The following is a 143,413-nucleotide window of genomic DNA, read 5'->3' on the forward strand; positions in this document are numbered from 1 at the left end:
AAAATTACTTCCTTGATCAGATTGGATTTCTTTAGGCAAATCAACTAAGGTGAAAAATTTTATAAGAGCCTTTGACACAGTTTTGGCTTTAATATTCCTGAGTGGTATTGCTTCTGGAAATCTAGAGGTTGTACACATGATGGTTAACGAATACTGATTCCCAGCCTTAGACTTTGGCAATGGGCCAACACAATCCACAATTACTTTTGAAAAGGGCTCACCAAATGCAGGAATAGGCTACAATGGAGCCACAGGGGGACTCTGATTAGGTTTACCTACAACCTGACGTGTGACAAGTCCTACAAAATGTCACAACATCTTTTCTCACACCAGGCCAAAAGAATTGTTTCAAAACCTTCTTTACAGTTTTGTTCACATCAAGATGACCACCTATGGGCCAGGCTTAAAATCTCATTCCTATAAATTTTAGGAACCACAACCTGGTGAACAACTGCCCATTCCTCACTGGCAGGAATATCAGGAGGTCTCCAGTTCCTCATTAACAGTCCACTTTTGAAATAATATCCAACTGGCACTTTCTCAATCTCATCACCTGAGAGTGCTTTTTCTCTCAATAGAGTAAGCTCAGGGTCTTTGGTCTGCTGCATCATAAATCCTTTTCTGGATAAAGACAAATCTTGACACTCGGACTCAACACAAGGAATTTGATCCTCAAGTGAAGAAAGAAAAGTCTCTGACAAGTCATCATAACTTGAATCCTGTTTTGGACTGTCACAGGGAACTAAATCAGGTTGCACAGGACCATCCGCATTGGCCAGTTTCTTAGCCCTAGCTCGAGTAACTGCACAGGATGGATCAACATCTGAATCACTCTTAGACTCATCAATAATTGGTTTGGTCGTTAGCTGTACCGCAGGGACAACTTTACCACCTGCAAGGTCATTCCCTAATAGCAAAGAAACTCCTTCCACTGGTAAACTAGGCCGTAGTCCTATTTTAATAGGTCCTTCCACTAACTCTGACTTCAAAATTACCTTGTGCAGAGGTACAGACACAGTGTCACCTGTAATACCTCGAACTAAATAAACCTCACCAGTGGCAGTCTCATCACCAAACTTTAAAACACTGTCCAGTAAGAGGGACTGGGAGGCCCCGGTATCTCGAAGGATTTTCACCGGCACCAAGGGTGCCCCACCTTTCACTGAGACAAAACCCTCTGACACAAAAGAACAAAATTCATCCCTAACTAACTCCATCCAACATCTCAGCATTTGCCTCTGGCAAGGACTGAGCTTTATCAGCATGTCCAGAACCCTTTTGGTTTTTAGTTGTCTCAACTATGCGCAAACAACTGTTTGGCACAGCCTCCTTTTCTTGCTTTTTCTCCAGGAGGGAACAACTAGCTATCACGTGACCAGGTTTCTTACAATAATAACAAGTACGATCAGCAGGTTTCTCCAACAATTGCTTCCGATCATCCTTCCCCTTGATATTACTTCCCAATTTAATTTCTGATTTACCCGGATTACCCACATTACTCTTTTGGAAGGCCTTAGCTTGTTCCAAATTAAACTTGTGAGTTACAGCAAACTGATCTGTTAACTTAGCATTTTCTTGCAAAGTAGCCACTTCCTTTTCATTTATATATGTTTGTAAGTCCCTCCGGACACACCTTTTAAATTCTTCCACTAAAATCAACCCTTTCAATGTTATAATCCTCATTTATATTTTTAGACGTACACCATTGTTCAAAACACACACTCTTTTCATCGGCAAAGTCCACATAAATCTGGTTCACAGATTTTCTCAGATCCCTAAACTTCTGCCTATAAGTTTCAGGAACCAATTCATAGGCTTTAAACACAGCCCGTTTTACTTTCTCGTAGTCAGCCGCATCACTAACAGATAGGGCAGACTAAAAGCTTGCAACATAAGAGACCAACGGTCACATGGCCACTTTGAACTCTGAGCAACTTTTTCAAAATGTTGGAAATACTGATCAACCTGATCCTCCTCAAACGGAGGGACTAATTGAACCTCCCTACTGGCCATAAAGGTACAACTAGGACCAGAAACAGAACCCCTACACTTTATCATTTCTATCTCGTGCTGCTGTTGTTTCTCTTGTTCCGTGGCCTCCGTCCTCTTCGGTTCCATCTCAGCCTCTATCTCCTTTTCTTCCAAATGCATCTGTGCCGGCGTCACCTGCTTTGTTTACTCTCAGGAAACTGCTCTAACTTGCTCTCCCCAAACACCCCCTCATTCACATAACGCACAGCTGCTTTTTTCATAGACGGCTTTGCTGCTTCAATTTTTAACTTTTAGCGAGACATAGCAAAACCTGCCTTCCTCACCCACTGCAATCCCACAGGGGTTGGTGATTCCAAAAATGCATCAACGTCCATTGTTGCTGGTTTCCACACACACAAGCCAATCAAAAGGAAATTTATCAGTCCGATCGGCAATCGATCATTCCACAAGCCCCAATTTTGGTTCAAGCCCTGACCTCTCGTGTCAGTCTTGAGTTCGATCCCGGACATGCCCCCAATTTTGTTACAGACCAGCAACAATAGAAACACAACGAGCCATGTTTAAATGTTAGAATCTATTTATCAATAACTAATTGTAATAATAAGAGAAATAAAAACATTAGATATCAGACATTGACCCCAAAATAACCTGAAGTGTGTGTGTGTGGGAAGTTCCCAAACCCCAAGTCTAGGAACAGTTCTCAAAGTGCAGTTCAGCAAGTCATGAAGCAAAACGATGAGCAAAGGCTTTTGAAAACCACATTAGAATGTAGAGAGAATGTACAGAAAAGAAGTTTACAAATTCCACAAGTTCCACGATGGAACCAATACGACACCTCAATCGCCGAAGATCTCCGTTGCTTTTAGTCAGAAATATCTGCCACTCCGAGGGCACTCATACGTGGCCGCCCACAGATATACCTGATTCCTGGTACAGGTTAATGACCAAGTGGATTCCACAGATTGCTCCAAAAATCCATGTATAGATTGCGAAGTGACAGTCACACAACTAATGGGCTTCACTCGCAGATACAGAGACTGGCAGTCAGTGCTACCAACTCTCATGTCTCTCTCTCTCTTTTGTCAGTGTCTGCAGTTGCCAACACTTCAGTGAATCCGCTTTCAGACACTTGTATCATTCCAGTTATAGAAGCTTCTCGTTCCCACTCGCAGTAGTCAAACAAAACAACACACACTACCGTTCAGGTGCCTTAAAGGGACACTCACCAAGTAGCAACCCGGCTCATAACATGCGCCCTCCAGACAGATCGTTCCGTGTGTTATTAAATCGAGGTAGTAAAAAGAAAACCGAATGGTAGGTGACTGGAATGCACTGCTAGGGGAGCTGCTGGAAGCAGAAACAGAGACACATGAATGGGAGGCAGAGGGGATAGGCTAGGTTGTCACGGTGGACGCAGACATGGTGGGTAGGAGGTCCTGATCCTGTGCTGTGGTCTTCTGTGTACACAGAGCGGGGCTGATATCTGGAACTTGTTGCTGGAGGAGGAGGAATCAGATACAATTAGTATGTTTAAGAGGCTTTCAGACAGATTATAGGAGGAAAACGGACCTAATTCGGATTGGTGGAGATGGGCAAGAGGTTGGTAATGATACAGTGGGCCAAACCACGTACAACTGTGCTGTATGACACTACAACTCGATCCCGACGTCAGGCGCTGTCTGTGTGGAGTTTGCATGTTCTCCCTGTGGGGTTTCCTCAGGGTGCTCCGGTTTCCTCCCACGTCCCAAAAGGCGTGAGGGTCAGTGGGGTAACTGGCCGCTGTAAATTGCGCCCCCCCCCCCCCCCCCCACCGAGCGTGTGGGTGAGCGGGAGAACTGCAGGGAGAATAAATTGGGCATCAGTGTAAAAGGGTGGTTGCTGGGCAGTGTAGAGGTGATGGGCCGAAGGGCCTGTTTCCATCCTGTGTCCGTCCCTTCTCTCCCGGAGCAGCCACGGAGCAGCTGTGTGACAGGCTGGCAGGGAGGGTAGGGGAGAGCGGGGCGGCACCACCGTCTGTGTGTGTGTGTGTGTGGGGGGGGGGGGGGGGGGGGGGGGGGGGGGGGGGATCCCACCCACTGCCCTGATGTACTCCTGAGCCGTGAGTGTCCCCACCCCACTGCAGGGAGGTGGGGGGTAGGAGGGTGATGTGAAACAGGTTCGAGGTCTCAGAGGACAAGGACTCTGAACACAGTCTTAGAGATAAATGATTTACAAAAGACAAACGCGGGAAAGGAGTAACGGGAATAACACACACATGTGCACACAGTTTATAGTGAGCATGGGAAAATCACAACAGGTAAACTACACACACAACGAACTAGATACAGACAATCAAGGAAAAACAATACGATACCCGCCACCCCTTGACTCAGTGCAGGCACAGCTCTCTGCTACCAGGGATACCAACTAAAATGCTCCCACCCCTTTTAAACAGTGCACACTTCACCAACAATTTCTCCAGCACCGTTTCACAATGCTTGGCCTGGAGTGAAGCAGGGTCATCCCTCGGAGACCAAAGAGGCCGAGCCAAGCACATGCGGCGCTCTTTATAGTGCTGGAGGTCTGGCGGGTCCAGCCCAGGTAATTTAAAAAGGCCAATGGCCAGGTGTGCGCTGATGGGTGGGGCAGGGCCAAACCTTGATTGGCAGTGGTGTGTCTTCTGAGCAGGTAGGGTCAGTGTTGTCACGTGACAGCCATGATCCTCCACAATACAATCCACCCCTCGGAAGTCACTACTTGCCAATCATTACATGGGAATAACTATTTCTTTCTTTTACAATATTTTTTTTATTAATTCCAGATAGAAAATAGAAAGTACATGAAACAAAAAAACAAAATGTTACAAAATACATTGTATTGAGTCACACTTGAAATCACAATACCTCATATTGATAAACAGAAATAAATTGGAATAATTTTATTATAAAAAAAATCTAAACCCATTACCAAGACCGAAGCGGTTTGGTAAAAAAAAGACAAAACAAAAAGCCCTAAAGACATGTATCTATCCAATTTACTTAAGAGTAAATTACTTAAGAGTAAATTGGATAGATGCATGGACGCGAGAGGTCTGGAGTGGTATGGGCTGGGGGCGGGTAAATGGGACTAGCAGAATAATGTTTCGGCACAGATTAGAAGGGCCGAATGGCCTGTTTTCTGTGCTGTAGTTTTCTATGGTTCTAATAGAATTAGCCAGTATCTGTACTTTCAGCACCAAATCAATGGTTTTGAAAGTAGTTCAAAATAGGTCCCCATAATATTTGGAAGTCCAGATTAGATCCAGAAATTGAACAATGGATCTTCTCTAAATTTAGATATGACATAACATCCCGTAGCCATTGAACATGAGTTTGGGGGGTGGGGGGAGTAACTTCCTTCCATTTAAGCAACACAGCCCTCCTGACTATAAGAGAAATAAAGGCCAATATGTGCAAGTCGGAAGTCTCCAAAATTATATCTTTTTCTCCAACAATCCCAAATAATGCAGTTAAAGGATTTGTCTTAAAATTTATTTTAAAAAGCACAGAAAAAGTCTGAAATACCTCCATCCAGTATCTTTTAAGACTCAGACATGACCAAAACATGTGAATTAAAAAAGCCTCTCCATTATTGCATTGATCACAATAAGGAGATATATCCAAATAAAAATTTTTATTCGGAAATAACTATTTCTGAGCCTAAAGCTATATATCAGTATGCAATACTAATGAAAGGCAGATGTGCTCTTGATAACCTGGCAAGCACAGCATAATATAAAGACAGCAATAACAACGAGAGTTAGAGCAGTCACCCAATGGATGATAGTTACCCACCGTTCCCCCAGAGACACAAACGGCCACCAGTTTCCTCATGAGGTGTCGTGCTGGAGGAGCTGATCCCTCACCTTTTGAATTTTAGCCACTGAGTCCCAAATGTGAGCAGCCAAGTGGGTGATGCTCCTTGACTCATCAGGGATAAGTGTGCAGCACTCCTTACCAATCACTGCACAGGTACCACCATCCACAGCGAGTAGGTAATCCAGGGCCATTCACTTCTGCAGGGCAACCATCCTGACGGCCATCAGTTCTGCCGCTGTCTGTGTTAGGACGCCTTCAGTGCCACTGCCCTCTGGATGACCACACGGGACAATCGGGCTGTGCTGTACGTGGGAAAGGCTATTATCCAAAACCTCTCCGCCTCCGTGATGGCCCTTTTGTCCCGGTGGCCGCTGTATGCTGGGTGCTCCCCAAGGTCATCTAGGGCGTGGATATAGGGAACCACAAACGCTGGAAAGCAGCAACCGTACCACGGGCAGGCACGGTGGCCGCAAATCCAGTGGGTCCCAGTCAAAGTCCATGGGAGCCCCCAGCTTAGCGGCACCATCGGCACTGGTCACTGGGGCACCCGGGTACCAGTTTCACTAGCAGTCGCTGTGGCCGACTGAGATGGTGGGACTGTGCTCATTCGGGAGCCCGCACCAGCATTCCTCAGGTCTGCTCACCAGCTGTGGAATGACCCTGAGAGTCGGGACTCGGGTGGAGATCAAATTGTAGGGAGGGAAAATACCAGTTCCTGAAACACCCAGCCCATTGGGGAAAAAAAAAAATCGCTGGAAGAGATGTTATGTAGTTGTGAGCGGAGTGGTGGGGGACTGCCATTCAGCCTCTCCCCCAAACAGATATGCCAAAACCCACAGGAGCGAAAAGTCTATGTAAACAGCTCATTTGAAAGTCATCCAGCGGGATTGACGTTAAGTGGCAGAGCTTCATCGGCCTGTGCTGGGGTTTGCACACAAGTCCAGCAGTCTGATCTATTGGAGGTGCTGGCAAATTCATAAGCGACTCTGCGCCCTTGGATCTTCTGCCAGAGGCTCCATTCGGTGACCGTCTCATTGGCCGAGACCTGCAATTCAAAAGGGACACCTGCCTGGCAGGGAGCAAGTGGCAGTGCTTGTGCCACAGCTTGCTTTGCTGTTTCAAAAGCGGCCTGTTTCTCAGCTCCCCATAAGAATGTGGCTTCCTTATGGGGGATTAAGCCGTGGCAGATATTGGGGCTACGAATATCTAAATCCACCACTGCATGCAAGGCTTGTCTGGGCGCCCTGCAATGGCCTCAAGTGATATCTCGGTGTCCCCCCCGGCACTCTGTACTGTCGGCTACAGAGGACCTTGGAGGGAGGGGGAACAACTGGTTCCCATTTGGCTGCCCCAACGACTGCAGCCTGTGCAACCCCGAACGTAAACTTGCCCCGGTCAGTATGAAGGGACTGTCCCTTTAAGACATTGATCCCTAGGATGCACTCAGGCGAGGCTGCTATCAACGCCGTTACGGGTAGAGGAGGTTAGTTCCCGATGGCCATGTGGATCGTGACTTCCCTCGCAGGTAAGAGGGAATCCCCTAACCTCTCCATTTGCATTTGTGTCTCTTTCCACCCGGCGGTGTCGCCCGGGATGGTGGTGTGCTGGGCACCCGTGTCGATAAGCGCCATCCACCTCTGTATGTTCCCCTTTCCCCAATGTACAGCAATGGGTATATGTGGCCTCAGGTCTCCCGGGCACGAGACGGCGGTGAAACAAATGTGCGGGGACCCCTGGCCTTCATCCTGTGGGAGGGGGGGTGGCGTGGGTGGTTCCTGCTGGCGGAGATGGGCAATTTCCCTGTCTCAGCGGGTCCCAGAGCTCATCCTTGAGGACAGGAGAGACTGTTTCGAGTGGGGGAGGGGCAGTCGTCGTGGGCAACCTGCGTGGCCTGGAGTTTGGGGGTTCCCCGTGTCGGGCTTGATCCCAGGGTGGTTGTGAGTTTTCCCCTGGCCAGATGTCCCTCCGCGAAGCTCTTTCCAGAGCGCATAAATGGTGGAGGTCAGGATCCCATCTATGCTGGTGCGGTCCAAGAATAGCTGTTTGCGCGTAAAATGGGGGGGTTGTGTCTCCAGCCCTCGTCTTTGCCCTATGGACCTGGGTGGGCGCCCCCCGCTGAGTACTCTAGCCCTTCCAGGAGGGTGATGGCATACCGCACGGTCTTCCCATTAGCCGGTCCCATGAGGGGCAGGACCACTGGCCTCAAATTGGGGTGTGCAGTGGTGACCAGGCATCCCGCTAGCGCGCTGGTCACCCTGGTAATTTTTTAAAAAAAGTTATGATCGCGGGCTCCCTCAAACGCCGGTCACCAGCACCCACTCCCTAATGACCCCGGTGCCTTCACTGACCGTGTTCCATTGCGGTCGCCCATGTGAGTCCCACTCGAGAAGGGTAAGGTACCGGACCCTCACGGTGGTCACTACCCAATCCCACAGGGTAGTGCTGTCACAGATCCCTCCCGGTGGCGCCCGCAGACCGTTAGTAATGCTCTGTTGGTCAGACAAGCTCCCCAGGGTGCTTGCTTCCTGGTGAGAGAGGCTCATGTTGGGGGCCCCCCATCCCACAGTCGGAGCAGCCACGCGGCCAAGGTGCTCGCCCGGCAGCTGGCAGTACCGATCCACCAACTGGGTCAGCTCCTTGGCTGAGAAATCACAGGTCTCCGTAGTCTCGGAGAGACCGCGGGCACTTTCCCCTGTGGTGGCCTCATCCTGACTCCCCTCTTTTCTGTGGCAGACCTGGGACCACGTGGTGATGGGTCGAGCATGCAGGGGTTCGGGTGGGTAGGTGGGAGAGCAGGTGTGATGGGACCTCCTCAGGCACCCCCTCATCAGTATCCATCCATATATCCCCATCCCCCAGCCATACGTCCAGCTTGTCGCCACACCGGACCAGGGCTCGAATTTTGAGCAGGTCCGGCTGCCAACCAGACCAGCGGGCTGCCTGCGGCTGCTGCATTTGGATCAGCCTGCAGGAGACCTCTGTACCTCTGGCCTCGAGGTCGTTGGCGCGGGTCTGGGCAGCCTGGACTGCCTCCTGCAGCATACACCAGCACTGCTGCAACACCTCTATCTCCCTGTCTTTTTGGAGACATGTATCTTGTATCTGGCCAGTCATCCTGACCTGGCATCTCAGGAGGGATGCAAACCTCCAGAAGGCACCCCTTTGACTCCACTTAGCCTTGGGGAACCCCAACCTCTGCAGGAGGGAGACCACATGGTGCCCCATTTTCTCACCACGGGGGTCTAACTGCTTGGCCCAGTCCACTGGTTTACCATGATCCGCCAGCACGCTGGCCATGCTCCCGAATCCCTTGCTTTTGTCAGTCCACCCGGGGATCCTATCCTCAGTGCTTGCACTGGCTTTCTTACCCGTTCCAGAACATCCCTCCCTCCGTCTGTGTTCAGCCAAGACCTTTGAGACCCTGCTTGCAGTGCCAAATGTTGTGAAACAGGTTTGAGGTCTCAGAAGACAAGGACTCTGAACACAGTCTTAGAGATAAATGATTTACAAAAGACAAACGCGGGAAAGGAGTAACGGGAATAACACACACACGCACACAGTTTATAGCGAGCGTGGGGAAATCACAACAGGTAAATACACACACACACAACGAACTAGATACAGGCAATCAAGGAAAAACAATACGATACCTGCCACCCCCTGACTCAGTGCAGGCACAGCTCTCTGCTACCAGGGACACCAACTAAAATGCTCCCACCCCTTTTAAACAGCGCACACCTCACCAATGATTTCTCTAGCACCGTTTCACAGTGCTCAGCCTGGAGCGAAGCAGGGTCATCCCTTGGAGACAAAAGAGGCCGAGCCAAGCACATGTGGCGCTCTTTATAGTGCTGAGGTCTTGGGGGTCCAGCCCAGGTAATTTAAAAAGGCCAATGACCTGGTGTGCACTGATGGGTGGGGCAGGGCTAAACCTTGATTGGCAGTGGTGTGTCTGCCGACCAGGTAGGGGGCAGTGCTGTCACGTGACAGCCATGACCCTCCACAATACAGAGGGTCACAGCAGGAGGCGCTGAGGGAGGCAGAACACACGGAGGCCGAGCACTGAGGGAGCAGACAGTCTGTGGCCACACTGAGCAGGGCAGGCTGAGGCCGGCAAGGGGAGCACGCACCCCCCCCGACGTCAGGGTGAAGACCCTACCGGTCCTGCCTCAGTCCCATTCCAGTGGGCAGTGTGGAAACACAAGAGACGGCAGACAGAGTCATGGGGTTATACAACACGGAAGCAGGCCCTTCGGCCCAACTTGTCTGTGCTGACCAAGGTGCCTACTTGAGCTCGTCGGATTTGCCTGCGTTCGGCCCATATCGTTCTGAACCGTTCCCTCTCTGTGAACCCATCCAAGGGTACTTTAAATGTTGTCATTGTATCCACCCCACCACCACCTCTGGCAGCTCGTTCCACAGACCCACCACCCTCTGTGTGAAAAACCTGCCCATTCAATCTTTCCCTCTCACCTTAAACCTCTGCCCTCTGGTTTTACACTCCCCTACCCTGGGAAAATGACTGTGACCATCCACCTTATCTCTGTCTATAAAGTCACCCCTCAACCTCCTACGCTCCAGGGAAACAAAAACTTCCAGCCTATTTCATGACCCCCCCCCCCCCCCCATTTCCCCACATTTTACTCCATCTGCCGTGTTCTTGCCCGTCCCTTCAGCTTGTCCGTATCCAGCCTCTTTACATCCTCCTCAAGCCCAGCGCATTCAAACAGAACAGGTTTATTTATAATTGACCCAGAATACGAACGTGTCTCCAATTACAGGGGGAAACAACCCCAAATGTGCCCAATAACCAGGGTCCGAACCTGGATGTGATCAACAGCACCAATAACCACAGAATGAACGCCTGCAGTCACTTGTGAACTCACTGGTGTCTCAGCAACTGCAGGGTTTAAACGCCCCATGTACATACCACATATTTAAACTTTCTGTTCAGTGTGAGCTCGTCGGTGTCTCAGGAGGCTGTCCGACCGAGCGAATGTCTTCCCGCACTCAGGACAGGTGAACGGCCTCTCCCCGGTGTGAACCCGCTGGTGTATCAGCAAGTCGTTTGAGCGAGTGAACCCCTTCCCGCACTCGGAGCAGGTGTACTGCTTTTCCCCGGTGTGAATTTTCTGGTGTGACAGCAAATGGGACGACTGAGTGAATCCCTTCCCGCACTCGGAGCAGGTGAACGGCCTCTCCCCGGTGTGAACCCGCTGGTGTATCAGCAGGTGGGATGGGCGGCTGAACCCCTTCCCGCACTCGGAGCAGGTGAACAGCCTCTCCCCGGTGTGAATTTTCTGGTGTCTCAGCAGGTGGGCTGAGCTGCCGAACCCCTTCCCGCACTCGGAGCAGGTGAACAGCTGGCTCTCTTCAGTGTGAATGCGCTGGTGAATCAGCAGTTTGGACGAACAACTGAACGCCTTCCCACACTCGGAGCAGGCGAACAGTTTCTCCCTGGTGTGAACTCGCTGGTGAATCAATAGGTGGGACGACTGAGTGAATCCCTTCCCGCACTGAAGACAGATGAATGGCCGCTCCCCGGTGTGAACCCGCTGATGTATCAGCAGGTTGGATGAGCGAATGAATCCCTTCCCACACTCGGAGCAGGTGAAGGGCCTCTCCCCAGTGTGACCCTGCTGGTGCATCAGCAGGTGGGATGAGCGAGTGAATCCAGCCCCGCACTCAGAGCAGGTGAACGGCCTCTCCCCGGTGTGAATCCGCTGGTGCGTCAGAAGGTCGGACGATCGAGTGAACCCCTTCCCGCACTCGGGGCAGGTGAATGGCCTCTCCCCGGTGTGAACCCGCTGGTGCGTCATCAGGTGGGATGAGCAGCTGAACCCTTTCCCGCACTCGGAGCAGGTGAACGGCCTCTCCCCGGTGTGAATTCTCTGGTGTATCAGCAGTTTGGCTGGGCGGTTGAACCCCTTCCCGCACTCGGAGCAGGTGAACAGCAGGCTCTCTCCAGTGTGAACGCGCTGATGCTTCAGCAGTTTGGACGACTGAGTGAATCCCTTCCCGCACTCGGAGCAGGTGTACGGCTTCTCCCTGGTGTGAACTCGCTGGTGTATCAGCAGTTTGGATGGGTAGTTGAACCCCTTCCCGCACTCAGAGCAGGTGAAGAGCAGGCTCTCTCCAGTGTGAACCCGCTGGTGCTTCAGCAGTTTGGTTGACTGAGTGAACCCCTTCCCGCACTCAGAGCAGGTGAATGGCTTCTCCCCGGTGTGGACCCGCTGGTGTATCAGAAGGGCGTACGATCGAGTGAATCCCTTCCCGCACTCGGAGCAGGTGAACGGCCTCTCCCCAGTGTGAATCCTCTGATGTGTCAGAAGGTCGGACGAGCAACTGAACCCCTTCCCGCACTCGGAGCAGGTGAAGGGTTTTTCCCCGGTGTGAATTTTCTGGTGTCTCAGCAGGTTGGATGAGCAGCTGAACCCCTTCCCGCACTCAGAGCAGGTGAATGGCAGGCTCTCCCCGGTGTGAACGCGCTGGTGCATCAGCAGTTTGGACGATTGAGTAAACCCCTTCCCGCACTCAGAGCAGGTGAACAGCCTCTCCCCGGTGTGAACTTGCAGGTGGGTCCGCAGACTGGACGAGCAACTGAACCCCTTCCCGCACTCGGAGCAGGTGAAGGGTTTCTCGCCGGTGTGAACTCGCAGGTGGGTCTGCAGGCCGGATGATCGAGCGAACCCCTCCCCGCACTCAGAGCAGGTGAAGGGTTTCTCCCCGGTGTGGATTCGCAGGTGCGTCAGGAGGTGAGACGACTGCGTGAACCCCTTCCCGCAGGCAGAGCAGATGAACGGCCTCTCCCCAGTATGGACCCGCTGGTGCCGCTGCAAGCTGAAAGAATTTGTGAACCCCTTCCCGCAGTGAGAGCAGGTGAACGGTCTCTCCCCGGGGTGGATTCGTAGGTGAGTCAGGAGGTGAGACGACTGCGTGAACCCCTTCCCACAGGCAGAGCAGATGAACGGCCGCTCTCCAGTGTGGACTCGCTGGTGCCGCTGCAGGCTGAAAGAATTCGGGAACGCCTTCCCGCAATGAGAGCAGGTGAACGGCCTCTCCCCGGGGCGGGCTCGCTGGCGTTTCATCAGGCCCGCTGACTGTGAATCCCTGAGGCAAGGTGATGATATTTCCCCCCGCGAACTCACTGGTCAGTCAGTGAAAAAGATGACCGAGTGAATTAATTTGATCAAACAGGTGAAAAACATCTGAATGTTATCGGGGCAATGGATCACTTGAAGTTTCTCTCAGTCAGAACAAAGAAGCGGTTTCACTGGTGCAAGGATGTTGTGGACAAATTCCCAGTCACGCATCAGGTGAAGTCACCTTCCCCCAGATGTCTCGCACAGGTTCCCAGTTGCAATGGGTGTTTCTTTCCCAACCTGCACTGAAGTGATCGCTGCCCACCCCTTCAGAGGCTTGAAGAAAAATCACGTGGCTTCTCTGTGACTTGGTTCCTGACCTCACATATGTGCTTTCTCAGTTCCCCGCTGTACGTCACATGTACATCGCAACACACAATGAAATGCATCCTTTGCGTAAAGTGTTCTGGGGGCAGCCCAACAAGTGTCGCCACGCTTCCGGCGCCAACATAGCACGCCCACAACTTCCTAACCCGTACGTTTTTGGAATGTGGGAGGAAACCAGAGCACCCGGAGGAAACCCACGCAGACACAGGGAGAAAACGTACAAACTCCTTACAGACAGTGGGTGGAATTGAACTCGGGTCGCTGGCACCGTAAAGTGTTACGCTAACCGCTACACCACTGTGCCTGCGATGTCTCTCCAGCCGTGCCACAGTCTGTGCTCTGCAACAGCCCTTCGTGGGTGTCTCACTGCCTGTGGTCTGAAGTTAAACGGACAAGCGTCTCTCCTTCCATATTCAAAGGCGGATGATATTCAGGTGCTGGTGAACTGGGCGAGGCTGCTGACCCAATGTGATATCACACCTGAGATTCCCATTCACAATTCCTCCACCTTGGATAAAAGATACAAAAATCATCAATAAGTACAGGGCAGAAACTGAGAACATCATTTTAATCTCTCTCGGTCAGTCGTGACTCAGTTGACAGCTCTCCTGCCTCTGAGTCAGACGTCAGGGGCTTGCGTCCAACTCCAGAGACTTGAGTAGAAGACTTGGCAGAGTGGTCAATGAGCTCACACTCAGATCAAAGGTCACGAGATGAAGGGTTAGAAATCCCTTGTCACACAAACCTTTGGAATTCTCTGCCCGAGGTAGCAAAGGAGGCCGAGTCATCGAATATATTCAACCATGATATCGATAGACTTTTGTACTGTACGGGAGCCAAGGAAGTGAACTTCTACACAGTGAGGTCCTACATGAAAAACCAGTGTGATAACGAGCAAGTGATCTGTGGATCATCAGGGAAAACTTATTGGTCGGGCGCAAACTCCCCGGTTCTTCTTCCGGACATTGCCCCAGAAGTGCAGTGCTCCATCGATGAGCACCAGGACACGTGTTTAAGTTGGTGCAGTGAGATCTGACCCCTCTACCTCTGCTCCACTGACAAGAGTGAGACACACCAGACCACAGCTGACTCAATATTATAGCAGGAAAGTAAGGAAGTGATGCTGAACCCTTAGGAATCACTGATTGGGTCTCAGCCGGTCCATTCGGAAGGACACGGAGGGGCCATTGAGATTTTACCACAACTGTAATGCCATGGGGACTCCAATTATCTGGAGTGACTGGGGCAGCCAGTGAGGTTCACCAATGAGCAGAGACTGGAGAGAGATGTTCAAACCGACGAGCTGTTTCTACAGAGGAGATCGGGACAAGTGGCAGTGTGATACTCAGCCCTTTCCATTTCAAAGTCACGGCTGATCTCTCCCCTCGGTGTCTCTTCCCTGCACCAGCCCCATTTCTTTCGGTTCCCTTAATACAGAACACAGAACAGTACAGCACAGAACAGGAACAGGCCCTTCAGCCCACGACGTCCGTGCCGGCCACGATGCCATTCCAAACTAATTCCACCTCCCTGCACGTGGTTGGTATCCCTCCATTCCCTGCCTTTCATTGTCTGTCTGAATGCCTCTTCAAGACTGCTGGCACTATCTGCTTCACCAATTCCCCTGGCAACAAGTTCCAGGCATCTTGAAATCCATTGATCCTTGTCTTAAGTGTACTCAGACTGGACCTCCAGGGCTCTCTTGGGTGGACTCCTACCACAAGTAGGGATGGAGGTCACACTCGCTTGCAGAAGCCGTTTTAACCAGGACCCTTTATAATCGCAGCGAGGTGTCTTTATTCTTCCATTCAAATTCTTTTGCAACACGTTCTGTCATCTTAACTGCTTGCTGCACCTGTACACTCACTTGCAGTGACTCGTGGACAAGCACTCCCAGCTCCCTCTGAAGAAAACACGTATTCTGATCCCTGGCCATTTAAGTAGTAATCCACTCCTCTATTTATTCCCCCAAACTGGATGAGCTCACTTTTCCCATGTTATATTTCATTTACCATATTCTCACCCATGCACTTATCCTGTCTCTCTCTGCCCACAAAGCCTTTCTACATCCCCATCACTGCACCCTGCTCTGTGCCTTCAGCACGTATGGATACACGACACTCGGTCCCAAATCACTGAGAATGGTTTGCGAACAGCTGGGGCCCCACCTCCAACCCTTGCGGCTCCTCAATAGTTACAGGAACGTTGCTTCCACTGATAGGTGAGACGAGAACTCGGGGACATGGCCTCAAGATTCGGGGGGAGCAGATTTAGGACAGAGATGAGGAGAAACTCCTTTTCCCAGAGTAGTGAATCTGTGGAATTCTCTGCCCAGGGAAGCAGTGGAGGCTCCCTCATGAAATATATTTAAGACAGTTAGATACATTCTTGCATAGTGAGGGAATTAAGGGTTATGGGGAAAAGGCAGGTAGGTGGAGCGGAGTCCGCGGCCAGATCAGCCGTGATATTATTGAATGGCGGAGCAGGCTCAACGGGCCAGATGGCCGACTCCTGCTCCTATTTCTTATGTACAGCTTCCCAACCTAGAAATAACCCATTTATTCCTAATCTTCTGATCTATGTGTTATGCAATCCTCAGTTTACACCAGTGTACCACCTCCAATTCCTTGTGCTTTAAATTTGTTTGATAACCTTGTGCGGCACCTTTCAAAGCCCTTCTGAAATTGCAGATACACTATCTCCACCCTTTTCTATTCTAGTTATAATACCAAACAAATTTTAAAAAATTAATGTCAACCATTATCTTCCTATCATCAATCTATGTTAGAGTCATAGAGAGATGCAGCACGTGCCAATCACATACGCTAAACACACGTCAATCCTGTGTTATTCTCCCCACACTCTCATTCACTGCTCACCTACATACTAGGGGTAACTTACGGTGGTCAATTTACCTACCAAAGAAAAAAGATAATTAAAATTTACAATTCACAATTGTTCTCACATTATCTGATATAATTAGCACCTAGAGCAGAAGTTTTTTCCCTTTATTTACTGGGAGTGTAATGGAAGTCGGGAGAACACACACTAGTCCTCATTGAGGGGTCAGCGGTGGGAAGGGGGAGCAGCTTCAAGTTCCCGGGCGTCAACATCTCAGAGGATCTATCCTGCGCCCAACACATTGATGCGATCATGAAGAAAGCACGCCAGTGGCTCTCCTTCATCAGGAGTTTGTGGAGATTTGGGATGTCACCAAAGATTCGTGCAAATTTCTGCAGATGTACAGTGGAGAGCATTCTGACTGGTTGCATCACCGCCTGGTATGGAGGCTCCAATGCACAGGATCGAAAGAGGCTGCAGAGGGTTGTAGACTCCACCAGCTCCATCACAGGCACAACCATCCCCGCCATCGAGGACATCTTCAAGAGGCGGTGCCTCAGAAAGGGGGCATCCGTCATTAAGGACCCTCACCACCCGGGACATGCTCTCTTCTCATTTCTACCATCGGGGAGGAGGTACAGGAGCCTGATGACCCACACTCAACGTTTCAGGAACAGCTTCTTCCCCTCCGCCATCAGATTTCTGAGCTGTCAATGAACCCATGAACACTACCCCATTGTTCCTTTCGTTTTGCACTGTTTATTTATTTTGTAATTCATACTAAGTTTATGTCTTTGAACTATCTTGCTGCTGCAGAACAACTAATTTCACCACATACGTCAGTGATAATAAACCTGATTCTGTGACTCAGTTCCATTTCTTTTCCCGGTCTAACTTCCAGCTCCAGCCGTTGCCTCTCCAGATTTGGGTATCGAGAGCTCGGCAGGGTCTGGGAAGCTCCACCACCAGTCATCCCTCCCAGCCCCCGAAACCCCCCACCCCCCCCTCCCCGCCTCAGCCCCCAACCCCCCCATCCCACACGCAACCCCACCCACCCCCACTCCCCCGTCCCTTCCCCACTCGCCTCCCTCTCCCTCCTTCCACCTTCCCTTACACCCTCCCTCCCCGACCCCTCCGTCCCTCCCCGTCTCTCCATTCCCTCCCTAATCCCTCCCATTCCCTACACCACTCCCTCCACCTTCCCCCTCCCTCCTCACCTCATCCCCCTCCCTCCTCACCTCATCCCCCACTCCTCCTCCCCTCATCCCCCACTCCTCCTCCCCTCATCCCCCTTCTTCCCCTCCCCCTCCCACCCCCTTCCCCTCCCACACCCACCTTCCCCTCCCCCCTTCCCCTCCCCCTCGTACCCACCCCTTCCCCCTGCCCTCCTTCCCCCCTCCCCCACTCCTTTCCGTCCCCTCCCCCACCCCTTCTTCTTCCCCTCCCACCCTTCCCCCCTCCTGGTCTCCTCCCCCTCCCCTTCCTCCCTTCCCTTTCCTCCCCTCCTTCCCTACCCACCTCCTCTTCCCCCCTCCTTCCCTTCCCTCCCACCACCCCCTCCATCCCCCCTCCCTTCCCCCTTACCCCCTCCTTCCCTTCCCCCTCCCCCCTCCTACCCCTCTCCTCCCCTCCCCTTCCCCCTCCATTTCCCCGCTCCCCTCCTTCATTTCCCTGCTCCTTCCCCCTCCCCTCCATCCCTTCCCCCACCCCTCCATATCCCCCCTCCATCCCCCCCTCCTCCGCTTCCCGTCTCAGCCCCCCTCCCCCTCCTCCATTCCCCTCCTCCGTCCCCCCTCCCCCTCCTTCCCCGTCCCCCCTCCCCCTCCTTAACCCCGTCCCCCCTCCGCCGTTTCCCCCCTCCGTCCCCCCCTCCCCCCTCCGTTTTCCCCCTCCCCGTTTCCCCCCTCCCCTCCCCGTTTCCCCCTCCCCTCCTCCGTTTCCCCCCTCCATTCCCCCCCTCCTCCGTCCCCCCCTCCCCCCTCCGTTTTCCCCCTCCCCGTTTCCCCCTCCCCTCCTCCGTTTCCCCCCTCCATTCCCCCCTCCTCCGTTCCCCCCTCCGTCCCCCCACCCCTCCTCCGTTCCCCCCGTCCCCCACACCTCCTTCCATTCCCCCCTCCCCTCCTTCCCTTCCCCCTCCATCCCTTCCCCCACCCCTCCTCCCCCCATTTCCCCCGTCCCCCCTCCCCTCCTCCGTTTCCCCCCTTCCATCCCCTCTCCCCCTCCTCCGTTTCACCCTCCGTCCCCCCTCCCCTCCTCTGTTCCCCCCTCCGTCCCCCTCCTCCGTCCCCCGCCTGTTCCCCCCTCCGTCCCCCCTCCCCCGTTTCTGCCCTCCATCCCCCCTCTCCCTCCTCTGTTCCCCCCCGTCTCCCCCCTCCGCCTCCTCCGTCTCCCCCTCCCCCTTTCCCCCTCCCCCGTTTCCCCCCTCCGTCCCTCTCCATCCCCCCAACCCCTCCTCCGTTCCCCCCTCCCCCTCCGTCCCTCTCCCCTCCTACATTTCCCGTCCCTTCCCCCCCTTCCCTCCCCTTCTTCCCCTCCCCCTCCCCTGCCCTCTATTTCCCCCCTCCTTCCCTTCCCCACCTCTCCTCTGTCCCCCTCTCCTCCTCCATTTCCCCTTCTCCTTCCCCTCCCCCTTTCCCTTCCCCTTCCCCCTTCCCCCCTCCTACTTACCTTCCCCCTACCCCTCCCTCTCCCCTCCCCCTACTCCTCCCTCCCTTTCCCTTCCCCTCCCTTTCCCTTCCCCTCCCCCTCCCTCCCCCCTCCCTCTTCCCCCCTCCCTCCCCTTCCCCCTCCCTTCCTCCCCCCCCTCCCTCCCTTCCTCCCCCCTCCCCTCCCTCCCCTTCCCCCTCCCTCCCTTCCCCCTCCCTCCCTTCCCCCTCCCCCCTCCCTCCCCCCTCCGTCCCCCTCCCTCCCCTTCCCCCTCTCCGCTCCCTCCCCGTCCCCCTCCCTCCCTTCCCCCCCCCTCCTTCCCTTCCCCACCTCTCCTCTGTCCCCCTCTCCTCCTCCATTTCCCCTTCTCCTTCCCCTCCCCCTTTCCCTTCCCCTTCCTACTTACCTTCCCCCTACCCCTCCCTCTCCCCTCCCCCTACTCCTCCCTCCCTTTCCCTTCCCCTCCCCTTCCCCCTCCCTCCCTCCCCCCTCCCTCCCCTTCCCCCCTCCCTCCCCCCCTCCTCCCCTCCCCCTCCCTCCCCTTCCCCCCTCCCCCCTCCCTTCCTCCCCCCCTTCCCCTCCCTCCCTTCCTCCCCCCTTCCTTCCCTCCCTCCCCCCTTCCTTCCCTCCCCCTCCCTCCCCTCCTTCCCCCCTCCCTTCCTCCCCCCTTCCCCCTCCCTCCCCCCTTCCCCCTCCCTCCCTTCCTCCCCCCTTCCTTCCCTCCCTCCCCCTTCCTTCCCCCTCTTCCCCTCCCCCCTTCCTCCCCCCTCTTCCCCTCCCCCCTTCCTCCCCCCTTCCCCCTCCCTTCCTCCCCCCTTCCCCTCCCTCCCTTCCTCCCCCCCTTCCCCCTCCCTCCCTTCCTCCCCCCCTTCCCCCTCCCTCCCTTCCCCCTCCCTCCCTTCCTCCCCCCTTCCTTCCCTCCCTCCCCCCTTCCTTCCCCCTCTTCCCCTCCCCCTTCCTCCCCCCTCTTCCCCTCCCCCTTCCCCCTCCCTTCCTCCCCCCTTCCCCCTCCCTTCCTCCCCCCCTTCCCCCTCCCTCCCTTCCTCCCCCCCTTCCCCCTCCCTCCCTTCCTCCCCCCCTTCCCCCTCCCTCCCTCCCCCCCTTCCCCCTCCCTCCCTTCCTCCCCCCTTCCCCCTCCCTCCCTTCCTCCCCCCCTTCCCCCCTCCCTCCCTTCCTCCCCCCTCCCTCCTCCCCCCTTCCCCCTCCCTCCCTTCCTCCCCCCTTCCCCCTCCCTCCCCCCCTTCCCCCTCCCTCCCTTCCTCCCCCCCTTCCCCCTCCCTCCCTTCCCCCTCCCTCCCTTCCTTCCCTCTCCCTCCCTTCCTTCCCTTCCTTCCCCCCTCGCCCTTCCTTCCCCTCCCCCCTCCTTCCCTCCCTTCCCCTCCCCCCTCCTTCCTTCCCTCCCCCCGCCCTTCCTTCCCCTCCCCCCTCCTTCCCTCCCTTCCCCTCCCCCCTCCTTCCCTCCCTCCCCGCCCTTCCTTCCCCTCCCCCGCCCTTCCTTCCCCTCCCCCCTCCTTCCCTCCCTCCCCCCCGCCCTTCCTCCCCCTCCCCCCTCCTTCCCTCCCTCCCCCCCGCCCTTCCTCCCCCCCCGCCCTTCCTCCCTCCCCCCCCTCCTTCCCTCCCTCCCCCCGCCCTTCCTCCCCTCCCCCCTCCTTCCCTCCCTCCCCCCCGCCCTTCCTCCCCCTCCCCCCTCCTTCCCTCCCCCTCCCCCCTCCTTCCCTCCCTCCCCCCGCCCTTCCTCCCCTTCCCCCCTCCTTCCCTCCCTCCCTCCCTCCCCCCCGCCCTTCCTCCCCCTCCCCCCTCCTTCCCTCCCTCCCTCCCCCCCGCCCTTCCTCCCCCCCTCCCCCCCGCCCTTCCTCCCCCTCCTCCCTCCTTCCCTCCCTCCCCCCCCGCCCTTCCTCCCCCTCCCCCCTCCTTCCCCCCTCCCTCCCCCCCGCCCTTCCTCCCCCTCCCCCCTCCTTCCCTCCCTCCCTCCCCCCCGCCCTTCCTCCCCCTCCCCCCTCCTTCCCTCCCTCCGTCCCCCCCACCCTTCCTCCCCCTCCCCCCCTCCCTCCCCCCCGCCCTTCCTCCCCTCCCCTCCTTCCCTCCCTCCCTCCCCCCCCGCCCTTCCCTCCCTCCCTCCCCCCCCCGCCCTTCCCTCCCTCCCTCCCCCCTTCCTCCCCCTCCTCCCTCCTTCCTCCCTCCCCCCCCGCCCTTCCTCCCCCTCCCCCCTCCTTCCCCCCCTCCCTCCCCCCCCGCCCTTCCTCCCCCTCCCCCCTCCTTCCCTCCCTCCCTCCCCCCCCGCCCTTCCTCCCCCTCCCCCCTCCTTCCCTCCCTCCCCCCCCGCCCTTCCTCCCCCCCCCCCCCCTTCCTCCCCCTCCCCTCCTTCCCTCCCTCCCTCCCCCCCCGCCCTTCCTCCCCCTCCCCCCCCGCCCTTCCTCCCCCTCCCCCCCCGCCCTTCCTCCCCCTCCCCCCTCCTTCCCTCCCTCCCTCCCCCCCGCCCTTCCTCCCCCTCCCCCCTCCCTCCCTCCCCCGCCCTTCCTCCCCCTCCCCCTCCTTCCCTCCCTCCCTCCCCCCCGCCCTTCCTCCCCCTCCCCCCTCCTTCCCTCCCTCCCCTCCTCCCTCCTTCCCTCCCTCCCCCCCGCCCTTCCTCCCCCTCCTCCCTCCTTCCCTCCCTCCCTCCCCCCGCCCTTCCTCCCCCTCCCCCCTCCTTCCCCCCCTCCCCCTCCTTCCCTCCCTCCCTCCCTCCCCCCGCCCTTCCTCCCCTCCCTCCCTCCCTCCCCCCGCCCTTCCTCCCCCTCCCCCTCCCTTCCTCCCCCTCCCCCCCGCCCTTCCTCCCCCTCCCCCTCCCTTCCTCCCCCTCCCCCCTTCCCCCCCGCCCTTCCTCCCCTTCCCCCCCCGCCCTTCCTCCCCTCCCCCCTCCCTCCCCTTCCCCCCCTCCCCCCTCCCTCCCCTTCCCCCCCTCCCCCCCCGCCCGCCCTCCCCTTCCCCCTCCCTCCCCTTCCCCCTCCCTCCCCTTCCCCCTCCCTCCCCTTCCCCCCCCGCCCTTCCTCCCCTTCCCCCTCCCTCCCCTTCCCCCCCCCTTCCCCCCCCTTCCCCCCCCTTCCTCCCCTTCCCCCCCCTCCCCTTCCCCCCCTTCCCCCCCTCCCCTTCCCCCCCCTTCCCCCCCTCCCCTTCCCTCCCTTCCCCCCCCTCCCCTTCCCTCCCTTCCCCCCCCTCCCCTTCCCTCCCTTCCCCCCCCTCCCCTTCCCTCCCTTCCCCCTCCCCTTCCCTCCCTTCCCCCTCCCTCCCCTTCCCCCCCCTCCCCTTCCCCTTCCCCCTCCCTCCCCTTCCCCTTCCCCCTCCCTCCCCTTCCCCTTCCCCCTTCCTCCCCTTCCCCCCCCCGCCCTTCCTCCCCTTCCCCCTCCCTCCCTCCCCCCCCCCCCGCCCTTCCTCCCCTTCCCCCTCCCTCCCTCCCCCCCCCCGCCCTTCCTCCCCTCCCTCCCTCCCCCGGAAGTCCCCGGGCGGGCGGTGAGGGACCGGGGGGGGGGGGGGGGGGAGGGCTTGTCCGCGGTGTCGGTGGCGCCCGTACCGGTTCTCGGCCCCCCAGCCGGGGGCTGCTCCTCGCTCCCGGCCTCGGCGTTGATTCAACCCGCGGCCCCGCCGCTCGGCTCCGACCCGCCGCTCAACTTCCGCTCGGAGCCGGACTGCGCCGCCGCTGACGTCACCTCCGAGGCCTGGCGCCTGCGCCCTGGGCTCCTGGGCGATCTCCCTGCTCGCAAACCTGCATTTGCACAGCGCCTGTCACCGCTGCTCGCTGCTGCGGTCTGTTAATGCAATAATGTCAGAACTATGTACTCACAGCGGGCCCTCACACACAGCAGTGTGAACAGGAAAGGATTTGCAATGGTCCCAACCGACATTTACTCCTCAAATCACCATTGCAAATCCTTTCCTGGTCAGGCTGCTGTGTGTGAGGGCTCGCTGTGAGCATATAGTTCTGACATTATTGCAACAACAGACCGCAGGAGCAACGAGCAGTGAGAGTAATGTCGGTTGGGACCTTGGCTGAAGGAAGAGAAATCCAGTAGGAGAGGGCAGTGGACCATGGAATAAAGGATGGGGGAGGGGAGGAGAGGAGATGGGCAGGTCATCAAGGCGGGGGGGGGAAGGGAGCCACAGGAATAAGGGAAGACAAAAAAGGTGGGGGGGGGGGGGTGAAGGGGTTACCAGAAGTTGGAGAAATCGATGCTGAGGCCATCGGGTTGCAGACTCCCAAGGCGGAATATGAGGTGTTCCTCCAACCTGCACCTGGCGTCAACGCGGCAGCAGAGGAGGCCGTGGACAGACGTGTCGGTGTGGGGATGGGCTGATGAGTTGAAGTGGGCAGCCACTGGGAGGTCCTGGCTGTTGCGGTGGACGGAGCGAAGGTGCTCGATCCGCGTCGGGTCTCACCGATGTAGAGGAGGCCGCACTGGGAGCACCGGATGCAATAAATGACTCCCTCGGACTCACTGGGAAAGTGGACCAAGGAATAGCCGAAGGAATTTAACTTGGACAAGTGTGAAGTGATGCAGTTTGGGAAGTTAAAAACAGGGCAGAACATATACAGTGCCCTGGGGAATGTTGTAGAACAGAGGCACCTTGGGCTGCAAGTAGATAGTTGGTATTGGTTTATTGGTATTGGTTTATTATTGTCATGTACTGAGCTACAGTGAAAAACTTGTCTTGCATACCGATCGTACAGGTCATCTCATTACACAGTGCAGTTACATTGAGTTAGTACAGTGCATTGAGGTAGTACAGGTAAAAACAATAACAGTACAGAGTAAAGTGTCACAGCTGCAGAGAAAGTGCAGTGCAATAAGGTGCAAGGTCACAACAAGGTAGGTCGTGAGGTCAGAGTCCATATCATTGTATAAGGGAACCGTTCAATAGTCTTATCACGGTGTAGAAGCTGTCCTTAAGCCTGGTGGTACGTGCCCTCAGGCTCCTGTATCTTCTACCCGATGGAAGAGGAGAGAGAATGACCCGGGTGGGTGGGGTCTTTGATTTTGCTGGCTGCTTCACCAAGACAAAGAGAGATAAAGACAGAGTCCAAGGAGGGGAGGCTGGTGTCCATGACGCGCTGGGCTGTGTCCACAACTCTCTGCAGTTTCTTGCGGTCCTGGGCAAAGCAATTGCCGTACCAAGCTGTGATACATCCAGGTAGGATGCTTTCAATGGTGCATTGGTAAAAGTTGGTCAGAGTCAAAGGGGGCAAACCAAATTTCTTTAGCCTCCTGAGGAAGTAGAGGCGCTGGTGAGCTTTCTTGGCTGTGGCATCTACGTGATTTGACCAGGACAGGCTGTTGGTGATGTTCACTCCTAGGAACTTGAAGCTCTCAACCCTATTAACCTCAGCACCATTGATGTAGACAGGTGCATGTACACCGCCCCCTTTCCTGAAGTCAATGACCAGCTCTTTTGTTGACATTGAGGGAACGGTTGTTGTCATGACACCATTCCACTAAGCTCTCTGTCTCCTTCCTGTACTCCGCCTCTTCGCTGTTTGAGATACGGCCTACAACGGTGGTATCATCTGCAAACTTGTAGATGGAGTTAGAGCAGAATCTGGCCACACAATCATGAGTGTATAGGGAGTAGAGTAGAGGGCTGAGGATGCAGCCTTGTCGGGCACCAGTGTTGAGAATAATCGTGCCGGAGGTATTGCTGCCTATCCTCACTGATTGCGGTCTGTTGGTTAGAAAGTCAAGGATCCAGTTGCAGAGGGAGGTGTTGAGTCCTAGGTCTCGGAGTTTGGTGACAAGCTTGCTTGGGATTACTGTATTGAAGGCAGAGCTGTAGTCAATAAACAAAAGTCTAACGTAGGTGTCTTTACTGTCCAGATGCTCCAGAGCTGAGTGTAGGGCCAGGGAGATGGCATCCGCTGTAGACCTGTTTCGGCGATTGGTTAATTGCAGTGGGTCCAGGTTGTCTGGGAGGCTGGAGTTGATGCGTGCCATGACCAACCTCTCAAAGCACTTCATGATGGTGGATGTCAGAGCCACTGGTTGGTAGTCATTGAGGCACGTTACCTTGCTCTCCTTCAGTTCCGGGATGATAGTGGTCTTCTTAAAACAGGTGGGAACCTGAGATTGAAGCAGGGAGAGGTTAAATATGTCCGCAAATACTTCTGCCAGCTGATCAGCACAAGATCTAAGCGCATGGCCAGGGACACCATGTGGGCCAGGTGCTCTCCTCGTGTTCACTCTCCAGAAGACTGATCTTACGTCCTCCGCTGTGATCACAGGTTCAGCTGCATTGGAGGCTGTCAGGATGGATGGTGACAATCCACTTCCCTTCTGTTCAAAACACACATAGAATGCGTTAAGTTCATTGGGAAGGGATGTGCTGTCGTTAACTATGCAGCCCGACTTCGTCTTGTAGCCTGTTATGGCATATAAGCCCTGCCATAACTGACAGCTGGTCAGGGACTCTATTTTGAGTCGGTATTGCCTCTTGGCATTCCTCATAGCTTTCTGAAGGTCACACCTCGATTTCTTGTACGGATCAGGATCACCAGATCTGTGTGCAGCAGTCCTGTCCTCTCCTTCAGTAGGGAGTGGATCTCCCGGTTCATCCATGGTTCCCTGTTTGGGAACACTCGTATTGTCCTCTTTGGTACACAGTCCTCCACACACTTGCTGATAAAGTCTGTGATGGTGGTGGCATACTCATCAAGGCTGGCAGCTGAGTCTTTGAACATGGACCAGTCCACTGTCTCAAAGCAGTCACGTAGGAGCTCATCTGCTTCCTCAGGCCAGCACTACATGACTCTCAGTACCGGATCCTCCCGTTTCAGTTTCTGTTTTTATGCTTGGAGAAGGAGCACAGCCTGGTGGTCTGATTTCCCAAAGTGAGGACAAGGGGTGGCTTGGAAGGCATCTTTGATGGTTGTATAGCAGTGGTCAAGGGTGTTGGCACCCCTGGTGGAGCAGATGTGCTGGTAGTATTTTGGTAACACACTCTTGAGGTTGGCCTGATTGAAGTCCCCTGCGATGATGAAGACGACCTCAGGGTATCCTGTCTCAAGGTTGTTGACTAGAGTGTAGCTCTTCGAGTGGAGGCTTCATGTCCGTCTGTGGTGGGATGTAGACTGCCGTCAGGATAGCTGAAGTGAACTCCCTTGGCAGATAGAATGGTCGACACTTCACCATTAGATATTCCAGGCTGGGTGAGCAGGAGCTCGTCAGGACCGTCACGTCTGAGCACCACAAGTTATTGATTAAGAAGCAGACTCCTCCGCCTTTAACTTTGCCTGAGGACGCTGTACGGTCCATTCGATGAATTGAGAAGCCCTCAGGTTAAATAGCACAGTCAGGTGAGGCAGGTGTGAGCCACGTTTCAGTGAGGCATAGTACACAATAATCCCTCAGTTCTCTTTGGTAGATCAGTCTTGCCCTTATTTCGTCAACTTTGTTCTCAATGGACTAGACGTTAGTTAGTAATATGTTGGGGAGGTGTAGTCTGAAAGGTCATGGCTGTCATGTGACACCACTGTCAATAAACGTCTGGCTCCACCCACTCATTAGTACACACCCTTCAGCACTGGCTCCTGTACACACCTTTTCTACCTGGCCATGACCTGTTGGACCTTTTGAATTACCTGAACTGGCTCCACCCAGCTCTCCAGCACTATAAAAAATGCCACGTTTGTGCTTCTCTCTCTCTCTCTTTTTTGATTGCTGCAGGAGTCAAAACCACGCTGAAGGGACCATTCCACAGGGGTGTAGGAACGTCCCGAGTAGATTCCCGGTAGCGTAGAGCCGATGCTTGTCCAGAGTCACGGGGTTCAGGCATCGTATTGTGTCTTCCCTGATCATTTGTAACCAGTTTGCCGTGTGTGTGTGTGTGTGTGTGTGTGTGTGTGTGTGTGTGTGTGTGTGTGTGTGTGTGTGTGTGTGTGTGTGTGTGTGTGTGTGTGCGCGCGCGCGCACTTCACCCCTGTTGCAACATCCCCCACGTTTCGCGATCACCCGTATGCGTCCGTTCCCGTTCATTCTGTTCCCGCATTTGTCTTTGTGATTAAATCATTTTTAAGAAACTCCAAAGACTGTCCCCAGAGTCCTCTGCCTTTGAGGCTCCAAAGAACCTTTTCTCACAACATTTGGCGCTGCGAGCAGGGTCTTAAAGGTCTTGGCTGGACACAGACATGGGTAGAATGTTCTGGAACAGGGGAAAGTAGGCGAGTGCAGGCACTGAAGAGAGGATTCCCGGGTGGACCGATGTGAGTGAGGGATTTGGGAGCTTGGCCAGCATGCTGGCAGACCACAGTAAGCCAGTGGACTGGGCCGAGCAGTTAGATCCACACGGTGAGAAACTGGGGCACCACGTGGGGGCCGTCCTCTAGAAGGCGGGGTTCCCCAGAGCCAAAGGGGTGCCTTCTGGCTCCTGGCGTCCCTCCTGAGACGCCAGGTTGGGATTATTAGCCAGTTGCAGAGTACGTGTCTCCAGAAGGAAAAGGAGCTAGAGATACTCCGGCAGCGATGCTGTACGCTGCAGGAGGCAGTTCAGACTGCCCAGACCTGGGCCAACGACCTTGAAGCCAGGGGTACGGACGTCGCTTGCCGGCTGATTCAAATGCAGCAGGTGCAAGCCGCCTGCAGGTCTGGCTGGCAACCACACCCCTGTTAAATCCGAGCCTTGGTCCAGCGCAGCAACAAGCTGGACGCATGGCTGGGGAGAGGGGACACATGGATGGACAATGATGAGGAGGGGGTACCTGAAGAGCTCGAGCCCCATCACACCCACACCTCCCCCCCCGCCCCCCCCCACACACACACAAACCCCTGCAGGCTCAACCCATCACCACGCAGTCCCAAGGTCCACCACAGAGGGGAAGAGAGTCAGGATGGGACCTCCGCAGGGGAAAGTGCCCGCGGTCCCTCTGAGACCTGGGACTTCTCTGTTAAGGAGCTCACCCAGCCGGCGGATCGGTACTGCTAGCAGTCGGGCGAACAACTGGCCACATGCTGCTCTGACTGTGGGATGAGGGGGCCCCCAACGTGAGCCTCCCTCACCAGGAAGTGAGTGCCCTGGGGAGCTTGTGGGACCAACAGAGCATTAATAACGGCCTGCGGGCGCCACCGGGAGGAATCGGGGACACCGCAACCCTGTGGGATCGGGTAGTAGCCGCCGTGAGGGCCTGGTACCCTACCCTCCTCGTGTGGAATTTATACAGGTGACTACAGTGCAGCACAGTTAGTGAACGCACCAGGGTCATCAGGGAATGGGCACTGGTGAACGGCATCTATGAGAGGGCCGGCGATCGTGAGCTTTTAGAGAAAACCAGGGTGAACAGCGCGCTAGCGGGTTATCTGGTCGCCACCGCGCTCCCCGACCTGAGGCCAATGGGACCAGCTAGTGGGAAGACCGTACGGGAAGCCATCACTCTCCTGGAAGGGCTAGAGTACATGCAGCAGGTGGCACCCACCCAGGTCCGTAGAACGGAGACTAGGCTGGGGACACCACCTCTCGTCTGTCGCGCAAACAGCTGTACCTGGACCTGTTGCGCGCAGTGGTGGATCGCCCTAGCATAGATGGGGTCCTGAGCTCCGCTCCACGCACAGTGGAAGGAGCTCTGTGGGGAGAAGCCCGGCCGGGGGAAGACCCACGAGCTCCCTGGGTCCAAGTCCGACACAGGGGGCGCCCCCAACTGCCGGACCACGTGGGCCTCCCCCGCTGACACTGGTGCTGCCGCCGCCCCTCTCCCACCTGAAACAGCCTTCGCTGCCCTCCAGGCTCAGCTCCAAGACCTGCTGAGACAGGAAATGTCCCACTTCCACCAGCAGGAACCCTCACCCATGGGGTGGCAGCCCCCCACCCCGCTCCCATAGGATGAAGGCCAGGGTCCCCAGCGTGTCTGCTCTGTCACCCTTCCACACCCGGGGGACCTGAGGCCACACATACCCGTAGCGGTACACTGGGGAAAGGGGAACGTGCAGAGATGGATGGCACTTGTCGACACTGGTGCCCAGCACACCAGCGGCCCGGGGAACCCCGCTGCGCGAAAGGGGGCACAAATGCAGATAGAGGCATTGGGGGTTCCCTTCTGCCCGCGAAGGAAGTCAGGGTCCGCATGGCCATCGGGAACCAACCTCCCCGAACTGTGATTGTTTTAATCGCAGACTCTACGGAATGTATACTGGAGATTAATATCTTAAAGGGACAGTCCTACATACCAACCAGGGCAAGTTCACTTTTGGAGTTGCCCGGGCTACGGTGGTAGTCGGGACGGCCAAGTGGGAACCAGTTGTTGTTCCCCATCCCTCTAAGGTCGTCTGCAGTCGGCAGTATGGGGTGCCGGGGGGACACCAAGCCATCACAGAGGCCGTCCGAGCCCTGCTGCGGGAGGGAGTCATTAGACCCGCAGTCTCCCCTTTTAATAGCCCTGTCTGGCCCGTCCGTAAAAAGAACGGGACGTGGCGCATGACGGTGGGACTACCGACACTTGACCAAGGCTGACCCCCCCCCCCCCCCCCCCGCCGCCCCCCCACGTCTGCGGTACCCGACATCGTCACTTTAGTGGAGGATATCACAGGGCACCCGGACAAACCGTGGTATGCAGTGGTAGACCTGGCTAATGCATTTTTTTCTCCATCCCCCTCCACCAGACCTCCCAGGACCAATTCGCATTCACCTGGGACAGAAGACAATATACATTTCAACATCTACCACAAGGGTACATTCATAGCCTCACAATATGCCATGGGTTAATCTCCCGGGACTTGCAAACCATTCACCTCCCCCAGGGGGGTCAGTCGTCCATTATATAGATGACATATTTTCACAGGGGCCTTCAGAGGCTCTTGATATGTTTAATCTCCTCCCTCAGAGAGCGGGGCTGGGCCATTAATATGGAAAAGGTACAAGGTCCAGCCCAGAATGTATTGTTTCTCGGAATCCAGTGGCACGCAGGCAAATGAGGAACTGCACGAAATAAGATTTTAAATTTTGCCATCCCCACCAACAAGACGGACACCCAGAGTTTCATGGGCCTCCTTGGCTATTGGCGGCAACACACAGCCCACCTTACCATGCTCTATAAGATCTCCCGCAAGAAAGCCGCCTTCTCCTGGGGGCCTGAACAGCAGGCTGCCTTTGAAGCAGCCAAACAAGCGGTGGAGAAAGCCCTGCCCCTCACCCCCCCCCCACGCCCCTGCCAGGAAGCGGTCCCCTTCGAGTTACAGGTCTCCGCTAGCGAGTCAGTTGCCGAATGGAGCCTCTGGCAGAAGGTCTGGGGTGCCGAGTCCCGCTCAGCTTCTGGACCAAATCATTGCCTGAGGTCACCGCCTGCTACAGCCCCTTCGAGTGCCAGCTGCTGGCCTGCTACCTGGTGCTCCTCGCAACCGAGCACCAAACTAGTACCGTCCCCGTGGCCCTTCACCCCCACCTGCCCATAATGCGTTAGGTCAAGTCCCCCGACTCCACACACAAAGAGGGCAGAGCCCAGAGGTCCTCGATAGTGAAGTCGAAATGGTACATCGCGGCCCGGGCCGAACCTGGTCCAGAAGGAGTCAGCTGTCACATCCTTCCTCCAGTCCCAGTGTCGTCCCGAAATCAATTTCCCTATCCGTCCGCTGTAAGTAACACAGTGCCACGAGGTCGATTCGAACAAATACCTTTATTAGCAGTGCACCGCTAGGAGAATTCTCTTCAGCACTCACTAAGATTCGCTTCCCGAGTTCTCCCAGTACAAAGGGGTAGACAGAGATTTATACAGGTATTGTCACACACACTTTAATGAGTCAGGTGCCGGAGTTCTTGGTTGAGCAGGAAACGGACAAAGGGCTACTGCAGATGGACAAAGAGCAGCCTCACACCACAGGTTCAGCTAATCATTTTGCAATCGGGTGAGACAAAGGCAGGTATCACCTTCATTGTTTGAGACAGCCTTCCCATTTCCTGTTAAGATTGACCATCATCTCCATAGTCAAGCATAATGGGAATCCAATTAAGTTCCAGACACAGCAATTACCATACAGCACCCAGCCCAGGTAAGCGGTGGTGTGGCTGTTCTGGCCTGAAGGACACTTTTTAAATCAGTATTTCGAGCAGCCATAATTCTCATCCGTCTTAAGATATCAGTACAGTTATAGTTTATTAATCCTACACCTCCTCACCAGGACCCACCCCCGGACATACCCGACATCCAGCCCTCCGCCGTGTCCTGGGGCCAACCCTTCGACTCCCTCGACCCCGAACAAAAACTGCACGCCTGGTTCACAGATGGCTCCAGCCGCTGGAAAAACAGGAAACAGCATTGGAAAGCGGCGGCACTTCATCCCGCCACAGGGAAAACATTAACAAAAGAAGGAGCAGGTGGGTCTAGCCATTGGCTGAACTGGTGGCAGTAGCACTCACCATACAGAACACCACCGGGTCAGTGCATATCTATACCGACTCTTGGGCAGTAGCCAACAGTATGGCAGTGTGGATGGCACAGTGGCATGAAACGGGGTGGGAAATTCATGGACGCCCCTTCTGGGGACAGGAACACTGGTGTTTTATCTGGCATCGGGCCGCCCGAAGACAGATTTCGGTTCACCGTGTGGATGCTCATACCCACAGAAATACACAGGAGACCATATAACCTGATCTCAGCGCCCTAGCCGCATGGGCACACCGTAAGAGCGGTCACCTGGGGGCTGACGGTATGCGGCGCTGGGCAGAACAGTTCTGGGTCACCCTCACAGTGGATCAGTGTAAGACCACTGTCGTAAACTGCCCCATCTTCCAGTAGGTAAAACCACAAGGCTGGCTGGCGGGGCCACCGGGTCACATTTGCCGCAGCACGGGAGCAGGTCACGTGTGGCCAGTAGATTAGATCGGACCACTCCCATGCCACAATAAAAAGCAATACGCCCTGATGATGGTGGACACATACTCGGGTGTCCTGGTGCTGGTGCCCTGTGAGAGGGCCGACCAGAACAGCACCATCAAAGGATTGCAGTACCTCTGCTCCATCTATGGAGTCCTACGGGAGGTACAATCCGATCAGGGCTCACACTTCGCGGGGGCCAAGGTACAAAACTGGGTGGCGGAGGCAGGGATCTCGTGGCAGTTTCATATCCCCTACCATCTCCAGGCATTGGGCTTGATAGAAAGAATGAACGGCCCGCTGAAAGAAACGATATGCATGCTGACGCTCTCCCGCACACTGCAGGGGTGGTTGGACATGCTGCAGCAGGCCGTCGATCAGCTCAACACACGGCCCACTGGCCAAGGGGGGGGGGGGTCCCCATTATCCCGCCGTCTGGCTCACTCCCCACCACCCGACTTGCGAGACCCCGAACCCCCCCGAGACCTCCGGGAGGGTCTGGGTCCAACAGCCACAAGGTCCCCCTCAGAAGGGAGAAGTCATTGCGCGCAGTCCCGGGGACACCTGTTGGGTTGCAATCCCGGGTCGAACTAACCTATCCTGCCTTCATACCCAACACCTGACCCGCCGAGAATGAGTTTGTTCCTCAACTCCCCCACCCCCTACAGGATGCTGGCACTACTCCAGTCACTCCTTCTGCTCACTGCGATGATCAGCATCGGAACGCCTGCTAACACCTTCCTCCGCATCGCGTACGAATTTGTCAACACCAAAAACCAATCAGACTGCTGGATTTGCATCTGAACCCCAGCACATGCCGGTGAAGCTCTACCACTTACAGCGATCCCCCTCGATGATCTCCAAATGAACTGCTCACACAGACTTTTTGTGCCTGTCGGGTTCAGTATATCGGTTTGGGGGGGGGGGGGGAGCCCGATGATAGTCCCCCACCACTCCCCTCACCATTACAGAACTTTCCTTCCAGTGATTCCCGATGAGGTGGGTGTTTCAGGAGCTGGTAGCTCCCTTCCTACAATTTGACCTCCACCCGAGTCCCGACCTTCAGAGTCATCCTGCAGCCACTGAGTAAGCCGAGAGAATGCTGGTGCAGACTCCAGAACGACCACGGTTCCACCTTTTCAGTCGGCCATGGTGATTGCGAGCGAAACTGGTGCCCAGGGACCACCGCTGGTGGCGTCGCTAAGCTGGGAGCTCCCTGGACTTTGAACAGGACCCACCGGATTTGTGGCCACCATGCCTACCCATGAGCTGGAACGGTTCCTGTTTTCCAGCCTTTGTGGTTCCCTATATCCACGCCCTTGATGACATCGGGGAGCACCCAGCATACAGCGGCTACCGGGACAAAAGAGCCATCACGGAGGTGGAGAGGTTCTGGATGATAGCCTTTGCCATGTATGGCACGGCCCAACTATCCCATGAAGTCCTCCAGATGACCAGCGTGCTCCAGACGGTGGCTGATGAAACGAAAATGTCACTGCAACGTACCAAGGATGCCCTGACGAGGATGGCAGCGGAGCTGGCTGCCGTCAGGCTGGAAGCCCTGCAGAATCGGATGGCCCTGGACTACCTACTCGCTGCGGACTGTGGCACCTGTGCGGTGATTGGCAAGGAGTGCTGTACCTTTATCCCCGATGACCCCAGCAACATCACCAACCTGGCTGCTCACATTCAGGACTCTGTGGCTAAAATTCAAAAAGCAAGAGACCAGCTCTTCCAGCATGACATCTCATGGGGAAACTGGTGGCCATTTGGGTCACTGGGGGGGGATGGTGGGCAACTATCGTCCACTGGGCCACCGACCTCGTTCTAATTGTTATAGCTATCGGTATTTTGTGCTGTGCTTGTCAGATTATTAGATCCACTTCTGCCTTCCATTGGTATCGCATACTGACGCGTATTTTTAGCTCAGTTATAGCTATTCCCATGATTGACGTGTGATGTAACTTTCGAGGGGTGGAATGTAGTCTGAAAGGTCATGGCTGTCACGTGACACTAGAGCACTGGTCGAAAGCGACACCACTGTCAATCAAGTTCTGGCTCCACCCACTCATTAGTACACACGCTTGACCACTGGTTCCTGTACACACCTTTTCTACCCGGCCATGACCTGTTGGACCTTTTGAATTACCTGATCTGGCTCCACCCAGCTCCCCAGCACTGTAAAAAATGCCACGTGTGTGTGGTTCTCTCTCTTTTTTGATTGCCGCAGGAGTTGAAACCACGCCGAAGGGACCACTGGTAAGAGTGTGCGCTTCCACAGGGGTTTAGGAGCGTCCTGAGCAGACTCCCGGTAGCGTAGAGCCGATGCTTGTCCAGGCTTCGTATTGCCATTTCAGGCATCGTATTGTGTTTTCCCTGATCATTTGTAACCAGTATACTGCGTGTGCGTGTGCGTGTGTTTTTCACCCCGTTGTGACTTTCCCCACATTTTGCGATCACCCGTGTGCGTGTGCAAGTGTACATCCGTTCCCGTTTGTCTTTGTGATCAAATCATTTTAAAAAAAACTCCATAGACTGTGTCCAGAGTCCTCTACTTCGAGACCCCAGAGAACCTCTTCTCACAACAGGAGGGGGTCACGAAGGAATTTTAAAGGGGATTTGAGGGGAAAGGTTTCTTTTTACACCTGACAGATGTATATAAAATTATGAGAGACAGATAGGGCCATTAGAGTGTTTATTCCTGGGTGAAAATGTCAAATACTAGAGGTCGGGACACAAGATTCTGCAAATTACAACAGGATCCAGATCAGAGACACAAGAAATTCTGCAGCTGCTGGAATCTGGAGCAACACACAAGTGCTGGAGGAACTCAGCAGGTCAGGCAGCATCTATGGAGGGAAATAAACAGTCGACGTTTCAGGCCGAGACCCTTCAGCAGGACTGGTAAGGAAGAGGGCAGAAGCCGGAATAAGAAAGGTGGGGGGGGGGGGGGGTGTGGGGGGAGGGGGAGGAGCACACGCAGACAGGGGAGAGGTGAGTTCAGATGAGAGGGGGAAGGTAGGTGGGTGGGGGTGGTCTTAGGTTTAAGGTGAGAGGGGGCTTTTTGCCCTGGAGCGTAGAAGGTTGAGGTGTGACTTTACTCATGAGGGGCAGAGATAAGCTGGATGTCATTTTCCCAGGGTAGGGGAGTGTAAAACTAGAGGGCATAGGTTTAAGGTGAGAGGGGAAAGATTTAATGGGCAGGTTTTTCCACACAGGGTGGTGGGTCTGTGGAGAGGGAGTTTAAAGGAGATTCGCGAGACAGGTTTTCTTTTTTACACACAGAGAGTTGGTATTGGTTTACTGTTATTGTCACGTGTACCAAGATACAGTGAAAAGCTTTTGATTTGTGTGCCCTCCAGACAGATCATTCCGTGTGTTATTAAATCGAGGTAGTAAAAAGAAAACCGAATGGTAGGTGCCTGGAACGCACTGCTGGGGGAGCTGCTGGAAGCAGGAACAGAGGCACGTGAATGGGAGGGGGAACGGGCCACGTGGGGGCAGAGGGGATCGGCTAGATTGTCACGGTGGGCGCAGACGTGATAGGTGGGAGGTCCTGATCCTGTGCTGTGGTCTTGTGTGTACACAGAGCGGGGCTGATACCTGGAACTTGTTGCTGGAGAAGGAGGAATCAGATACAATTAGTATGTTTAAGAGGCTTTCAGACAGGTTTTAGGAGGAAAACGGACTTAATTCGGATTGGTGGAGATGGGCAAGAGGTTGGGAATGATACGGTGGGCCAAACCATGTACAACTGTGCTGTCCGACTCGATCCCGACCTCGGGCGCTGTGTGTGTGGAGTTTGCACGTTCTCCCTGTGGGGTTTCCTCCGGGTGCTCCGGTCTCCTCCCACGTCCCAAAAGGTGTGAGTGTCAGTGGGGTAACTGGCCGCTGTAAATTGCGCCCCCCCCCCCCCCGAGCGTGTGGGTGAGTGGGAGAACCTGCGGGGAGAATAAACTGGGGATCAGTGTAGATGGGTGGTTGCTGGTCAGTGCAGAGGTGATGGGCTGAAGGGCCTGTATCCATCCTGTGTCTGTCCCTTCTCTCCCGGAGAAGCTGTGTGACAGGCTGGCAGGGAGGGGAGCAGAGAGTGGGGCGGGACCACCCTGTGTGTGTGGAGGGTCCCACACCAGCCCCCCCCAACCCCCCACCAACTGCCCTGATGTAGTCCTGAGCCGTGAGTGTCCCCGCCCCACTGCAGGGAGGTGGGGGGGTGGGAGGGTGATGTGAAACAGGTTCGAGGTCTCAGAGGACAAGGACTCTGAACACAGTCTTAGAGATAAATGATTTACAAAAGACAAATGCGGGGGAAGGAGTAACGGGAATAACACACACACACACACACACACACACAGTTTATAGCGAGCGTGGGGAAATCACAACAGGTAAAACACACACACACACACACACACAACGAACTAGATACAGACAATCAAGGAAAAACAATATGACCTGATCTGGCATCTCAGGAGGGATGCAAACCTCCAGAAGGCACCCCTTTGACTCCCCTTAGCCTTGGGGAACCCCAACCTCTGGAGGAGGGAGACCACGTGGTGCCTCATTTTCTCACCACGGGGGTCTAACTGCTCGGCCCAGTCCACTGGTTTACCGTGGTCCGCCAGCATACTGGCCAAGCTCCCGAATCCCTCGCTCTCGTCGGTCCACCCGGGAATCCTATCCTTGGTGCCTGCACTGGCTTTCTTGCCCTTGTTCCGGAACATCTCGCCCCATGTCTGTGTTCAGCCAAGACCTTTGAGACCCTGCTCGCAGCACCAAATGTTGTGAAACAGGTTCGAAGGCTCAAAGGACAAGGCCTCTGAACACAGTCTTAGAGATAAATGATTTATTTACAAAAGACAAACGTGGGGAAAGGGGTAACAGTGATACATACACACACGCACAGTTTATTGTGAGCGTGGGAAAATCACAACGGGTAAAATACACACACAATGAACTAGAAACAGACAATCAAGGAAAAACAATATGATACCCGCCACCCCTTGACTCAGTGCAGGCACGGCTCTCTGCTACCAGGGATACCAACTAAAATGCTCCCACCCCTTTTAAACAGCGCACACTTCACCAACGATTTCTCCAGCGCCGTTTCACAGTGCTTGGCCTGGAGCGAAACAGAGTCATCCCTCGGGGACCCTGCTTTGTGTGACCATCATACAACAGGTGAAGGCCCTTTGGCCCCTCCCACCTACCCCACCAATCAGCAAGATCACGGCTGACGGTGACCGGACACCATTTCCCTCCTGTCCGACATCCCTTTAACATCGTGAGTTTCCCACTGAGGTCGATAACCTCCCATTTCCCCACATTTTACTCCATCTGCCGTGTTCTTGCCCGTCCCTTCAGCTTGTCCGTATCCAGTCTCTTTACATCCTCCTCAAGCCCAGCGCATTCAAACAGAACAGGTTTATTTATAATTGACCCAGAATACAAACGTACCTCCAACTACAGGGGGAAACCAGGGTCTGAACCTGGATGCGATCAACAGCACCAGTAACCACAGAATCAACGCCTGAAGTCACTTGTGAACTCACTGGTGTCTCAGCAGCTGCAGGGTTTAAATGCCCCACGTACGTACTGCATATTTAAACTTTCTCTTCAGTGTGAGCTCGTCGGTGTCTCAGGAGGCTGTCTGACCGAGCGAATGTCTTCCTGCACACGGGGCAGGTGAACGGCCTCTCGCCGGTGTGAACCAGCTGGTGCGTCAGCAGGTCATTTGAGCGCGTGAATCCCTTCCCGCACTCGGAGCAGGTGAACGGCCTTTCCCCAGTGTGAATTCGCTTGTGCGTCACAAGGTCCGACGAGCGAGTGAATCCCTTCCCGCACTCGGAGCAGGTGAACGGCCTCTCCCCGGTGTGACCTCGCAGGTGAGTCCGCAGGCTGGACGACTGCGTGAATCTCTTCTCACACTTGGAGCAGGTGAACGGCCTCTCCCCGGTGTGAATCCGCTTGTGTGTCACAAGGTCGGACGAGCGAGTGAATCCCTTCCCACACTCGGAGCAGGTGAACGGCCTCTCCCCGGTGTGAACTCGCTGGTGTATCAGCAGTTTGGATGGGCGGTTGAACCCCTTCCCGCACTCGGAGCAGGTGAACAGCAGGCTCTCTCCAGTGTGAACGCGTTGATGCGCCAGCAGGTTGGCTGTCCGAGTAAATCCCTTCCCGCACTCAAAGCAGGTGAAGGGTTTCTCTCCAGTGTGAACTCGCAGGTGGGTCCGCAGGCTGGAGGACTGAGTGAACCCTTTCCCGCACTCGGAGCAGGTGAACAGTTTCTCCCTGGTGTGAACCCGCTGGTGAATCAGTAGGTGGGACGACTGAGTGAAACCCTTCCCGCACTGACGACAGATGAACGGCCGCTCCCCGGTGTGGACCCGCTGGTGAGCCAGCAGTTCGGATGACTGAGTGAATCCCTTCCCACACTCGGAGCAGATGAACGGCCTCTCCCCGGTGTGGACCCGCTGGTGGATCAGCAGGTTGGATGAGCGAGTGAATCCCTTCCCGCACTCGGAGCAGGTGAACGGCCTCTCCCCGGTGTGGACCCGCTGGTGCATCAGAAGGTCGGACGAGCGAGTGTATCCCTTCCCGCACTCGGAGCAGGTGAACGGCCTCTCCCCGGTGTGAATTTTCCAATGTATCAGCAGGTTGGATGAGCAGCTGAACCCCTTCCCGCACTCGGAGCAGATGAACAGCAGGCTCTCCCCGGTGTGAACACGCTGATGCGCCAGCAGTTTGGACGAGCAACTGAACCCCCTCCCACACTTGGAGCAGGTGAAGGGTTTTTCCCTGGTGTGGACTCGCAGGTGGGTCTGCAGGCTGGATGAGCAACTGAACCCCTTCCCGCACTCGGAGCAGGTGAACGGCTTCTCCCCAGTGTGGATTCGCTGGTGCGTCAGAAAGGCAGACGATCGAGTGAATCCCTTCCCGCACTCGGAGCAGGTGAACGGCCTCTCCCCGGTGTGAACCTGCTGATGCGTCAGAAGGTCGGACGAGCAACTGAACCCTTTCCCGCAGTTGGAGCAGGTGAAGGTTTTCTCCCCAGTGTGAAATCGCAGGTGGGTCCGCAGGCTGGACGATCGAGTGAACCCCTCCCCGCACTCGGAGCAGGTGAAGGGTTTCTCCCCAGTGTGAACTCGCAGGTGCGTCAGGAGGTGGGACGACTGTGTGAACCCCTTCCCGCAGGCAGAGCAGATGAACGGCCTCTCCCCGGTGTGGACCCGCTGGTGCCGGTGCAGGCTGAAAGAATTTGTGAACCCCTTCCCGCAATGAGAACAGGTGAACGGCCTCTCCCCAGGGTGTATTTGCTGGCGTTTCATCAGGTCACTAGATCGCTTGGAGTCCGTTCCGTGATCTGATGTGTCGGGAGGTGGGCTGACTGAATGAATCCCCTTCCACTGTGACAGCAGGGGAACGGCCTCTCCCCAGTGTGAGCTCGCTGGTATCTCATCAGGTCCGCTGACTGAGTGAATCCCTGAGGCAAGGTGATGATATTTCCCCCCGCGAACTCACTGGTCAGTCAGTGAAAAAGATGACAGGGTGAATTAATTTGCTTAAACAGGTGAAAAACATCTGAATGTTATCGGGGCAACAGATCACTTGAAGTTTCTCTCAGTCAGAACAATGAAGTGGTTTCACTGGTGCAAGGATGTTGTGGACACATTCCCAGTCACGTATCAGGTGAAGTCACCTTCCCCCAGATGTGTCGCACAGGTTCCCAGTTGCAATGAGCGTTTCTTTCCCAACCTGCGCTGAAGTGATCGCTGCCCACCCCTTCAGAGGCTTGCAGAAAAATCACGTGGCTTCTCTGTGACTTGGTTCCTGATCACATACGTACTTTCTCAGTTCCTCGCTGTACGTAGATATCTTTATTGGTCACATGGACATTGAAACACACAGTGAAATGCATCCTTTGCGTTGAGTGTTCTGGGGGGCAGCCCAACAAGTGTCGGCATGTTTCCGGCACCAACATAGCACGCCTGCAACTTCCTAACCCATACGTCTTTGGAATGTGGGAGGAATCCGGAGCACCCAGAGGAAACCCACGCAGACACAGGGAGAAAACATACAAACTCCTTACAGACAGTGGGCGGAATTGAACCCGGGTCGCTGGCGCTGTAAAGCGTTACGCTAACCACTACACCACCGTGCCTGCAGCTCTGCCACTGTATGTGCTCCGCAACAGCCCTTCGTGGGAGTCTCACTGCCTGTGGTCTGAAGTCAAACGGACAAGCGTCTCTCCTTCCATCTTCAAAGGCCGATGATATCAGGTGCTGGTGAACTGGGCGGGGCTGCAGACCCGCTGTGCTATCACGCCCGAGATTCCCATTCACAATTCCTCCACCTTGGATAAAAGATACAAAAATCATCAATAAGTACAGGGCAGTAACTGAGAACATCATTTTAATCTCTCGGTCAGTCGTGACTCAGTTGGCAGCTCTCCTGCCTCTGAGTCAGACGTCAGGGGCTTGCGTCCAACTCCAGAGACTTGAGTAGAAGACTTGGCAGAGTGGTCAATGGGCTCACACTCAGATCAAAGGTCACGAGATGAAGGGTTAGAAATCCCTTGTCACACAAACCTTTGGAATTCTCTGCCCGTGGTAGCAACGGAGGCCAAGTCATCGAATATATTCGATCGTGATATCGATAGACTTTTGTACTGTACGGGAGCCAAGGAAGTGAACTTCTACACAGTGAGGTCCTACGTGAAAAACCAGTGAGATAACGAGCAAGTGATCTGTGGATCATCAGGGAGAAATTATTGGTCGGGCGCAAACTCCCTGGTTCTTCTTCCGGACATTGCCCCAGAAGTGCCGTGCTCCATCGATGAGCACCAGGACACGTGTTTAAGTTGGTGCAGTGAGATCTGACCACTCTACCTCTGCTCCACCGGCAAGAGTGAGACACACCAGACCACAGCTGACTCAATATTATAGCAGGAAAGTAAGAAGGTGATGCTAAACCTTTAGGAATCACTGATTGGGTCTCAGCCGGTCCATTCGGAGGGACATGGAGGGGCCGTTGAGATTTTACCACAACTGTAATGCCATGGGGACTCCAGCGACGGGAGAGCGGAGAGTGCCGGAAAATAACGAGCGAGGTTTTTTTTTTCTCTTTCTAGCGTTCGGGACAGCGGCGAGTGACTGCACAGGCGCGTGACGTCACCCGGAAGCGCGCGGGCGATTTAAAAAGCAGACCACCATATCCAGCAGGCAGTGTCGGAGCGGGCAGCGGAGTGAGAGGGAGCAGAGTGGGTTCGGCTTTGGCTCAACGGGCTTCGGCGAGAGCGGGAAAGAGGCGAGATTATAGAGAGAGGGTAAGTTATTAGTTTAGTTTAGTTGTTGAGCTCAGTGATATTCAGCAGTATGCATCAGGGATTAGTGTTGTGTTTGGAGTGTCAGATGTGGGGCCCCTGGGAGACGACCAGACTCCCTGATAACTACATCTGTGCAAAGTGCACCAAGATGCGGCTCCTCAAGGAACGGATTGAGAGTCTGGAGCAGCAGCTGGATGACCTTCGGTTGGTTAGGGAGAGCGAGCAGGAGATAGACAGGAGTTATAAAGAATATGTAGACAGCACCTCAGTGGCGGTCCCCCTCAAAAACCGATATCTCATTTTAGATTCGGTTGGAGAGGATGACTTCATAGAGGAAGACCTCAGCAGCCAGGACCTTGGCACCGTGTCTGGTACTGTGGTCCAGCAGAGGAAGAGACATGCAGTGGTTATTGGGGATTCGATAGTAAGGGGTACGGATAGCAGATTCTGCGATAGCGATAATGAGTCTCGGATGGTGTGTTGCCTCCCTGGTGCCAGGGTACGGGATATCACAGACCGTGTCGAGAATATTCTGAGAGGGGAGGGTGAGCAGCCAGAAATCTTGGTACATGTAGGTACCAATGATGTAAGTAGAAAAAGAGAAGAGGTCCTGAAGGAGGAATACAAGGCATTAGGGAGAAGGTTGAAAAGTAGGACCTCAAGGGTAGTAATCTCAGGACTACTACCCATGCCGCGTATCAATGACAGGAAGAATAGAATGCTCTGGCAGTTAAATGCGTGGCTGAGTGACTGGTGCAAGGGGCAGGGCTTCAGATTCTCGGACACCTGGGACCTTTTTTGGGGGAGGCAAGACCTATTTGCTAAGGATGGGTTGCACCTAAACTCCAAAGGGTCCAATATCCTGGCGGGAATGTTTAATTTAGGTGTAGGGGAGGGTTTAAACTGATCTGGCAGGGGGATGGTAACCAGGATGCTAGGTTACAAGATGCTAAGGTGAGGGAGAAAGTGTATAGAAACGAATCCATTGAGGATGGCAAGAAGGACAGGCAGGTGATAAGTCAGGATAATTTACTGAATAATAGAAGTACAACAAATCAGGATGTTAGGATACAGAATGTTAGGATCGGGGATGAGGATGTTAGGATACCGAATGTTAGGATAGGGGATGAGGTCTACACGAACATGTCTAAGATAGTAGGTAGCGAAGATAGTAAGAAGGATGGACAGGTAGAAAGTCAGGATAATCTGCTGAACAATAGAAGTACAATAAAATCAATAGCAGATACCAGTCTAAACGTACTATATTTAAATGCACGTAGCATCAGGAATAAAGTAGATGACCTAGTGGCACAACTACAGGTTAATAAATATGACATCGTTGCAATCACTGAGTCATGGCTTCATGATGGATGTGATTGGGAACTGAATGTCAAGGGGTATACAGTGTATAGGAAGGATAGGCGGGTAGGCAGAGGGGGAGGTGTGGCCATGATGGTTAGTAGCGATATGAAATCAATAGAAAGGAAGGACATTGGGTCAGAGGAGGTGGAATCCTTATGGGTGGAGCTAAGAAATAGCAAGGGTAAAAGGACAATAGTAGCAGTCATATATAGGCCCCCTAACAGCAGTCAGGAAGTGGACCATAAGTTGCAGATTGAGATAGAAAAAGCGTGCCAGAGTGACAATGTGAAGATAATTATGGGGGATTTTAACATGAAGGTGGACTGGGAAATCCAGCAGGGCGGTAGTACTCAGGAGAGTGAGTTTGTGGAATGTCTAAGGGATGTTTTTCTGGAGCAACTTATTGAGGAGCCCACCAGGGGATCGGCTGTTTTGGATTGGGTGCTGTGTAGTGAACCCGAGGTGATTAGGGAACTAAAGGTAAAGGAACCACTGGGAACAAGTGATCACAATATGATTGAGTTTAGTTTCAAGTTTGAGAAGGAGAAGCTGATAACTGGTGTATCGATATTTCAGTGGAATAAGGGAAATTACAAAGGTATGAGAGAAGAGATGCCCCAAATTGATTGGAGGAGTAAGTTAGCTGGAGGGACGGCAGAGGAGAAATGGAAGAAATTTCTACAGGAAATAAGGAAAATGCAGGACAGATATATTCCAAGAAAAAAGGTTTTGAATGGAAAAAAGGCACAGATGTGGATAACGAGGGAGGTGAAGGATAAAATAAAAGCAAAAGGAGCGGCGTACAAAGTAGCAAAAATTAGTGGGAAAACAGAAGATTGGAAAGTTTTTAAAAATCTGCAGAGAGAAACTAAGAAGGTCATTAGGAAAGCAAAGATGAGTTATGAAAGGAAGCTGGCGGACAACATTCGGAAGGATTCTAAGAGTTTTTTTTAAATACATAAGGAATAAAAGAGAGACACGGGTTGACATAGGACCAATTGATAACGGTGCAGGAGGTATTATAATGGACGATAGTGAGATGGCAAGGGAATTGAATGAATATTTTGCATCGGTCTTCACCGTGGAGGACATAAGCAATGTGCCGGTTAGTCAGGAGTCTCACGAATTGGAACTGAGTTCAGTTGAGATTAATAGGGAGAAGGTGCTAGGAAAACTAAAGGGGCTTAAGACTGATAAGTCTCCCGGACCGGATGAGGTGCATCCCCGGGTTCTGAAGGAGGTGGCTGTAGAGATGGCGGAGGCATTGGCGATTATTTTTCAGGAATCGATAGATTCTGGCATGGTTCCGGAGGACTGGAGGGTAGCGAATGTAGTTCCGTTGTATAAGAAAGGTGGGAGGCAGCACAAAGGCAATTACAGACCTATTAGTCTGACGTCAGTGGTGGGAAAATTATTGGAATCGATCCTCAAGGAGGAGGTTACCGAATACCTAGAGGCTCAAGGCAAGATTGGACCTAGTCAACATGGTTTTGTGAAGGGGAGGTCCTGTCTGACCAACCTATTGGAGTTTTTTGAAGAAATCACAGGTAGGGTGGATAAGGGAGAGGCGGTAGACGTTGTGTATTTAGACTTTCAAAAGGCCTTCGATAAGGTGCCTCACAAGAGACTGATTAATAAGATGAGAGGTCATGGAATTATGGGTAGGATAGCAGAATGGGTGGAGCATTGGCTGGTTGGCAGGAAGCAAAGAGTGGAAATAAACGGATCTCGTTCTGGTTGGTTACCGGTTACTAGTGGTGGGTCGGTGTTGGGGCCGCTCCTTTTTACCTTGTACATCAATGATTTGGATGATGGAATAAATGGTTGTGTGGCTAAGTTTGCGGATGACACCAAGATAGGTGGAGGAGTAGGGAGCATAGAGGAAATAGAAAGGATGCAGAGGGACCTAGACAGTTTAGGAGAATGGGCAAGGAAATGGCAGATGAGATTCAATGTTGAGAAATGTGCAGTTGTACACTTTGGAAGCAGAAATAAGCGGGTAGATTATTATCTAGAAGGAGAGAAGATTGATAGTATGGTAGTACAAAGGGACTTGGGGGTACTCGTACAAGATACCTTAAAAGTTAACCACCAGGTTGGATCGGTGGTTAAGAAAGCGAATGCTATGTTGGCATTCATCTCGAGAGGTATAGTGTATAAAAGTAAGGAAGTGTTGATGAGGCTCTATGGGGCACTAGTGAGGCCTCATTTGGAATACTGTGTGCAGTTTTGGGCCCCACATCTTAGGAAGGATGTGCTGACGTCAGAGAGGGTTCAGAGGAGATTTACGGGAATGATTCTGGGAATGAAAGGGCTTACGTATGATGAGCGTTTGTCGGCTCTTGGACTGTACTCACTGGAGTACAGAAGGATGAGAGGGGACCTCGTAGCGACATTTAAAATGTTGACAGGAAAGGATAGAGTAGATGTGGCTAGGCTGTTTCCCTTGGTGGGCAAGTCCAGGACCAGAGGGCACAATCTTAGAATTAGAGGGTACAGTTTCAAGACAGAGATGAGGAGAAATTTCTTTACCCAGAGGGTGGTGAAATTGTGGAACTCCTTGCCACGCACAGCAGTGGAGGCCAGATCAGTGGGGGTGTTCAAGGAGGAGATAGACAGATATCTAAATAGTCAGGGTATCAAGGGATATGGGGATAAGGCTGGAAAATGGGATTAGAATATTTTTTTTTTCCCCACCCCATTTCTTTTTCCCTTTTCCTTGGGGCAGACTCGATGGGCCGAATGGCCTGCTTCTGCTCCCTTGTCTTGTGATCTTGTGAATTATCTGGAGTGACTGGGGCAGCCAGTGAGGTTCACCAATGAGCAGAGACTGGAGAGAGATGTTCAAACCGACGAGCTGTTTCTACAGAGGAGATCGGGACAAGTGGCAGTGTGATACTCAGCCCTTTCCATTTCAAAGTCACGGCTGACCTCTCCCCTCGGTGCCTCTTCCCTGCACCAGCCCCATTTCTTTCGGTTCCCTTAATACGGAACACAGAACAATAAAGCACAGGAACAGGCCCTTCAGCCCACGACGTCCGTGCCGGCCACGATACCATTCCAAACTAATCCCACCTGCCTGCACGTGATTGGTATCCCTCCATTCCCTGCCTTTCATTGTCTGTCTGAATGCCTCTTCAAGACTGCTGGCACTACCTGCTTCACCATTTCCCCTGGCAACAAGTTCCAGGCATCTTGAAATCCATTGATCCTTGTCTTAAATGTACTCAGACTGGACCTCCAGGGCTCTCTCGGGTGGACTCCTACCACATGGAGATAACACTCGTCTGCAGAAGCTGTTTCACCAGGACCCTTTATAATCGCAGCGAGGTGTCTTTATTCTTCCATTCAAATTCTTTTGCAACACGTTCTGTCATCTTAACTGCTTGTTGCACCTGTACATTCACTTTCAGTGACTCGTTGTCAAGGACTCCCAGCTCCGTCTGAAGAAAACACACTTTCTAATCCCTGGCCATTTAAGAAGTAATCCACTCCTCTATTTCACAAGATCAGAAGACAAAGGAGCAGAAGTAGGCAATTCGGCCCATCGAGTCTGCTCCATGAGCTAAACTAATACAATTCCTATCTAGCCCGTTTCCGGCCTTATCCCCATATTCCTTAACTAATTAGATACCTATCAATCTTCTCCTTAAACCCCTCCAATGATCTATCCTCCACTGCTGTACCTGGCAAAGAATTCCATAATTTCACTACCCTCTGGCTAAAGAAATTTCTCCTCATTTCTGTTTTAAACCAGTACCCTCCAATTCTAAGATTGTGCCCTCTAGTCCTGGACTCACCCACCAGGGGAAACAGCTTAACCACATCTACTCTATCCAGTCCTTTCAATATTCTAAATGTTTCTATGAGGTCCCCTCTCATTCTTCTGTACTCCAATGAATACAGTCCAAGAGCCGACAAACCCTCATCATATGTAAGCCCTTTCATTCCAGGAATCATCCTCGTAAATCTCCTCTGAACCCTCTCCAACATCAGTACATCCTTCCTAAGATACGGGGCCCAAAACTGCACACAGTATTCCAAATGAGGCCTCACTAGTGCCCCGTACAGCCTCATAAACACTTCCTTACTTTTATACCTTATACCTCTCAAAATGAATGCTAACATAGCATTCACTTTCTTTACCGTTGATCCGACCTGGTGGTTAACCTTTAAGGCATCCTGCAAGAGTACCCCCAAGTCCCTTTACACGTCTGTACTTTGAATTTTCTCCCCATCTAGATAATAATCTGCCCCTTTATTTCTTTTTCCAAAGTGTACAACCGCACATTTCTCAACATTGAATCTCATCTGCCATTTCCTTGCCCATTCTCCTAAACTATCTAGGTCTCTCTGCAACCTTCCTGTTTCTTCAATACTCCCTACTCCTCCACCTATCTTGGTGTCATCTGCAAACTTAGCCACAAAACCATTTACTCCATCATCCAAATCATTAACGTACACTGTAAAAAGAAGTGGCCCCAACACCGACCCCTGCGGAACACCACTGGTAACCGCAGCCAACCAGAACAGGATCCCTTTATTCCCACCCTTGGCTTTCTGCCTATCAGCCAATGCTCCATCCATTCCAATATCCGACCTGTAATTCCATGAGCTCTCATCTTACTAATCAGTCTCTTGTGCGGCACCTTGTCGAAGGCCTTTTGAAAGTCTAAACACACAACATCCACAGCCTCTCCGTTATCCACCCGACCTGAGATTTCCTCAAAAAACTCCAATAGGTTGGTCAGGCAGGATCTTCCCTTCACGAAACCATGTTGGCTTGGGCCTATCTTGCCTTGTACCTCTAGGTATTCCATAACCTCATCCCCGAGGATCGATTCCAATCACTTTCCCACCACTGACGTCAGACTGATAGGTCTATAATTCCCTTTATGCTGCCTCCCACCCTTCTTATAGAGAGGAACTACATTTGCAACCTTCCAGTCCTCCAGAACTATGCCGGAGTCTATCGATTCCTGGAAAATTATCACCAATGCCTCAGCAATCTCTAAAACCACCTCCTTCAGAACCCAGGGGTGCACCTCATCCGGTCCGGGAGACTTAGCTGTCTTTAGTCCATTTAGCTTTCCTAGCACCTTCTCTCTAGTAATCTCAACTGAACTCAGTTCCATCCCTTGACACCCCTGACTATCCGGTATATTGCTGATGTCCTCCACAGTGAAGACCGATGCAAAATACTCATTTAGTTCCTCTGCCATCTCTTTATCCTCCATTATAATCTCTCCCGCATTGTTTTCGATTGGTCCTATATCAACCCGTGTCTCTCTTTTACTCTTCATATATTTAAAAAAAAACTCCTGGTATCTTTTTAAATGTTATCTGCCAACTTCCTTTCATAATTCATCTTTTCTTTCCTAATGACCTTCTTAGGTTCTTTCTGTAAGTTTTTAAAAGTTTCCCAATCTTCTGTTTTCCCACTAATTCTTGCTTCCTTGTATGCCCTCCCTTTTGCTTGTATTTTAGCCTTCATCTCTCTCGTTATCCACATTTGTGCCATTTTTCCATTCATAACCTTTTTTCTTGGAATATATCGATCCTGCATTTTCCTTATTTCTTGGAGAAATTCCATCCATTTCTGCTCTGCCGTCCCTCCAAATAGCTTACTCTTCCAATCAATTTGGGCCAGTTCCTCTCTCATGCCACTGTAATTTACTCTGTTCCACTGAAATATCGATACATCTGATATCAGCTTCAAATTTTCAAATTTGAAACTGAACTCAATCATATTATGATTGCTAGTTCCTAATGGTTCCTTTACCTTTAGTTCCCCAATCACCTCCGGTTCGTTACACAGCACCCAATCCAAAACAGCCGATCCCCTGGTGGGCTCATCAACACGTTGCTCCAAAAAGCCATCCCGTAGACACTCCACAAACTCACTCTCCTGAGATCCACTGCCTTCCTGGCTTTCCCAATCCACCTTCATGTTAAAATCCCTCATAATTATCTTGACGTTGTCTCTCTGACATGCTTTTTCTATTTCTAGCTGTAACTTATAGTCCACATCCCGGCTGCTGTTAGGGGGCCTATATATCACTGCTATTATTGTCCTTTTACCCTTGCTATTTCTTAGCTCCACCCATAGGGATTCCACTTCTTCTGACCCAATGTCCCTTCTTTCTATTGATTGTTTATCATTACTAACCATCAGGGGCACCCCCTCTGCCTACCTTTCTTATAACACTGCATACCTCTGGACATTTAGTTCCCACTCACAGCCTTCCTAAGCCATGACTTGGTGATTACCACAATGTCATATTTATTAATCTGTACCTGTGCCACTAGGTCATCCACCTTATTTCTAATGCTACGTGCGTTTAAATATAGTACATTTAGACCAGTATCTACTGCCGATTTTGCTGTATTTCTATTGTTCAGCAAATTATCCTGACTTTTCACCTGCCTGTCCTTCTTGCCATCTTCACTACACACTGTCTTGGACTTGCTCCTATATACCTCTTCCTCTATCCTAACATCCTGGTTTCCTTCCCCCTGCCAGATTAGTTTAAACCCTCCCCAACAGCGATATTAAACATTCCTGCCAGGATATTGGACCCCTTGGGAGTTCAGGTGTAACCCATCTTTTGTGAATAGGTCATACCTCTCCCAAAGAAGGCCCCAATGATCCAAAAATTTGAAGCCCTGCCCCCTGCACCAGCCACTCAGCCACGCATTCATCTGCCAGATCTTTCCATTCTTACTTCCATTAGCACGTGGCACAGGTAGTAATCCTGAGATTACTGCCCTGGAGGTCCTACTTCTCAACCTTCTTCCTAGCTCCTTGTAATCCTCCTTCAGGACCTCTTCTCTTTTTCTACCTCCGTCATTGGTACTTACATGTACCAAGACTTCTGGCTGATCACCCTCTCCCCTCAGAATATTCTGGACCTGCTCCGAGACATCCCGTACCCTGGCAAAACATATCCCTTGATGCTGCTTTCCACAGACACAAGCAAATTAAAAAGAATTTATCAGACCGACCACAATCAGTCGTCCACTAAGACCCCAATTTGTTCAAACTCAGACCTCTGTACCAGTCTTGAGTTCGATTTCAGACCACCCTCGTCAATCTTTGGATTGGATCCCGGATGAATCTCGTCAATCTGGGGAACGATCCCGGACGAACCCCCGATTTTGTTACGAACCAGCAACAAAAGAAACAAGAAGGCAACACACCATCCGGCTACTGTTGTCAGGTTCGCAGAATCTCTTATCTGTTCCCCTCACTATAGAATCCCCAAAGACCACTGCATTTCTCCCTGCCCGCTGGACCACAGCGCCAGGCACGGTGCCAAACTCCTGTTTGCCATGGTCTTCCTCTGTCAGGTCATCCTCTCCAACAGGATCTAAAATGAGATACCGATTTCCGAGGGGGACCGCCACAGAGGTACTCTCTACAAATTCTCTGTAACTTCTGTCTATCTCCTCCTCACTCTCCCTAATCAGCCGGAGGTCATCGAGCTGCAGCTCCAGGTCCCCAACACGATCCCCGAGGAGCTGCATCTCAATGTACTTTGTGCAGATGTAGTCGTCGAGGAGGCTGGTAGTCTCCCAGGGTCCCCAAGTCTGGCACTCCAAACATAACACTAATCCCATATGCATACTGCTATGGCACTGTCTAATGCTACTACAATATATAAACTGGTAACATACCCCCACTCTATAAATCCCGCCTCTTACCGCATTCTCGCCGAAGCCCGTTGAGCCAAAGCCCAACCACTCTGCTCCCTCTCACTCCGCTGCCCGCTCCGAACGCTGCCCGCTGGATATGGCTGTCTTCTTTTTAAACTGCTTGCGCACGCTACCGAGTGACGTCACACACCTGCGCAGCCACTCCCCGCTATCCTTGAACGCTAAGGAAAAAAAAAACAATTAATCGCTTCGTTAGTCTATTTATTCCCCCAAACTGGATGAGCTCACTTTTCCTACGTTATATTTCATTCACCATATACTCACCCATGCACTTATCCTGTCTCTCTCTGCCCACAAAGCCTTTCTACATCCCCATCACTACACCCTGCTCTGTGCCTTCAGCACGTATGGATACACGACACTCGGTCCTAAATCACTGAGAATGGTTTGCGAACAGCTGGGGCCCCACCTCTAACCCTTGCAGCTCCTCAATAGTTATAGGAAAGTTGTTTCCGCTGGTAGCTGAGACGAGAACTCGGGGACATGGCCTCAAGATTCAGGGGAGCAGATTTAGGACAGAGATGAGGAGAAACTGCTTTTCCCAGAGAGTAGTGAATCTGTGGAATTCTCTGCCCAGGGAAGCAGTGTAGGCTGCCTCATTAAATATATTTAAGACAGTTAGAGACATTCTTGCATAGTGAGGGAATTAAGGGTTATGGGGAAAAGGCAGGTAGGTGGAGCGGAGTCCACGGCCAGATCAGCCGTGATCTTATTGAATGGCGGAGCAGGCTCAACGGGCCAGATGGCCGACTCCTGCTCCTATTTCTTACGTACAGCTTCCCAACCTAGAAATAACCCATTTATTCCTAATCTTCTGATCCATGTCTGTTATGCAATCCTCAGTTGACACCGGTGTACCACCTCCAATTCCTTGTGTTTTAAATTTGTTTGATAACCTTGTGCGGCACCTTTCAAAGCCCTTCTGAAACTGCAAGTACACTATCTCCACCCTTTTCTATTCTAGTTACAATACCAAACAAACTAAAAAAAATTGTCAACCTTCTTGTCATCAATCTATGTTAGAGACATAGAGGGATACAACACAGAAAAAGGCTCTTTTACTCAAGTCCATGCCAATCACATAAGTTAAATATATGTTAATCCTGTGTTATTCTCCCCACACTCTCATTCACTGCTCACCTACATACTAGGGGTAACTTACGGTGGTCAATTTACCTACCAAAGAAAAAAGATGATTAAAATTTACAATTCACAATTGTTCTTACATCATCTGTTATAATTAGCACCTAGATCAGAAGTTTTTCCCCTTTATTTACTGGGAGTGTAATGGAAGTCAGGAGAACACACACCAATCCTCATTGAGGGGTCAGCGGTGGGAAGAGTGAACATCTTCGAGTCCTTGGGCGTCAACATCTCAGAGGATCTATCCTGCGCCCAACACATTGATGCAATCACAAAGAAGGCACGCCAGTGGCTCTACTTCATCAGGAGTTTGTGGAGATTTGGGATGTCACCAAAGATGCTTGCAAATTTCTGCAGATGTACAGTGGAGAGCATTCTGACTGGCTGCATCACCGCCTGGTACAGAGGCTCCAATGCACAGGCTTGCAAGAGGCTGCAGAGGGCTGTAGACTCAGCCAGCTCCATCACGGGCACAACCCTCCCCGCCATCGAGGACACCTTCAAGACACGGTGCCTCAAGAAGGCGGCATCCATCACCGAGGACCCTCACCACCCAGGACATGCCCTCTTCTCGTTACCACAATTGGGGAGGAGGTACAGCAGCCTGAAGACCCACACTCAATGTTTCAGGAACAGCTTCTTCCCCTCCGCCATCAGATTTCTGAGCTGTCAATGAACCCATGAACACTACTTGACTGTTCCTTTTGTTTTGCACTATTTATTTATTTTGTAATTCATAGTAATTTTATGTCTTTGAACTATCCTGCTGCTGCAGAACAACTAATTTCACCACATACGTCAGCAATAATAAACCTGATTCTGTGACTCAGTTCCATTTCTTTTCCTGGTCTGTGTTCCAGCTCCAGCCGTTGCCTCTCCAGATTTGGGTATCGAGAGCTCGGCAGGGTCTGGGAAGCTCCACCACCAGTCATCCCTCCCAGCCCCCGACCCCCCACTCCCAGCCCACACCCCCCACCTCACCCCTCACCCCCATCGGCACCCACACACCCCCATCCACACCCGCCACCCCAATCCACACACCCCCACCCACATCCACATCCCACACCCCCATCCAAACCCCCCACCCTACACCCCATCCACACCCACCACCCCAATCCACACCACCCCACCCACACCCCATCCAAACCCCCCACCCCATCTACACAACCCCACCCCAATACACACCGACCACCCCATCCCCCACACCCCCATCCACACCCGACCCCACACCCCATCCACACACCCCCATCCACACCCCACACCCTGCACCCACATCCACACCCCACACCCTGCACCCACATCCAGACCCCACACCACACACACCCATCCACACCCCGCACCCCCATCCACACCCTGCACCCCGTAACCCCATCCACACCCCGTACCCCACACCCAGCACCCCCCTCCGCACCCGACACCCCGCACCCCCATCAGCACCCGACACCCCCATCCGCACCCCGTACCCGCAACCCCCAACCGCACCCCGCATCCCATCCTGCACCCCGCATCCCCAACCGCACACTCGCACCCTGCACCCCCCATCTGCACCTTGCACCCTGCACCCTCATCCACACCCCGCACCCCATCCGCACCCCGCAACCCCACCCCGCACCCCACACCCCGCACCACCCACCCCGCTACCACCCCACCGCAACCCGCACCCCCACCCGCAACCCGCACCCCCATCCACACCCCGCACCCTGCACCCCCATCCGCACCCCGCACCCCCATCCACACCCTGCACCCTGATCCACACCCCGCACCCTGCCATCCCCATCCTGCACCCCGCACCCCATCGCACCCTGCACCCTGATCCACACCCCGCACCCCGCACCCCCATCCGCACCCCGCCACCCCTGCACCCCCATCCACACCCCGCACCCTCATCCGCACCCCCGCACCCCTGCACCCTCAGCCACACCCCGCACCCTGCACCCCCATCCACACCCGCACCCCCATCCGCACCTTGCACCCTGCACCCCCATCCACACCCCGCACCCTGCACCCCCATCCTGCACCCCGCAACCCCACTCCGCACCCCGCACCCTCATCCGCACCCCGCACCCCCATCCTGCACCCCGCAACCCCACTCCGCACCCCCATCCGCACCTCCCTCCCCTTCTCCCCCCGGGCGGGCGGTGAGGGACCGGGGGGGGGGGGGTGGGGAGGGCTTGTCCGCGGTGTCGGTGGCGCCCGTACCGGTTCTCGGCCCCCCAACCGGGGGCTGCTCCTCGCTCCCGGCCTCGGCGTTGATTCAACCCGCGGCCCCGCCGCTCGGCTCCGACCCGCCGCTCAACTTCCGCTCGGAGCCGGACTGCGCCGCCGCTGACGTCACCTCCGAGGCCTGGCGCCTGCGCCCTGGGCTCCTGGGCGATCTCCCTGCTCGCAAACCTGCATTTGCACAGCGCCTGTCACCGCTGCTCGCTGCTGCGGTCTGTTAATGCAATAATGTCAGAACTATGTACTCACAGCGGGCCCTCACACACAGCAGTGTGAACAGGAAAGGATTTGCAATGGTCCCAACCGACATTTACTCCTCAAATCACCATTGCAAATCCTTTCCTGGTCAGGCTGCTGTGTGTGAGGGCTCGCTGTGAGCATATAGTTCTGACATTATTGCAACAACAGACCGCAGGAGCAACGAGCAGTGAGAGTAATGTCGGTTAGGACCTTGGGAATAATTCTCCCACAGTTGGTGGGGATCCACTCCAGAGAGCAGGCTCTCCCTCAAGCAGTGCGCCAATTTATCAATGCACCATTAACATTTAAGAGACTCTTAGACAGACACATGAATGATAGAAAAATAGGGAGCTATGTGGGAGGGAAGGGTTAGATAGATCTTAGAGCAGGATAAAATGTCGGCACAACATTGTGGGCCGAAGGGCCTGTACTGTGCTGTAGTGTTCTATGTTCATCACTAGAAGAGGAGGCTGGACCTCTCCTGGTCTCTGGAATTGCACTGAGTACTCTGAGAATGTTAGGGTCAAGGAGTTGCACAGCACAGAAACAGACCCTTTGGCCCATCTCGTTCGTGCCTGTCCACACTAATCCCATTTGCGCGCGTTAGCCTATATCCCGCTCCTCCTTTTCAAGTACCTGTCCAAATGCCTTTTAGCTGTTGTAATTGTATCTGCCTCCCCCCACTTGTTCCAGATAAACGTCACCCTCTGTGTGGAGAAAGTTGCCCCTCAGATCTCCTCTAAATTTCTCCCCTCTCACTGGTCAATAAGGTGAAGAAAAATGCTGAGAGATCCCAACAATATATTCAGAGCAAGAGGCTAACTAGGGAGAGAATGGATTAGAGTTGTCATCTATGTGAGGAGCCACAGGAGATGGGTGAGGTGTTAAATGAATATTCTTGATGGTATGTACTGTAGAGAAGGTTATGGAAGCTGGGGAATTTGAAGAGAACAGTGATGTCCTGACATGTGTCAACATGATGAAAGAGGAGGTTGGTGTTCTTGAGGCACAATAACAGTGGATAAATCCCTGGGGCCCAACCAAGTATATGTTGTGGGAAGCAAGTGAAGAAATTTCAGGGGCCCTGGCAGAGATTTTTATATCTTCCTCAGCCACAGGGGAGGTACCGGAAGACTGGAGGGTGGCTAATGTTGTGCCTTTGGTTAAAAAGAGCCACAAGGACAAGCCGGGGAACTCCAGGCCGGTGAGTCAAACGTCAGTGGTGGGAAAGTTTCTGCAGGGGGTTCTGAGGGACAGGATTTACCAGCATATGGAAAGGCAAGGACCGGTTAGGGACAGTCAGCACGGCCTTGTGTGTGGGGAAATGCTGTCTCATGGATTTGAGTTCTATGAAGAGGATTGACAAGGGCAGGGTGATAGACGTTGTCTACGTGGACCTTAAGCAAGGCTTTTGACAAGGTCCCACATGCTAGGCTAGTCTGGAAGGTTAGATCACATGGGATTCAAAGTGAGCTAACCAAACTGATACTAAATTGCCTTGATGGAAGGAGACGGGGGGGGGGGGGGGTGGTAGTGGAGGGGCGTGTTTTCAGACCGGAGGCCTGTGACCAGTGGTGTGCCGCAGGGATCAGTGCTGGGCCCACTCATGTTTGCCATCTACGTTCACGATTTGGGTAACGGTGGAGGTGCAGTGGTTGGTAAGTTTGCGGACGACACCAAAATTTCTAGTGTGGTGGACAATGAAGAAGGTCGTCTGAGATTACAACAGGATCCAGATCAGAGACACAAGAAATTCTGCAGATGCTGGAATCTGGAGCAACACACAAAAAGTGCTGGAGGAACTCAGCGGGTCAGGCAGCATCCGCGGAGGAAAATAAACAGTCGATGTTTCGGGCCAAGAACCTTCATCAGGACCGGAAGGGAAGAGGGTAGAAGCCGGAATAAGAAGGTGGGAGGAGGGGGAGGAGCACACGCAGGCAGTGGAGAGGTGAGTCCAGGTGAGAGGGGGAAGGTAGGTGGGTGGGGGAGGGGGAGAAGATGTCATAAGCTGAGAGGTGATGGGTAGAAGGGGCAAAGGGCTGAAGAGGGAGGAATCCGGTAGGAGAGGGCAGTGGACCATGGAATAAGGAAGGCAGAGGGAGGAGAAGATGGGGCAGGTCATCAAGGCTGGGAGGGAGTCACAGGAATAAGGGAAGACAAAGGAAGTCAGAGAAATCGATGTTGAGGTCATCAGGTTGGAGACTCCATGGTGGAATATGAGGTTTGTTCCTCCAACCTGCGCCTGGCCTCAATGTGGCAGTAGAGGAGGTAGTGGACAGACATGTCAGTGTGGGAGTGGGATGTGGAATTGAAGTGGGTGGCCATCGGGACGTCCTGGCCGTTGCAGTGGACGGAGCAAGGTGCTCGACGAAGCTGTCACCCAATCTGTGTTCGGGTCTCACCCATGTACAGGAGGCCGCACCGGGAGCACTGGATGCAATAAATGACACCCTCGGACTCACAGATCAAGTGCTGCCTCACCTGGAAGGACTGTCTGGGACCCTCGTCACCATGTGATGAAGAACTGGTCACCTCGCAACCATGTCTCTGAAATGGCTGCGAGTTCCCACATATTTATTTCAATTTATGCCATCACTCCTGATGCAGGGCCCCATCCCGAAACGTTGACAACACACATAAAATGTTGGAGGAACTCAGCAGGTCAGGCACCATCTGTGGAGGAAAATAAAGTCAGGACTGATGAAGGGTCCCGACCCAAAACATCAACAGTTCATTTCCCTCTGTAGATCCTGCCTGACTCACAGAATTCCTCCGGAATTTTGTGTGTGTTGCTCCAGATTCGAGCATCTGCAGAATCTCTTGTGTCTCCGAAATGTCGACAGTTTCTTTCCCCCACAGATGCGGCTTGGTCCGCTGACTTCCTCCATCCGTAATTTTTCATTCCGCATTCCAGCATCTGCAGCCTCTTCTGTCTCCAAAGAACCCTTGAACTTATCCTTTCACGATCTTCCCCACTGCGAATCAGGCACTGTAGTGTAGCAGTTAGCGTGACACTATTACAGCGCCAGCGACCCGGGTTGAATTCCGGCCGCTGTCTGTAAGGAGTTTGTACGTTCTCCCCGTGTCTGCGTGGGTTTCCTCCGGGTGCTCCGGTTTCCTCCCGCATTCCAAAGACGGACGGGTTAGGAAGCTGTGGGCTTGCTATGTTGGCTCAGGAAGCGTGGCGACGCTTTTGCGGGCTGCCCCCAGAACACTCTACGCAGAAGATGCATTTTGCTGTGTGTTTCGATGTACATGTGACTAATAAAGAGATCCTATCCTATCCTATTTGCAGATCCATTCCTAGTTTTCTCCTTCTCATGACACTTTAGATATGACACGTCAGTTTAGCTATGACACATTATCCTTCTCATGGCTTTGGATACGACGCCTTGAGAGCTGCAGTTGAACAGCAGCCTTCAATGGTGGCGCCACTTACCCAGAAATCATCAGCGCAATGGGCCCGTCCGATGAAGGTTACATGAGACGAGAGCGCAGGCGCAAAGAGGTGCGGGGGCCGCTCCCTTCTGCGCATGCGTGTACGGGGTGTAGGGGGTGTAGGGGGGTCCGGGATCCCGGCAGGTCGGGAGGCGAGGTCCGGACCGCGGGTTTTGCCAGCGCGGAGGCCGGTTCGGATCCCGCCGCCGCCCCGGGGTGCCGGTGCAATCGGTAAGGCTTCGGAAATTCGGTGGGGCATTACAAATGGGGACATTTGCGGGAGTCCCGTCCACCCCCCATCCCCAACCTCTCTCCACACGTCCGGGTTTCGCAGCCGTCGCCCTCCCGGCCGGCCCGAGGCTGGGAGTGGAAGCGGACGGTCCGGAGCCCCGGTCCCCGTCCCGCCGAGCTTCCCAGATCCAAAACCAGGCGTCGCAAACCGAGATCCGCAAAATTCACCTGACAGTAACTAAACAACAAAAATCTCCTTCAATTCTATGATCCACGTGGGTTAGAACAAAAATATTGATCTTGGTTTATTACTGTGACTTGTACAGTGAAAAACTTGTCTTGCATACCGATCGTACATATCAATTCATTACACACTGAGTTTGTACAGAGTGCATTTGAGGTCGTACAAGGTAAAAACAATAACAAAATACAAAGTGTGGCAGCTGCAGGGAAGTGCAGTGTAGGCAGACAATAAGGTGCAAGGTCACAACAAGGTAGATCGTGAGGTCAAGAGTCCGTGTCACTGTTTAAGTGAACCATTCAATAGTCTTATCACAGTGGGGTAGAAGCTGTCCTTGAGCCTGGTGGTACGTGCCCTCAAGCTCCTGCCTGATGGAAGAGAGGAAGAGAGAGAATGACCCGGCTGGGTGGATGGGGGGGGGGGGGGGGGGTCTCTGATTATGCTGGCTGCTTCACCAAGGCAGTGAGTTGTATAGACGGAATCACGCAGGGGAGGCTGGTGTCCGTGACGCGCTGGGCTGTGTCCACAACTCTCTGCGGTTTCTTGCTGCCCCGAGCAGTTGCTGCACCAAGCCGCGATGCGAATATATAAACAGAATATTCCCTGAATTAATTCCGCGGCAATTTGTTCAAATTCACCAGTCAGGGAAGTGGGTGAGTGATTTGTCGGCCACTGGAAATGACTGTCCTGGTCAATATCCCTCATTAATTTCGGCACCTCTGTTAACATTCCCTTTAACCATTTCTGCTCAAGGACAGTGCCGGTAACTGAAGCCCACATCCAAGTCTTGTTGCAGTAACTCTGCTGAGGTTATTCTTCCCGGACCATTCCCAGGATTTGCCACAATGACTCTGTCTGAGCTCTAAGCAGTGATTTACGAACCTTGTTGCCTTGCCTTTGTATCTGTTCCTCACTTAGTATCCTGTTGGTTTGCCGTGACTCTTCTCTCTCACCTCTGAGTCAGAAGGGTTGCAGGTTCAAATCCAACTCCAGAGATCTGAGCGCAACCATCTAGGCTGAGAGTTCGGGTTGGTATCGAAGGAGCCCTGTAGTTTCTGGTGAAGCGTTAAGCTGGAGCCTCACATGGAGTCACACAGCATGGAAACAGACCCTTCGACCCAACTAGTCCATGCCTACCAAGATTCCCATCTAAGCTAGTCCCATTTGCCCGCATTTGGCCCATATCCCTCTAACCTTTCCTATCCATGTACCTGTCCAAGTGCCTTTTAAATGTTGTTAATGTACCTGCCTCGACCACTTCCTCTGGCAGCTCATTCCATATACTGACCACCCTCTGGGTGAAAAAGTTGCCCCTCAGGTTCCTATTAAATCTCTCCTCCCTCACCTTAAACCTATGCTTTCTGATTGTTGATTCACCAACCCTGAGGGGAAGAGTCTGTGCGTACCCTATCTATGCCCCTCATAATTTTATACACCTCAGTAGTGTAGCGGTAAGCACAACGCTATTACAGCGCCAGCGACCCGGGTTCAATTCCGGCCGCTGTCTGTAAGGAGTTTGTACGTTCTCCCCGCGTGTCTGCGTGGGTTTCCTCCGGGTGCTCCGGTTTCCTCCCACATTCCAAAGACCTACAGGTTGGGAAGTTGTGGGCGTGCCGTGTTGGCGTCGGAAGCGTGGCGACACTTGCGGGCTGCCCCCAGAACACTCTGCGCAAGAGATGCATTTCACTGTGCGTTTCGATGTACATGTGACTGATAAAGAGATCTGATCTTATTAAATGTATTTCATTCTCTTGGGCGTGGCAGGAACATCCTGAGCTTCTGAAGAGCTCTTTAGAAACCCAAGGCTTTCACGATTTAAATGGGTATCTGTCTCTGTCTCCATGCACAGATGGTCCTTATTCTCTTCCCAACCAATGTAGAACTTAACTGACGGAGGAAGTTCAGTGGCCCATTTATGCACAGCAAGCTCCCACAGAGAGCAACGTGATAATTACCAGATAAGCTCTTAAATGTTATTAACAGTGCCGGGGATCCTTCCATTGTTCACCTGAGGGAGCAGAGGGGCACTTGTTTAAAGGCTCTTCTGAAAGATGGCACCTCCGACGGTGCAGCAAACACTCAGTCCTGCACTGGAGCTTGAGACACTGCTGACTGCACAGGAATATCTGGTGCTATCTCCCTCCCCAGATTATCCTTATTCTTTTCCTGAGCAATGTAGATCGTAATATTATAGGAAGGATGTGGAAGCTTTAGAGAGGGTGCAGAGGAGATTTACCAGGATGCTGCCTGGATTGGAGAGCATGTCTTATGAGGATAGGTTGAGCGAGCTAGGACTGTTCTCTTTGGAGGAGGAGGAGGAGGAGGGGTGACTTGACAGAGGTGTACAAGATGATAAGAGGCATTGATTGAGTGGACAGTCAGAGACTTTTTCCCAGGGCGACAATGGCTAACACGAGGGGACATAATTTTAAGGTGATTGGAGAAAGGTGTAAGGGGTATTGGTTTATTATTGTCACTTGTACCGAGGTACAGTGAAAAGCTTGTCTTACAAACCGATTGTACAGGTCAATTCATTACACAGTGCAGTTACATTTAGTACAGAGTGCATTGATGTAGTACAGGTAAAAACAATAACAGTACAGAGTTACAGATAACAATAACAGCACAGAGGGGGATGTCAGGGGTACGTTTTTTACACAGAGAGTGGTGGGTGCGTGGAACGCACTGCCGGCAGAGGTTGAGGGGGAAGATACATTAGGGACGTTTAAGAGATTCTTAGGTAGACACATGAATGATAGAGAAATGGGGGGGGCGATGTGGGAGGGAAGGGTTAGGTAGATCTTAGAGCAGGATAGAATGTCGGCACAACACTGTGGGCCGAAGGGCCTGTACTGTGCTGTCTGAGTTTGACAGTCAGACTTGATGACAGTCTGAGTTTGTGTCCTGTACTTAGCGCAGATTTTTGTGAACCCTTTTTGTTTTACAGGGTTGTTAAGAAGGGGGGACTCGCAGACGACAGTCTCAAACTGAACAACCCCTCAGAAGCAGACCGAGTCACCAGTGCCTGAACATCACTGGCCTTTAAGCTTCGAAGGGGGAGAAGCGTTTGTCTGCTCACCTCCAGGGGAAGACTTCAGTCTTCAGTGCGACTGAGGGTGCGGTGAGACACACGCAGCTGAGTGGGAGATATCCAGAGCGAGGGCTGTGAAAAGGGTTTCGATCGGCGAGAGAGCCGGAGAGACATCACACCACTCACAGCGGAGAGAAACCGAACACGCGTGCTGCCCACACGACGTTCTGTTCAATCGACCGACTCGAAGGAGTGGAACGTTATTCCTGAGATAAGAGCGACCATCAGGTCAGGTTGCTAAAGAATCAGTTGTTCATCCCCGCCGGAAAATCACGCATCACGTTGGGGAGAGGCCGTGACTGGGGAGGAATTCACTGATTTCCACTTGTGTTGGAAACGCTCCTCCCTTCACACCAATGAACCCTTCACCGTGTTCAGACAGCGGGAAACTCTTCAAGGGTTCTGGCACCCTTACGGCACACCGGACAGTTCACAATGGGCAGAGACCATTCACCTGCTCCCAGTGTGGGAAGGGGTTCACTCGGTCCACCAGCTTGTTACGACACCAGCGGATTCACACCGGGGAGAAGCCCTACACGTGCCCAGACTGTGGGAAGGAATTCACGCAGTCGTCCAGCCTGATGAGGCATCAGCAGGTCCACTCTGGCGTGAGGCCGTTCACCTGCTCCGAGTGCGGCAAGGGCTTCACTCAGCCATCCAATCTCATGACGCACCAGCGGGTCCACACCGGGGAGAGGCCATTCACCTGCTCTGAGTGCGGCATGGTGTTCACTCAGTTATCCAGCCTGCTGAGACACCGCCGGGTGCACACCGGGGAGAGGCCATTCACCTGCTCCGAGTGTGGGAAGGGGTTCACCCAGTCCTCCCACCTGTCATTGCACCGGCGGGTCCACACTGGGGAGAGGCCGTTCACCTGCACTGAGTGCGGGAAGGGGTTCAGTCAGTCCTCCCATCTGCTGAGGCACCAACGAGTCCACACTGAGGAGAAAGTTTAAATGTGCCGTCTGGTGAATGTGATACGACTCCATGAATAACCGGGAGTATTGGACTGTGCAGTTATTGCCGATGGTTTTCGCACCCAGGATCCGCCTGTAGTTAAAGACCGAAGAACAAAAAGGGCCATTCACCCTCTGTGCCTGGTTCCATCTCTTACCTTGGCACCATTTTCCTTGACGAACCTCATTTCTTTTGATTCCGTTACTGAAAAATCTATTAAGATACCTTTATTAGTCACATGTACATTGAAACACGCAGTGAAATACATCTTTTTGTGCGTAGAGTGTTCTGGGGGGCAGCCCACAAGTGTCGCCACGCTTCCGGCGCCAACACAGCACGCCCACAACTTCCCAACCCGTACGTCTTTGGAATGTGGGAGGAAGCCGGAGCACCCGGAGGAAACCCACACAGACACACGGGGAGAATGTACAAACTCCTTACAGACAGTGGCCGGAGTTGAACCCGGGTCGCTGGCGCTGTAATAGCCTTACGCTAACCGCTACACTACCGTGCTGCCTTGATCTTGGTCTCAAATATACTCAGTGACTGAGCCTCCCAGGGAAATTCCAAAGGCCCTTCCGAGTAAATGCTGAAGTTTCCCTCAACCCCCGGTGAAGGAAATTCTTCTCATCTCTTGACAATAAAGAGCTGCCTGCTTATTTTAAGTTAACCCCTGGTGACTCCCCAGCTAACAGAAAAATTAACACTTCATCCACCTCTCACAAGCCCCATGAGGATATTATATGTTCCTACTAATCTCAAGAGGGACAGAGTTCATTTGTGTCATTTCTTCTCGTACAACACATCTCCCAGCCCAGGAGTGGAACTGGTAAACGTCCTTGGCACTCCCTCAATTCCAAGTCTGTCCTTAGATTGTGAAACCACCACACAAGATTCCAGATGTGGTGTCAAACAGCGCTGTACTTAAGATGAGATGAGATATCTTCATTAGTCACATGGACGTTGAAACACACAGTGAAATGCATCTTTTCCATTGAGTGTTCTGGGGGCAGCTCGCAAGTGTCGCCACACGTCCGGCACCAACACAGCATGCCCACAACTTCCTAACCCGTAGGTCTTTGGAATGTGGGAGGAAACCGGAGCACCCGGAGGAAACCCACGCAGGCACACGGGGAGAACGTACAAACTCCTTACAGACAGTGGCGGGAATTGAACCTGGGTCGCTGGCGCTGTAAAGCGTTACGCTAACCGCTACACCACTGTGCCTGCCCACAGCTAATTGGAGCAAGACGTCTCTATTTACTCAAAACATCTTGCAATAAAGGTGAACATCTAGTTTCCTTCCCAATTTCTTACTAAACCTGAATATTAACTTGCACGGATTCACGTTTAAGGTCACGCAAGTCCCTCTGAACACACACAACTTTCAGTCAGCAGAATAAAAAAAAATACTCACACTTTCTATTTTTCTATAGTTGGATGGCCTCACATTTTTCCCATATTGCGTCTGCCTGTTGACCTACCGATTACTAGCCCCTTTGCATCCTCCCAAAGTTATGAGCATAATTCCGACTCTATGTCAAATAAATCAAATCTTTTAGAAACTCTCTTTATCTGAAGCGCTTGAATTTTCTACTCCACTCAACCCTGTCGGAGTATCTTCTGGCTTCCTTCTTCCCAGAAATCCACATAAGAAGTGGAGACAGGAAGAAGTAATTTGGCTTCCCGTACCTGCTCTGCATTCGCTGAGACCTGCTCCTTAACCTCTGCACCACTTTCTCCCACTAACCCCGCGTCCCCGGAATCGATTACCGTCCAAGTATCAGCGTCTGAATATCAGGCTGGAGTAGTGGCAGAGGTGGTGGGGAGGGAACCGAAGACAGGCGCTGAACAGCAGCGTGCTTGCAAATTGGACCTAGTGTGGGTCAGCGGTCTCGGGGTGGGGGGGGGGGGGGGAATGCATGAACGTGGCTGGTGTTTTGGGTGGACACTTGTTTGTATTGTATGGAAGGTGGTGGGGGGGGGGGGTGTGGGAGAGATTGGAGTAGGCAAATCTGGAGGAAAGAGAGAACACATGAGGTTTTCAGTAGCAGGTGAATTGGGCCCGTTTGGTGAGAGGGGAGGGTAGGGGGGAGGCAGCGAGGGGCATCACTGAGGTGGGAACCGAGAGCGCAGTGATGAACTGGTCAGGAGGCTGTTGGAGCTCTCTGCACTTAGGATATCTTAAGATTAAGCTCTACCACCCAAGATCACCCACCCTGGCCCCCAACACCAGTTTCCCACTCTCCCAGAACCCTTGTACTTCCAAAAGTCCATCAGTCTCCACACAGAACATAATCCGTGACTCTAGCTCGACAGCTCTGTCGGACAGGCAATGCAAAAGAGTCTCAGTCCTCCAAGAAAAGAAATTTCCCCCTTGTTGTCTTAATGAATGAACACTTATAAGATCTCTTTATTAGTCACATGTACATCGAAACACACAGTGAAATGCATCTTTTGCATAGAGCGTTCTGGGGGGGCAGCCCGCAAGTGTCGCCAAGCTTCTGGTGCCAACATAACACGCCCGCAACTTCCTAACCCGTACGTCTTTGGAATGTGGGAGGAAACCGGAGCACCCGGAGGAAACCCACGGGGAGGACGTACAAACTCCTTACAGGCAGCGGCGGGAATTGTACCCGGGTCGCTGGCGCTGTAATAGCGTTACACTAACTGCTACGCTACCCTGCCCACTCGCCTGGAATGTGCACAGCCTGAACAATGTATGAGAAGTTTACCACCATCTGGGACAAAGCAGGTTGACCAGCAACCCACCTCCCACCACAAACATTCCTTTCCCCACGCTCCTAGGCACGACGTGGCTGCAGCAGTGTGTACCATTTACAAAATGCTCCACATTTACTCACCTGGGCTACTCTGCTGACACCTGTCAAGGTCAGCAGGCACATAGGAACACCAGCACCAAGTTACAGTACAGTTCCTTCAGCATCCATGGGTCTAATTCATGGAACTCCCTCTCCAACACATTGTGGGAGAACATTCAGCAGGAGGAATGGAGGGGAGGGGTTGTTTCAGGAAGGGAGTTTACCCCCCCACCAACTTACAGACAACAGTGAGACCATCAAGACTTATGTACTCTCACCTCATGGGCAGATCAAACATTTCTCCTCCCATGATGCACAGTCACTCACCAATCGAGTGATTCTGTCAGCTCTTGACGTCTGAGATTCCCGTCGGCATGTCATCCCCTTCTTCTGCAAAGGAGATTACAAAGCGTGCGAGATAGAAATTCAAAAGGTTATTCCTGCTTTGTTTGTGACTCAGTTGGGATAATCCTTACTTACTGAGCCGCAAGTTTGCAATTTAAAAGTGCAATTTCTAAGACATCGACACAATACTCTGCCCTGTCGTTTTGGGTGGCTCAGTTCCTCCAGCTGCCAGCCTTTTGTGCTGGCACAAGAGGCTTGATATTTGTGTCCAAGTTTCCAGAGTTCAATCAAAGCCCCAATGTTCAGCTGGAAGTGAAGTGTGACTGACTTGGTCAATACTCGCAAATTAAAATTCTCTGTTCTGGATTGCTGTCCTGTATCTGTTGATGACTTTTGCAAAAAATGCTTTTACAGGATAGAAAAAGCAGAGGGTTTATATATGGGAATCTCAAACTCAACATCACACGTCAGTTCAACGGCACCAGAATGTCATCAGTCTTTCAATAGGGAAGAGGGGATGCTTGTCTGTTTTATTCATGGGAGATAAAGTCACAATGTGACCAGCAGAACAGAGAGATTCACTTGGCCTTCACCTGCCTCAGTCATCCCACCTGCTGAAACAACAGCGAGTTCATTCTGGGGAGAAAGTTTAAACACAGCGTACAATGAATATTTAACCTTTGTAGCTGTTGAGACCGGAGGCAGCTTCACAAGGGACTGCTGGTGTTGGATTTTGCATTTATGTTCATCACGTCCAGGATTGAACCCTGGTCATTTAGGCACAGCTGGGATTTGTTTCAGTGGACGCTAGGAACCCCTAAATCTGGCCTTGATCTGTGACAAATAAAATCAGTTCTGTTTTAAGACCCGTGTCTGGGTTCCTTAATGTCTCTGTAATACACACAACGTTCGGTGGGAGAGGGTTTGCAGCCCAGTCGGACCCTGTCAGTGTTTCTGCTCCACACCAGCCTCCTCCCGTCTCACTCTGTTGAATCTTCTGTTGGCACAGTTCTTGAGGACAGGCAGTCAGGTCCTCTGAAATACTTTGGCTCAGGATCACTTGCTGAGATCGCCCAGGACTTTATTGTCTGGTGTGCAATTTAGTCCCTGTGCCAATAGGAGCAAGTACTAGGTGCTTGGTACAGTAGGTGCTGTAACCTCCTGGTACCAGGTACTAGGAGCAAGTACTGGCACATGCATGAGGCCAGAATGCAGAACCTGCAGCCTAAATGCATCATTAAATGACCCAATGTAGAGAAAATCAATGACCCATCAAATGGCCCAATGTAGGGAAAATCAATGACCCATCAAATGGCCCAGTGTAGGGAAAAATCAATGACCCATCAAATGGCCCAATGTAGGGAAAATCAATGACCCATCAAATGGCCCAATGTAGGGAAAAATCAATGACCCATCAAATGGCCCAATGTAGGGAAAATCAATGGATCAAAAGCCATATAACAATTAAGATTAAGATATCTTTATTAGTCACACGTACATCAAAACACACAGTGAAATGCATCTTTTGCGTAGAGTGTTCTGGGGGGGCCGCCCGCAAGTATCACCACGCTTCCAGCGCCAACATAGCATTGCCCACAACTTCCCCACCCATGCGTCTTTGGAATATGGGAGGAAACCGGAGCACCCAGAGGAAACCCACAGGGAGAATGTACAAACTCCTTACGGACAGTAGCCGGAATTGAACCCGGGTCAGATAAGCAGTTAAAGCACATCATCAATTTGGCAATGGAAGTCAAACAACTGCTGATAATGGGAATCTGAAATATAAACAAAGTGTTGAAAACCACTCAGCAGGTTAAGCAGCATTTGTGGAAAGAGAAACCAAATAAATATTTCGGGTCAAAAGTTAGGTCTTCAACCTGAAACCAACTATTTTCCTGTCCATAGATGCCACCCCATCTCCTGAGTGTTTTGATCAGTTTCTGTTTTTAGTTAACTTGTTAGGCTCCAGCTGGGAAACGGTTCTGGTCATCACAGTATGGAAAGGACGTGACAGTGCAGAGGAGATTTAGGTTAATTTAGCTGGGCTTGGGGAATTATGACTCGGAGAGGAGACCAGTTCAGCTGGGAGAGTTTCCCTTCGAGATAAAGCTTGCTGAGGAATGATAAAACGGAGTATTCTGGATGGGAATCATAGGGAGGACCAATGTCATTCAGGAACGGGAAATAAACAGGGGGAAGTAGATTTAAATCACAGAGGGATTGACTCAGAGCTATAGGGAGATAAAAAAACAGGAACTTGCCATTCATAGAACACAGAATACAGCCCAGACATTCTGACACGAACCAGCAACAAAAGAAACACACTGAGCATGATTCAGTGTTTAAAAACTATTTTATTAATCACTACTTATGAAAATACGTTAAATAAAAGTAAAAATGTTAGTATGTTAGAATTCAAAAATGTTAAACCTTGAACATTAACCCCTAAAACTAAACTCTTCGTGTGTGTGTGTGTGTGACAAAGTCCAAAACTCCAAGTTCAGGAATGGTTCTTAAAGTTCAGTTCCACAAGCCATAAGGTGAAACATGAGCAAAGGCTTCTTCAACAACCACCGTTGTCTGAAGATAAGACGTAGATATAGGGAGAGTAAATATGAAATCCAAATGTTCCACGATGGAACCCAAACGACACCAGTGTTTACTCGGTCGTGACTTCCTCACCCCGAAAAGCATCCGAACCGTGGTCGTCCCACACAAATACCTGTTTCCTTCTACAGGTCAGCAACAAAGTGAACTCCACCGGATTACTTCCAACTTCCATACATGGATTTCAGTGGCAACACAGTTATTGTTTCCCATCCATCGATAGAGAAAACTAGCAGGCTGGTGTCTCTCTCCCTTCTCTCTCTCTCTCCTTCTTCTGACTTCTTCAACAACATCATTACGTCCTTTATCTTCTATTGACGTAAGCACGCCCCCCCCCCCCACACACACACACACTCTATCTTAAAGGGACATTCACTGAGTCCATAACAATTGTGACTAATGTACGTGTGACTAACAAAGATATCTTACCCCTTATCCACGTGTCTGCGTGGGTTTCCTCCGGGTGCAGTTTCCTCCCACATTCCAAAGACGTATGGGTTAGGAAGCTGTGGGCATGCTACATTGGCGCCGGAAGCATGGAGACACTTGCGGGCTGCCCCCAGAACACTCTACGCAAAAAAGGATGCATTTCACTGTGTGTTTCGATGTACATGTGACTAATTAAGATATCTGATCTCTATGCCAGTCTAAAGTCACCTCATCTGCCTGCACATAGTCGATATCCTGCTATTCCCTGCTTGTTCAATGTGAATAAATGGATCCCAAATATTGCTATTGTATCTGCTTCTTACACCTCCCCTGGCAGCGTGTTCCAGACACCTACCACTCAGTGTAAAAGAAAAATGCCTCATAAATCTTCTTCAAACTTCCCCCTCCCCTTACCTCGGACCTCTGATCCTTCTATCCCACCTTGTGAAGAAGACCACCTTCCCTCTCTACGTCTCCCAAAATTCCATATACCTCGATCGGGCCGCTCGCACCGCCTCCGATGCCGCAGAGGAAACCTTCCGAGGTTCTCCAACATCTCCCTGCAGCCGATCCTCTCCGACCAGGCAATATCCTCATGAACCTCTCCTGACACGTCTCCAAAGCGTCCAAGTCCTTCCCACAGTGCGGTGACCAGAACTGCACACAATACTCCAAATATGGCCTATCCAAACTTTCAGACAACTGCGACATCACTTCCCCACTTCAACACTCAACATCCCGACCGATGAAGGCAAGTATGCCGTACACCACCTTTACCACCTTGCGTTGCCACTCCCAGGGAGCTGTGGACTTGCACCCCACATTCCCTCTGTACATCAGTGCCCCGGAGGGTCCCGCCATTTACAGCGTGGTTTTTTGGACTTTTTTTTGACGTACCGTTTAACCTCTCAAAGTGCATCACCTCACACTTGCCTGGATTAAGCTCCATCTACCATTTCTTCGCCCAGTTCTCCAAATGATCTACATCCTGCTGTATTGACAACCTTCCCCACTATATACAACTCCACCAATTTTTGTGTCATCAGCAAACTCACTGACCAGACCACCTACATTATCACCCAGATCATCAATATATATTACAAATGACAGGTCCCATTCACCAAACTTTAGAGGACTGATCACAGACCTCCTGTCAGGGACACACCCCTCTACCACCACCCTCTGTCATCTGTGACCAAGCCAATCTGGATCCAATTTGTCCATTCACCGTGGATCCCATGTGAGATAATCTTCCGGACCAGCCGACCGCGAGGTTCCTTGTCAAATGCTTGGTGGCAAGCATTATGGCTTGGTATGGCAACTGCTCTGCCCAGGATCGCAAGAAACTGCAGAGAGTTGTGGACACAGCCCAGCACATCACGGAAACCAGTCTCCCCTCCTTGGACTCTTTGTCTTTACCTCTCGCTGCCTTGGTGAAGCAGCCAACATAAGCAAAGACCCCACCCACCCGGGTCATTCTCTCTTCTCTCCTCGTCCATCAGGCAGAAGATACAGGAGCCTGAGGGCACGTACCATCAGGCTCAAGGACAGCTACTACCCACTGTGATAAGATTATTGAACAGCTCCCTTATACAGTGAGATGTATTCTTGACCTCACAATCTACCTTGTTTGACATTGCACCTCATTGTCTACCTGCACTACACTTTCTCTGTAGCTGTGACACTTTTCTCTGTATTGTGTTATTGTTTTTACCTGTACTACCTCAATGCACTCTGCACTAACTCAATGTATCTGCACTGTGTAATGAATTGATCTATACCAATGGTATGCAGGACAAGTTTTTCACTGTACCTCAAAACCAATACCAATTCCTACGTAATACTGTTGTAATTAGCATTCCCCCAATTTAGCACCTTCAGATGAGGACCAGTTTTATCCTTATCCATAACTTAAAACCTTTGAATTATGCTCACTGTTGCCAAAATGCTCCCCCACTGAAATGTCTAATATCTGGTCAGGCTCATTCCCCAATACTAGTGGAGCCCCATCCCTAGTTGGGCTATCTACATAACGTTTCAAGAAACCTTTCCTGGATGCATCTCGCAAATTCTGCCCCATCTAAGCCCCTGGTGCTAAGATAGCCCCAATGAATATAGAGGGGTGGCGGGGACTGGAGGAGTGAAGATCATCCTCTGCAATAAACCTGTTGTTTTTACATCGGTCTACGATCTACGTGCATATCTCCAGCTCCTGCTGACTATTAAGACATCTTTATAAGTCACGCATATATTGAAACACACAGTGAAATGCATCTTTTTACAGATAGTGTTCTGGGGGCAGCCCGCAAGTGTCGCCACGCTTCCGGCACCAACAATAGCATGCCCACAACTTCCCAACCCGTACAACTTTGGAATGTGGGAGGAAACCGGATCACCCGGAGGAAACCCACGCAGACATGGGGAGAACGTACAAACTCCTTACAGACAGCGGCCGGAATTGAACCCGGGTCGCTGGCGCTGTAATAGTGTTACGCTAACTGCTACACTCTTACTGTTTTATATCTCTGCCTCTAAAGGAAAGCATCCCCTCCATCTTTCTAAACCACCTACCATTACTCTGTGGGCAGGTACGGTGGTGTAGTGGTATATATACTTAATATTATTATATATAAATAAAATTTATATTTACATTTATTTCTGGAGATTGCTAGGTATCTGAGCAGACAGGGCATCAAAGGTTATGGTGAGAAGGCAGGGGAGTGGGGCTAAATGGCAGAATGGATCAGCTCATGATTCAAGGTCCAAGGTTCAAGTTACTTTATTGTCAGTCACCCAAATGCTATAAAAACACATGGAGGAACTAAATGCTGTTTCGCCCAGACTCACACAACGGAGGACATACAAAAAATAGAGGACATACAATAAACTCAGACAAGAAAATTGTGCAAGTACAAATAATGCAAAAAGCGGTATATACAGAATACAAAATTAGTGCAGGGTTAGTGCAAAACTGAGTTGGACGAAGAAAATCCAGAACTCAGTGTGTTGCACTAAATGTATAAACATGCTCAGCAGCAGCCAAAGTTCTTTACACCATTGTACAAACCAGGGCTTTTGACGCGGCATTTGCCTCCAGGGTATTCAGGAGCCTGACAGCCTGGGGAAAAAAAGCTGTTGTACAGTCTAGTAGTTCTGGCCCAGATACTCTGGTACCATTTGCCAGACCACAGACCGGACTCCCTCTCTCTCCCCCCACAGATGCCGACAGACCTGCTAAGTATTTCCGGCATTTTCTGGTGCCATTCCACCGACTGGGTTGGTTGCTGGTCTCCAGAACAGACGCAGGGTCTACAACTGTCATTTGATCAGAGCAGAGCCAACACCCTACTCGTCCCATTAGATTAAGAATGTGACCAAATACCAGGAAAATGCCCCACAATTACCGTTACTCCAAAGTTTAGAGGATAATCTCTTTGACATAATCTAACAAAAAGGATAAAGTGCAAAGCGGATGCTTTGCAGGATTCTTGCATCAGTTTGTTTCTGCTCCAAACCACCTTCATTCCAGGTCCTTTGGTTCTTGGCTGTTCAGCTAGTGGAAACTCTTCTATTCTACTTTGTCCAAATTAAATGATATTTGGTTTTAGTTTATTATTGTCACTTGTACCGAGGTACAGTGAAAAACTTGTCTTGCATACCGATCGTACAGGTCAATTCATTACACAGTGTATTGAGGTAGTACAGAGTGCATTGAAGTAGTACAGGGTAAAAACAATGACAGTACAGAGGAAAGTGTCACAGCTACAGAGAAAGTGCAGTGCAGGTAGATTGTGAGGTCAGAGTCCATCTCATCATATAAGGGAACCATTCAATTGTATCACCGTGGGGTAGAAGCTGTCCTTGAGTCCGGTGTACGTGCCCTCAGGCTCCTGTATCTTCTACCCAATAGAAGAGGAGAGAAGAGAGAATGACCTGGGTGGGTGGGGTCTTTGATTATGCTGGCTGCTTCACCAAGGCAGCGAGAGTTAAAGACCATGGAGGGGAGGCTGGTGTCCGTGACGCGCTGGGCTGTGTTCATAACTCTCCGCAGTTTCTTGCAGTCCCGGGCAGAGCAGTTGCCGTACCAAGCCGTGATATTTAACTCCTTCGTCAGATTTCCTCTTCACATCTGTGAAGATAAGAACTACTCAGCTTCTCCAGCCTGCCCGCATATTTAAAGACCCTCATCTCTCTGCAACCACTCAGGGAATTTGGGGCTTCCATTCCCGACTCTTGGGTCTACCGCAGGGAGCTGAATTTAGAGACGCTCGTGAAAGATGTCAACCCTAACACCACAGCAACTGTTCAGCACTGCATTGGAAAGTTCCACTTGCAGTTTGTGAACATCCCTGGAGCCGGAAGCAAAGTCCCAACCTTCCGAGGGAACTGAGTGCAACCAGCCAAGTCACAGCTCACCACAGAGTTCAAAGTCATCTCTTCTGTCAACTCCTTTCACAGAGCAGATGAACGGAGGAGTTGTGTGTGGAAACGCAAGATCACAATTGGTCTGCTACGATACTTAGTTCAATAGCACTTGACCATCGCTGATTTAGGAGGGAATCACAGAGGTAAAGATAAGTACATCAAAACACACAGTGAAATGCATCTTTTGCGTAGAGTGTTGCGGGGGGGGGCAGCCCGCAAGTGTCGCCACGCTTCCGGCGCCAACATAGCATGCCCACGACTTCCCAACCTGTGCGTCTTTGGAATGTGGAAGGAAACCCGAGCACCCAGAGGAAACCCACACAGTCACGGGGAGAACGTACAAGCTCCTTACAGACTGTGGCTGGCACCCTAGAGTCCAAGGAGGGGGAAGGATGGTTTCTTTCCCAAGTACACTCTTGCATCATCTATACTCCTCCAGGGATTTGGTTGATCCCAGCTCCCTGCAGCTGACCTACGCCTCCTTTTTCCTGGACGGGACCTCATCATCCAGGGCTCCCTGCCCCTGCCAGACCTTGCCCATCACTCTGACAAGAATATGCAGACCTTGAACTCTGGATACCTCACTTTTCAAAGCCCTCCTCCCCCCCCCCCCCCCCCCCAAACACTTGCCTGTGACCCCTTTGCCCATCCACCAATCAACTCTTTTCACGTGGGAGCAGAAAGCCCTGTCCACACGGATGACAGAAAAAACAAAGGGGGGCGATGTGGGAGGGAAGGGTTAGATAGATCTTAGAGCAGGATAAAATGTTGGCACAACATTGTGGGCCGAAGGGCCTGTACTGTGCAGTATGTTCTATGTTCTTGCATGTTCCTGCCCAATCTGCCGAGTAGTTTCAGCACCTCAGGTGGTCATTTCAGATTTCCAGCATCTAGAGTATTATTTTGTTGTCAATTCCTAAATATTTTTTTGCACATTTCAAATTCACCCAACATCAATTCCTACTTACGGATAAGTTCCATCACTGTACCACGTGGGAATGTTTCACTATCCTGTCTCCAAAGGCCTGACTTGTTGGTCCAGAACGTGCACTAACAGGCCAGGCACGGTAGTGTAGCAGTTAGTGTAACGCTTCACAGCGCCAGCGACCCGGGTTCAAATCCAGTCACTATCTGTAAGGTATGTTCTCCCCGTGTCTGCGTGGGTTTCCTCCAGGTGCTCCGGTTTCCTCCCACATTTCAAAGACGTACGGGTTGGGAAGTTGTGGGCAATGCTATGTTGGCGCAGGAAGCGTGGCAACACTTGCGGGCTGCCCCCCAGAACACTCTCCGCCAAGGATGCATTTCACTGAGTGTTTCGCAGTACATGTGACTAATAAAGATCTTAGATTCTGCCCATCCATTATTTTCCACAAAAGCCACACAAGAAAAGTTCTTCAATGAAATAATACGTTAAATACCCAAATTCATAAGAGTATTACACCAGCCAATAAAATAGGCAAAGCGCCACATGTTCAAGATCAGGATGATTTATTCATTAAAATTAAGCCCAGCTCCAGGGGCTGTGAAACATCAGGAGGAGGAGCCCAGGCCGGCAGTGAACACGGTTCAACTCTACAATAATTGAGGAACCACCACCATCGGGCACTCCACGCCCTGCGGTCACTTGTGGGCTAACTGAGTGATTCCCTTCCCGCACCCGGAGCGGGCGAATGGTTCCTCTCTCCAGCATGAATGTGCTGGTGTGTCCCGATGTGTCTCGGATGACCGGAGAGAATCCCTCCCCACACCGAGAGCAAGGCAGACGGCTTCTCAGCGGTGCGAGCCAGATGGTGCACCATTAACTTGTCAGACTGAGTGAACCCCTTCCCACGCACAGAGAGCAGACAAACGGCGTCTTCCTGGAGTGGACAAGCTGGTGTTTGAGCAGGGAAGATGAACAGCGGTACCCTTTCCCGCACACGGGGCAGATGAACGGCCTCTCCCCGGTGTGACTGCGGCGGTGGATTTCCACGTGGGACGGGTAGAGAAACGCCTTCCCGCAGTCCCCGCATTTCCACCGTTTCTCCTTGGGGTAATGGCTCGGGTGCCTCGGCGGTCCGGGGGCCCGGCTGAAGCCCCGGCCGCGCTCGGGACCCCGGCACCGTCTCTCCCCGCCGTGAACGGGCCGTTTTCCTCTCGCGTTCTCCGAAGGCCGCTGACGGTCGGGTGCCGGTGGGTCGAGCGACTGCGGCCGATCCTGACGCGCTGTTTGGATTATTGCTGAATCCCTGCGGAATAAGGGGGGGGGGGGGAGGGGAAGAGGGGGGGGAGGGGAAGAGGGGGGGGGAGGGGAAGAGGGTGAACACGAAAATGAAGGGCAGGTTCTGAAATTTGGAAAAAGTTGTGTGTTTGGAGCCTCACGCTGAAACCGGTGGATCATCACGAAACCGAACCGGTTCACTGATGGCCTCCAGCGAAGGGAGATCGCCTCCCCGTCTGGTCCACACTGGACTCCGACCCCGGTGGGAGGAGGAGGAGGAGGGGGGGGCGCGGACCATTTCACCCTCCATCACAACTGATTCTCTCTCCCTCTCCATCGTTCACTTTCTCCAGTTCTCCCTGCACCCCTCCCCCCCCCCCCACCAAATCTCTCTCTCCCCTCGAAACGTGACTTCCCTCCCTGGGAAAACTCTCTCTGAAACCCCCTCACCTGGGTGCTTTCCAACACCCAGCCACCTCTCGGGCCTGCCGCTCCATTCAGCCTGTCTTTCCCGTAGCTACTGATCTGCTAAATCGCACCTCATCCGGTATCGTTGACCACTGAACTCATTAAATCCTCCCTCTCTGTCTCACACACTAAGCGTTCCCCCTCCTTTACACCGATTGGTTTCTAGGGTTGGGGTCAATTCAGCCCGAGATCCGAAACGATGCGATTGCTGACCGACGTTTTATTCAGAGCCACCACGACCTGACACGTTCCAGTGTCTGAGCCGCGGTGAACATGAGCCCGGCGCCTGTTTAATTACCTGTGGCCCCGGGGTGGAAGTCGCAATCTCCGCAGCACCACCCGCGGCCTCATTGCCCCGGACAACTTTGGATCAGTCCCCGTGTCCCGTGAGATCCTCCAGCCGCCCATCCTCGCTGCTCCTGGGGAAAGTCTGGGTTTCCCTGCCCGGGACACTCGTTTTACACTCGGATGCACATGGCTGGAACAAGAACTCACCCAATCACAATCTTCCATGACCGCTCCGTGATTTTCATTTTCCAATTACAGGGGAGATACCGACCCCCACGCCCCACCCACCCAGGGAGGTCAACCCCGTGACCCTGCCCCATTCTGTTCCCGCCACCCCTGTTGGCGCAGCGACCTGGCGGGAACGCATTGTCCTGAGCTAGAGTCCCATTTGCATATGACACACACCTTAAACATTTCCCCTCCACCTACCGGTTCAAATGTCTTTTAAACGTTAAACAGAGGGTTGCGGGTATATAGAAAATCCATTGGCAGCTCGTTCCATATTCCCACCATCCTCCGTACGAACTCCTTCCCCTCTCAGCTTTAAACCCATGCCCTCTAGTTTAAGACTCCTCTGCTCTGGAGAAAAGACGGTGACCATCCACCTTGATTGGTAATTGGCTTATTATTGTCACGTGTACCGAGAAGCAGAGAAAAACTTTGTTTTGCGTGCCGACCATGCACATCGTTTCAAAACATAAAGGTCGTAAAGAACGGAATGTTGCAGTTACAGAGAAAGTTCAGTGCAGTTAGCAACAGGTGCAAGGGCCTCGATGAGGTAGATCGTGAGGTCAAGAGTCCATCTTTGTCGTACAAGAGGTCCATTCAGTCTTCTAACAGTGGGATAGAAGCTGTCCTAGAGCCTGGTGGTACGTGCTTTCAGGCTTTTGTGTCTTCTGCCCAATGGAAGGGTGGAGAAGAGAGAATGTCTGGGGCGGCTGGGGTCTCATAATCTTAGCTGCTTTTCTGAGGCAGCGAGAAGTGTAGTCGAAGCCCTTGGAGGGGAGGCTGATTTTTGTGATGGACTGAGCTGCGTAGACAACTCTCGGGTAGAGCAGTTAACGTACCAAGCCTGTGATGCATCTGGATAGGATGCTTTCTATGGTGCAGTGATAAGAATTGGTGAGGTTCAAAGGGAACATGCCAAATGTCTTCAACCTGCTGAGAAAGTAGAGATGCTGGTGCGGTTTCTTGGTTTATTATTGTCACTTGTACAGAGAAAAACTCGTCTTGCATACCGATCGTACAGGTCAATTCATTCCACAGTGCAGTTACATTGAGTTAGTACAGAGTGCATTGATGTAGTACAGGTAAAAACAATAACAGTACAGAGTAAAGTGTCACAGCTACAGAGAAAGTGCAGTGCAATAAGGTGCAAGGTCACAACAAAGTAGATTGTATCAGCGGAACTAGGATCTTAACATTTTTCTCTATTCGCTCTCAATCCCCAATCCTTGAATTTAGATTACAGGAGCTGGAAGCATTTGCGCAGCTCAACGCCTCCCAATCCACCCGCTTGTGTTTTCCCAATGCAGTTTGAAGAGTGCCGTCGGAGCGCCCTCAATGGGAGCAATGGCTGCCACCCTACCCACAATCCCCCGCGCTGCAGAAACCGCTCTCCCTGTTACGGGTCCACAAGGCGCACCTTCGGTGGGAAACGGGAGGATCCCCGGGGCCCGGGGGAGGGGGGGAGGGGGAGGAGGGGGGAGAGGGGGAAGAGGGGGAAGAGGGGGAGGAGGGGGGGAGGAGGGGGAGGAGGGGGGAGGAGGGGGGGGGGAGGGGGGGAGGGGGGGGGGGGGGGGGGGGGAGGGGGAGGGGGGAGGGGGAGGGGGGAGGGGGAGGGGGAGGAGGGGGGAGGGGGAGGGGGGGAGGGGGGGAGGGGGGGGGGAGGGGGGGGAGGGAGGGGAGGGGGAGGGGGAGGGGAGGGGGGGAGGGGGAGTAATTGGGGAAGGGGAGGAGTTAGGGGAGGAGAAGAGGGTAGGAGGGGTGTTGGGGGAGGAGGAGGAGGAGGAGGAAGGGGGAGTTGGGGGGAGGAGGATGGAGAGGAGGAGGAGGAGGGGGAGGAGGAGGAGGAGGGGGGAGGAGGAGGAGGAGGGGTTGGGGGATTTGGGGGGAGGAGGGGGGAGGAGTTGGAGGAGGAGGAGTTGGGGGGAGGAGGGGGAGCAGTTGTGGGGGGAAGGGCCAGGACTGTCCCAGTGCTGGGGCCCGCGGGGTTCCCGGAGACCGCCCCGGCCCGGCCTCGTCACGGCCCGACGCTCGGCTCCTACTTGCCACCGAGCTCCCTCGGCCGGGGGAGGGGACCGAACCCGCTGTGTTCCTGCCTCCTCCCTCCGAGACACTCACTGGCCAATGTTTTTACACATGCTTGAGGTTTCTGATGTTAGTTTGGGTGATACTGATAGGGCGCTTTCTGAGGCCGAGGGGCTTCTGGGTAACACTGGATGCCATTGGAAGGTATTTTAAAGTTTTCAATATTGTTCCTTTCGCGGCCTGAGATTATTCTGGCACCACGATAGTATTAAGGGAACGTAACAGTTCTCGATTTTCGCTCTCAATCCCCAGTCCTTGGGTTTAGATATCAGGAGCTGGCAGTATCTGCACAGCTCGACGCCTTCCAGTCCGCCCCGCCCGCGTTTCTCATTGCGGAGGGCCGGCAAAGCGCTGGTCTGAGTGGAAGCAATGGCCGCTGCCCTCCCCCACAATCCCCGGCGCTCCAGAAACCGCTCTCTCAGTGACGGGCCCCGCCTCCCCTCTTTTGTCCACCTATCACTGCTCTGCTTTTCCCTCCAATATATTGGGGTTTCCCCTTCCCCTATCTTCAGTCCTGAACCGAAACGTTGACCGCCTGCTTTTCTCCACGGATGCTGCCTGGCCTGCTGAGTTCCTCCAGCATCATCGTGTTTTTCAACGAATACATAATTCTGTGGACCTTATCTTGCATACCGATTGAACAGATCAATTCATTACACAGTGCAGTTACATTGAGTTAGTACAGAGTGCATTGAGGTAGTGCAGGTAAAAACCATAACAGTACGGAGTAAAGTGTCACAGCTACAGAGAAAGCGCAGTGCAATAAGGTGCAAGGTCACAACAAGGTAGATCGTGCGGTCAGAGTCCATCTCATTGTGTAAGGGAACCGTCCAATAGTCTTATCACAGTGGGGTAGAAGCTGTCCTTAAGCCTGGTGGTACGTGCCCTCAGGCTCCTGTATCTTCTGCCCGGTGGGAGAGGGGAGAAGAGAGAATGACTCGGGTGGGTGGGGTCTTTGATTATGCCGGCTGCTTCACCAAGACAACGAGAGGTAAAAACAGAGTCCAAGGAGGGGAGGCTGGTGTCCGTGATAGCCTTCCATTTCTCTATCATTTATGTGTCTATGTGGGAGGGAAGGGTTCGATAGATCTTACAGCAGGATAAAATGTCGGCACAACATTGTGGGCTAAAGTTCCTGACTGTGCTGTAGTGTTCGATGAGGGGATGTTTTACTTGTGGTGGAGACATTGGGCTGAATCACACGTATGGCTGGCAGCAGTTCTGTCGAGGACGAGGTACAATGCACGCGTGCTATCTCCACGAGAAGAAGTTTGTATGTACGTCAGTTTTAGATGACCAGCCCCTCAACTTCAATCTGTGTCCCTCGATCGAGACCCTCCCACGAGTGGAGAATATCTCACTATGTTCCCCGGCATGCCCTCAGGATCTTGTATATTCTTAAAAAAAGACGACCTCTCATTCTTCTAACCCCCCCCCCCCCCCAAGGAGCACAGACCCAGCCCATTTCAGTTTCTCTTGAGAGGACAATCCTTTCCTCTCAGGAATTACATCCAACGTAGAACAGTGCAGCACAGGAACAGGCCCTTCGGCCCACAATGTCTGTGCTGAACACGATGCCAAATCAAACTAAATCCTTTCTGCCTGAACACGATCCACATCCCTCCATTCCCTGCAGAGTCATGTGTCTATCTAAAAGCCTCTTAAATGCCCCTATTGTACCTGATTCCTCTACCACCACCCCAGGCACCCACCACCCTCTGTGCACAAAAACTTGCCCCGCATGTCTCCTTTAAACTTTCGCCCTCTCACCTTAAATGCATGGCCTCTAGTGTTTGCCCTGGGAAAAATATTCTGGCTGTCTCCTCTACCTACGCCTCTCATGATCTTATCAACCCCTATCAGGTCTCCCCTCAGCCTCCGGAGCTCCCGACAAAACAACCCAAGTCTGTCTAACCTCTCCTTCTGGCTCATAACCTCATCTTTACCCTCTCCAAAGCTTCCACATCCTCCCTGTAAGGGGGCGACCAGAACTGAATGCAATACTCCAGATGTGGCCTAAGCAGAGTTTCATAAAGCTGCAGCAGAACTTCCTGACTCTTGAACTCAGTGCAGCGACTGCTGAAGGCAAGCATGCCGAACGCCTTCTTCACCACCCTATCTACCTGTGCGGCCACTTTCAGGGAATTATGGACTTGGACCCCAAGATCCCTCTGTGCATCAACACCGTTAAGGGTCTTGCCATTAACTGTGTGCTGCCCCTTTACATTTTATCTCTCAAAATGCAACACCTCACTCTTGTCCATATTAGACTCCATCTGCCACATCTCTGCCCATATCCGCAACTGATCCATATCCTTTGGCGACCTTCCGTACCATCCACAGCTCCACCAATCTCTGTTACCTGAGGGAATCTCTTTGGAACTCGATCCAATGTTACTCTGTCCTTTCTCAGGTCAGGGGATCCAGGTGTGGCTGCCTGTAACAAATATTCCCCATTTCTAAACTCTGACCCATTTGCAATAACGTCCAATAAGAGAGTCATTTACTCTCTTAACCACTTGCTGCACCTGTCCGCCAGCTCTCTGCGATTCACGCGCAGGAAACACCTAAATCACAAACGCAGACTAGGTGACCGTTTCGCAGAGCTCCTGCGCTCTGTCCGTAACCACGATCTGCATCTCCCCGTTGCCAGTCACTTCAACTCCCCCTCCCACACTATCACTGACATGTCAGTCCTCGGCCTCCTCCACTGCCGGGAGAATTCCAAGCGCAAACTGGAGGAACAGCACCTCATTCTCCGTCTTGGAACCTTGCAGCCTAACGGCATGAACATTGAATTCTTTGTAACAGCCTCCCCCTCCCCACCTTGCTTCTTGTCTTCCCTTTCCTAGCCTCTTTCTTTTCTACCTCTCTCCAGCGTGAATTTGTTGGCGTTTCCACAGACTGACTGTCTGAATGAGTCTCTTCCCACGCACAGAGAAGGTGAACAGCCAGTCACTGCTCCGGGTGCATGAAGGGATTCACGCCATCTTCTGTTCCACTGAGACGCCGGGACGTTCACAGTGAGTGTGTGGGAAGAGATTCATTCTGCCAGTCAGCTGTCCACCTGAGGCACCAGTGAGTTCACCTTGGGGAGAAGGTTTATACATGTCCCCATGGAACGGTTCAACACCCAGCCTCCGACATTGGTATTGGTTTATTATTGTCACTTGTACCGAGGTACAGTGAAAAACCTGTCTTGCATACCGATCGTACAGGTCAATTCATTACACAGTGCAGTTACATTGAGTTAGTACAGAGTGCATTGAGGTAGTGCAGGTAAAAACAATAACAGTAGAGAGTAACGTGTCACAGCTACAGAGAAAGTGCAGTGCAATAAGGTGCAAGGTCACAACAAGGTAGATTGTGAGGTCAGAGTCCACCCCATCGTATGAGGGACAGAGGGGAGGGAGGGAGAGAGAGGCATGAGGGAGGAGGGAGGGAGGAGGAGAGAAAAGGGGAGGCGTTTACCAGAAGTTAGAGAAATTCATGAAAAACCTGTCTTGCATACCGATCGTACAGGTCAATTCATTACACAGCGCAGTTACGTTGAGTTAGTACAGAGTGCATTGAGGTAGTACAGGTAAAAACAATAACAGTACAGAGTAAAGTGTCACAGCTACAGAGAAAGTGCAGTGCAATAAGGTGCAAGATCACAACGAGGTAGATTGTGAGGTCAGAGTCCACCTCATCGTATGAGGGAACCGTTCAATAGTCTTATCACAGTTGGGTAGAAGCTGTCCTTGAGCCTGGTGGTACGTGCCCTCAGGCTTCTGTGTCTTCTATCTGATGGGAGAGGGGAGAAGAGAGAATAACCTGGGTGGGTGGGGTCTCTGATTATGCTGGCTGCTTCGCCAAGGCAGCGAGAGGTATAGACAGGGTCCACGGAGCGGAGGCTGGTTTCCGTGATGTGCTGAGCCTTGGATGATTTTGCAAAAATATTTAAACCTGGTGTCCACTGGTCCCGGAGCCATCTCCTCGTTACTCTGAACACAAAACCATCTTTTTTATACTCTCCACTCCTCAGAAGCAATTCTTCCGTCAATATGTGAAGCTGAACCCACCCCTGATCTCCGGAATCACTCGCATGTGTCCCCGAAAATAAATTCCCAACTCTGCGTCCGCTTGTGAGGTCCAAGCTGAGTGAATGTTGTTAAAAGGAGTCACTTACCAACAGTGGATGTCTCTTAGCACTGCGTTGGGGGCATTCGGCTTGGTATTTTGGTATTGAAATTGGTTTATTATTGTCACTTGTACCGGGGTACAGTGAAAAACTTGTCTTGCATATTGTTCAGACAGGTCAATTCATTACACAGTGCAGTTACATTGAGTTAGTACAGGGTGCATTGAGGTAGTACAGGTAAAAACAATAACAGTACAGAGTAAAGTGTCACAGCTACAGAGAAAGTGCAGTGCAATAAGGTGCAAGGTCACAACAAGGTAGATCGTGAGGTTATAGACCATCTCATCGTATAAGGGAACTGTTCAATAGTCTTACCACAGTTGGGTAGAAGCTGTCCTTGAGCCTGGTGGTACGTGCCCTCAGGCTCCTGTATCTTCTGCCCGATGGGAGAGGGGAAAAGAGAGAATGACCCGGGTGGGTGGGGTCTCTGATTATTCTGGCTGCTTCACCAAGGCAGCGAGAGGTAAAGACAGAGTCCAAGGAGGGGAGGCTGGTGTCCGTGATGCACCGTGAGATGACTGAGGTTTTGGGTTCTTAACTAAACAAAATATCCCAACTAGATAAGATTACTGGTATTGGTTTATTATTGTCACTTGTACCGAGGTACAGTGAAAAACTTGTCTTGCAGACCGTTCGTACAGGTCAATTCATTACACAGTGCATTGAGGTCGGACAAGGGTAAAACAATACAGAATGCAGAGTAAAGTGTCACAGCTACAGGGAAGTGCATTGCAGGTAGACAATAAGGTGCAAGGTCATAATAGTAGTAGATCGTGAGGTCGGAGTCCATCTCATGGTATAAGGGAACCGTTCAATAGTCTCATCACACTGGGGTAGCAGCTGTCCTGGAGCCTGGTGGGACGTGCCCTCAGGCTCCTGGATCTTCTGCCTCCTGTACCTGGATATTGCAACCTACATTGTCCAGCTGCAAGGTGTTGGCTTCTGTTCCTGCTGCTGCTCATGACTCCCAGGACTGAACCCTGGTCACTGGGCACGGCAGGGGTTTGTTCTCCTGATGTCAGTGACGCCTGTAACTGGGCTGGAGTTTAATGTTCGGGATCTATGCCCAGATAAAGCTGTTCTGTTTGAAACACACTTGGTTCTCGAGCCCTGAGTGTCTCCCCAGTACTGAGGATGTTCGGTGCAGAGACAGGCCGTTCAGCCCAGCTGGGGCCACACCGGGAACAATCTGGGACCTCCCCTCCTGCCCGTGTTCCTGCCCCACACCAGCCCCCTCCCAGCTCACCCTGCGGGAATGTTCTCTTTACAGACAGCGGTGGGAATTGAACCTGGGTCGCTGGCGCTGTAAAATGTTGCACTAACCTCTACACTTCCTCAGGAGGCTAAAGGAATTCGGTTTCTCCCCTTTGACTCTCACCAACTTTTATCGATGCGCCATAGACAGCATCCATTCGGGATATATCACGGCTTGGTACGGCAACTGCTCTGCCCGGGACCGCAAGAAACTGCAGAGAGTTGTGGACACAGCCCAGCGCGTCACGGACAACAGCCTCCCCTCCTTGGACTCTCTACCTCTCGCTGCCTTGGTGAAGCAGCCAGCATAATCAGAGACCCCACCCACCCGGGTCATTCTCTCTTCTCTCCTCTTCCATCAGGTAGAAGATACAGGAGCCTGAGGGCACGTACCACCAGGCTCAAGGACAGCTTCTATCCCACTGTGATAAGACTATTGAACGGTTCCCTCATACAATGAGATGGACTCTGACCTCACGATCTACCTTGTTGTGACCTTGCACCTTATTGCACTGCCCTTTCTCTGTAGCTGTGACACTTTACTCTGGACTGTTAGTGTTTTTACCTGTACTAAATCAATGGACTCTGTACTAACTCAATGTAACTGCACTGTGTAATGAATTGACCTGTACGATAGGTATGCAAGACAAGTTTTTTACTATACCTCGGTACAAGTGACAATAATATACCAATACCAATAAGGCCCCCCCCCCGGGACAAAAATTTAAGTCTATGTGGGGTTCGAGAATGTTTGTGGTGTCCCAAATGTAGACATCGCGTCACTATTCGCAATAGAGGAGGATGGGGAATCAGAATCAGGTTTATTATCACTGACATATGTCGTGAAATTTGTTGTTTTGTGGCAGCGGTACAGTGCAAGACATAAAAATGACTAAGTCACAAAACTAAATAAATAGTGCAAAAGAGGAATAATGAGGTAGTGTCCATGGGTTCATGGACCATTCAGAAAACTGATGGCAGAGGGGAAGAAGCTGTTCCTGAATCGCTGAGTGTGGGTCTTCGGGCTCCTGTACCTCCTCCCTGAGGGTAGTAACGTGAAGAGGGCATGTCCCGGGTGGTGGGGGTCCTTAATGATGGATGCCACCTTGAGGCACTGCCTCTTGAAGATGTCCTCAACAGTGGGGAGGGTTGTGACCGTGGTGGAGCGGGCTGAGTCTACAGCCCTTTAGAGCCTTTTTCGATCCTGCACATTGGAGCCTCTGTATCAGGCGATCGTAACATCCCTTCCTTGCTGACAGTCAACACAGGCGCCCACTGCTCTACTCTCTCTACAGTTATGACTGTGTGGCTAGGCACAGCTCAAACACCATCTATAAATTTGCCGATGACACCACTGGTGTTGGAAGAATCTCAGACGGTTACAGGGAGGCGTACAGGAGTGAGATACGTCGGCTGGTTGCGTGGTGTTGCAATAACAACCTTGCACTCAATGTCAGCAAGACCAAAGAGTTGATTATGGACTTCAGGAAGGGGAAGTCGGGAGAACACACACTATTCCTCATTGAGGGGTCAGCGGTGGGAAGGGTGAACAGCTTCGAGTTCCTGGGCATCAACATCTCGGAGGATCTATCCTGGACCCAACACGTTGATGCAATCACGAAGAAGGCACGCCAGTGGCTCTACTTCATCAGGAGTTTGTGGAGATTTGGGATGTCACCAAAGGCTCTTGCAAATTTCTACAGATGTACGGTGGAGAGCATTCTGACAGGTTGATGTTACATTACTGACGTTATCAGGATGGAGTGTTAGGGGAAAATGTTCACTGATGGTCTGGAAAATGTATTATCAAGGAAAGAGGAAGTATTGGAGATATTACGTGTCAGAGGAGCTGGTTACAGGGGGCAGGATTTCAGGTTTCTGGATCATTGGGACCTCTTCTGGGACAGGGGCCAGAAGAGATCAGATCTCTTTATTAGTCACATGTACATCGAAACGCACGGTGAAATGCAAGTGTTTTTATAGAATGTTCTGGGGGCAGCCCGCAAGTGTCGCCACACTTCTGGTGCCAACATAGCACGCCCACAACTTCCCAACCTGTACATCTTTGGAATGTGGGAGGAAACCGGAGCACCCGGAGGAAACCCACGCAGACACGGGGAGAACGTACAAACTCCTTACAGACAGCGGCGGGGAATTGAACCTGATGCTGTAAAGCGTTACGCTAACCGCTATACTACTGTGCACAGATCAGTTCATGGAACTACAGGGACCGGGTTGAGAGAGGGACAGGACTGGCTGCTTCATGTTCCAGGGTTTCGACGGTTTAGGTGAGATAGGGAGGGAGGTAAAATAAGGGGAGGGGCCGCATTAATAATCAGCGACCATCACAACTGCACTCAGAGGGGAAGAAACGGAGGGCTCATTGTATGTGGGTAGAAATCAAAAATAAAGGTGTTGTCACTCTGATGGGTTTGTACTACAGACCGCCAAATAGCCACAGGGACACTGAATGCAGGCAGATTCTGGAAAGGTGTAAGAACAGCAGACTTCAACTTCCACAGCATAGACTGGGAACTCCTCAGTGCAAAGGGTTAGATGGGGCAGAATTTGTTAGGTGCGTCCAAGAGGGTTTCTTGAGGCAGTCTGTGGATAGTCCAACTGGAGGGGAGGATACACCAGATCTTGTACTGAGGAATGAACCAGGCCAGGTGGCTGACCTTTCAGTGGGTGAACACTTGGGAAACAGTGGTCACAACTCTTCAAGCTTTAAGATAGTGGGAAAGAGTGGACCTTGCAGGAAAGTATTAAATTACGGGGGCATCAGGCAGGAGTCAGGGAGAGTTAATTGGGAAGAGTTGTTTACGGGCAAATCCACATCTGACATATGGAGGTTGTTTCAAGACCAGCTGCACAGAGTTCAGGATCGGTTTGTTCCAGTAAAAAGGAATGGCAAGGTACGGGGACCTTGGATGACGAGAGAGGTGGGTAATTTAGTCAAGAAGAATAAAGAAGCATATGTAAGGCTTAGATAAGATAAGATATCTTTATTAGTCACATGTACATCGTAACACACAGTGAAATGCATCTTTTTGCGTAGAGTGGGCAGGAAGACTCCACATCTTCAGAATGTGGGAGGAAACCGGAGCGCCCGGAGGAAACCCACGCAGACACGGGGAGGACGTACAAATTCCTTACAGACAGTGGCCGGAATTGAATGCAGGTCGCTGGCGCTGTAATAGCGTTACGCTAACCGCAACACTGCCTTGCCTGCCTAGGAAGCTGGAACCGAAACAGGGTGCTTGAGGACTATAAGGGAGCCAGAAGGGAACTTGAGAAAAGACTCAGGAGAGCTGGAAAGGGGTCATGAAAAGTCCTTGGTGGGTCGGATTAGAGCAAGAGGATAACTGGGGAAGAGGGTAGGACCGCTCAAGGATAAAGGAGGGAACACGTGCTTATAGGCGGAGGATGTGGGCAAGGTCCTAAATGAGTACTTTGCGTTGGTATTTACAGAGAAGGACGTGGAGGATGCTGAGATCAGAGTGGAGAAATGCTAAGACGCTGGGACATTTTGAGATTGGGGACGAGGTAGTGTTGGGTCCCTTGAAAAACATTGTGGATAAGTCCCCAGGGCCTGCTGGGAGATAACCCAGGATATTGAGAGAGGGAGAGATGAGATTGCTGGGGCCTTGACCAAGATCTTTATACCTTTGTGAGCCACAGATATGGTGCTGGGGGACTGGCGAGCAGCTAATATTGTTCCTTTGTTCAAGAAGGGAAATAGGGATAATCCTGGAAATTATAGACCGGAGAGTCCATTGTCAGTGGTAGGGAAACTGATGGAGAGGACATGATTTGTGAGCATTTGGAGAAGGGCGATCTAATTAGGGACAGTCAGCATGGCCTTGTGCGGGGCAAGTCGTCTCTGACTAATCTGAGTATTTTGGGGAGGTGACGAAGGTGATTTATGAAGGTGGAGCTGTGGATATTGTCCACATGGATTTCAGTCAGGCATACGACAAGGTCCCTCATGGGAGGCTCATCCAGAAAATTAGGGTGTATGTGATCCACGGTGACTTGGCTTATTGGATCCAAAATTGGCTTGTCCATAGAAGGCAGAGGGGAGTGTTGAGGTCTGAGGCTAGTGGTGTTCCACAGGGATCCGTACTGGGACCTCTGTTATTTGTCATATATGTATATAAGTGATTTGGATGAAAATGTGGGAGGGTGGGTGAGTAAGTTTGCAAACGACACAAAGATTGGTGGCACTGTGGATTGCATTTAAGATTGCTAAAGGATACAGCAGGATATAGATCAGTTGTAGATATGAGTGGAGAAATGGCAGATGGAGTTTAATGCGGGCAAATGTGAGGTGTTGCAGTTTGGGAAATCAAATGTAAAGGGACAGTACACAGTTAATGGCAAGACCCTTAACAGTGTTGATGTACAGAGAGATCTCAGGGTCCAAGTCCACAGCTCCCTGAAAGTGGCCGTACAGGTTGATAGGGTGGTAGAGAGGGCATATAGCATGTTTGCCTTCATTAGTGGAGGCACTGAGTTCAAGAGCCAGCAAGTTATGTTACAGCTTTATAAAACTCTGGTTAGCCCACGCTTAGAGTGTTGCATTCAGTTCTGGTCACCTCGTTATAGGAAGGATGTGGAGACTCTGGAGAGGGTGCAGAGGAGGTTTACCAGGATGCTGCCCGGATTGGAGGACGTGTGATGAGGAGAGGTTGGACAAGCTGGGGCTTTTCTCTCTGGAGTGGCAGAGGCCGAGGGGGGAATCTGATAGAAGTTTATAAAATTATCCGAGGCATAGATAGAGTAGACAGGCCAGTATCTTTTTCCCAGGATTGAAATGTCTAGTACTAGAGGGCACGTATTTATGATGAGAGGGGGAAGGTACAAAGGAGATGCGTGGGGCAAGTTTTTTTTACACACAGAGAGTGGTGGGTGTCTGGAATGCACTGCCAGGGGTGGTGGTGGAGGCAGACAGCATAGGAGTGTTAAGAGACTCTGAGATAGGCAAAGAAGGGAGGGATATGGTCAGCGTGCAGGGAAGAGGGATCCGATTAATTAGTTCAAGCACAACATCGTGGGCCGAAGGGCCTGTACTGTTTTGTGTGCTATATTGATGCTCGTTAAGGTGGACGTCTATCTCAGGGTTTTCTGGGAATCAAAGGAGGAGATTACTGGGGCTGTGACATCACGGTAAGTCGTAAGTGAGGTACTGAAAGGCTGGAGTGTAGCTAATTATGTTCCCAAATTCAGCAGGATGGAAGGGATACGCCAGGAAACTACAGGTCGGTGAGACTTGCATCTGTAGTAGGGAAACTTGGAATGAATTCTCAGGGATAGAGTTTTTGATTACTTGGAAAGGCTGGGACTGATGAGGGGGAGCCAGCATGGCTTTGTGCATGGGAAATCCTGCCCCACATATCGGACTGAGTTTTTTGAGGAGGTTACTGAGAACATTGGAGAAGGAAAGCGGGCAGACATGGTACACATGGACTTCAGCATGGCCTTTTACCAACTAAGCTGGCTCTTGTCCCCACTGGCAAAGGGAGCATGTTCTTTGTCTACTGGATCTACCGACTGAAAATAGTAAAATTTAATAAAAAGACTGCACGGGAGCATATAAACGCTATTACAGCGCCAGCTACCTGGGTTCGATTCCAGCTGCTGTATGTAAGAAGTTTGTACGTTCTCCCCGTGTGTCTGCGTGGGTTTCCTCCGGGTGCTCCGGTTTCCACCCACATTCCAAAGACGTACGGGTTGGGAAGTTGTGGGCGTGCTATGTTGGCACCGGAAGCGTGGCGACACTTGCGGGCTGCCCCCCAGAACACTCTACGCAAAAGATGCATTTCACTGTGTGTTTCGATGTACATGTGACTAATAAAGAGATCTTATCTTATCTAGACAGTGATACTTCACAAGTTTGACAGGTTTCCCCTCAACCTTCACTGTTCCGACGGGAATGACGCGACCTCTCCAGTCTATCCACTGAACAAGTCCCTCACCTCTGGCATAACCTTGGGACCCTCAGGATAAATTCCTAATTCTCTGTTCTCCCGAGAGATTGGAGTCAGAGAGACACGTGAAAGACATTAATACTAGCAGTGCAGCAAACTGTTGGCACTGCATTGGAGCATTAAGGTTGATTTTTTTTGTGTGATCTGCTGTCTTCTTTTTCAGGGTATGATAAGCAGAGGATTTGTGTTTTGCAATCTCAAACCACGTCAGATCTGCAGTGTCAGCAGCTAAGTATTATCAATGTTTGAACAAGGAAGAGGAGATGATTGCTGGGGCCTTGACCAAGGTCTTTGTGTCCTCTCCAGCCACAGGGAACAGGTGAGCAACCGATGTTTTTCCTTTGCTCAAGAAATTATAGACTGGTGAGTCTCGCTTCAGTGGTAGGGACACTATTAGAGAGGGTTCACAGGGATAGGATTTATGAGCATTTGGAAAAGCGTGGCTCTGTGTGGGGGCAGGTCGTGTTTCACTAACTCGAATCAGTTTTTTGAGGAGGTGACGAGGGTGATCGATGAAGGTAGAGCAGTGGATGTTGACTCCACGGATCTTAGTAAGGCGTTTGACAAGGTCGCTCATGGTAGACTCATCCGGAGGATTAAGATGCTTGTGATCCAGGTTAACCTGGTCATTTTGATTCAGAATTGGCTTGCCCAATAGAAGACAGACTAGTGGTCAATGGGTCTCATTCTGCCTGAAGGTCTGTGACTACTGGTGTTCCACAGGGATCCGTACTGGGAATGTAGGAGGATTGCCAAACAGAACTGGTTTATTTTCCCGCCTTGTGCGGGCCCTTTAAGGGAGAATGTTCCCGCCCAAAGCAACCGGCAATGACGTAAGTCCTACGTCATCAGGACTTTCCCGCGCGCGGGTTCTCCCCGTCGCTCGGAAAGACGAGGCCCGCCGCCATCTTGGGCCTCGTCGCTCCGACGCCGCGCGACCCGACTGCCGAGCCGGTTCGCCCGACTAGACGGTGAGTCGCCACACAACCCCCCCCCCGAACCGGCGAGACAGTCCCCAAGGTCCGTGGGCTGTGCCAGCTGCCGCTTAGGGGGGCGGCCTCTGCGTCGCGGCGTGGCAACCTCGACAGGCTGTTGCAGATCCAAATGGGCCGGTTTGAGGCGGTCCGCCGTGAAAACCTGTTCCCTGCCTCCAATGTCCAAAATAAAAGTGGATCCGTTATTCCGTATGACTCGGAACGGTCCCTCATATGGTCGTTGCAATGGCGCCCGAAGTGTGCCCCTGCGAACGAAAACAAACTTACAGTCCCGTAGTTCCTTGGGCTGGCAGGATGGGGCTTGACCGTGCCGTGAGGTGGGAATCGGGGCCAAGGCAACCAAGCTTCTCGCGCAGTCCTTTGTAGGACTGGCTGGGGGTTGTTCCCCTTGGTCCCGAAGGACAGGTATGAAATCCCCGGGGACAACTAGTGGCGCCCCGTATACAAGCTCAGCTGACGAAGTGCGGAGGTCTTCTTTGGGGGCAGTGCGTATGCCGAGCAGGACCCAAGGCAGCTCGTCAACCCAGTTAGGGACCCTTCAGGCGAGCCATCAAGGCCGATTTCAGATGGCGGTGAAAACGTTCCAACAACCCGTTTGATTGAGGAGGTAGGCCAGTGGTGTGTGCAGCTGTGTCCCTAGCAGGTTCGCTAATGCAGCCCAGAGACTGGAAGTGAATTGGGTGCCTGTGTCTGAAGTGATGTGGGCCGGAACGCCAAAAACGTGAGACCCAAGTTGTGAGCAGCGCCCGGGCACAGGAATCAGTTGTGATGTCAGTCAGGGGGGTTGCCTCAGGCCACCTCGTGAACCGGTCCACGATGGTAAGGAGGTACCGGGCTCCTCTTGAAACCGGCAGAGGGCCCACGAGGTCGACGTGTATGTGGTCGAACCTCCTACAGGTAGGCTCGAACTGCTGTGGTGGGACCTTGGTGTGTCGCTGGATTTTTGACGTCTAGCAGTGCGGACAAGTCCTGGCCCACTCACTGACCTGTTTGCGCAGGCCATGCCAGACAAACTTGCTGGCGACCAGTCAGACAGTAGATCTGATGGACGGGTGCACCAACCCATGTACCGAGTCAAAAACGCGTCTCCGCCAGGCTGCAGGGACTATAGGGCGGGGCTGACCTGTCGCAACGTCGCAAAGTAGGGTCCACTGACCTGGACCAACCAAAGAAACCTCAGAGCTGCAGACCCGAGGACTGCGGTCTGTAGCTGGGCAGTTCGTCGTCGCTTGCTGTGCGTCAGCCAGGGCCGTGTAGTCGACACCCAGGGACAGGCTGTGGATGGTTGGTCTGGAAAGTGCATCAGCAATGACATTATCCTTTCCGGAGACATGTTGGATGTCAGTTGTGAACTCGGAAATGTAGGATAAATGTCTCTGCTGACGAGCTGACCAGGGATCGGAGACTTTGGAGAAGTCAAAGGACAGAGGCTTATGATCGGTGAAAGCGGTGAAAGGCCTGCCTTCTAGAAAGTATCGGAAATGCCGGACCGCCAGATACAGCGCTAGAAGTTCCCGATCAAAAGCGCTGTACTTCAGTTCGGGCGGTCTAAGGTGCTTGCTGAAAAATGCCAAGGGTTGCCAGCGGCCTTTGAGTAGTTGTTCCAGTACCCCACCCACCGCGGTGTTGGACGCGTCTACCGTGAGGGCAGTTGGGACGTCAGTCCTGGGGTGCACCAGCATCGTGGCATCTGCCAGGGCGTCTTTGGCCTTAACGAAAGCAGCCGCAGCCTCGTCAGTCCAGGTGATGTCCTTGCCCTTACCAGCCAGCAGCGAGAACAGAGGGCGCATGACACGGGCTGCTGCAGGGATGAAACGATGGTAAAAGTTGACAATCCCAAGGAATTCCTGTAGGCCTTTGACTGTGTCGGGGCGGGCAAAATGGCGGATAGCGTCCACCTTGGCGGGTAGGGGTGTTGCCCCGTCGCTGGTGATTTTGTGGCCGAGGAAATCGATAGAGTCAAGTCCGAATCGGCACTTGGACGGGTTAATCGTGAGGCCGAAATCGCGGAGGTGGGAATACAGCTGGCGGAGGTGGGAAAGGTGTTCCTGGTGGTTACGGCTGGCGATCAGTATGTCGTCCAAGTAAATGAACACGAAGTCCAGGTCTCGGCCTACCGCGTCCATCAGCCGCTGGAAGGTCTGCGCGGCGTTCTTAAGGCCGAACGGCATCCGAAGGAGTTCGAACAGGCCGAATGGGGTGATAATCGCAGTTTTGGGGACGTCATCCGGATGGACCGGGATTTGGTGGTATCCCCTAACAAGGTCCACTTTGGAAAAGATGCGGGCCCCGTGTAAGTTCGCTGCGAAGTCCTGGATGTGAGGGATGGGATAGCGGTCCGGGGTGGTGGCGTCATTCAGCCTGCGGTAGTCGCCGCAGGGCCTCCACCCTCCGGTGGCTTTGGGGACCATGTGCAGGGGGGGAGGCCCAGGGGCTGTCTGACCTGGGAACAATCCCCAGCTCCTCCATGTGACGGAACTCTTCCTTTGCCAGGCGGAGCTTGTCTGGAGGTAATCGTCGTGCTCGGGCATGAAGGGGTGGCCCTGTGGTAATGATGTGGTGTCGTACCCCGTGTGTGGGCCTAGAATTTGTAAACGAAGGTGCCAAAAGTCGATGGGAATTCGCTAGGAGCTTGGCGAAATCGTCGCCAGAAAGGGAAATGGAGTCCAGGCGCGGGGCTGGTGGGCTGATTTCTCCCAGGGGATAGGTCCGGAGAGTGCTAGAGTGGACTAACCGCTTCCTTCACAGGTCGACTAACAGGTTGTGGGCCCGAAGGAAATCGGCTCCTAGGAGTGGTCGGGTGACGGTGGCAAGGGTAAAGGTCCAGGTAAAACGGCTGCCGCCAAAGTGTAATTGAAGCGTATGGGTGCCGAAAGACCATATCGTTGTACCGTTGGCGGCATTGAGTAGAGGACCTGGTGGCCTGTCACGAGTGTCGCGGCCTGTCGGGGGCAAAATACTGACCTCCGCTCCAGTATCAACGAGGAAATGCCGTCCAGATTTCTTGTTCTGAACGAAGAGGAGGCTCTGTTGGCGGCCAGCCGCCGTAGCCATCAGCGGCGGCTGGTCCTGGCGTTTCCCTGAAACTTGCAGGGTGGGCGGCATCGACGGGCCTCCGCACCCCACCTCTGATGGTAGAAGCACAGCTGGTCACCCGTGTCGTCGTCTGCGTTCCTGGGGCGTGGCTGCTCGGTTGCTGGGGCCGGGCGAGGCGGGTGTTGGGCTCGCGGCCTGGTGATTTGACTGACGGACGAACCGCTCTCGCGCTTGGCCCTCCACAGGACATCTGCCCGGGCGGCCACCTCACGGGGGTTGCTGAAGTCGGCGTCAGCTAACAACAAGTGGATGTCATCGGGGAGCTGTTCGAGGAAGGCCTGTTCGAACATCAGGCAGGGCTTGTGTCCCTCGGCCAATGCCAGCATCTCATTCATTAGGGCAGATGGGGATCTGTCCCCCAGGCCATCCAGATGAAGCAGGCGGGTGGCGCGCTCACGACAGGAGAGGCCGAAGGTCCGGATCAAAAGGTCTTTGAAAGCCGGGTACTTATCTTCCTTCGGAGGCGACTGGATGAAGTCTCCAACCTGGGCGGCTGTCTCCTGGTCCAGAGAGCTAACCACATGGTAGTACTTCGTGGAGTCGGAGGTGATCTGCCGAAGGTGGAATTGTGCTTCGGCCTGGTCAAACCAGACGCTGGGCCGGAGTGTCCAAAAGGTGGGCAGCTTGAGGGCCACTGCGTTGGCTGCTGCACTGTCGTCCATTTCGCGGGTCCAAAAGCTGTTTGGACCGTCGGGGTCACCAATGTAGCGGTTGCTACCGCGGAATAAAACAAGACTCTACTCGGAGGATTGCCAAACAGAACTGGTTTATTTTCCCGCCTTGCGTGGGCCCTTTAAGGGAGAATGTTCCCGCCCAAAGCAACCGGCAATGACGTAAGTCCTACGTCATCAGGACTTTCCCGCACGCGGGTTCTCCCCGTCGCTCGGAAAGACGAGGCCCGCCGCCATCTTGGGCCTTGTCGCTCTGACGCCGCGCGACCCGACTGCCGAGCCGGTTCGCCCGACTAGACAGTGAGTCGCCACAATATATATATATATATATATATATATATTATATATATATATATATATATATATATATATATATATATATATCTCTCTCTAAATGACTTGGATGAAACGTGGATGGGTGGGTTAGTAAGTCTGTTGATAGCACAAATGTTGGTGGTGTTGTGGATGCTGTAGGAGATTGCCAAAGGATACGGTGGGATATAGATCAGTTGCAAATATGGGCAGAGAAGTGGCAGATGGAGTATATTCTGGACAAGTGTTAGGTGTTGTAGTTTGGTATTGGTATTGGTTTATTATTGTCACTTGTACCGAGGTACAGTGAAAAACTTGTCTTGCATACCGATCGTACAGATCAATTCATTACACAGTGCCATTAGATAAGATAAGATATCTTTATTAGTCACATGTACATCGAAACACACAGTGAAATGCATATTTTTTTGTGTAGAGTGTTCTGGGGGCAGCCCGCAAGTGTGGCCACGCTTCCAGTGCCAACACAGCACGCCCAAAACTTCCTAACCCATACGTCTTTGGAATGTGGGAGGAAACCAGAGCAACCGGAGGAAACCCACGCAGACACGGGGAGAACATACAAACTCCTTATAGACAGCGGTGGGAATTGAACCTGGGTTGCTGGTGCTGTAATAGCATTACGCTAACAACTACACTGCCGTGCCTGCCTGAATTGCCTTACATTGGGTTAGTACAGAGTGCATTGAGGTAGTACAGGTAAAAACAATAACAGTACAGAGTAAAGTGTCACAGCTACAGAGAAAGTGTGATGCAATAAGGTGCAAGATCACAACAAGGTAGATCGTGAGGTCAGGGTCCATCTCATCGTATAAGGGAACTGTTCAATAGTCATATCACAGTGGGGTAGAAGCTGTCCTTGAGCCTGGTGGTACGTGCCCTCAGGCTCCTGTATCTTCTGCCCGATGGGAGAGGAGAGAAGAGAGAATGACCCGGGTGGGTGGGGTCTTTGATTACGCTGGCTGCTTCACCAAGGCAGCGAGAGGTAAAGACGGAGTCCAAGGAGGGGAGGCTGGTGTCCGTGATGCTCTGGGCTGTGTCCACAACTCTCTGCCGTTTCTTGGAAGTTTCTTGGAAGATCAAATGTAAAGGGAAAGCACACAGTTAATGGCAGGACCCTTAACAGTGTTGATGTGCAGAGGGATCTTGGGGTCCAAGTCCATAGCTCCCTGAAAGTGGCTGCACAGGTTGATAGGGTGGTGAAGAAGGCATTCGGCGTGCTTGTCTTTACTAGCTGAGGCATTGAGTTCAAGAGTCAGGAAGGCATGTTGCAGTTTTATAAAACTCTGGTTAGGCCGCATCTGGACTATTGCATTCAGTTCTGGTAGCCCCATTACAGGGAGGATGTGGAGGCTTTGGAGAGGGTGCAGAAGAGGTTTACCAGGTTGTTGCCTGGATTGGAGGGCAGGTGTGATAAGGAGAGGTTGGACAAACAAGAGTTGTGTTCTCTGGAGCAGCAGAGGCTTATTAGGGGAGACCTGATAGAAATTTGTAAAGTTATAAGAGGCATAGATAGAGTAGACAGCCGGTATCTTTTTCCCAGGGTCAAAATGTCTAACACCAGAGGTCATGCATTTAAGGTGAGAGGGGGAAAGTTCAAAGGAGATGTGTGGGGCAAGTTTTTTTTTTACACAGAGAGTGGTGGGTGTCTGGAATGGGCTGCCAGCAGTGGCAGATATGATAGAGCTGTTTGATAGGCACTGGCATACGCAGACAATGGAGGGAAATGGACCATGTACAGAAAGAAGAAAGAAGTTTAATTAGGTGCCATTGGCTTAAATAGATTGACATCATGGGCTGAAGGTCCTGTACTGTGTGAGTTAAAGTCAATTACTTATTTTTGATCTCAGTCCCAACTAAAGCCATTACCTCAAGGACTTGATGTCGGGAAGGTCTAAAGATTCAATCACCTCCGAATCTTCCCACATGCATAGATCTAGGGCGAGAGGGGAAAGATTTCAAAGGGACCTGAGGGGCAACCTTTTCACACAGAGGTCGGTGAGTATATGGAACGAGCTGCCAGAGGAAGTGGTTGAGGCAGGTACAATAGCATCATTTAAGAAGCACTTGGATAGGTACATGGGAGGGGTGGGGCTTCAGAGGGATATGGACCGAATGCAGGGAATTGGGGCTAGCTGGGTGGGCACCGTGGTCAGCATGGACTCGTTGGGCCGAAGGGCCTGTATCCTTGCTGTATTACTCTATGACACTATGAACACATGCACTTCCAGGCTCGGTCTATGGACCGACGGGAAAGCGCTGGTGGCAGCGGTGTCAATGTCTGCCGCTTTACCCATAATCCCACGCAGGCTTGAAACCGCCCCGCACCCAGACCTGGGGGCAGCGCTTCCAACCTGGAGCTCGCACCGACCCTTCCCCAGCCGGGGTCCGCTCCACGGCCTCGGCGCGGATTAAACCCACGGCCCAGCTTCTCCGCTTCTACCTACCTCCGGCCCGCGGGATCGGCCGGCCCGCGGCCCACGTTGGTGAGGTCGCTCCAAGGGGGGGGGGGGGGAAGAGGGGCCGCCGCCCATGTTGGTGAGGTCGCTCCAAGGTGCCCGCCGCCCGCGCCTGCGCCCTCGTCTCCTTTGCAGGTCATTTCTGGATGGACATGTATGGCTCCAGCTTGCAGCATCTGCAGTCTCCGCGTCTTCATGGGGATGAAGGCATCAGCGGGCAGATGAGCGGTGTTTCATGAGGGGCGGGGGTGACTTTCCCTGCAATTCCTTTGCCACTTTACTTGAATAATGATAGGCGGTGCATAAACAGGACGAAGTGCAACCTGACGGCAGACTAGGGGCAGTAATTATCTGCGTATCCCGGGGACACGGAGACGGACACAAGAACGATCCCAGGAAATGAAAGGCTTAACATACGAGGGGCGTTTGCTGTCTCTGGGCCTGCACTCGAGAGAGTTCAGAAGGATCGGCAGGGGTGGGAACCTACTGGATACGGAAAGGCCTGGATAGAGTGGACGTGGAGAGGCTTCTTCCATTAGTGGGAGAGTCCAAGGGCGCAGCCTCAGAGCCCTTTAGAGCTGAGATGAGGTGGAATTTCTTCAGCCAGAGGGTGGTGAATCTGTGGAACTCATTGCCAGGGAGGGCTGGGGGGGGGGGGGTGGGGTGGGCCAAGTGATTGGGCATACTTAAGGCAGAGATTGATGGGTTCTTTCTAGGTTAAGGGTTACAGGGAGGTGGGAGAATGGGGTTGAAAAAAAATCAACCATGATTGAATGGCAGAGCAGATTCGATGGGCCGAATGGCCTAATTCTGCTCCTATGTCTTATGTCAAGTGCTGCTGGAAGATCATCTACTCAGTGAAAGACGCCCTTTGGTCTGCCCAAAACTCACTGGTCTTCCGGCACTGCGAGATGTCCGTAAGGCAATGCTGCTGACAGGCCTAGTCCAGGCTGCAGGAGTACGTGCTGAGGGACGCACTGAAGCTCGGTGCAGCCAATGCTAAGTCTCTGTTGGGAAGGACTACAAGTCTAGGGCTCCTTCTGCTACCGCACGTGGAGGGGTTGAGTCAGGTGGGGAAGCCCCTCAAACATTGACAGGGTGTATCACCCCAGGGGGCCACACCAGTGGCACTGATGCTATCATTTAAAAAAGTATTAGCTCCTGAATGCATTGAGGAAATGCCACTAAAAATATTAAATGTTTTTGCACTGTATTTCTTTGTGTATATCTATTTTATTATGAACAAAGTTTATTTTTGAAATCAAAGAAAAAAGTTATTAAAATCTGCCCCTGCCTATCAGTGAGTGATGTCCTTCTGTCGCTGGTGAATTATTTCATAGTTTTATATGTAAAATGGGGGGAACAGGGAAAATCTCAGCCACACACAATCATTATTGTAACATCAAGCAAATTTTATTTCAAGCATTAAGATTCAGTAAATATAATTATTTGATTCCTTCTTCAGGCTTGTGGAATTCACCATTTGTTAAAAAGACTTTTTAAATCGATAGACATGTCACCCTACAGAAAGAAACAATTGACTTCCACTTTCTCATTTTTAATGATTTTGTGACACGGGGATGAGTGGCAATAAAAGATCTGGTGAAAGTATTTGCAATGGAACTGACACGCAAAATAGTAAATTAAATGTTACTTTTAATATGAGGACTAACTCAAAAAAATCTGCACCAGATGCATTTGCTTATGCTTTATTTATTTAACAGGATAGTCACTTGTTGCATGTGGTTCTTTAGCTGCCCATTCTCTTGCGCGCTCTTTCTCTCTCTCACACACAAAGTCCATCCGATGGTCCCATACCCCCGCCTGCACATCAGGGCAAGCACGGTAGCGTAGTGGTTAGCGTAACGCTATTACAGCGCCAGCGACCCAGGTTCAATTCCGGCCGCTGTATGCAAGGAGTTTGTACGTTCTCCCCGTGTGTCTGCGTGGGTTTCCTCCGGGTGCTCCGGTTTCCTCCCACATTCCAAAGACATACAGGTTGGGAAGTTGTGGACGTGCTATGTTGGCGCCGGAAGCGTGGCGACACCTGCGGGCTGCCCCCAGAACACTCTATGCAAAAGATGCATTTCACTGTGTGTTTCGATGTACATGTGACTAATAAAGATCTTATCTGAGCTATCCTTAATATTTTTCTTCACCTGCAAAACTTGTAGGGGTTGATCCAATAACAAACTCATCTCCAATTTCCCTTTTTATCCAATTACAGGGGAATGGAATAAACCTCATGACCATAAATTTTGCTTCCTCTACACCGTTCGTTCGTGAGCAATTTAAAGCGGGTGCAGGGACCCTGTGTGGACATCCAGGATTGCAAAGGTAATGCAGGGACACAAACTCAGTGCAGACACAGGCGATCAGCGACCCTGCCTGAAACTGGGCTCTTCTTTGAACATAGAACAGTACAGCACAGGAACAGGCCCTTTGGCCCACAATGCTGTACTGAACTAACTACGTTAAGGATGCCTGCACAGGATCCATATTCTTCTATTCCCTGCGTATTCATGTGCCTATCTAAGAGCCCCCTAAACACCTCTATCGTATCTGCCTGCACCATCTCCTCCAGCAGGGCATTCCAGGCACCCACCGCTCTCTGTGTAAAAAAAACTTGCCCCGCACATCTCCTTTGAACTTTCCCCCTCTCACCTTAAATGCGTGCCCTCTGGTATTGGACATTTTGACCCTGTCTACTCTATCTGCCTCTCATAATTTTAATTTTATAAACTTCTCTATCAGGTCTCCCCTCAGCCTCCGCCGCTCCAGAGAAAACGACCCAAGTCTGTCCAACCTCTCCTCATAGCACCTGCCCTCTAATCCGGGCAACATCCTGGCAAACTTCTTTTGTGCCCTCTCCGAAGCCTCCACATCCTTCCTAAAATGGGGAGAACGGAACTGAACACAATACGATCTTATCTCCTGGGATTCCGCAGACCGGTTCTCTCTCCACCGATGCTGAGCGACCTGCTGGGTATTTCCAGCACGTTCTGGTTCTATGGGTTGGTCTCTGATCTCCAGAGCAGACGCAGGGTCTACAGCTGGCTTCTCTGTCCTTTGATCAGAGCGGAGCCAATGCCCGACTCGTTCCATACCCACTTCCCAGCTGTGGACCAAGGGCATTTCACAGCAGGATAAAAAATGTGACCAAATATCAGGAAAGTGCCCTGTAACAATCATTACTCCAAAGTTTAAAAGAGCAACCTCTTTGACATAATCCAATAAAAACACGCAAGGTAAAGCCACACAAAGTGGAAGCTTCCCAGGGCTGTCACAAACCTTCCTTGTGTTATTTTGTATCTACTCCAAACCACCGTCATTCCAGGTCCTCTGGTTCTTGGCTCTCCTGCCGATGGAAACTCTTCTCCTCATCTCCTTTGTTCCCATTCTTAATGACATTTAACTCCTTGGCCAGGATTCATCAACATCCGTCTACATTTCCCGCTGCCTCGGGAAAGCAGCCACATAATCAAGGATCCCCCCCCCCCCGCCCGTCATTCTCTCTTCTCCCCTCACCCCTCCCATCAGGCAGAAGACACAAAAGCCTGAGAACATGTACCACCAGGCTCAAGGACAGCTTCTATCCCACTGTTAGAAGAATCCTGAACGGACCTCTTGTATGATAAAGACAAATTCTTGCTCTCTCATTCTACCTCGTCATGGCCCTTGCACTTTGTTTGTCTACCTGCACCTCATTTTCTCTGCAACTGCAACACAATTTTCTATGTTCTGTTCTTTTTTTCTTCCCCCCTTTTGTACTACCTCGATGTACTTACGTATGGAATGATCTGTCTGGACTGCATGCAAACAAAAGCTCTTCACTGTATCTTGGTACGTGAGACAATAATAAACCAATTACCGATTACTCAGCTTCTCCACATATCTATAGTACTTCATCTCTGCGATCACTTTGGTATTTTGGGTTTCCGTTTCCAACTGTGTGCAAGGCATCACGTCCAACACTGCAGCGACCTCCCGTCACTGCACTGGAGAATTCGGTGTGAGCTTTGGCCTCACCCCTGAAGTCAGTATCAAAGCCAACGGAAGTGAGCGAGCGACCGGCTAAGTCACATTAAAGTTTTCTGTTCGGTGACCTATGTAAACTCCTTTTACAGGGCATACAGGACCCAGAGGATAAACGTGCAGGCTTCTGAAAACCAGCACCACACCAGATTCACTGTGTTGCTCAATCCTCCAGTAACTGAACATTTGACCTGTGTTAACTTTGGATTATCGAACGGGAGATGCTTAAGTTGTTTTCTTCAGCGGAAGGGGCCGGTGAAGCAATGAGACTCGTTAGTGGTTTCCCTTCTCACAGATACAGTCTGACCTGCTGAGTATTTCCAGTGTTTAAAATTTTCATTTCAGATTTCCAGCATCTGGAGCAATGTTCCTTACTGTCATTTCCTAAATCTCACATTTAAAATGTACAGTTCACCCAACATTAACTCCCAGACTTGTACCATTGAGGAATGTTTCACCACTCTGCTCTCGAAAAGCCTGGCTCCCTGGTCCTGATAGCAGGACGGATTAAAAACCATTAAAAAAAATCCAATCATACCTTCCATTAGATATCTACATTCTTAAGAGTATAAGACCTGGTCCAAGGCTCACACCAGCAGCATACACCTGTGGACTGGCCGGTGACCCCTACAGACCGTGAATCCCTTCCCACACTTGGAGCAGGTGAAATGGCTCCTGGCTAGTACGAATTTGCTGTCGTGTCTTCTTCCTTGATGACCGTGTGGATCCCTTCCCACACCTGGAGGGAGGCTCTCTCCCTGGTGTGAACCCGCTGGTGGGCCATCAGCTTGTCAAACCAAGTGAACCTCTTCCCACACAGCGAGCAGGCGAAGGGCCTCTCCCCGGAGTGGATCCGTTGGTGCTTCATCAGGGTGGAGGACTGAGAGAACCCCTTCCCGCACTCAGAGCAGATGTACGGCCGCTCCCCGGTGTGGACCCGCTGGTGCCGTATCAGGCTGAACGAGCGGCAGAACTCCTTCCCGCACTCGGGGCAGGTGAAGGGCCTCTCGCCGGTGTGCACTCGCTGGTGCGTCATCAGGTTGTCAGACCGAGTGAACCTCTTGCCGCACAGTGAGCAGACGAACGGCCTCTCCCCGGAGTGGACCCGCTGGTGGGTCAGCAGATTAGACGAGTCGGTGAAGCCCTTCCCGCACTCGGAGCAGGTGTACGGCCTCTCCCCGGTGTGGACCCGCTGGTGCGTCATCAGGATGGACGAGTGGGAGAACCCTTTCCCGCAGTAGGAGCAGATGAACGGCCTCTCCCTGGTGTGGACCCGCCTGTGCTCCTGCAGGTTGGACGTCTGGGTGAACCCCTTCCCGCACACGGGGCAGGTGAAGGGCCTCTCCCCGGTGTGACTGCGTAGGTGGATTTCTAGATGGGACGGCCAGAGGAAGCCCTTCCCGCATTCCCCACACTCCCACCGCTTCTCTCCGGTGTGACTGAGCAGGTGCCTCGCTTGGCTGAAGCCCCGTCCGCACTCCGAGCGCGTGAACTGCTCCTCCCCGCCATTTGTTCCCACGTCCAGAGGGCGGCGGTCTTCAGATCCTGGCGACTCCGGCCTGTACTGACGGGTTCTTTGGCTCGAGCTTCCCTTCGTCGCCGAGGCCCTGCGAGACGAGGTCAAAAACAGGGAGGCGGAGGAGGGAAAGGAAGGCACTTTGTGAAATTTGGAAACTTGTGTGTCCCAGCATCGGAGTCGCTGGTGGATCATCATAAACCCAACTGGTTCACTGATGTCCTTCAGGGACGGGAGATGGCCCCTCAATCTGCCCCCACACTGGGCTCTGACCCCCCAATCTGCCCCCACACTGGGCTCTGACCCCCGTGGGAGAAGGAGGGGGGAGTAACAGGGAACGCGGGTAGGGGTCGGAGCTGGTCAGACGAGAAGCTTCGTCCTTGGTGATTTCAACTTTCATCGTAACTCTTCTCTCTCTGTCTTTCCCCTCAGTGTCTCTCCACATATAACCACCCCGCTCCCCCGCGCCCCCCCCCCCCACCCCGGTGCACATCTACAGCCACCCCCATCTCCCATCTCCCCACAGCCTTCCTACTCTGACCGTCACATCACTGGTAAGACAACCCTTGGTCATTTCCTTGTTTCACTCTCTCGGGAAAGGGGCTTCATTCATCCTGATGTTTCCATGACGACTGATCTGCTAAATCGCACCTTACTGTTGCACTTTGTTCTGCATTCTGTATTGTTTTACCCTGTACCACCTCAATGCACTGTGTAATGAATCGATCTGTATGGACGGTATGCAAGACAAGTTTTTCACTGTACCTCAGTACAAGTGACAATAATAAACCAATCCCAATCTTTGAACCTATCAGCAGTCTCTCTCCCTGTTTATGGAACATAGAACAGGGCAGCACAGAACAGTCCCTTCGGCCCACAATGTTGTGCCGACATAGCTAATCCCTCCTACCTACAGAAAGCCCATATCCCTCCATTTTCCTCTCATTCATGTGCCCATCCAATTCCCTGTTAAAAGCCCCCAGTGAATTTGCCTCCTCCACCCTATCAGGCAACGCATTCCAGGCATCCACCACTCTCTCAGTACAAAACGTACCCCTGACGTCTCTTCTGAACCTACCCCCTCTCACCTTAAATGCATGCTCTCTGGTATTGGATTGCTCAATAATGGGAAAAAGATATTGCTTGTCCACCCTATCTATGCCCCTCATAATTTTATACACTTCCAACAGATCACCCCTCAGCCTCCAACACTCCAGAGAAAAGAGCCTAAGTTTGTCCAGCCTCCCCTGATAGCATCTGCCCTCTAATCCAGTCAGCATCCTGGTAAACCTCCTCTGCACCCTCTCTGAAGCCTCAACATCCTTCCTACAGTGAGGTGACCAGAATTGCTCTATAATTGCGGCCTAACCAGAGCTCTATAGAGATGCATCCTGTCTCCGATACTCAATAGCCCGATTAATGGAAGCAAGCATTCCCTAAGCCTTCTTAACCACCCTGTCTACCTGTGTACCCACTTTCAATGAGTCATGGACTTGCACCCCAAGGTCTCTCTGCTCTTCAACGCTGTTAAGGGTATTGCCCTTAAGAGTGTATTGCCTCCTGACATTAGTCCCACCAAGGTGCAATGCCTCATATTTATCCGGGTTAAACTCCATCTGTCATTTCTCTGCCCACATCTGCAACTGATCTATATCACTAGCCGTTCCCCTTTGTTTACCCTGCTGGCTTTCTGTGGTTCAGTCCAATTCACTCTTAACCCTGAAACGATGCAACGTTGACCCACGTTGACGTTTCATTCACCAAGACCCGACAGATTCCGGTGTCTAGGCCGCGGCGAGCAGAGCCCGGCGTGTGTTTCATTACCTGTACTTCCGCAATCTCCGCAGGACGACCGGGGGGCTCTGTTCCTCAGGCAACTTCTGATCGGCCGGCGTGTCCTGCGTGTCGCTCCAATCGCCCGTTCTCCCTGCTTCTCCGTGTTCCGGTGTTCCTTCTGCTTCTCTCTCCGGCGAAGTCTGACGGAACATCCCCAACCCGCGTCCTGGTGCAATTCCCTCCCCGGCACCGTCGTTTTCTTCCATTCCTTGGCTGCAGATCTCTGGAACAGGAGTTCACCCAGTCAGAAGCTTCCCTTACAGATCCCTGATTTTCACTCTCTGATTACAGGGGAGACACTGACCCAGGACCCTCCCACCCAGGGAGGTAAACCCCGTGCCCCCCTCCCCCCCACCGGGTCCCTCCACCCGTTAACATCAGCACATCAAAGGGGGGTGCGGCAACCCAGCGGGAACACACTGTCCTGGGTCAACAGAGGGGAGGATCCAGGGACAGACATCAGAGCAGACACGGGACGCTGGCGAGCTCGTCTGAAGCTGGAATCTCCCGTTTATCACCTTGTCTCCCGGGATTCTACAGACCGGTCCTGGGACGTTCCTGCCCCCGCCCCACCGGAGCTGAAACGGCAACCACCACCAACACCCCCGCCCCCCACCCCCCCCACCCTCTGCCTCCCCATAGCCTCTGCCATTTGAAACCCTGGTTCAGCTTGGGCTCCGAGCTCCCTCCCCATCTCTCCCTGACGCTGCGGTGTGGCAGTGGGTTCGGCCCCGGTCACTCGATCAGCTCCCAGGACCGGACCCCGTGTCGACCCTTTAATGGAAACACAAGAGGCTCTGTGGTTGCTGGAATCTGGGGCAACACACAAAAAGCTGGAGGAAAATTAGCGGGTCAGGCAGCATCTGTGTGGGGAGAGAGAGACAGAGATTGTGAGACAGAGAGAGAGAGACAGACAGACAGAGAGAAAGAGAGAGACAGACAGAAAGAAAGAGAGAGACAGAGAGAGAGAGAGACAGACAGACAGAGAGACAGAGAGAGAGAGAGAGAGAGAGAGATTGAGAACGAACCAGAGTTGAGACATAAGAGATTCTGCAGCTGCTGGAATCTGGAGCAACACACAAAGCGCTGGAGGAACTCAACGGGTCAGGCAGCATCCGTGGAGGGAAATGGACCGTCAAACGTTTCGGGTTGAGACCCTTCATGTGGACGGTCCACTTCACTCCACAGATATTGCCTGATCTGTTGAGTTCGTGCGGTGTGGCGGTAGGTTTGGCCCCAGTCACTTGATTGGCTCCCAGTACCGGACCCCACGCCAACTTTCAGTCCGTGAACGGGTACAGCCTGCCGACGGCTGATCGGCCACGGGGTGCGGCGCGGCGGCGGCGGCCCCAGGCTGAGTCTGTCTGGCAAAGCCGGGTCGACGACAAACCACAATGGAATCGAAGTTCCCAAGCAAGCAACCAGACTCAGACTGGGATGGGGGAATGATGGTTCAGTGGCCCAGAGCCCCAGGTTAGTAACTCAGAGGCAGGGCTCAAACCTCACCAGGTGAGACAGCCGAGGGCTTCAGAAATAATGACAGAGGCAGAGTTACACAGCCCAAGAACAAGTCCATCACCCCAGCTCGTCCAGGTCGACCATAGCATGCGAGGACCATACAGCATGAGAAACAAGTCGACCAAGTTGCCTACACGAGCCAGTCCCATTTGCCTGCACTTGGCCCGTATCCCTCTAAACCTTTCCTATCTGTGTACCTGTCCAAACATCTTTTAAGTGCTGTAATTGTACCCACCCCTACCACCTCCACTGGCAGCTCGGACCACCTACCCAACATCTGTGTGGAAAACCTGCCCCTCAGGTCCCTTTTAAATCTTTCTCCGTGCAACTTAAACCCGTGCCCTCTGGGACTCTCCTACCCCGGAGAAAGGACTGTGGCTACTCAACCTATCTGTGGCCTCTCATGATTTCACAGACCTCCAAGGATACCCCCTCAGCCTCCTATGCTCCAGGGGAAAAGAGAGCCCTCCCCTTACAACTGAAACCCTCCAGTCCCAGGAATATCCTCAAACCTTTTTTGTAGCCTCTCCAGATCAATTCCATCCTTCCTACAGCAGGGCGACTAGAACTGTACACAGCACTCCAAACATGGCCTTACCAAAGTCTTGTACAGTAATGGGACGTCCCAACCCCTGTACTCAGTGCCCCGACCAATGAAGGCCACCTTCTTAACTGCCCTGTCTACCTGTGTCGCTACTTTCAAGGAACTATGTCCCTGCACCCCTGGATCTCTCTGCTCTACAATACTCCCCTGGGCCTCTCTGCTCTACAACACTCCCCGGGGCCTCTCTGCTCTACAACACTCCCCGGGGCCTCTCTGCTCTACAACACTCCCCGGCACCTTTCCATTCACTGTGCAAGTCCTGCCCTGGTTTGTCTTTCCAAAATGCAACACCTCACATTTACCCGAATTAAACTCTATCTGCCGTTCCTTGGCCCAGTTGCTCAAGGTCCCATTGTAATCAGTAATCTTCTTCACTGTCTACTATACCACTAATTACAGTGTCATCCGCAAACTAACCAACCATGCGACTGACATTCTCCTCCAAATCATTGATATAAATGACAAACAACAGTGGACCCAGCACCAATCCCTGCGGCACACCACTGGTCACAGGCCTCCAGTCTGAAAAACAGTCCTCTACCGCCACCCTCTGTCTCCTACCACCAAGCCAATTTTGTATCCAGTTGGCAAGCTCACCCTGGATCCCATGTGATCTAACCTGCTGGACCAGCCTACCGTGTGGTAGCTTGTAAAAGGCCATGTAGACGATGTCTACTGTACGGCCTTCATCTATCTTCTTGGTCACATCTTCAAAAAAAAACAATAAAACTTGTGAGACCCAATTTCCCACACACAAAGCCACATAACGACCCCTGATCAGTCCTTGCCTTTCCAAATGGAGGTGGTGATGAGTCAGCGTACAGGAGCGAGGCAGGATAGACACCTGGTTGAGTGGTACTGCACCCTGCACTCAACGTTAGTAAAACTAAAGAGCTGGTTGTTGACTTCAGGAAGGGGAACAAGGGTGAACATGCGCCAGTCCCTAACCCTAAGGCATGGTGGATCGGCGGTGGAGAGAGTCAGCAGCTTTAAATTCCTGGGCGTTAACGTATCAGATGACCTGTCCTGGGCCCAGCACATAGATGCAATCACAAGGAAGATGCGCCAGTGTCTTTACTTTCTTAGGAGGTGAAGGAGGTTCGGCTTGTCACTGAACACTCGAACAAACTTCGACGGATGTACTGTTGAAAGTATCCTGACTGGTTACCTCATGGACTGGTACGGCAATTTGAATGCACATGAACGTAAGAAGCTGCAGACAGTAGTGGACTCTGCCAATACATCACGGGCACATCCCTCCCCACCATTGGTGGTATCCACAGGAGGCACTGCCTCAAGAAGGCAACGTCCATCATCAAAGATCCCCACCATCCGGGCCTGTGCCATCTTCTCGCAGCTACCATCGGGCAGGAGATACAGAAGCCTGAAGTCCCTCACCACCAAGTTCAAGAACAGCTACTTCCCTTCAACCATTCGGTTCTTGAACCAACCTGCACAACCCTAATCACTACCTCAGTGCAGCAACACGTTGATCACCTTGCACTAAAATGGACTTCATATTTTTTTCTGTTTCAGTTCTATTTTCTTGTGAAAATTTGGTGTAATTTATGCTTAACTTATGTTTTTCTTGTGAATTCTGCCTATCTGATGCTCCGTGCCTGTTATGCTGCTGCAAGTAATTTTTTCATTGCACTCCTGTGCACACATGGACTTGTGCCGATGACAATAAACTCGACTTTGATTTTGAAGCTGCAAAACAGGAACTGAGTTTAGCTCCTGGTGAATAAAAAGAACCTCTAATTGCGTTTGCAAGAAGTACACCAGTTAATTATGTCAATTTTGAGAGCGGCAGTTGCTTCATGTCAAAGTGCAGAGGCTTTCATAAGTGAGGCTGAGCAATATCAGAGCACGGTGGGTCAAAGTGAGGTCTTTTCTTTTCCCTCAGCCCAGTATTTAGTTCAGAGGTAGCAAGGGCAGTGGAGTGTGGTGTGATAATAATTTACAAGTGAGCTGTGCCCTGCCCTCAACTGATACAGTCCCTTGTGCACACACTGCCCGAGTCCTGCTCACAGCCACTGAACCCTGGTGAACATAACCCGAGCTCTCAACCGGGGCTGATTCCCTCCCCCGTCCCCTGTACACAGCCCACACCCCTAACCGGGGCTGATTCCCTCCCCCGTCCCCTGTACACAGCCCACACACCCCTAACCGGGGCTGATTCCCTCCCCTGCTCCCACTCCTGGCCTGTGCTGATCCCCCTCTGGTTTCTGACCCTGTTGTACTCAGTAGTACAGAGAACATACGGCCAAAGACAAGCCACTCGGCCCAGCTTGAGCCACACTGGGAACCCCCTCAGTGATGGCCCTCACTCTGCTCTCAGACTTCACCCCAATTAGGAGTTTTCTCCCTGTTTAACATTCCCGTGTTGCAGTGACCCACCGGAATGTGTTCTCAGCCTTCCTTCCCAACTGGATCTGTCGTTAGATGTTGAAAGGAGCTGGGAGCAAACAGTTAAAAGCCAGCAGCTTCTCCTCTGGCCCCGGAGAATTGACTGAGACATTTGGACAAGGGGCCGATCTGCTCTCATCCGATCCTTCGGATTGTTGTAGATCCAACAGGGAATTCAAGAGAAACTTCTTTCCCCCAGATGGTGGCCACAATGTGGACCCAACTCCCTCAGAAAATGGTTGAGGTGAACAGCACGGATACCTGGAAGTTGAAGCTCAATGAGCACAGAGGGGAGAAAGAAACAGAAGAATATTCCCGCAGGGTGCGCTGGGAGGGGGCTGGTGTGGGGCAGGAACACCGGCAGGAGGGGAGGTCCCAGGTTGTTCCCGGTGTAGCCCCAGCTGGGCTGAATGGCCTGTCTTTGCACCAAACATTCTCTGTACTGGGGAGACACTCAGGGCTCGAGAACCAAGTGTGTTTCAAACAGAACTGCTTTATTTGGCATAGATCCCAGACATTAAACTCCAGCCCAGTTATAGGGGTCACTAACATCAGCAGAACAAACCCCTGCCGTGCCCAATGCCCAGGGTCCTCTTCTCTCCCCAGTTACTCTTTTGCTTTTAATGTACCTGTAGAATCTTTTTGGATTCCCTTTTGGCCAAACCTATTTCATGTCCCCTCTTTGCCCTCCCCCCTGATTTCTCCCTTGTGCACTCCTATACCCCCTAAACTCAAGGGATTCACTTCATCCCAGCTGCCTACACCTGACATACGCCTCCTTTTTCTTGACCGGAGCCTCAATATCTCTTGTCCTCCAGGGTTCCCTACTCCTGCCAGCCTTGCCCTTCACCCTAACAGGAACATGCTGGCTCTGAACTCTCAGTGTCTTGCCAGATTTCCATTCATCTGCAAATAACCTTCCCCTGAAAGCTCCTGCCTAATACCACTGAAACCGGCCGTGCCCCAACTTTAAACCATGGACTAGTTGAAGAAGGAATCTCCGGGAATCATGAGAAAATCGGGAAAGTTTGTAATATGGTCAACTTAGGTGTCATACAAAGTGGAAAAGGATGATGGGAAAATGGGCCAATTGTGGCGGTAGGGAAATTCAGCGCATTCCTGATGACCCTCACCAATTTTTTTTTTACAGACGCACTACAGAAAGCATCCCATCTGGATGCATCACAGCTCGGTACGGCAACTGCTCTGCCCAGGACTGCAAGAAACTGCAGAGAGTTGTGAACGCAACGCAGTCCGTCATGAAAAACAGCCTCCCCTCCACTGACTCTGTCTACACTTCCCGCTGCCTCGGGAAAGCAGCCAACAAAATCAAGGGCACCCCGGTCATTCTCTGTTCTTCCCCCACCCCCTCCCCTTGCCCAGAAGATACAAAAGCTTGAGAACACGTACCACCAGACTCAAGGACAGCTTCCATCCTCCTGTTAGAAGTCTCTTGAACAGACACCTTATAGGAGAACAATGAACTCGATCTCGCAGTCTACCTCGTCATGGCCCTTGCAATGTATTTGTCCACGCGACTGCACTTTCTCTGCAACTGTAACGCTATATCCTCCATTCTGTTTTCTTCTTTTTGTATTCCCTCAATGTACTTATGTATGGAATGATCTGTCTGGATGGCACGCAAAACAAAAGCTTTTCACTGTATCTTGGAGCATGTGACAGTAATAAACCAATTACCATTTAGTTTAAAGGTCACGTTAGAAGAGGCAGTGCAGTAATTAGATCAGGGAAGTATTTAGATTGCAAGGCATAGCTAGCCGGAGATATCATAAGATAAGCAGTCACGGCAGAAACACAAGACCATAAATTAGAGCACCCAATTACAGGGAGAATGGGGGCAATAGCTGTCTGGCAAACGAAGGCAAAGTCCCATCTGTCAGGCAAATAGAGGCAACTCCTGCAGAGATAAGGCAAAGATCAAATACTGCAACAAAAAATGGATTACTGATGAATTATTGTGAAACTCTAAAATCCACATGTAACTAGAGTAACACGAACACTGAATTGGTGCAAGTTTTTTTGGGTCAGTGGAGTATCTGAGCTCTCACTCAAAGTGGTCCCCAGTTTACATTGCAACAGGGCCTGAATACACCGACTTGCTCGAGAAACTCACCACTGCTGTATGAGAGATCTCCTTTGTGTGCTGTCTCGATCTGAACCATAACCAAGGGGGCAACTGGGCCCCGCGTGAAAGCCAGATTCAAGTGCGGGTCAAACACACAAATCCCTCCAACACCAGTCCTACTCCTTTCCATAGCTACTTTGAAACTAATAGAATTATGGTCACTGGTCCCAAAGTGCTTCAGATCCTGTTGGAACCTTGGACAACCTTCTTCACTGTCCACTGGTACAGCAATTCCAATGCGCAGGAACACAAGTTGTCGCAGAGAGCAGTGGACTCAGCTCAATACGTCACGGCAACATCCTTCCCCACGGTCGGGAGTATCTACAGGAGGCGCTGCCTCAAGAAGGCAACGTCCATCATCAAAGATCTGCACCATCCGGGCCGTGCCATCTTCTCACAGCTACCATCGGGCAGGAGGTACAGAAGCCTGAAGTCCCACACCACCAGGTTCAGGAACAGCTCCTTCCCTTCAACCATTCAGTTCTTGAACCAACCTGCACAACCCTAATCGCTACCTCAGTACAGCAACACTGAGACCACTTAACATCTTTGCACTACAATTGACTTTTTTTTTGTTCTAATTGTGTCCTTTCTTGTATAATTTAAGTTTTTCTTGTGAACGTTGTGCCACTGATGCTATGTGCCTGTGATGCTACTGCAAGTATGATTTCCATTGCACCCGTGCACACATGTACTTGTGCAACATGAAAATAAACTCCACTTTGATTTTACTACCTGTTTCGGTGTCACCCACAAACTTAGCAATTACGCCACCATTTCCCACTGCCTCGGGAAAGCAGCCAACATAATGAAGGATCCCTCTCTCCTGGTCATTCTCTCTGCCAGTGAGCAGAAGATACAAAAGCTTGAGAACATGTAGCCCAAGCTTCTATCCGCTGTTATAAGGTTCTTGAATGGACCGATTATTCTCAACACTGGTGCCCCACAAGGCTGCGTCCTCAGCCTTCTGTTCTACTCCCATACCCTCATGACTGTGTGGCCAGACTCTGCTCTAACTCCACCTACAAGTTTGCAGATGATACCACCGTTGTAGGCCGTATCTCAAACGGTGATGAGGCGGAGTACAGGAAGGAGATAGGGAGCTTAGTGACATGGTGTCATGACAACAACCGTTCCCTCAATGTCAACAAAAGAGCTGGTCATTGACTTCAGGAAAGGGGGTGGTGCACGTGCACCTGTCTACATCAATGGTGCTGAGGTCGAGAGGGTTGAGAGCTTCAAGTTCCTGGGAGTGAACATCACCAACAGCCTGTCCTGGTCAAATCATGTAGATGCCACGGCCAAGAAAGCTCACCAGCGCCTCTACTTCCTCAGGAGGCTAAAGAAATTTGGCTTGTCCCCTTTGACTCTCACCAACTTTTATCAATGCACCATAGAAAGCATCCTACCTGGATGCATCACGGCTTGGTAGGCAACTGCACTGCCCAGGACCGCAAGAAACTGCAGAGAGTTGTGGACACAGCTCAGCGCATCACGGACACCAGTCTCCCCTCCTTGGACTCTGTCTTTACCTCTCGTCTTGGTGAAGCAGCCAGCAAAATCAAAGACCCCACCCACCCGGGTCATTCTCTCTTCTCTCCTCTTCCATCGGGTAGAAGATACAGGAGCCTGAAGGCACGTACCACCAGACTTAAGGACAGCTTCTATCCTACTGTGATAAGACTATTGAACAGTTCCCTTATACATTGAGATGGACTCTGACCTCACGATCTACCTTGTTGTGACCTTGCACCTTATTGCACTGCACTTTCTCTGTAGCTGTGACACGTTACTCTCTACTGTTATTTGTTTTTACCTGTACTACATCAATGCACTCTGTACTAATTCAATGTAACTGCACTGTGTAATGAATTGACCTGTATGATCGGTCTGTAAGAAAAGCTTTTCACTGTACCTCAGTACAAGTGACAATAATAAACCAATACCAATACCTCTTATATGCTGAAGAACTCTAGATCTCTCAATCTACCTCACTATGGCCCTTGCACTTTATTTGTCTATCTGCACTGTAGTTTCTTTGTAACTGTAGCACTATATTCTGTATTTTTTTCTTTTCTACTACCTGGACGTATTTATGTATGGAATGATCCATCTGGGTGGCATGCAAACAAAAGCTTTACACCGTATCTCAATACATGTGGCAATAATAAACCAAGGGCCAATTATACTCTCATCCAAATCGTTAATATACATGACAAACTACAGGGGACCCCAGCACTAATTAGTGGAAACGACCTCCGCATGAAGGACTTTGAACACAATGAGTTTAAGGCATAACAGATTTACTCGACACCCCAGCATTTTGTTCCTAGTCAACTCCTGGTGGTGTTCAGCTCTGACGATCCTGGAATTCCCGCTCACCCGACTTGGAATATTTGCCGCCCATACCACGTGCCGCGGGAATTCCCTTCAGCTGTCCTGTCGGCAGTCTACTTCCCACCCCAGGTGGTCAGCGTAACGCTATTACAGCGCCAGCGACCCGGGTTCAATCCCCGCCACTGTCTGTAAGGAGTTTGTACGTTCTCCCCGTGTGTCTGCGAGGGTTTCCTCCGGGTGCTCTGGTCTCCTCCCACACTCCAGAGACATACGGGTTAGGAAGTTGTGGACGTGCTATGTTGGCGCCGGAAGTGTGGCGACACTTACGGGCTGCCCCCAGAACACTCTTCACAGAAGATGCATTTCACTGTGATTTTCGATGTACATGACCCCAATAAAGATATCTGATCTGGTCTGACGTGAAGCTTGCACTCACTGAACTCTGCTCCGCAGTCAGTAGCCTTGAAACAAAGTATTGAGTATAGGAGTTGGGATGTTATGGTGAGGTTGTATACGACGTTGGTTAGGCCAGGTTTGGAGTATTGTGTGCAGTTCTGGTCACCTAACTATAGGAAGGACATCAGTAAGATTGAAAGAGTGCAGAGAAGATTTACTAGAATGATGCCGGGTCTTCAAGAGTTGAGTTACAGGGAAAGATTGAACAGGTTAGGACTTTATTCCTTGGAGCGCAGAAGAATGAGGGGAAATTTGATGGAGGTTTACAAAATTATGAGGGGTATAGACAGAGTAAATGCAAGTAGGCTCTTTCCACCTAGATTAGGAGAGATAAGAACGAGAGGACATGGCTTTAGGGTGAAAGGGGAAAGATTTAGGGGGAACTTCTTCACTCAGAGCGTGGTGGGAGTGTGGAATGAGCTGCCATCTGACGTGGTAAATGCGGGCTCACTCTTAAGTTCTAAGAATAAGTTAGATAGATACATGGATGGGAGAGGTCTGGAGGGTTATGGACTGGGTGCAGGTCAATGGGACTAGCGGAATAAAGTGTCGGCACAGACTAGAAGGGCCTAATGGCCTGTTTTCTGTGCTGTAGGTTCTATGGTTCTATGAAACCACGGTCGGCACGGTAGCGTAGCGGTTAGCACGACGCTATTACAGCGCCAGCGATCGGGGTTCGATTCCCATCACTGTCTGTAAGGAGTTTGTACGTTCTCCCGTGTCTGCGTGGGTTTCCTCTGGGTGCTCCGGTTTCCTCTCACATTGCAAAGACGTACGGGTAGGTTAATTTGGGTTTAAAATGGACGGTGCAGACTTGTTGGGCCAGAAGGGCCTGTTACCACACTGTAAATAAATAAAATTTAAAAATAGAAACGGTGTACCCTGAGGCCCCATCCACCACAGCCAGGCTGATTTCAAGAGTGTGCTACCAAAATACCGTCAGCAGGTCTCCTGTCCCACCAGGAGCTGAAACACCCTCAACCACTGCTGCACAACACCAAAGACACCCACTGCTCTATCCCCCACCCAGATTTTGGAAAACCAGACCATGGGGCTGTGTTCCTTGTCCTTGCTTACAAACAGAAGCGGAAATGTGAGAATCCGGTACAGAAAGTCATACAGTGTTGGCCTAAGGAAATACACAAGCTCCTCTGTGCCACTGCTTCAAGTCAGTGGACTGGTCTGTATTCAAGGACTCAGCAGTCAATCTAAGTGAGTGTGCCACTGCCATCACAGAGTTCATCAGCAAGTGTGTAGAGGACGACATACCAAAGGAGTCATTCCAGGTTTTCCCCAACCAGAAACCATGGATGAACTACGAGACCAGCTACTGAGGCCAGGTCAGAAAAGGTCAAATCGGGTGACCCTGATGTATTGTGGAGGGTTGTGGCTGTCACGTGACAGCACTACACCACTGTACCTGGTCGGAAGACACACCACCATGTGCTTGGCTCTCTCTCTTTGCCAGCTTCGAGGACCCACCCTGCTTCACTCCAGGCCGAGGACTGTGGAACGGCGCTGGAGAAATCATTGGTGAGGTGGCACTGCTTAAGGGTTGGGAACATCTTAGTTAGAGTCCCTAGTAGCATAGTGCCATGCCTGTACTGAGTCAAGGGGTGGCAGGTATCGTACTGCTTTTCCTTGATTGTATATACCTAGTTTGTTGTGTGTCTATACGTTTCACAACATCTGACCAATACAGAAAATCTAGGTACGACTCTCAAAAGGCTATCAGAGACAAAGCAGACCAAACCAGAGTCCCAGACCAGCCATCAGTTGTGGCAAGGTTTGAGTGGTATAAGAGACTACAGAACGAAGTCAGGCAGTGTCGCTGGCAACAATACATCCCTCCCAGATGAGCTCAGTATATGTTTTGAACCGAAGGTCTGTGAAATGACGACACTGGCCCCGTCAGCTTCCGATGGACCTGTACCCACGGTCACCGTTGCAGATGTCAGATCAGCCTTCCTGAGAGTGAACCCGCAGAAAGCACATGGAGTCCCCGGCTGCATCCTCAGACCCTGCGCGGATCAGCTGGCGGGGGGTAATTGCAGACATCTTTAACCTGTCCCTGATTCAATCTGAAGTTCCCACCTGGTTTAAGAAGACCACTCTCATTCATCCCAGTGCCAAAGAAAAACAAGGTAACATGCCTCAATGACTACTGGCCAGTGGCTCTGACATCCACAATCATGAAGTGCTTTGAGAGGCTGGTCATGGCACACATCAACTCCAGCCTCCCAGACAACCTCGACCCACTGCAATTCGCCTATCGCTGAAACAGGTCTACAGCAGACACCATCTCCCTGGCCCTACACTCATCTCTGGAACACCTGGATGGTAAGGACACCTACATCAGACTCCTATTTATTGACTATAGCTCTGCCGTCAACAACATAATTCCAAACAAATTCATCGCCAAACTCCTAGATCCAGGACTCAGCAACCCTCCTCTGTAACTGGACCCTTGACTTCCTGACCAACAGACCGCAATCAGTGAGGATAAGCAGCAACACCTTCAACACCATTACCCTCAACACTGGTGCCCCACAAGGCTGCATCCTCAGCCCCCTACTCTACTCCCTATACACTCATGACTGTGTGGCCAGATTCTGTTCTAACTCCATTTACAAATTTGCAGATGACACCACCATCGTCGGCTGGTTCTCAAACAATGACGAGGTGGAGTACATGAACGAGATAGAGAGCCTGGTGGCATGGTGACAAGACAACAATGTCTCACATAATGTCAGCAAAACAGAAGAGCTGGTCATTGACTTCAGGAAGCAGGGCGGAGTACACACTCTGTCTGTAACAACGGCGCTGATGTGGAGACGGTAGGGAGCTTCAAGTTCCCAGGTAAACACCATCAACAATTTGCCCTGATCCAGCCACGTAGATGTTATGGGCAAGAAGGCACACCAGTGCCTTTACTTCCTCAGAAGGGTAAGGAAATCCTACATGTCCCCAGTGATTCCCACCAATTTTCAGATGCACTATAGAACCCCATCCTATCCAGATGCACCACAGCTTGGAATGGCAACTGCTCTGCCCAAGACTGCGATAAATTGCAGAGAATTGTCAACACAGCCCAGTCTGTCATGAAAACCAGCCTCCCCCTCCACTGACTAGGTCTGCACTTCCCGTTGCTTTAGGAAAGCAGCCACATAATCAAGGACCCCTCCCACCCCGGTCATTCTCTCTTCTCCCCCCACCCCGCCTCTCCTCCATCGGAGCTGAGGATACAAAAGCTTGAGCACACCTACCTACCAGGCTCAAGGACAGCCTCGATCCCGCTGTCAGAGGACTACTGAACGGACCGTTTGCACGATAAAGATTAACTCTTGATCTCTCGATCTACCCTGTCGTGGCCCTTGCACTTCATCTGCCTACAGCACTGCGTTTTCCATGAAAACTGCAACACTACATTCTGCATTCCCCCACCCACCTCCTCCCCTCCCCTCCTTTTCCACGACCTCTGTGCATGGAATGATCTGTCTGGATGGCAATGCAAACAAAAGCTATTCACTGGATCTCGGTCCATGTGACAATAATAAACCAATTACCAATGCAGTGCACAGCACCCCAGGGTTAACCCTGGGTGTGTGGTAGCAGCAGTAACCAGGGCAGAATCAATGCGTGGGATTGCACCGTCCTTCGCCAGCTCCAAAACAAGTAGAGATGGTCTCAGGAGGCGAAGGGAGCGGTTTACAAACTTTGCAGTACCTTCCATGGCGTCCTGCGGCCCCAGGGAGCGTCCTGTCGATGTCGGCGAAACCGAGGCGGCGGCGTCAGCGGCAGCGGCAGCGGCAGGAAGGGTTTCCCGAGCATGCGCCCCGCCGACCCCCGGCCCGGAGGGAGGGAGGGAGGGAGGGAGGGAGGGAGGCTGGCTGCGGGTTCGCTTCCTTCCCCGGGCCGAGGGAGGCTGCGGGAGCTCGGGGGCCGGGCGTCGGGCTGTGACTTCAGTCAACGCCCGAGGCCGGAGCCGGGGGCGCGGTCCCCGGGAACCCAGCACTGGGACAGTCCCGGCCCTTCTCTCTCTCTCTCACCCGCCTACTCCCCCCTCCCCCAACCCCCCTCCCCACCCCTTACCCCCTACCCCCACCTCCTCACCCCTTACCCCCACCCCCTACCTCCTCACACCCACACTATGCCCCTTCCCCCCTCCCCCCCTCCTCCCTCCCCCCTCCCCTCCCCCCCTCCCCCCCCTCCCCCCCTCCCCTCCCCCCCTCCCCTCCCCCCCTCCCCCCCCTCCCCTCCCCCCCCCTCCCCCCCCTCCCCTCCCCTCCCCCCCCTCCCCTCCCCTCCCCCCCTCCCCTCCCCTCCCCTCCCCCCCTCCCCTCCCCCCCCTCCCCCCCTCCCCTCTCCCCCCTCCCCCCCTCCCCCCCTCCCTTCCCCCCCTCCCCCCCTCCCTTCCCCCCCTCCCCCCCTCCCCCCCTCCCCCCCTCCCTTCCCCCCCTCCCCCCCTTCCCCCCCTCCCCCCCCTCCCCCCCTTCCCCCTCCCTTCCCCCCCTCCCCCCCTTCCCCCCCTCCCCCCCTTCCCCCCCTCCCCCCCTCCCCCCCTTCCCCCTCCCCCCCCTCCCCCCCTTCCCCCTCCCCCCCCTCCCCCCTTCCCCCTCCCTTCCCCCCCTCCCCCCCTCCCCCCTCCCTTCCCCCCCTCCCCCTCCCCCCCCTCCCCCCTCCCCCCCTTCCCCCTCCCCCCCTCCTCCCCCTCCTCCCCCTCCCCCCTCCTCCCCCTCCTCCCCCCCTCCCCCCTCCTCCCCCCTCCCCCTCCTCCCCCTCCTCCCCCTCCTCCCCCCTCCCCCCCTCCCCCCCTCCCCCCTCCCCCCTCCCCCCTCCTCCCCCTCCCCCCTCCTCCCCCTCCCCCCCCTCCCCCCTCCCCCCCTCCCCCCTCCTCCCCCCTCCCCCCTCCTCCCCCCCCCTCCCCCCCCCCCCCTCCCCCCTCCTCCCCCCTCCCCCTCCCCTCCCCCCCTCCCCCTCCCCCCCACCTCCTCCCCCTCCCCCCTCCCCCTCCCCCTCCCCCCCACCTCCTCCCTCCCCCTCCCCCCTCCTCCCCTCCCCCTCCCCCCTCCCCCCCACTCCTCCCCTCCCCCCCCTCCCCCTCCCCCTCCTCCCCTCCCCCCCCTCCCCCTCCCCCTCCCCCTCCCCTCCCCCCCTCCCCCTCCCCTCCCCCTCCCCCTCCCTCCCTCCTCTCCCCCTCCCCTCCCCCTCCCTCCCTCCCCTCCCCCTCCCTCCCTCCCCTCCCCCCCTCCTCCCTCCCCTCCCCCCTCCCTCCCCTCCCCCCTCCCTCCCTCCCTCCCCTCCCCCCTCCCTCCCTCCCTCCCCTACCCCCTCCCTCCCTCCCTCCCTTACCCCCTCCCTCCCTTACCCCTCCCCCCCTCCCTCCCTCCCCCCTCCCTCCCTTACCCCCTCCCCCCCTCCCTCCCTTACCCCCTCCCCCCCTCCCTCCCTTACCCCCTCCCCCCCACTTCCCTTCCCTTCCCTTACCCCCTCCCCCCACTTCCCTTCCCTTCCCTCCCCCCTCCCCGGTACCTCATTGAAAGTGGCTACACAGGTAGATAGGGTGGTTAAGAAGGCTTATGGAATGCTTGCTTCCATTAGTCGGGGTATTGAGTACAGGAGTCAAGAAGTTATGATGCATCTCTATAGAACTCTGGTTAGGCCGCATTTAGAGTATTGCGTGCAGTTCTGGTCACTTGACTATAGGAAGGATGTCGAGGCTTTAGAGAGGGTGCAGAGGAGGTTTACTAGGATGCTGCCTGGATTAGAGGGCATGTGCTATCAGGAGAGGCTGGACAAACCTGGGCTCTTTTCTCTGGAGTGGCAGAGGCTGAGGGGTGATCTGTTAGAAGTGTATAAAATTATGAGGGGCATAGACAGGGTGGACAAGCAATATCTCTTCCCCATTATTGAGTGATCCTATACCAGAGGGCATGCATTTGAGAGGGGGTTAGTTCAGAACAGACGTGAGGGGTAAGTTTTTTTTACTCAGAGTGGTGGATGCCTGGAATGTGTTGCCTGATAGGGTGGAGGAGGCAAATTCATCGGGGGCTTTTAACAAGGAATTGGATGGGCACATGAATGAGAGGAAAATGGAGGGATATGGGCTTTTTGTAAGTAGGGTGGATTAGCTATGTCAGCACAACATTGTGGGCCGAAGGGCCTGTTCTGTACTGTACTGTTCTATGTTATTTCACTGCAGATTAAAGTTACCTCTTCTGTAGCTATTGGTGACTTTTATAAAGTCATTTTATTGAGCATATGAGCAAGGGATTTTGAAACCCAACAGCACAATAAATCTATTACTCAATTCACCAGCACCTGAAAATCACCAAAGAGAGAATGTCTGGGTGGGTGGGGTATTTGATTATGCTGGCTGTCTATACTTCTCGCCGCCTCGGTAAAGCAGCCGGCATAATCAAAGACCCCATTTACCCTGGACTTTCTGTCTTCTACTGCACCCCCCCACCCCCCATCCGGCAGAAGATACAAAAGCCTGAAAGCGCGTACCACCAGGCTCAAGGACAGCTTCTATCCCGCTGTTATAAGGCTATTGAACGGTTCCCAAGTACGATAAGATGGACTCTTGATCTCTCAATCTACTTCGTTATGACCTTGCACCTTTTCATCTACCTGCATTTCACTTTCTCTGCAGCTGTTACACTTTATTCTGCCTTCTGTTATTGTTTTACCTTGTACTACCTCATTGCACTGCAATTCACTTGTGTTTCCAGTCCACTCGCTGCATTTGGAGTTCACAATGTGGTCTCCTGTACTTTGGAGAAATAAATGCAGGCAAGGTGATTGCAGATCTCTTGCTTTCAATCAACATGGTTGACCCTGAGCTTCTTGTTGACTGCCACTTTAATTCTCCATACCGTTCCCACACTGATCTATTTACCTCTGGCCTCCTGCATTGTTTAGAACAGTACAGCACAGGAACAGGCCCTTGGGCCCACAATGTTGTGCTGAACTATTTGAGCGAGCAATGAAATGCCGAACTAAACTAATCCCTTCTGCCTACACAATGCCCACATCCCTCTTCTCTGCACATTCATGTGCCTATCTAAGAGCCTCTTAAACACCTCTGTCATATTTATCTCCACTACCACACCTAGCAGCACATTCCAGGCGCCCACTACTGTGTTTAAAACAAAAAAACTTGCCCCACATGTATACTTTGAACTTGCCCCCTCTCACCTTAAATACATGCCCTCTGGTGTTAGACATTTTGACCCTGGGAGAAAGTTACCGGCTGTCTATGTGTCTCAATCTTATAAACTTCTATCAGGTCTCCCCTCAGCCTCCGCTGCTCCAGAGAAAACAGCCCAAGTTTGTCCAGCCTCTCCTTACAGCACCTGCCCTCTAGTCCAGGCAGCATCCTGGCAAACCTCTTCTGCACCCTGTCCAAAGCCTCCACATCCTTCCTTTAATGGAGCGACCAGAATTGAATGCAATAATCCAGATGCGGCCTAACTAGAGTTTTATAAAGCTGCAACGTGACCTCCCGACTCTTGAACTCTGTGCTTTAACTAATAAAAGCAAGCATGCCGTACACCTTCTTTACTGCCCTATGAACATGTACAGCACCTTTCGGGGAGCTATGGACTTGGAACCCAAGATCCTTCATACATCGACACTATAAAGGTCCTGCCATTAACGGTGCACTGTCCCTTTACATCTGATCTCCCAAAGTGCAACTCCTCACAATTGGCCTGATGAAACTCCATCTGCCATTTCTCCATTTTGGCAAGCACCTACCTACTGGAGCCTTCTAGACTTGACAGCAGTGTTTTCTCTGACTGATTCAGAACTTGACATTTCTGCCGTCAGTTATCCAATTCTATATTTTAGCTCAGTTTTATCCCACTCTCCATTAGCGCAGCTTGTCCTCCTGGCCTGTCCCAGGGCCCCACATTTCTTAGCGTTTTAGAACATAGAACAATTACAGCACAATTCAGGCCTTTTGGCCCGCAAAGCTGTGCCGAACATGTCCCTACCCTAGAAATTACTAGGCTTACCCATAGCCCTCTATTTTATTCAGCTCCATATACCGATCTAACAGTCTCTTGAAAGACCCTATCGTATCCGCCTTCACCACCATCTCCGGCAGCCCATTCCACGCACTCACCACCCTCTGAGTAGAAAACCTACCCCTGACACCTCCTCTATATCTACTCCCCAGCACCTTAAACCTATGTCCTCTTGTGGCCACCAATTCAGCCCTGGGGAAAAGCCTCCGACTATCTACCCTATCAATACCTCTCATCATCTTATACACCTCTATCAGGTCCCCCCTCATCCTCCATCTCTCCAAGGAGAAAAGGCCGAGTTCTCTCAACTTGCTTTTATAAGGCATGCTCCGCATCCCAGGCAGCATCCTTGTAAATCTCCTCTGCACCCTCTCTATGGCTTCCACATCTTTCCTGTAGTGAGGCGACCACAATTGTTTTTGTATTATCTCTCACAAACTGCCTCCGTTAACTAGCACACCGTGGTATAACATCCCCGTGGCAATCCTGGTCACACGCTGTCACAAATATTCCTTTTGTTCTACCCAGGCCTCCCCAGTATTCCCTACAATTTAAAGCTCTTAAAGACTTTATCTCTCTTTCCCAGTCTTGAAGACAGATCTTCAGCCTGAAATATTGTTTCCGTTTTCAGGGATACAGTCTGGTGCGATGAGTATTTCCAGCATTTTCTCTTTTTCTTTCAGATTTCCAGCATCTGGAGCATTTTACTTGTCATTTCCTAAATCTTATAAGAGTTATATAGCATGAAAACAAGCCTTTTGGCCCAACTGGTCCATGCTGACCAAAAATCCATTTAAGCTAATCCCACTTTCCTGCATTTGGCCCATATCCCTCTAAACCTTACCTATCCATGTACCTGCCCAAGTGACTTTTAAATATTGTTAATGTACCTGCCTCCACCACTTCCTCTGGCAGCTAGTTCCAATATATGGACCACCCTCTGGTTGAAAAAGCTGCTGCTCAGGTTCCTATTAAATCTTTCCCCTCTCACCTTAAATCTGTGCCCTCTAGTTTTTGATTGCCAGTCACTTCAACTCCCCCTCCCACACTATCACTGAGCGGGTCTCCTCTGCATTGGTGAGACCAAACGCAGACTAGGTGACCGTTCCACAGAGCACTTGTGCTCTGTCCGTAACCGCGATCTGCATCTCCCCGTTGCCGGTCACTTCAACTCCCCCTCCCACACTATCACTGACATGTCAGTCCTCGGCCTCCTCCACTGCCGGGAGAATTCCAAGCGCAAACTGGAGGAACAGCACCTCATTTTCCATCTTGGAACCTTGCAGCCTAGCGGCACGAACATTGAATTCTCCCACTTAAAGTAATCCCCACCCCACCCCCCTTCCCCACACGGTAGTGTAGCGGTTAGCGTAACACTATTACAGTGCCAGTGACCCGGGTTCAATTCCAGCCGCTGTCTGTGAGGAGTTTGTACATTCTCCCCGTGTCTGCGTGGGTTTCCTCCGGGTGCTCCGGTTTCCTCCCACATTCCAAAGACGTACGGGTTGGGAAGTCGTGGGCGTGCTATGTTGGCGCCGGAAGCATAATAACACTTGTGGGCTGCCCCCCAGAACACTCTACGCAAAGGATGCATTTCACTGTGTGTTTGGATGTACATGTGACTAATAAAGATCTTATCTTCCCTTTCCTAGCCTCTTTTTCTACCTTTTTCCTCTCTCTCTTTACCTTTGACCCATCCCCCGGTGGATCTGCTCTTCCCTCCTCCCCCGCACCTGCCGATCACTATCTCTTACCTGCATCTACCTATCACCACCTTGTGCCCACCCCGCCTCCCCTCCTTTGTCCACCTATCACTGCTCTGCTTTTCCCTCCTATATATCGGGCTTCCCCCTTTCCTATCTTCAGTCCTGAAGAAGGGTCCTGACCCCGAAATGTTGACCGCCTGCTTTTCTCCACGGATGCCGCCTGGCCTGCTGAGCTCCTCCAGCGTCATCATGTTCTTCATTAACCAGGAAGTCCCTCGGCCTCAGAAAGCACCCTATCAGTATTATGCAAACTGAGGCCATAACGTCAGGAACCGAAAGCGGCTTCCAAGCACGCAGAATGCGACCCATTGGTGAGTGAATGTCACGGAGGGATGAGGCAGGAGCACAGGTTAGTCACTGGGCCAGGGGAGGCTGTGGGAGCTCGGTGGCATGTGGCAATGGAGCGTCAGGCTTCAGTCAAACTGAGAAGCAGCCCCCAGATGGGGGAGAATTGGTTCGATCTCCAGAATCACGCGGGCTGCCATGCTGGGACAGTCTCACCCCTTCCCCTTGCTCCACAGGGGCATTGTGGATTCTTCTGTTTTTCACCTAAGTTACGATGCAAATAACGTAAATGATGACTCTCCAGTGTGAATTTGTCGGCGTTTGCAGAGACTGGCTGAATGAAGCTTGAAGACACAAGAGACTACAGATGCTGGAATCTGGGTTTAAAAAAAAACACAAACTGCTAGAGGAACACAGTGGTTCAGACAGCATCTGCGGAGAAAGTCTGTCAAAACTCAGAGTCGAGTTTATCGTCATCTGCACAAGTCCGTGTGTGCACAGGTGCAACGAAAAACTTACTCGCAGCAGCATCACAGGCACAGAGCATCAGATAAACAGCGTTCACAAGAAAGACATGAATTGTACACAACTTTTACAAGAAAGAACATGATTAGGACAGGAAAAAAACCAAAGTCCACTGGAGTGTAAAGTGGTCATAGTGTTGCTATACTGATGTAGTGAATAGGGTTGTGCAGGTTGGTTCAAGAACTGAATGGTTGAAGGGAGGTAGTTGTTGTCGAACCTGGTGGTGAGGGACTTCAGGCTTCTGTACCTCCTGCCTTATGGTAGCTGCGAGAAGATGGCATGGCCCGGGTGGTAGGGATCTTTGATGATGGATGTTGCCTTCTTGAGGCAGCGCCTCATGTAGATGCTACCGATGGTGGGGAGGGATGTGCCTGTGATGTATTTGGCAGAGTCCACTACTGCTCTTCTTATGTTCCTGCATGTCCAAATTGCCATACTAGACCATGATGCAACCAGTCAGGATACTTTCAACAGTACATCCGTGGAAGTTTGTTAGAGTGTTCGGTGACATTGCCAAACTTCCTTAAGCTTCAATGAAAGTAAAGCCACTGGCGCACCTTCCTTGCGATTGCATCGATGTATTGGGCCCAGGACAGGTTATGTTGAATTTTTACTATTTAAAATACTGGTCAGACCACAGCTGGAGTATCCTGTCCAATTCAGGTCACACACCATCAGGAAAGCTGTGAAAGCCTAAGAGAGATTTACTAGAATTGTTCCAAGCAGAGATTTCAGGTAGAAGATTGGATGGGTAGAAGCTGAGGTTGTTCCATCTTCTCTGCTCAACGAGAGACGTGACTCGATGGAGGTGTGCTAGATCATTAGGTTAGACGAGGGAAGGTGTTCCCATTCATGGATAGTGCAAGGACCAAGGGGCATGGATTTAAAATTTGAGTAGAAGATATACTGTGGATGTGAGGAACATCTTCTAGTTACACAGCAATTGTTGATGATCTGGAGCTCACTGCTTGTAGGTATGGTAGAAAGAATCATCCAGGGTTTCCAAAAGAGACTTGTACAGGCTATTCGCAGTAATGAGAAGGAGCATGGGACAGAACCAATGGGATTGCCCGTGCTCCTCCTCCTCATTACTGTAAAGAACCTCAGCAGACGTCATGGGCCAAATTTCAAGTTTCCTGAAGCATAGCTCTTCCATTGGTCACCATACCAGTTTTCTTACCACAAGAGCATTCTATACAAAGATCAAATAGACTTACATCTGAACCAAATTTAGAGAATTTTAATAAACTTGTTACTCAGATGCCAGTTGAACTTCAATGGTATTGGTTTATTATTGTCACTTGTACCGAGGTACAGTGAAAAACTCGTCTTGCAAACAAATCGTACAGGTCAATTCATTACACGGTGCAGTTACATTGAGTTAGTACAGAGTGCATTGACGTAGTACAGGTAAAAACAGTAACAGTACAGAGTAAAGTGTTACAGCTTCAGGGAAAGTGATGCTGTAAATTTAGGCACTGAAGCTACAAGAGATTCACTTTCTATGAGAACGGGAAGGGTCTTCCAAATTACGTGGATGGTCTCAAGAATGAAAGTGGCTAAAGGCAAGGTGTATATTTGCTAGGAAGTCTAATGTCACCATTAAGTACCCACTTGGACACAGAAAACTATGAAGTTAAAAAGATGGAGGGGAAACAACACAGCATTTCCAGTGTGTAAACACCATACTTAGTTTAGAGCACCAGAACAACATCTAAAGAAACAGATTTTATCACTACTGAAGAATTTACAAGGCAATCCACGAGAAAGGGTGGTGAAGAAGGCTTTTGGCACACTGGCCTTCATCAGTCAGAGCAATGAGTATAGAATGTTATGCTGCAGTTGTACAAAACATTGGTGAGGTCGCATTTGGAATATTGTATCCAGTTCGGGATAGCCTACTGTAGGAAATATGCCATTAAGCTGGAAAGGGTGCAGAGAAGGTTTATGAGGATATTGCCGGTACTTGAGGGACTGAGTTATGGAGAGAGGTTAAGCAGGTTGGGACTTTTTTCATTGGAGCGAAGGAGAATGAGGGCTGACTTTACAGAGGTGCATAAAATTATGAGGGGCATAGATAGGGTGAATGCACACAGTCTGTTTCCCAGGGTTGGAGAATCAAGAACTAGAGGGCATAGGTTCAGGGTGAAAGGGGAGAGGTTTAATTGGAACCAGAGGGGCAACTGTTTCACCCAGAGAGTGGTCAGTGTATGGATGAGTTGCCAGAGGAAGTGGTTGAGGGAGGTACATTAACAACATTTAAAATGTACTTGGATAGGTACATGGATAGGAAAGGTTTAGGAGGATATAGGCCAGACACCAGGGAAAATGGGATTAGCTTAGATGGGAATCTTGGTTGGCATGGACCAGTTGGGCCGAAAGGCCTATTTCCATGCTGTATGACTCTAAGCTGTGACATTCAAATGGCCTTTTACACTGCAACAATACTCATCTCTTAACTCCTTTCCTTTGTTAATTGTTGGGGGTGTTTGAGCAGTTGTGAGTCAAAGACAGCTTTAGCACAGACCTTGAGCACGTGGCTTCACTGGCCATCAGTAAGAGCAGCTGGGACTGAACATCGGGAGAGGTGCTGGGCATCGCAGGGTACTGAGCTGGAAGAAATAGTGTAGTCCAAGCACAAGCCACTGGCAATCCTGGCATCAGTCGGAGGTCCGCCCCATCATCTAAGCACTCCTGATATATCTAACCTCCTCCCGTCCTCAAAGCCGACCCCATATCTGCAGCCTCCTTCAGCCGCTACACCCCTCCTTGTCACTGTAACTCCCTCCAGCCCCTATACCACTCCCTGCATTTGTAATCCTGACCATCGCTTCCCTCTCTGTGTGATTCCCTTCCAGCCCCTACACCTCTGTCCGTTTCCGTCACCTCCTCTAGCCCTTACATTACCCTCCAATTCTCTATAGCCTCCTCCAACCTGGAAGTGTTCCTTGATTCTGGGCTCCTCCAATTCAGGCCTATGGTATCTGCTCGACGTCTGTTCCTCGCCCATTGTTGGCTGTGCCTTCAGCTGCCCAGGCCCAGAGCTTTGCATTTCCCTCCCGACATCTCTCTCCTCTTCCACCCCACGCCCAATGAAAATGTCCCTCAAAACCAACTCCAATGACTAAGTTTCTTTGTCTGGTCATCTGCCCAAACATCTCTTGACATGTTGGAAACTACAGGTTGGACAAGTGGCCAGAACTGGAGGAGCGCAAAGATCTAAACTTCAGTGAGATGATGCCGTGACAATAACATGACAGTGGGTAGGAAGGACAGGCCATTCAGCCCTCACATTTCCTGCTCAATCTCGGGAACCTTGTTAAGGCTCAGGATAAGTGAAAGGAAATTAAGCTTAAACAGGAGATATACCAAAGTGTCAAAGCAGACTGTGGTCTGCAGTGCAGTTAAATTTTGAAGCAAAGATGTTCATAAAGGAAGGATGTAAAACACAAAAAGTGCTGGAGGGACTCAGCAGGTCAGGCAGCATCCATGGAGGGAAACAAACAGTTGACGTTTCGGGCCAAGAGCCTTCATCAGGACTGGAAAAGAAGAGGGCAGAAGCCAGAATAAGAAGGTGGGGGGAGGAGGAGCACACGCAGGCAGGGGAGAGGTGAGTTCAGGTGATAGGTGAGTCCAGGTGAGGGGGGAATGGTAGGTGGGTGGGGGAGGGGTCCTGGAGGCTTTGGAGAGGGTGCAGAAGCGGTTTACCAGTGTGCTGTCCAGATTAGAGGGCATGTGCTGTGGACAGCCTTGGGTTGTTTTCTCCAGAGCGGCAGAGGCTGAGGGAGACCTGGTAGAAGTTTATAAATCACTAGGGGCACAGATGGAGTAGACAGCCAGTATCTTTTTCCCAGGGTCAAAAATATTGACATTGTGCAGGCATAAGGGACTAGTTAGGTATTTAATTACTAGTTTAATTAGTTCAGCGCAACACTGTGGGTTGAAGGGCCTGTTCCTGTGCTGTACTATGTTCTATGTATATAGCACAGGTAGTAGTCACACTTCCTGTGCATATGGCATCATCCAAAGACTGACTAACCATGCCACCTATGTTCTCATCCAAATCGACAATATAGATGATGCACAACAGTGGACCCAGCACCAATCTCTGCGGCAACCGCTGGTCACAGGCCAGCGATCTGAGAAACAGCCCTCTACCACTGGCCTCTGGCTTCCACCGTCAAGCCAACATTGCATCCAATTGGTCACCTCTCAGCCCTGGTAAAATTTGCCTCACCTCAGTGAAGGGCATTGACTCCAATCCTATCTTTGTCCTTTCCCCACAGTAATGGTGAACCCCAACCCCCCTACCCTCCCCTCAGAATTACCCTCCTTCCCAGACCCTCTTCCAACCATCTGACCCTACAATTCTCCCCCACCTTCTCCCTCAGACCCACACCACCCCTCCCCTCACAACCACCCTCCTTCACAATTCTCCCCCAGACTCTCCCTCAGACCATCCCCCACCAGCTCCCAACATAAACCCCGCTCCCCTCGCCACTCCCTCCGCTCTCCCCCTCCCCTATTCCTCCCTGCCCCCTCCCCTCTCCCTCCCCTCCCTCCCACCTCTCCCTCCCCTCCCTCCCACCTCTCCCCTCTTCCTCTCCTCCCCTCTTCCTCCCCTCCCTCCCACCTCTCCCCTCTTCCTCTCCTCCCCTCTTCCTCCCCTCCCTCCCACCTCTCCCCTCTTCCTCCCCCTCCCTCCTCCCCCTCCCTCCTCCCCCCTCCTCCCTCCCTCCCCCTCCTCCCCCTCCCCCCCCTCCCCCTCCCCCCCCTCCCCCTCCTCCCCCTCCCCCCCCTCCCCCTCCCCCCCCTCCCCCCCCTCCCCCTCCTCCTTCCTCCCTCCCCCTCCTCCTTCCTCCCCCCTCCTCCCCCCTCCTCCCCCCTCCCCCTCCTCCCTCCTCCCCCTCCCCCTCTCCCCCTCTCCCCCTCCCCCTCCTCCCTCCTCCCCCTCCTCCCTCCTCCCCCTCCTCCTCCTCTCCCTCCTCCCTCCTCCCTCCTCCCCCTCCTCCCTCCTCCCCCTCCTCCCTCCTCCCCCCTCCTCCCCCTCCTCCCTCCTCCCCCCTCCTCCCCCTCCTCCCTCCTCCCCCTCCTCCCTCCTCCCCCTCCTTCCTCCTCCCTCCTCCCCCTCCTCCCTCCTCCCCCTCCTTCCTCCTCCCTCCTCCCCCCTCCTCCCTCCTCCCCCTCCTCCCTCCTCCCCCTCTCCCCCTCTCCCCCTCCCCCTCCTCCCTCCTCCCCCTCCTCCCTCCTCCCCCTCCTCCCTCCTCCCCCTCCTCCCTCCTCCCCCTCCTCCCTCCTCCCCCTCCTCCCTCCTCCCTCCTCCCTCCTCCCCCTCCTCCCTCCTCCCCCTCCTCCCTCCTCCCTCCTCCCCCCTCCTCCCCCTCCTTCCTCCTCCCCCTCCTTCCTCCTCCCTCCTCCCCCTCCTCCCCCTCCTTCCTCCTCCCTCCTCCCTCCTCCCCCTCCCCGCACCCACCGCGCGGCCCCAACCGTCCCCGCTCGTGCCGCCGGCACCGGCCGGCAGAACCGACGCGCCTGCGCACTACCGCCCCAACCACCCAGGGACGTTGACGGCCCCGGCTGCGGCCGGAAAGATCAACGCAGGCGCATTGCCCTCCCTCGGAGCCGGCTCCCAGACATGCGCCCTCCGTCAGGTGCCGGCTGGAGGGGCCGCGCCTGCGCACCTGGGCTTAATCCGCAGCCGCCCCTCAGTGAGCCCCGCGCTCCGGGGTCCCGGAGCCTCCGGGATGTTAAAGCCTCGCCCCCTGGATCCGCGCCTCGCAGAACTGACTGGGGCCGGGGCGGGGGTTCAAAATAATTCATCATGTTTGGAGAACGAGGGAAGTGGCGCATTGAAGGGAGATGCAACACCTGAGCTTGAACCTCATCCCTTCCCACCATCCAGGGAACCAAACGGCCCCTCCCGGGGAAACCAGCGACTCACTTGCACTTCTTCCAATGCACTCACTGCACTGGGTGCTCACAGTGTGGCCTCCCGTCCTTGGACTCTGTCTTTACCTCTGGCTGCCTTGGTGAAGCAGCCAGCATAATCAAAGACCCCACCCACCCGGGTCATTCTCTCTTCTCCCCTCTCCCACCGGGCAGAAGATACAGGAGCCTGAGGGCACGTACCACCAGGCTCAAGGACAGCTTCTACCCCACTGTGATAAGACTATTGAATGGTTCCCTTATATAATGAGATGGACTCTGACCTCACGATCTACCTTGTTGTGACCTTGCACCTTATTGCACTGCACTTTCTCTGTAACTGTGACACTTTACTCTGTACTGTTATTGTTTTTACCTGTACTACCTCAATGCACTCTGTACTAACTCAATGTAACTGCACTGTGTAATGAATTGACCTTATGATTGGTATGCAGGACAAGTTTTTCACTGTACCTTGGTACAAGTGACAATAATAAATCAATACCAATACACAGGTTGGGTCACCGCTCTTTGGGGAACCTGTGATAGAGCTGTGGGTGTTGTCTACGTGGATTTTTAGTAAGGTTTTTCTCAAGGTCCCTCATGGGAGGCTCATTTCAGAAGATGAGGATGCTTGGGATCCACAGTAACTTGGCCATTTGGATGGAGAATTGGCCTGCCCGTAGAAGAGAGTAGTGGTTATTGGGACTTGTCCTGGCTGGAGGTCCGTGACTAGTGGTGTTCCACAGGGATCCGTACTGGGACCTCTGCTGTTCGTGACATATATATAAATGACCCGGATGAAAATGTGGATGGATGGGTTAGTACATCCACAGACAATACAAAGATTGGAGGTTTTGTGGATGCTGTAGAAGATTGCCAAAGGATATGGCAGAATATAGATCAGTTGCAGATCTGGGTGGTGAAGTGGCAGATGGAGTTTAATCTGGCCAAATGTGAGGTGTTGCACTTTGGGAGATCAAATGTAAAGGGACAGCACACAGTTAATGGCAAGACCCTTAACGGTGTTGATGCGCAGAGGGAACTTGGGGTCCAAGTCCATAGCTCGCTGAAAGTGGCTGCACAGGTTGATAGGGTGGATTATGGTATACTTGCCTTTATTAGTCGAGGCATTGAGTTCAAGAGTTGGGAAGTTATGTTGCAGCTCTAGTTAGGCCGCATCTGGAGTATTGCATTCAATTCTGGTCGCCCCTTTATAGGAAGGATGTGGAGGCTTTGGAGAGGGTGCAGAAGAAGTTTACCAGGATGCTGCTTGGATTGGAGGGCATGTCCTATGAGGAGAGATTGAACAAACTGGGTTGTTTTCTCTGGAGCGGCGGAGGGGAGACCTGATAGTTTATAAGGTTATGAGAGGCATAGTTAGAGCCTATGCTGGTATCTTTCTCCCAGGGTCAAAACGTGTAATAAGATAAGATAAGATTTCCTTATTAGTCACATGTACATCGAAACACACAGTGAGATGTACTTTTGTGTAGAGTGTTCTGGGGGGGCAGCCCGCAAGTGTCGCCACGTTTCCTGCGCCAACATAGCATGCCCACAACTTCCTAACCCGTACGTCTTTGGAATGTGGGAGGACTCGGAGGAAACCCACGCAGGCACAGGGAGAACGTACAAACTCATTACAGACAGCGGCCGGAGTTGAACCCGGTTCGCTGGCGCTGTAATAGTGTTACACTAACCACTACCCTACCATGCATGCGTTTAAGGTGAGAGGGGCTAAGTTCAAAGGAGATGTGCAGCACAAGTTTTTTTACACAGTGGTGGGTGCCTGGAATGTGCTGCCTGGGGTGATGGTGGAGGCAGGTACAAAGGAGGCGTTGAGCAGCTCTTAGATGGGCACATGAATGTGCAGAGTATGGAGGGATGTAGATATTGTGTACGCAGAAGGGATTAGTTTAGTTTGGCATTTAATTACTAGCTTAATTAGTTCAGCACAACATCACAGTCCGAAGGGAATGTCCCTGTGCTGTGCCATGCTCTGGTCAGTGTACCAACCGATACACAGTCAGTGCATATCGGTAGTAACATCTCCTCCTCGCTGACAACACAGGCGCACCCCAAAGGTGCGAGCTTAGCCCACTGCTCTACTCTCCCTACACTCATGGCTGTATGGCCAGGCACAGCTCAAACACCACCTATAAACTGGCAGATGACATCGCTGTTGTTGGCAGAATCTCAGATGGGGACGAGGAGGCGTACAGGAGTGAGGTAGATCAGCTGGTTGAGTGGTGTCGCAACAACAACCTCGCGCACAACGCCAGCGAGATCAAGGAGGTGATTGTGGTCTTCAGGAAGGGGAAGTCGGGAGGACACACGCCAGTCCTTATTGAGGGGTCAGTGGTGGGAAGGGTGAGCAGCTCCAAGTTCCTGGGCGTCAACATCTTGGGGGATCTATCCTGGACCCAACACATAGATGCAATCACGAAGAAGGAATGCCAGCGGCTCTACTTCATTAGGAGTTTGTGGAGATTTTGGATGTCACCAAGACTCTTGCAAATTTCTGCAGATGTTCGGTGGAGAGCATTCTGGCTGGTTGCATCACTGCTTGGTGTGGACGGTCCAATATTCAGGATCGAAAGAGGCTGCAGAGGGTCGTAGACTCAGCCAGCTCCATCACGGGCACCACCCTCCCCGCCATCGAGGACATCCTCAAGAGGCGGTGCCTCAAGAAGGCAGCATCCATCATTAAGGGCTCTCACCACCCAGGACATGCCCTCTTCATGTTACTACCATCAGGAGCCTGAAGGCCCACACTCAGCGATTCAGGAACAACTTCTTCCCCTCTGCCATCAGATTTCTGAAGGGTCCATGAACCCATGAACACGGCCTAGTTATTCCTCTTTCACATTATTTATTCATTTTTGTGATTTACAGAAATTTTTATGTGTTTATGTTTTGCACTGTACTGCTGCCACAACACAACAAATTTCAGGACATATATCAGTGATAATAAACCTGGTTCTGATCCTATGTTCTATCCTACACTTAGTCTGCAGGAGCGACGCTGAGCTCCTGGTTACCTGTCACTTTAATTCTCCCTCCCACCCCCACCCTGACCTGATCCCCTGCACTGTTATAATGAGGCCTGACACCAGCTTGAGAAACAGCACCTCCCCTTCCCTCTGGGCACATTGCAGCCTTCCAGACTCCACATCAAATTCAATGTTGGGTAATTCATCCTCTGCACTGGAACTGGTCACTCTTGCCGGAGATCATCCATCTCTAATATTGACTGACCTTCTCTCTCTCAATACGCACTGCCCCAGTGGCTGAGTACTTCCAGCATTTTCTGCTTTTATCAGAAGTAGGCAAGCCTGTGGCAGAAGCAGTTGAGCATGAGGACATGTTGTGGCTGCTCAGCTGTTTTTGACCCCAGAAGGAGAGACTGGGGTGTTTTTTTAATGGTAATAAGAACTGCAGTAAAGCACTGAGTTTTAAAAATTTGAACAAAGGTATCACTGTCAATTGATGGACAGGGACAAACAATCAACTAAAAAGGTTACTGAAATGTTAGGCTTTTTGAAACGGGATGCACGGTAGCATAGTGGTTAGCATAATGCTTTACAGCGCCAGTGACCCGGGTTCAAATCCGGCCACTGTCTGTGAGGAGTTTGTACGTTCTCCCCATGTCTGCGTGGGTTTCCTCCAGGTACTCCGATTTCCTCCCACATTCCAAAGATGTACGGGTTAGGAAGTTGTGGGCAATGCTATGTTGGCGCCGGAAGCGTGGCGACACTTGCGGGCTGCCCCCCAAAATCACTGCGCAAAAGATGCATTTCACTGTGTGTTTCGATGTACATGTGACTAATAAAGATCTTATCTTATCTTTCGTTGCTCCTACTCTTTCTGAGCACTTCAACCAATATCCCTTTAAGTGTGCTTTACCAAAGGTGCTTTACATTTTCGAGGCAAACAAAAGAACAAAATCAGATCCCAGTGGAAGTGCAACTTTATATATATATATAAAGGGCAAGGAAATGGCAGATGAGATTCAATGTTGAGAAATGTGCGGTTGTACACTTTGGAAACAGAAATAAAGGGGCAGATTATTATCTAGAAGGAGAGAAAATTCAAAGTACGGAAGTACAAAGGGACTTGGGGGTCCTCGTGCTGGATACCTTAGAGGTTAACCACCAGGTCGGATCAGCGGTCACAAGATCACAAGACAAGGGAGCAGAAGCAGGCCATTCGGCCCATCGAGTCTGTTCCAAGGAAAGGGAAAATAGAAATGAGAAATGGGGAATGGGGGGGGGGGAAACAAAAACAAATCAAAAAAAGAACCTATTCTAATCCCAATTTCCGGCCTTATCCCTATATCCCTTGATAACCTGACTATTTAGATATCTATCTATCTCTTCCTTGAACGCCCCCACTGATCTGGCCTCCACTGCTGTACGTGGCAAGGAGTTCCACAAAGTCACCACCCTCTGGCTAAAGAAATTTCTCCTCATCTCTGTTTTGAAACTGTACCCTCTAATTCTAAGATTGTGCCCTCTGGTCCTGGACTCGCCCACCAAGGGAAACAGCCACATCTACTCTGTCCTTTCCCATCAACATTTTAAATGTCGCTATGAGGTCCCCTCTCATTCTTCTGTACTCCATTGAGTCAGTCCAAGAGCCGACAAACGCTCATCATACGTAAGCCCTTTCATTCCTGGAATCATCCTCGTAAATCTCCTCTGAACCCTCTCCGACGTCAGCACATCCTTCCTAAGATGTGGGGCCCAAAACTGCGCACAATATTCCAAATGAGGCCTCACTAGTGCCCCGTAGAGCCTCATCAACACTTCCTTACTTTTATACACTATACCTCTCGAAATGAATGCCAACATAGCATTCGCTTTCTTAACCACCGATCCGACCTGGTGGTTAACTTTTAAGGTATCCTGCACGAGTACCCCCAAGTCTCTTTGTACTTCCGTGCTTTGAATTTTCTCTCCTCCTAGATAATAATCTGCCCACTTATTTCTGCTTCCAAAGTGTACAACTGCACATTTCTCAACATTGAATCTCATCTGCCATTTCCTTGCCCATTCTCCTAAACTGTCTAGGTCCCTCTGCAACCTTCCTATCTCTTCAATAATCCCTACCCCTCCACCTATCTTGGTGTCATCCACAAACTTAGCCACGAAACCATTTATTCCATCATCCAAATCGTTAATGTACAAGGTAAAAAGGAGCGGTCCCAACACCGACCCCTGCGGCACACCACTAGTAACAGGTAACCAACCAGAACGAGATCCGTTTATTTCCACTCTTTGCTTCCTGCCAACCAGCCAATGCTCCACCCATTCTGTTATCCTGCCCGTAATTCCGTGACCTCTCATCTTATTAATCAGTCTCTTGTGAGGCACCTTATCAAAGGCCTTTTGAAAGTCTAAATACACAACGTCTACCGCCTCTTCCTTATCCACCCTACCTGTGATTTCTTCAAAAAACTCCAATAGGTTGGTCAGGCAGGATCTTCCCTTCACAAAACCATGTTGGCTAGGACCTATCTTGCCTTGCGCCTCTAGGTATTTCGTAACCCCATCCTTGAGGATAGATTCCAATAATTTTCCCACCACTGACGTCAGACTAATAGGTCTGTAATTTCCTTTGTGCTGCCTCCCACCTTTCTTATACAACGGAACTACATTTGCGACCCTCCAGTCCTCCGGAACCACGCCAGAATCTATCGATTTCTGGAAAATTATCGCCAATGCCTCCGCTATCTCTAAAACCACCTCCTTCAGAACCCGGGGATGCACCTCATCCGGTCCGGGAGACTTATCAGTCTTTAGCCCATTTAGTTTTCCTAGCACCTTCTCCCTAGTAATCTTAACTGAACTCAGTTCCATTTCGTGGGACTCCTGACTAACCGGCACATTGCTGATGTCCTCCACGGTGAAGACCGATGCAAAATATTCATTCAATTCCTCTGCCATCTCTCTATCGTCCATTATAATAGCTCCTGCACCGTTATCAATTGGTCCTATATCAACCCATGTCTCTCTTTTACTCCTTATGTATTTAAAAAAACTCTTAGTATCCTTTCGAATGTTATCCGCCAACTTCCTTTCATAATTCATCTTTTCTTTCCTAATGACCTTCTTAGTTTCTCTCTGCAGGTTTTTAAAAGCTTCCCAGTCTTCTGTTTTCCCACTAATTTTTGCTTCTTTGTACGCTGCCCCTTTTGCTTTTATTTTAGCCTTCACCTCTCTCGTTATCCACATTTGTGCCTTTTTTCCATTAAAAACCTTTTTTCTTGGAATATATCTATCCTGCATTTTCCTTATTTCCTGTAGAAATTCCTTCCATTTCTCCTCTGCCGTCCCTCCAGCCAGCTTACTCTTCCAATCAATTAGGGCCAACTCCTCTCTCATACCATTGTAATTTCCTTTGTTCCACTGAAATATTGATACACCAGTTATCAGCTTCTCCTTCTCAAACTTGAAACTGAACTCAATCATATTGTGATCACTGGTTCCCAGTGGTTCCTTTACCTTTAGTTCCCTAATCATCTCCGGTTCACTACACAGCACCCAATCCAAAACAGCCGATCCCCTGGTGGGCTCTTCAACAATTTGCTCTAGAAAAACGTCCCTTAGACATTCCACAAACTCACTCTCCTGAGATCTACTGCCTTGCTGGATTTCCCAGTCCACCTTCATGTTAAAGAAAGCGAATGCTATGTTGGCATTCATTTCGAGAGGTATAGTGTATAAAAGTAAGGAAGTGTTGATGAGGCTCTACGGGGCACTAGTGAGGCCTCATTTGGAATACCGTGCACAGTTTTGGGCCCCATATCTTAGGAAGGATGTGCTGATGTTGGAGAGGGTTCAGAGGAGATTTACGAGGATGATTCCAGGAATGAAAGGGCTTACGTATGATGAGCATTTGTCGGCTCTTGGACTGCACTCACTGGAGTACAGAAGAATGAGAGGGGACCTCACAGAGACATTCAAAATGTTGAAAGGACTGGACAGAGTAGATGTGGCTGTTTCCCTTGGTGGGTGAGTCCAGGACCAGAGGGCACAATCTTAGAATTAGAGGGTACAGTTTCAAAACAGAGATGAGGAGAAATTTCTTTAGCCAGAGGGTGGTGAATTTGTGGAATTCCTTGCCAGGTACAGCAGTGGAGGCCAGATCATTAGAGGTGTTTAAGGAAGAGATAGATAGATATCTAAATAGTCGGGGGATCAAGAGATATGGGGATAATCATTTCTTTTTCTTTTTTCCCTTTTCCTTGGAGCAGACTCGATGGGCCGAATGGCTACTTCTGCTCCCTTGTCTTGTGACCTTGTGATCTATATATATATATATATATATAGAGAGAGAGAGAGAGAGAGAGAGAGAGAGAGAGAGAACACACACACACAACACACACACACACAGAGCTACCTGTCTGAGTCCCAAGCATTATCCATTATGCCCTCAAGAGATGGTCCTCACTGGCTGTCTCCACTTTGGCTTCACTGGCTGTCGTCAATGTTCTGCATCTATCATCAAGGATGGTGGCATCTATCATCAAGGATCCCCTCCATCCGGGCCATGCCGTCTTCTCGCTGCTACCATCGGGCAGGAGATACACAAGCCTGAAGTCCCACACCACCAGGTTCAGGAACAGCTGCTTCCCTTCAACCATTCGGTTCTCGAATCAACCTGCACAACCCCTGTCACTACCTCAGCAGTGGAATGCCACAGATCACCTCTTGCACTACTTGTCTTTGATTGCGGCGTCGGTTTTTTTGCACTATCTTGCTTTTACAGTCTTTTTTTCACTGTATGGTATAATCTTATGTATAATTTATGTATAATTTTATATTCCGCACGTTTTCTGTACATATGTGCGTGTGATGCTGCTGTAAGCAAATGTTTTGTTGTGCTGTGCTTTACTATAAACTGACCTGACTTGTGTTATCGCTCACCACCAGGTGGAGTTAGCAGAATCAGGTTTATTATTCCACTGTCTTATTTGATGTGAAATTAGTTGTTTTGCAGCAGCGGTACGGTGTAAGGACATAAGATTACAATAAATTACAAAATAAATAAATAGTGCAAAAGAGGAATAACGAGGTAGTGTTCATGGGTTCATGGACCGTTCAGAAATCTGATGGCAGAGGGGAAGAAGCTGTTCCTGAAACGTTGAATGTGGGTCTTCAGGCTCCTGTACCCGCTCCCCGATTGTAGTAACGTGAAGAGGGCATGTCCCAGGTGGTGAGGGTCCTTAATGATGGATGCCGCCTTCTTGAGGCACCGCCTCTTGAAGATGTCCTCGATGGCTGATGGAGCCGGCTGAGCCTACAACCCTCTGCAGCTTCTTGTGATCCTGGGCATTGGAGCCTCCGTACCAGGCGGTGATGCAACCAGTCAGAATGCTCTCTACCGTACATCTGTAGAAATTTTCAAGGGTCTTTGATGACATACCAAATCTCCACAAACTCCTGATGAAGTAGATCCACTGGCGTGCCTTCTTCGTGATTGCATCAATGTGTTGGGCCCAGGATAGATCCTCCGAGATGTTGACGCCCAGGAACTTGAAGCTGCTCACCCTTCCCACCGCTAACCCCTCAGTGAGGACTGGTGTGTGTTCTCCCGACTTCCCCTTCCTGAAGTCCACAATCAATTCCTCGGTCTCGCTGGCATTGAGTGCGAGGTTGTTGTAGCGACACCACTCAACCAGCCGATCTATCTCACTCCTGTACACCGCCTCATCGCCACCTGAGATTCTGTCAACAACGGTGGTGTCATCTGCGAACTTATAGATAGCATTTGAGCTGTGCTTAGCCAACAGTCATGAGTGTAGAGAGAGTAGAACAGTGGGCTAAGCACGCATCCCTGAGGTGCACCTGTGTTGATTGTCAGTTAGAAGGAGATGTTACTACCGATCCGTACTGACTCTGGTCTTCCGATGAGGAAATCTGAGGATCCAGTTGCAGAGGGAGGTACAGAGGCCCAGGTTTAGAAATTTGGTGTTTAAAACTGAGAAGATGATGCTGTTGAACGCTGAGCTGTAGTCGATAAACAGCAGCCTGACGTATGTTCTGCTGTTGTCTAGGTGCTCCAAAGCAGAACTGAGAGCCAGTGAGATTGTGTCCACTGTAGATCTGTTGCGGTGGTTGGCAACTTGCAGCGGGTCCAGGTCCTTGGTCAGGCAAGAGTCAATTCTAGCCAGAACCAATCTCTTGAAGCACTTCATTAGGGTAGATGTGAGTGCTACTGGGCGATAGTTGTTGAGGCAGCTCACCCTGCCCTTCTTGGGGACCAGTATGACTGCTGTCCTTTTGAAGCAGGTGGGAACCTCAGACCGCAGCAGTGAGAGGTTGAAGATGTCCTTGAACACTCCAGCCAGCTGGTCAGCACAATCTTGCAGTACCCAGCCAGGTACACTGTTGGGGCCTGACGCCTTGTGAGGGTTCACCCTCTTGTAGGATGTTCTGACATGGGCCTCTGAGACAGAGGTCACAGGTTCGCCAGATGCTGTGGGGATTCACACAGGTGTAGCGTCATTCTCCCTTTCAAAGCGTGCATAAAAGGTGTTGAGCTCATCAGGGAGTGAAGCATCAATGCCATTTATGCTTAGGTTTCGCCCTATAGGAGGTAATGGCATGCAAATCCTGCCACAGCTGTCATGCATCCGATTGTCTCTCTAACTTCACACGGATTTGCCTATTCGGTCTCAGGATGGCCTTCTGTGGGTCGCACCTGGACTTCTTGTAGGATTCTGGATCGACGGCCTTGAATGCCACGGAGCTAGCCCTCAGCAGACCGAGAATCTCCTGGTTCATCCAGGGCTTCTGGTTTGGGAAAACTTGGTATATTCTCGAAGGCCCACAATCATCCACGCAGTCGGTGATGGCCATGGCTTATTCACTCAGATCCCAGGATGAATCCCTGAACATGATCCAGTCCACCGGTTCAAAGCAGTCCTGTAAACGGTCCTCCGCCTCCCTTGACCAGACCTTCACGGTCCTCACCATTGGTGCTGCGGCCCTCAGCCTCTGCCTGTACACCGGGAGTAGAAGGATAGCAGGTGATCGGACTTGCCAAAGTGCGGGCACGGGATGGCATGATAAGCGTCCTTGATGATGGTGTAACAGTGATCGAGTGTACTGGCTCCTCTGGTTTGCTGTGGGGGTTAGTTATACCCTGCTGTGTCCTTCCAGAAACTTGGATGGCAAGGTAGGAGAGCCACTGCTGGTCACTGCAGAGGATAATGAGTTTGGGGAAGCTTTGAATGCAGACCTCCAAATAAGATAGAGGCAGGAAACCAAGGCTTCACTCCGTCTGTTTCTCTTTCCCCAGACCGATGTGTGGAGAAGGAATGAGAAGGTCATTCCCCAGCAGCTGCATAACAGAGAACACTCTGATCTACGGGCTGTTCCCGGAGTCACACACCGAGTCAGACATCAACTGCTGCTGGAAAGATCATCAACTCAAGTGTAGGACTTTGGTCTGCCCGGAACTTGTTGGTCTTGCAGCACAGCAAGGGAATGGTGTTGACTGGCGCATTCCAGGCTGCAGGAATGTGTGCTGGGGGATGCACTGAAGCTCGGTGGGGAAAGACCACAGTCTAGGGCCCTTCCACGACTGGATATGGTGGGACTGAGTTGGGTGGGGAAGCGCCTTGAACATTGAAATGGCGTATCACCCCAGGGGGGCCACAAGTCTGCCCGAAACTCTCTATATATTTTCTTATGAATAAAGTTTATTTTTGAAATAAAGGAAAGTATATTCAATCACTTGATAAGACAATGGTGCTATGGTTTAAAAGAAAAGTGTTGACACTACTGAATGTATTGACCATATAACACTAAGAATGTAAAAGGTTTTGCACTGTGTTTATTCTTTTGTATAGACTTTTATTATTAATAAAATTTATTTTTGAAATATAAAAAAAATTCAATCACTAATCAATAGACATGCTATGGTCAGTAACACCTTTTCTCCCCATATTCCCATAGTAAGCTAGAGTTTTTTTTCTCTTTGGAGAGAAGGATGAGAGGTGACTTTAATAGTGGTGAACAAGATGATAAGAGGCAGAGATCGAGTGGACGTCAGAGATTTTTTCTAGGGCGAAAATGGCAAACACGAGGCAACATAACTTTAAGGTGATTGGAGGAAGATATAAGGGGGATGTCAGAAGTAAATTTTTTCTACAGAGAGATTGGTGGGTGCGTGGAACGCACTGCCGGCAGAGGTTGTGGGGGCAGATACATTAGGGACATTTAAGAGACTCTTAGATAGACACATGAATGATAGAAAAATGGAGGGCGATGTGGGAGGGAAGGGTTAGATAGAGCAGGATAAAATGTCGGCACATTCAATAAAAGGGCCTGTTCTGTGCTGTGCTGTACTGTTCTATGTTCTATCACGGAAGAGCAACTGTTCTTGGGTATGGATCATGGAATGGAACTCAGTGAAGATCCTTCTCTGATTGCTGCCTCTACGTAACGCTGAAAACAGAGCGTTCTCAAAGTGCAAAAGAAGCCAAAAATCTATCTACAAGCCAACCACAAAAATACAGGTTTTATAATACTGAAGGAAAAGTGAGACAACCATGACCAACAAATGAGGTTAAGAACAGTATCAGATGCAAAGAGGAGTCACATCAGATTGTCGGCGAAAGCAACAAGCTGAGGATTGGGAGCCGTTTGGATTTCAGCAAAAGACAAAAATGAAGATCGGAGTAAATGCAGGGAATATAAAAGTGGACTGTAAATGCTTCTACACATTTGTAAAGGGAAAAAGGTTAGTGAAGTCAAATGCACTGTATGCAATGGGGAAATTCAGGGCAATTAAACAAACACTTTGTTTCTAACTTCACAGAAGAGGACACAAGTTACCTACCATAAATGTTGGGGAACCAAGAATCAAATAAAGGTGAAGAAGTGAAGAAAGCTAGTGTTAAATTTCTTTAGTTCTTCGTCTAAAAGTTGAGGTCTAATTAAAACTTGCAAATCCTGACAGGGCTGGAGAGACTGGACGGAGGGCGATTGCTTCCTCTAGCTGGGGCGTCTAGGACAAGGGTCACTGCCAGTGACAGGGCGAGAGATTTAGAACTGAGATGAGGAGGAATTTCTTCACACGGATGGTGGTGAACCTGTGGAATTTGTTACCGTGGAGGGCTGTCTCTGGAGACTAGATTCATTTCTGGTTGCAAAAGGCATCAAGGGATACGGGGAGAGAGAGCAGGAATATGGTGCAGAGACAGAATGAAGGGTGCAAGCACAAGTGGCCGATAGTGTTACTCCTGCTCCTACATTTCTGTAACAAGAGCCACTCGTTCCTTCCTGATGTACGGTGACCAGAACCGAACACATTTACATCCGGTTGGGTCTAACCAAGGTCTCCGTAATGATAACGTCAGCTGTACCCACATTGTATTGTAGCCCCAGTGAGATAAATGGTGGCCAAGCGGTTCCCGGTAACAGGGAGATGGGAATCATGGGAAGGTTGGTCACGCTGATCTGAGACTCGTGGAACATCCAAGTCCACAAAACCAGCTGCACCGGACATTCAGTCTGGACTTGCAGGTTAGTGATAATAGAACATGGAACATTACAGCACAGTACAGGCCCTTCGGCCCACAATGTTGTGCTGACATAGCGAACCCATCCTACCTACAGAATGCCCATAAGATTTAATCGGAACACACAGTGAAATGCATCTTTTAAGTGGAGTGCTCCGGGGGCAGCCCACAAGTGTCGCCACACTTCCGGCGCCAACATAGCACGCCCACAACTTCCCAACCCGTACGTCTCTGGAATGTGGGAGGAAACCGGAGCACCTGGAGGAAACCCACGCAGACACGGGGAGAACGTACAAACTCCTTACAGACAGCGGCCGGAATTGAACCTGGGTCGCTGGCATTGTTCATGTGCTCATCCAAGCCCCTCTTAAAAGCCCCAAATGAATTTGCCTCCACCACCCTATCAGGTAATGCATTCCAGGCATCCACCACTCTCTGTAAAAAAAACATACCCCTCATGTCTGTTCTGAACCTACCCCCTCTCACCTTAAATGCATGCCCTCTGGTATTGGATCGCTCAATAATGGGAAAAAGATATTGCTTGTCCACCCTATCTACGCCCCTCATAATTTTATACACTTCCAACAGATCCCCCCTCAGCTACCGCTGCTCCAGAGAGAAGAGCCCAAGTTTGGCCAGCCTCTCCTGATAGCACATGCCCTCTAATCAAGGCAACATCCCAGTAAATCTCCTCTGCACCCTCTAAAGCCTCGACAAATGTCCTACAGTGAGGCGACCAGAATTGCACGCAATATTCTAAATGCGGCCTAACCAGATGGTAACCATCTGTTTGGTACGCCAACTGCTCTGCCCAAGACCGCAAGAAATTGCAGAGAGTTGTGGGCATAGCTCAATCCATCACAAAAGGTAGCCTCCCCCTCCACGGACTCTTGTCTACACTTCCTGCTGCCTCGGGAAAGCAGCCAGCGTAACCATAGATGCCAACCGCCCTGGACATTCTCTCTTCTCCCTCCTCCCATCGGGCAGCAGATACAAAAGCCTGAAGACACACACCACCAGGCTCAGCCACAGCTTCTATCGTGCTGTCGA

The 143,413-nt window shown here is 51.8% G+C and overlaps 3 protein-coding genes and 1 pseudogene across 4 annotated transcripts; 1 reads left to right on the top strand and 3 right to left on the bottom strand.

Annotated features, from left to right (window-relative positions):
- Nucleotides 1-4,031: 4,031 nt before the first annotated feature.
- On the bottom strand, nucleotides 4,032-53,469 carry LOC127576629 (zinc finger protein 585A-like; annotated as a pseudogene).
- A 3,686-nt stretch (nucleotides 53,470-57,155) lies between these two features.
- LOC127576599 (zinc finger protein 154-like) lies at nucleotides 57,156-63,336 on the top strand. Its single transcript, XM_052027178.1, has 2 exons — nucleotides 57,156-57,273; nucleotides 60,462-63,336. Exon 2 carries the CDS (start codon nucleotides 60,962-60,964, stop codon nucleotides 61,559-61,561), a length of 600 nt encoding a protein of 199 aa, XP_051883138.1. The 5' UTR covers nucleotides 57,156-57,273; nucleotides 60,462-60,961; the 3' UTR covers nucleotides 61,562-63,336.
- Nucleotides 63,337-73,598: 10,262 nt separating this feature from the next.
- On the bottom strand, nucleotides 73,599-75,661 carry LOC127576601 (putative zinc finger protein 56). Its single transcript, XM_052027183.1, has 3 exons — nucleotides 75,579-75,661; nucleotides 75,160-75,339; nucleotides 73,599-74,421 (listed from the first exon to the last, which is right to left on the bottom strand). The coding sequence occupies exons 2-3, from the start codon at nucleotides 75,267-75,269 to the stop codon at nucleotides 73,992-73,994; spliced, it is 540 nt and encodes a 179-aa protein (XP_051883143.1). The 5' UTR covers nucleotides 75,270-75,339; nucleotides 75,579-75,661; the 3' UTR covers nucleotides 73,599-73,991.
- Nucleotides 75,662-99,960: 24,299 nt separating this feature from the next.
- Nucleotides 99,961-116,673, bottom strand: LOC127576572 (zinc finger protein 239-like). 2 transcript variants are annotated; one of them, XM_052027123.1, is made up of 3 exons: nucleotides 116,561-116,673; nucleotides 103,813-104,047; nucleotides 99,961-102,079 (listed from the first exon to the last, which is right to left on the bottom strand). In XM_052027123.1, exons 2-3 carry the CDS (start codon nucleotides 104,028-104,030, stop codon nucleotides 101,152-101,154), a joined length of 1,146 nt encoding a protein of 381 aa, XP_051883083.1. In that variant the 5' UTR covers nucleotides 104,031-104,047; nucleotides 116,561-116,673; the 3' UTR covers nucleotides 99,961-101,151. The 2 variants fall into 2 exon arrangements, with proteins under 2 accessions (XP_051883083.1, XP_051883082.1); XM_052027122.1 differs by lacking the exon at nucleotides 116,561-116,673 and adding an exon at nucleotides 109,766-109,930.
- Nucleotides 116,674-143,413: the final 26,740 nt, after the last annotated feature.

The sequence above is a fragment of the Pristis pectinata genome, chromosome 12, assembly GCF_009764475.1.
Source record: "Pristis pectinata isolate sPriPec2 chromosome 12, sPriPec2.1.pri, whole genome shotgun sequence".
NCBI lineage: Eukaryota > Metazoa > Chordata > Chondrichthyes > Rhinopristiformes > Pristidae > Pristis > Pristis pectinata.

What these genes read in the sequence shown, in the direction of transcription:
- LOC127576599 (XM_052027178.1), top strand. Translation starts at nt 60,962, where the DNA reads ATGAACCCTTCACCGTGTTCAGACAGCGGGAAACTCTTCAAGGGTTCT.
- LOC127576572 (XM_052027122.1), bottom strand. Translation starts at nt 109,790, where the DNA reads ATGGAAGCTGTCCTTGAGTCTGGTG. An exon ending in AGCTGTCCTTGAGTCTGGTG is followed by an intron (nt 104,048 to 109,765) that starts GTACGTGTTCTC and finishes CTCCTGTTCCAG; the next exon opens with AGATCTGCAGCCAAGGAATG. An exon ending in CGGAGATTGCGGAAGTACAG is followed by an intron (nt 102,080 to 103,812) that starts GTAATGAAACAC and finishes CTCGTCTCGCAG; the next exon opens with GGCCTCGGCGACGAAGGGAA.
- LOC127576601 (XM_052027183.1), bottom strand. Translation starts at nt 75,269, where the DNA reads ATGGGCGGCTGGAGGATCTCACGGGACACGGGGACTGATCCAAAGTTG. An exon ending in CTTCCACCCCGGGGCCACAG is followed by an intron (nt 74,422 to 75,159) that starts GTAATTAAACAG and finishes CTTATTCCGCAG; the next exon opens with GGATTCAGCAATAATCCAAA.